Source organism: Oncorhynchus masou, chromosome 15 (assembly GCF_036934945.1).
Source record: "Oncorhynchus masou masou isolate Uvic2021 chromosome 15, UVic_Omas_1.1, whole genome shotgun sequence".
Taxonomy (NCBI): Eukaryota; Metazoa; Chordata; class Actinopteri; order Salmoniformes; family Salmonidae; genus Oncorhynchus; species Oncorhynchus masou.
Genome location: NC_088226.1, coordinates 9820381 through 9956607, shown reverse-complemented (window position 1 = coordinate 9956607; position 136227 = coordinate 9820381). Strand labels below are relative to the sequence as shown.

At 43.4% G+C, this 136227-nt stretch overlaps 5 protein-coding genes and 1 long non-coding RNA gene across 18 annotated transcripts; 2 read left to right on the top strand and 4 right to left on the bottom strand.

Moving 5' to 3' along the window:
- Positions 1–17155: 17155 nt before the first annotated feature.
- On the bottom strand, positions 17156–20032 carry LOC135554973 (uncharacterized). The gene is made up of 3 exons (XR_010457795.1): positions 19837–20032; positions 18671–18733; positions 17156–17642 (listed from the first exon to the last, which is right to left on the bottom strand). It is a non-coding gene; the product is annotated as an uncharacterized LOC135554973 (long non-coding RNA).
- Positions 20033–46346: 26314 nt separating this feature from the next.
- Positions 46347–49368, bottom strand: desi1a (desumoylating isopeptidase 1a). Its single transcript, XM_064988109.1, has 6 exons — positions 48989–49368; positions 48536–48557; positions 48313–48382; positions 47982–48091; positions 47707–47829; positions 46347–47611 (listed from the first exon to the last, which is right to left on the bottom strand). Exons 1-6 carry the CDS (start codon positions 49080–49082, stop codon positions 47524–47526), a joined length of 507 nt encoding a protein of 168 aa, XP_064844181.1. The 5' UTR covers positions 49083–49368; the 3' UTR covers positions 46347–47523.
- A 10640-nt stretch (positions 49369–60008) lies between these two features.
- LOC135555574 (uncharacterized) lies at positions 60009–78245 on the top strand. Of its 3 annotated transcripts, none has more exons than XM_064988127.1 (6): positions 60009–60357; positions 61444–61487; positions 64269–64334; positions 64425–64491; positions 75872–76184; positions 76309–78245. In XM_064988127.1, the coding sequence occupies exons 1-6, from the start codon at positions 60289–60291 to the stop codon at positions 76980–76982; spliced, it is 1233 nt and encodes a 410-aa protein (XP_064844199.1). In that variant the 5' UTR covers positions 60009–60288; the 3' UTR covers positions 76983–78245. The 3 variants fall into 3 exon arrangements, with proteins under 3 accessions (XP_064844199.1, XP_064844200.1, XP_064844198.1); XM_064988128.1 differs by having other exon boundaries at positions 75854–76166; XM_064988126.1 differs by having other exon boundaries at positions 75854–76184.
- A 1619-nt stretch (positions 78246–79864) lies between these two features.
- Positions 79865–111789, bottom strand: LOC135555566 (histone acetyltransferase p300-like). 10 transcript variants are annotated; one of them, XM_064988094.1, is made up of 29 exons: positions 108860–111789; positions 104902–105479; positions 103373–103549; positions 102538–102823; positions 102110–102223; positions 101720–101944; positions 101427–101529; positions 100819–100953; positions 100484–100601; positions 100147–100330; positions 97417–97494; positions 95598–95683; positions 95315–95455; positions 94730–95218; positions 94216–94446; positions 93861–94053; positions 93436–93587; positions 90873–91112; positions 90631–90719; positions 88985–89095; positions 88407–88463; positions 88058–88135; positions 87687–87763; positions 86039–86189; positions 85407–85667; positions 85015–85180; positions 84698–84871; positions 84312–84476; positions 79865–84216 (listed from the first exon to the last, which is right to left on the bottom strand). In XM_064988094.1, the coding sequence occupies exons 1-29, from the start codon at positions 108951–108953 to the stop codon at positions 81037–81039; spliced, it is 8133 nt and encodes a 2710-aa protein (XP_064844166.1). In that variant the 5' UTR covers positions 108954–111789; the 3' UTR covers positions 79865–81036. The 10 variants fall into 10 exon arrangements, with proteins under 10 accessions (XP_064844166.1, XP_064844167.1, XP_064844169.1 ...); XM_064988095.1 differs by having other exon boundaries at positions 84704–84871; XM_064988097.1 differs by having other exon boundaries at positions 87696–87763.
- Positions 111790–111911: 122 nt separating this feature from the next.
- LOC135555567 (xaa-Pro aminopeptidase 3-like) lies at positions 111912–120177 on the bottom strand. Of its 2 annotated transcripts, XM_064988105.1 has the most exons (10): positions 119774–120177; positions 119170–119292; positions 118556–118963; positions 118149–118333; positions 118012–118074; positions 117776–117889; positions 117510–117595; positions 117231–117414; positions 113657–113777; positions 111912–113259 (listed from the first exon to the last, which is right to left on the bottom strand). In XM_064988105.1, the coding sequence occupies exons 1-10, from the start codon at positions 119844–119846 to the stop codon at positions 113087–113089; spliced, it is 1530 nt and encodes a 509-aa protein (XP_064844177.1). In that variant the 5' UTR covers positions 119847–120177; the 3' UTR covers positions 111912–113086. The 2 variants fall into 2 exon arrangements, with proteins under 2 accessions (XP_064844177.1, XP_064844178.1); XM_064988106.1 differs by lacking the exon at positions 111912–113259 and having other exon boundaries at positions 113713–113799.
- Positions 120178–120260: 83 nt separating this feature from the next.
- On the top strand, positions 120261–126965 carry LOC135555568 (hsc70-interacting protein-like). The gene is made up of 13 exons (XM_064988108.1): positions 120261–120382; positions 120713–120847; positions 121280–121328; positions 121421–121505; positions 123495–123568; positions 123798–123864; positions 123982–124066; positions 124166–124276; positions 125090–125192; positions 125305–125421; positions 125504–125555; positions 125778–125959; positions 126064–126965. The coding sequence occupies exons 2-13, from the start codon at positions 120738–120740 to the stop codon at positions 126193–126195; spliced, it is 1167 nt and encodes a 388-aa protein (XP_064844180.1). The 5' UTR covers positions 120261–120382; positions 120713–120737; the 3' UTR covers positions 126196–126965.
- The last annotated feature ends 9262 nt before the right edge of the window (positions 126966–136227 follow it).

Sequence of the window (136227 nt, the reverse complement as noted above, 5' to 3'; positions counted from 1 at the left end):
TTTTCCTTACAGGTCAAACAGTGTCTCCAGCCTCCCCTCCTTGTCTGACTCTTACCTCTCTAAACTCTGTTACTAGTCAAACATACACCATCCATCAATGGAGAACTGTCGTCTTTTCACCACTACACCCTGATGAAGATGATGTCTGTGGAATTCATTTACGGCGCGATTAGAATGTATTAATATAATGAATACAGTATTATTTTTCATTATCATTCATACTAGTATTGTAATGGAAGCCCACTGGGCACACACTGGTTAAATCAATGTTGTTTCTACGTCATTTCAATGGAATTACGTTGAACCAACGTGGAACAGACTTTGAATTGACGTCTGTGTCAAGTGGGAGAAGTCATTATCGATATTGACGTAAGTGACTGGTGACTTAAAGCAAAAAACAAGTACTGATTTTCCAGACTATTTTCTCCAAGAGCCTCCACTTCCAAGAGTGTCCAATTATATGGATGAGCAAGCTGCTGGCATTTTACTCAGAGGATGAATGTGTGTCTCTTGGTAGAATGACCCCTCTGCCTATAAAATGTAGCTGCTATGTGTGTGCTATGTACTTAGCCCCAGCTTTGTATTGATGTAGACCGTGGCTAAATGTACATGTCATGTGTTTCTATGACAGACCTGTCAGATAGGATCAGCAGAGCAGTCTGTGCCTCGGCATCTATCCTACACTTGAATCAACTCTGGTTTTTTTGACGAATCGGTTTGTTGCATCAAATGAACTAGTAAACCATTCAACAGGCACAGTATAGTATTTTTTATAGTATTTGTTTATGCTACAGTAGATGCAAACATAATAACAGTGTCTCTCTTAGCCTCGGACACTCACAAATGCATAGCAGTGGGATTGAATGTGATTCTATTTGACATTTGTTTAAAAGCTCCTTGTAAGAAACCATTTAAGTGAACAAATACCAGGGTATTGTACTTGGGGAAAGCTAAACGATGAGATCAGTTGTCTGCTACACCAGCGCCTGGGAACAAGTTACTGAGTTTGTCATCTAAAGTGTTCAGGCGAGTGAGACAAAAACAAAGAAAGATAGAAAGAGAGGGGGCCCTGAATGGAAGGTGCCTCTGTTTAATTAGAGGTGGCAAATTCATTAGAGCCAGAATAGGAATTCATTAGCAGTGACTTGATTTACTCCAGTCAAAGTTGTGTGTGTATGTGGATCTAAAATGCTCCATAATTTTAGTGTTTTGTTGTTATGCTTTTGTTGTGTTTTTGCACTTGCAATAAAAAAGCTGATGTTTTGAATGCCTCAACTAAAGGTTGGGAAGAGGGTTACGGGGCGGGAAGTCATTTTCTAAGGTCTTACGGATTTCAATGGTCTGTTGAAGCTATTTAGTGCCCAATCCTGTCATCATTTCTGTATAGTTTTATACCCATTATATTCATCCAACAGGTTGTGAGTAATGAAGTGAATAAGCTTCAGTCACAGGTTCGCTGATCAGCTCTGTCACTGGGGATCTGGACCTGATGGTAACAAGTACAGTTCCTCAAGTACACCACATCATACCACTGACCATAACATCATAATGGGTCAATGACTTCGTTCATGTTATTTTGGCATTCATTATTGTTTGTTTAATTAGTGGTGGCAAATTAATTGGTGCCAGAATAGGAATGAATTAGCAGTAAAAAAGCGATATAAAGAAAGTGCCATAAGGAGAGACTGGAGGTCGGAACACACACTAGGGTTTTGTCACAGTCAGTGAACGTGATCCCATTATTTTTGCAATTAAATATATTTTCCATTTATGCAGAGCTCAACTTAGTGCAGTTAGTGTACACTCCACCACCTTCCTTCAAACAGCTGTGAAGTAGTGACTGTTGTTTTATGTACTCCTCAGCTTGATTTACTCCAGTCAAAGTTATGTGTGTGGCTCTAAATTATTCCAGAATTTTTGTTGGTCTGTTGTTTTAGTTTTATTTGTGCAGTCACCGTGCCCCTGAGGCGCACTTGCAATAAAAAGGCTACATTGGGAAATTCTGATGTTTTGAAAAGGGAAGGGGGACGGGTGGTCATTTTAAGGTCTCGCAGATTTTAATGGTTTTAAACACTATTTAGTGCCCAATCCTGTCATCATTTCTGGATAGTTTTATACCCATTATATTCGTCCAACAGGTCGTGAGTAATGAAGTGAATAAGCTTCAGTCACAGGTTCGCTGATCAGCTCTGTCACTGGGGATCTGGACCTGATGATAACAAGTACAGTTCCTCAAGTACACCACACCATACCACTGACCATAACATCATAATGGGTCAATGACTTGGGCCTACCCACACCTTTTTATTGGTGTTCTTGACAGAAGCAGTGGACGACTGTACCGTCTGCCCTTCACAGTGTCACGTGATTGGTAGTGGCCCTGGTAACCGTGTAGTTGTCACCATGGAGACCAGGAAGAGGTGGTAGGAACAGGGTTAAGCCCCAGAGTATTTACCCAGCCAGCGGGGGAAGAGGAGGAGAGGAGATGAGGAGAGAAGAGAGGTAAAATAAAGTGTGGAGGAAAGAGAACAGAGCTGATGAGAGTGGAAGCAAGATAAAGAGTAAAATAGGAGAAGAAGTAAGATTGTGGCACAGGGAGCCAAACCTGGGGTCAACACTGATTACATAACATGGTGGATAGGCATCGATTCTTCCAGCAGCCTGTGTGGAGTCATGCGCGCTTCTCATCCCATCCATCGACCGGACAGGCCCAATCAATGCTAATGACAGTGAACGTCCAACGCACAACTTATTTTGACACAAACTTCTGATCATAATCCCATACTGTGAGATGAAATGTGATGGGAGTTGGTTTGCAAAGGGTCTGTAACTTTCGGTAAATTTCCCAAAAATTTCCTCTGGAAATTTTTATGTTTTTTTTTATATTGGAAGGATTTAATCATTTGCAATTATGTCTACTTATGATAAGATCAAATGTTTATGTTTCTGTCTCCATATGATATGGCAAATATATCCAGTGCAAAAAACATCTACATTTAAATGGTATCACTGTAACAGTAATATATTTCCATTAATTCCCATGGAAGGTTTCCACCTCTGAATATTCCCCAAAATGTGCAACCCTAGATGGGAGGTTGTATTGTAAGCATCAACTAGCAAATAGGCCTCTGACTCAGTAACACAACGTTGCAGGTTGACTTCCCAATTTGGATTCCCAAGATTATCTGTGTAGATTATCTGTGTAAACTCCTGTGTGTGCTTGACCAAGGTACTTTTTGGGGATGGCCATGGTTAACATTCAACAGTAAACTGTCACAAACCACTTTGCCTAGGAGAAAGGTGCTGCCAGCCAAACAGCGGGTGGATAATAATAGAGTATATCATAGAGAATATATTTGCACCCATACATCACTTTGAGATAAGGTCGTCTGCTAAGCGTCTGAATAATGATCATAATAATGCGATGCGCTGCGGCTGTTTTTTGAAGCTTAAAAGCCAAGAGAGGAGCACAGTCTCATGGGGGATGGGGGGGGGGCGATATGATCCGTTGGATAGCTTTACTGTCTGCTCTGAGCTGCAAAATGCTGGTTCGCCAACATCCCCCCCCCCCCGCCTATCCCCTCCAACCTGAAAACAATAGCGCCGCTGCTAAATTTAGAGCCCCTGTGTTTTGTCTCCTCTCTTCTAAGACACATTTCAGTTGAATTCATTCAATTGTAGAATGGACTAGATATCCCCCTTTCCCATTCTCACATTCCCCCTTTCTTCTCATGCTCCCCTTTTTCTCTATACCTCCTTCTCTCTCACCTCAGATCACACTTGTTTCTCTCTTCCTACCTTCTCTGACTATCTGTTACGGAGCTCTTGTTATTGTTGTCTTCGTACTATTTACCGGCAGCAAGGCTGTTTTGGGGTCATGTGTGAATGCAAATTGTGTTGATTAGTGTTTTTGATCCCCCACTCATTCACTGTCCTGTTATTATGCTTCCCGTGTCTTTGTGTGCATCTGCATTTTCACTGTGTGTGCTGCTGTGATAGGATGTGAGAGGATGTGATAGGATGTGATAATCTGTGATAGGCTCTGTGTGTGTGTGTGTGTGTGTGTGTGTGTGTGTGTGTGTGTGTGTGTGTGTGTGTGTGTGTGTGTGTGTGTGTGTGTGTGTGTGTGTGTGTGTGTGTGTGTGTGTGTGTGTGTGTGCGTGCGTGTGTGTTTGTTGCTGGATAACTGTCGATGTACATTGATTTTTGGGCCATGTCATTAGCATTTTGTTTGTCTGCATGAGAGCAGGAGTCAAATAATTGTATGTTCTTAAATGCTGCAGCTTAATTATATATGGTTCTTGGCTATGTTGGTTCGCAACAACACCACAATCTCCTCCCCGTATATCTTCTTTTATGATCTTCAATTCCACAATACGAAGACACCCCACTCACCATCTCCTTCTCTTTACCTTCCCCACTAAACCATCCTTGCTCCTTCACGCACCAAACCACCCTTGCTCCTTCACGCACCAAACCACCCTTGCTCCTTCACGCACCAAACCCTCCTTGCTCCTTCACGCACCAAACCCCCCTTGCTCCTTCACGCACCAACCCACCCTTGCTCCTTCACGCACCAAACCACCCTTGCTCCTTCACGCACCAAACCACCCTTGCTCATTCACAAACCAAACCACCCTTGCTCCTTCACCCACCAAACCTTCCTGCTTAAAATACCAAAGCTGCAGTTTAGCGTGTGATGTTTTGATGCTATGGTAATAATCAGAATAACAAGCGTGGAGGTGATAGCTGAGTCTGAGCCGCCAGTGTTTGTGACTTCAAACGGCCTGCACCGTGGGAGAGACGCATGGAAAACGGGCGTCTTGTCGCCGCCAGGGGGCTGCTGGGAAGGGAACCCACTGCTCCACTCACACTAGGATCAGAGGACCGAGAGTCAGAATGTTGAACACTGTTCTATGTTCTGTTCTGTTCTCCACATAGCATGTACATGGGCTGGATTGTTGGTAGGCTGGGACTGGGGATGTGTTATTTCTGGTTTCCTGTGTGCTGTGTGGGGAACACTCATTAACTGATTATAAATGAGTTTGAAATCGTTTATTAACCATAACATAACTATTTACCATTAGTATCTACACTGAGTATACAAAACATTAGGAACACTTGCTCTTTCCATGACATAGACTGATCAGTTGAATTCAGGTGAAAGTTATGATCCCTTATTGATGTCACCTGTTAAATCCACTTCAATTAGTGTAAATGAAGGGGAAGAGACAGGTTAAAGAAGGATTTTTAAGCATTGAAACAATTGAGACATTTGCTTGTGTGTACCAATTAGAGGGTTAATGGGAAAGACAAAAGATTGAAGTGCCTTTGAACGGAGGATTGGTAGTAGGAAGAACTGCAACACTGCTGGGCTTTTCACACTCAACAGTTTCCCGTGTGTATCAAGAATGGTCCACCACACAAAGGACATCCAGCTAACTTGACACAACTGTGGTAAGCATTGGAGTCAACATGGGCCAGCATCCATGTCGAACGCTTTTGACACCTTCTGGTGTCCATGCCACTGCTGTTCTGAGGGCAAAGTCAATATTAAGAAGGTGTTTTTAATGTTTTGTACACTCTGTGTATGTCTCGTTTTGTTTACGTATCATGTTTGACTCACTAGTGCTTTAGTTCTCTAAATGTAATGGCTGTAGATTGCTGGTGTATATTGACTCAGTGTGCAGTAACCATGTATTTCTATCTTCTAAAGGCATGGTCAGTAGAACACCTGCACAACAGTATCCATGGCTGCATGTTTTGTGTACTGATTGGTTGGCATATGTGTTTACTTGTTGTGGACAGCAAGTACCAGTGAGTTGGCACAAAGAACCTGGTCTGCTGACGCATATATTGGAAATCAATTCTGTGCATGCAAGCCACCAACAGCCTCTGTAATATGTTACTGCAACTCCCTGGAAAGGAAAATGCATGATTAGCATGCAGATATTAGTCATTATCGTTTGACCTAAACATGTTTGACCAATGACCATACTTATCTTGTGACCTCTTGAGGGTTATTCAGGAAATTTGGCTGACATGAAATTGGCTCAAGTGTTTTTTCAATGTAAAGTAAATTGACATTGAATGAATGGATGCATATGCCCACGTTCAGGATGCTGACAATTTACAATGGGTTTAGTCAGGTAATTCACTTTTTCCATGGCTTGATCAAAACAATGAGTATGTTTCCTGTAATGTCAAGATGTAATGAAATACTCCCTGTGGTTTAGGTTCTTGTTTTAATAATGTCTTATTCAATCTGTTGATAAGCGATTCCACTGCCATGCTCCGTCTTAACATTAGCTATGGCGAAGACGTAACACTTCCCGTCCCGTTTGGATACTGAAAGACTAAGACTGCTGATACTCTTCCCGCTAAAATGAACTTCTCTCACAGAGCTTCCTTTCTTATCTCTATGCAAAGCGGAAGGATTTAAAGGGGCCTTTCGTCTTTTGTCTGTGACGACGGTCATATCTATGATGTCAGATGGGATTCAGTGCTATTGTTGAAGAGGGATTTGAAAATGCCAGTGTAACACATAAGAAATCATTCAAATGTAATTTCCACCTTAAAACAGTGTTAGCAGTCACACAATTGAAACAAGATCAACGCTTCCTGTGTCTAATTGAGATAATTTATCTTCAAGCAACGAGTTACTGCTTCTTAATGCAACCGCAACCACCTGTATCTTAAAAATGTATTATATCCAATAGGGCTGAGAAATGCCAGGGTCCTCACGAAAATATATTATCACGATACTTAGGTTCCAATTCTATACGTAATTGCGATTCGATGTTCCAAACAGATTGCTCACCATTTGTCTTCTGCAGAGGGACAAGAGAGCGCCATGAGAAGGCAAGTTTGATCAGTCATGGAAAAAAAAGTGCTGAAGGCGAATTTGCTCCATATTTAAAAAGAAGATGGAGAAAGCTACAGTATTAAGAAAACATACTGGAGTTTTTGTGCAGTTACAGCCAACTAGCCAAATATAATATTACGATACTGTCAAAACAATACGATATGAAATATCATCAACAATAATATTGTTAACTGTATTTATCCCCCCCCCCCATCACCAATATCCACAATTATTGATTTCAATTAGCTCATGCTAGTGCCCAGAGCTGCCGTAGTTAGATACAGTATCAAAACCCTGACAATGCTGCCACAGTTACAATCAAGCTTTGAATTCTAGTTGTGTTTTTCAGTTCCGTCATGCCACCTGTACCATGAAAGGATGAGCTCTTGGAGGCTCCAGGCACCCCGTCGGCCCTCCCGGTTGGGATGTCTCCCCAATTACTGTGGTGCTGGTGAGGACGGCCTACACCTGGCTGGTGTCTCAGCGAGTTTTCCCTAGTCTTCATCATCGGTACCCAGAGTACATTAGAGGTGGTGAGAGGCTAGCAGGGTGGAGGTGGAAGGTTGGAGAGAAGCGGTTTTAGAGCCACACTGCGCCACTCCACATGGGGCCTCTCTCACACAGGCTGGCAACAATAAAGGCCTGTGCCATGTTAGTCCTGAGAACACATGTCATGGCCTCCCCATGTAGACATAATAATAATAATAATAAAAGTAATAATAAATGTTAAGTGCTTTTCATGACACCCAAAGGTTCTGAGTTCCAGAGTTGGGGCGCTGTACTGCTAAAAGCCTGTATTCCCATTGAGCGGAGCCTGGTAGGAGAGATGGTGAGGAGGCCAGTGTCAGAGGAGCGAGGTGAACAGGTGGGCGTGTAGGGGTGCATGAGGTCAGTAAGGTATGTGGGCACCAGTCCATTGAGTGCTTTGTAGGTGAGCATGAGTAATTTGAAGATGATCCTGTATTGAACTGGGAGCCAGTGGAGTTTGACAAGAGTGGGGGTGATGTGATCCAAGGTCTGTTGTGTGTGAGTACTTGTGCAGTTGAATTTTGAGTATGTACCCAGTGTTTTGGCAGGGAGTCCGTAGAGAAAGACGTTGCAGTAGGCCAGGCATGATAAAACAAAGGCGTGAATGAGGGTTTCAGCTGTGGGGTCAGTGAGAGAGGGCCTGAGTTGTAAAATGTTTTTGAGGTAGAGAAACGCTGACTCTGGGATGTTCCGGATGTGGGGTTCAAATGAGAGTGGCTGTGTAGTCGGAGTGTGGATGCTGCAGCCATCGATTGTCATGTTGAGTTGACCCAGTTTTTGATGAGGGAGTTGGGGACCATGAGCATGATCTCTGTTTTTTCATCGTTTTGTTTTTAAAAGTTCTAAATAGCATGTCCTTTATCACTCTGTATCTCTCCCTCACTCCCTATACTATATGTCACTCACTTTCTCCAGGCTTCCTCAGACTGTCCCCTCTCCTTCCATCTTACTATTAATACTGCTCTCTTTACCCATTTCTATTTGTCTTCCTATAACTGTCTTTCCCTCCACTTTTGTTTGCTTTCTGGCAATAGATGTGCTGTGTGCTGTGTGCTGTGTGCTGTGTGCTGTGTGCTGTGTGCTGTGTGCTGTGCTGTGCCAGTCTCTAAGACTGAGGGATTTTGCTGTGTGTGTGAACCTGCCTCCAGTGCCTTGGAGCGAGTGCATCTGTTGTGCTCAGGAACTATAAAGAGAATAATGGATACATTAAGGGAGATGGAGAGAGAAAAAACAAGGGGGTGTTAATTGTGTTGGACGGGTTGGGGAGTGCTGTTAATGGAGGGGGTGTGGAGGGGGAGAAAATAGATGGAGAGGAAAATAAGGGCAGAAGAAGGTGGAGAGAGAAGAGGTGGAGAGAGAAGAGGTGGAGAGAGAAGGTGGAGAGAGAAGAGGTGGAGAGAGAAGGTGGAGAGAGAAGGTGGAGAGAGAAGAGGTGTGAGTCCAATCATGACAGAGGGAGAGGATAGTGAAATGGGTGAAGTGGAAAGGCTCATTGCCGTAGTGATTTCCTGTGCGTGTTCGGCAGCAGGCATCACTACTCAGTCACATTGTCTCTTATCTTTTGGCAACACTTGAGAGGCTCCTCCCAGGCCTGTGAAAAAATATTTGAATTTGAAATTGGGGTTCTGAGAGGAAAAGGGAGGAAAAGGGAGGAAATGAAGGAATGTGTAGAAGGAGTGAGAAGGACCTCCTATATATCCTCCCACCCCAACCCCCTCCCGCCCAACACACACACATAGTGAGATCCACACGTTTCCACATATAGCCAGACAGTACACACCATACCTTGTACATACACTGTATATGTTCCTGTTATTGTGTATCTAGACAGGCATACATGAACAATCATTTACTACTTCTGTCACTCTGAAAACTGTGTGCGGATCTTGAACTCCCGGCCCATAAAGTGTTTTAGAGGAGGGTCCAACATCTGATTGACAGTAATCTGCATTCTCTGTTCCACATTCAGCTTTAATAAGTCTCAACAAGAGCTTGTTGTTGCCCAGAGTGGAATATTTGCTTTAAGAAATTTGGACGGCATGCAAACAGGGAGCCATCTTAAAAGCATTTCTCTGTTGAACATCAGTGCTTCCACACTTGACAATGCTGTCATGTTGTAGGGTTTCGGTTAGCCGTGGTCTGAGTTCAGCTGAAGGAGCGCCCTACTAACGTAAAGAGCTGGAGGGAGCACAGCTTCTACACAGTACTTCACATGTCAAGTGGGACTACTGCTTCCCACGCCATCACTAATCACACAGCCCTCTGCCAGGATCCTGTGGGAGCCAGAATGGACATCAGTTATCTGGCTGAGTGGAGGTACACCTGGATTGTCTAACACGTCACATGACTTAATAGGGGTCTCTAGCATGATTCTCACTGGAAAGATTGATAAACTATGAGGTCAAGATATGTCATGGAATGAAAAGGATTGGCATTATTCCATTAGAGGAAATTATCTGTGTAGAGAAAGGTAGACTGAGAAGGGGGGGGGCTGTGTCTTTTTGCGGAGGTGAGGGAATTCAGGGAGACACCCAGAAACAAATGAGAGCTGTCACCCAGCATATGATGCTGCCTCTGCTGTTTACCAAGGATGGGGAAAGATTGATGGTGAGGACATTAAGGTTTTCTCTCTCTCTCTCTCTCTCTCTCTCTCTCTCTCTCTCTCTCTCTCTCTCTCTCTCTCTCTCTCTACTCTCTCTCTCTCTCTCTCTCTCTCTCTACCTCTCTCTCTCTCTCTCTCTCTACCTCTCTCTCTCTCTCTCTCTCTCTCTCTACCTCTCTCTCTCTCTCTCTCTCTCTACCTCTCTCTCTCTCTCTCTCTCTCTACCTCTCTCTCTCTCTCTACCTCTCTCTCTCTCTCTCTCTCTCTCTACCTCTCTCTCTCTCTCTACCTCTCTCTACCCTCTCTCTCTAAATCATTATATTTCTCTTCCTCCATCTCATTCCTTTATATCACTCTGTGTATTGTTAGAATAGGTAGGTTGAGGGTTTCAGGTCAAGTTGGTTATTTTCTGTGTCACACCCACTTGATAGCTAACAACTCTCTGTATCTTACTTGTGAGTGTATTTCCATGTACTGTACATTCACATTTTACATTTTAGTTATTTACTGCAGCAGGAACTCTTATCCAGAGCGACTTACAATAAGAGCATTCAACCAAGGGAGGTGAAACAGCCTCATAACACAAACATCGCAAGTAAGATTATAGTAACAAAGGCTAAAATAAGAAAGTGCAGTTAAAAAATTAAAAAGACACCAAGTTCAAAATGTCAAAGTATACAAAGAGCAACATTAAACTAAATATGTTAAATCCGATGTTTGAAAGGAAATGATGAAGATTAAGCAAAGTTGTAGGCATGTGATATGTGTTGTGGATCGTAGCACCCTGTTCGTTAGGGGTCATATACTGTCACATTAACTTAGCTTATAGGCTTAGCAGAACATAGTCATATTACAAAGCAATAGAGACAAAGCACTGAAAGAAAAACAAACTGTAAATATGCCCTTAAGTAAGCTCTCACACACAACTTCATCCTAGAGCATCACTCTAGTTTGTTACAGGGAATAACAAGATATATGTAATGTCATCAGAGATGATGAAAGTAATTTAGATGGTTGGGAAGTTGATGTGATTGATGATTTCGAGGATCTTTATAGGAAGGTATAAGACAGTAGTAAAGCAGTAGTTAATCATGAATAAGAGAGAAGTCAGACTCATCCTGGCAGAGAGTCACAGGTAGACAGAGACAGACCTGGGCATAGCTCCTGTTTGTCACACGCCCTGATAGCCACACGCCTCCAGACAGCACTCGGGCTGATCCTATTTGTGTGTCTAAAGGTCAGTGCTGTCTCCACCATAAGGCTGACCTAGATACGATTGGGCCTTACGTGTGTGAGCGTGCGCTTGTGTGTGCGCTTGTGTGTGTGTGTGTGTGTGTGTGTGTGTGTGTGTGTGTGTGTGTGTGTGTGTGTGTGTGTGTGTGTGTGTGTGTGTGTGTGTGTGTGTGTGTGTGTGTGTGTGTGTGTGTGTGTGTGTGTGTGTGTGTGCGCGCATGCCACTTGTGTGTCTGTATAATCTTGTTTAGTGTTTCAGGCAAAAGTAAGAGAACAGACTCACAAATTGCAGAGTGCCTGACCTACATTGCTCTCAGTAGCTGCTTAAGCAGACACACACACACATTCAAGTACACACTTGCAAATTTCAGACATGCTCAACAGTTTAATAATGATGCCAGTTTCAGAGAAATCCACCCGTCGTATTAAGACTGTGGATTAGATGCTCTGTAAGCCCTCTCACCAGGCTCCTGCTCTTTTGGGCGGTTTAATGTATGAGTTATAATCTCAGCACACATACACACATATACAGAGAGACACACACATACATACAAACACAGATGTAGGATCTTCATTTGATCACTCTGTTGCAAGAGAACATCCCTGCAATGCAGGAAATGTAAAACTTGTAGTGTATTTGAGGTTTAAAAAGTCTTCTGAAGTTTGTAATTTCCACTTTGAAATGTCAGACTTGATTTTCCCTTGTATCAACCTCTACAAAAATGCCCGTTAATTACAATCCACATAATAATTCACATTTCCTGTTGCTGCAGGATTATTTTCCTGCTGTAGCAAACTGACTCAATGTAAGATCCTACATCTGTAAAGACTTGCAGAAACATAAACACACAGCCCACCTCTGAATGTGTCATTCCTGCCGACTCTCAGCAGTAATTAGAAGCCAGGGAGACAGCCAGGTAGTGGAGGTTATAATGGGCCGGGGTTATTTTAGTTTCCTCTGTCTGTCACGTTAACAATGCCGTCAGCCCGTCAAGCACTGCAGTCAGGTCGAGGTGGAATTAAAATGTTCCTGCCCCCGTCTTCCCCATTACACCTTCCTCTCCCATCCCATCTACCCCCCCCCCCCACCCCCCACTCCACCTCACATGTTATCTCTCTTCCTTCTTTCTTTTTGTGGGAGTACATGGAAAATAATGATCTGATTACAGCCAATCAACATGCTTATCGCAAAACCCAGTCCACTACCACTGCATTGGTTGACATGACTAACTATTGGGAGTGCAGCTAGACAACTATATATTAAAACAGCATGCATAATCATAAGGACAGATAAATATTTACCAGGAAAAAATATTCAGCAAATAACACAAGCATTAATTGAGAGTCAGGTGTAATACTGTTCGGTGGTCTGGGGAAATGCATTGGTTGACATGACTAATCAGTGGCTCAATGCTATGGATAATTTGTAGGTTTACTATTTTTAGATTTCATTGCAGCATTTGATTTAGTGGATCATGAAATAATCTTGACAAAATTAATGCATTATGGTTTTAAGGAGGTAGCATTGAATTGGGTACAGTCATATCTAACTGACAGGAAACAGTCCACCTATATCAATGGTTCATTTTCTTCCCCTAATGTGTTAAACTGTGGAATACCGCAGGGCAGCTGCCTTGGGCCACTTCTTTATTTAATATATACCAACAACCTTCCCTATGCCTTGGTTGAAACTCAATCTACTATATTTGCAGATGATACTACAATTTATGCAGCAAGACAATCAGTTCAACAGGTACAGCAGGCTTTACAAGGAGATTTGGAGAATATCAGGAAGTGGGTTTGCCAAAACAAACTTGTTTTAAACACCAAGAAAACCAAAGTTATGTTGGTCTGTTCAACTAGGAAAAGGCCAAAACAGCATGGGATACAATTAAGTATGGGAGGAGTACAAATTGAAGAAGTGGCAGAAACCAAACTATTGGGAGTGCAGCTAGACAACTGCTTATCATGGTCGTCTCAAATAACTAATCTATGTAAAATATATATATATTAAAACAGCATGCATAATCAGAAGGATAGCTAAATATTTACCAGGAAAAATTATTCAGCAAATAACACAAGCATTGATTGAGAGTCAGGTGAACTATTGTTCGGTGGTCTGGGGAAATGCATCATCAAGTGAAATTAGGAGGCTGCAGAATGCACAGAATAAAGCAGCAAGGATTGTTTTAAAGTGGCGATATGGTTCTTCTGTTGCAGTCATGCGCAATGTTCTTGGTTGGTCATCAATCGACAAGGTAATTGAAAAAAAACATGCTTATTTTATTTTATAATATACATAATTTAAAATGGCCAAGTTCTATTCACAACGGTATTCAGTTGGTAAGAGACAGACATTCTGTAAATACTAGGAATAGATTGTCCACCATCTATGCGTTGTCCAGACAGAAAAGAGAAATAGGCAAAAGAACATTTAGATTTAGAGCAATACAGAAATGGAATAAATTAACTGAGCAAACTAGAAACCTTTCAATATAGAAATGTAAACATTATTTTAAAACCATTTAAATATAGTATATAGAAATGTTGTGGGATTATAGTAGATGAAGAATCAATATTTTTTTTTTTTTGATTGAGTATTTATTGGGTCATTATGCTAGTATTATGTATGTTTGTAATAGTGTGTTATATGTGAAAGTGTGTTTATATTATAAATTGTATTTTAATGTTTAAGGACTCTTGGAAGATTAGTCCAAATGGGGACTAAAAGAGATCAAAATCAAATCTAAATCAAATCAAATAAATCTTTCCCCTCGTTCTCGCTCTCTCTCTTTCTCTCTCTGCATGGAATTGAAGTGACATGGCATCAGCATTTACATTGCATGTACTGTCAGTATCTTTGAAGACAGTAACACGATGCACTCTAGTAGTTTAGAGGAGGCAAGATGATGGCAAATTTCTATCTGTGGTGGGGATAGTAGGGTTGTTCTCTCAATTGGTGTATGGGGAGACTTTAACCAGTCTGTAGCAGCACTTTTTAATCAGTTCATATCAATAAAAATAAAGTAGCACACTCTAAATATGCTCCCAACAATTCAATGGGTACACCTAACCAATGTTTAGACAATGCAGTTTCTTCTTCAGTTCCCATCAATCCATACATCTCAAGCTGGATATGAGAATTAGGTATAAGCTTTCGAACAGAGTAGGCCTCGCTCCGGCATTGCAGGGATATTTCAGCATGATATTTGCCACTTTAAACTGTTTCTGTCATTTTAAGCCAGATGATAGTGACCCTGAGGCTGTCTGCCTGTCATTCTCCCAAAAGGGACTTGAACAGATTCAGCACAACAAGAATAATCTTAAACCCCTTTCTCACCCAGATTACATTTCACACTCTCATCATCATCAGCGGAGGTGGCATATTTCTTGTCAGAAATAACGACAGTTTGCACACGCTACTACAAAGCAGAACATCAACGCTGTCAATGTCACCCCCATAAGGAACATGAAGGCCCACACGTCAACTCCAGCTGCAGCCTCCCAGCTCCTCCCTGTGTGTGCGTGTGCATATGTTGTAGACACACTGGCGTGCATTGACGTCACTCTCAGATGGGCTTTGAGGCCCCCCACTGATTCCACCCAATAGCATCAAAGCTCCTGGAGATTCACTTTTGGCTGCTTCACGGCGTGTTGTCTCGGGCCGGCCTCATGGTGCTGAGAAGCTCTGGGGCTGGATTTAGTAAGTGTGTGTATGCGAGTAGAATTTGCATACAGGGAGACACAGTTGTCGTGTAAGAACTTGTGCATGCAGTGTGTGTGAGCATGTCACCTGAAGGGGTACGGCGCTGTTAGAGAGAGAGTGAAAGATTGAAGGAGTTGTGAGAAAGGGAGGTGAGAGATGGAAAGTAGAGCATTGGAATGGGAGAGGGTAGCTGAGGAACTGAGAGGAAAGGGGAGGGAAGAGAGGAGAGTTAGCTATATAGTGTGATGAGAGAGAGAGAGAGAGAGAGAGGGAGGGATGGAGTGGGAGATACTGTGGAGACAGAGAGGGCGAAAAGAAGCTGACAGCTGTACCCTATTTTCCATGTTTCATGTCACTGAGTTAATCAGGTGTCTCCTCTAGCAGGTTAGTCCTCTGAGAGTTTTATTCACAGGGCTCAGGCAACACGGATTTCAAACCCAGCCAGACTACAGCCACACCTTCCACCCTACTGTATGTGTGTCTGTATGAATACACTTACACTAGTGAGCACTGGTATACTTTTAAAATAATGTAGTCGTACAGGACTCCGAGGTTCAGCGTGGGCTTCGATAGCTTTAGTCAATGGTGATTGTGTAATACTTGTGAGGGTGTCATCTCTCCATTGCTATAGCTGTGATATATATTCACAATGAATGAATATTGGCCTTAAATGCCTACACAGTATATATTTTTATCTTGATATCCATACACCCCCATGTGCCTGTCAGCTAGTCTTGAAGGCCCCTCTAATAGGCCCATACATACGTCTTTGTGTGTGTACACTGCCGCTGCTTGTGTATGCTCTGCTCTGCTTTGTGCTGTACCCCACAGTTGTCTCCCAAACATCGTCACCCTCCAGTGAGTCACTTTCAGAGCGCTACACATTAATCATCCATCATCTCACTGCGCCATTTGCTTCCCAATTGTGTGTATGTAGGTAGGTGAATTCTTGATTCAGATTTTTTCACATCAACCACTTGTTGCCAATGTTGTACCACATCCACAGTTGGGTGTCATAAGCGTTGCATAACCTTAATGTAACCTAGGAGCTGTACTATAAAAGGGTTTTCTTACATAACCAGTCAATGGCTGCCAAAGAGGGCAGAGCCCTCTAGATGGTGAGTTATCCTGCACTTTTTTAGGGTTTTAAGTCATTGACACTGGAGGGCAGTGTCTGTGACCAGTGAGTTATTTCATTCTGCATTGCAATGTCCATCATCTAGTAAAGGCTAATATATGTTATGATCGATGGGGGTGGATTGTCACGTTGGCATAAAGGGTCGGGAGACAGGCGCAGGAAGGCGTAATAGTTGTAAAAATTTTACCCAAATTACGGCGTGCCATGTAAAGGCACGGGGACGAAGACCATACAAACATGTATACAAAACGCAGGGTTGAGACCCACACAAAAGAGTGAGGAGAACCTAGAATAAATACACAAGCACACAATGATACCAAACGGGACGAGACCCGTAATCATCTGCTCAATACAAGCAGCACGAAATCCAAAACAACAAAGCATAGGTACTCTCAAGACCAACGGACATTGTAACAATAATCGACAAGACCATGGTGAACAAAGGGCACAATTATACGATACTAACCAAGGAAATGGGGACCAGGTGTGTGTAATGACACAGTTCCGGAAGGATCCGTGACATGGACTGGGCATTGACTCTCTTCAGTAAACAATACTTAAATAGATGCTTCAAGCAGGGATCCCATAGTGGAAATACATACTTTTTTTAAAGGTCAGCACTTTCTGGTGTTTCGTTGATTTCATTATTATTTTCATAAGAAATATCCAAACAATCTCACACAATGGACATGTTCAGATTGAAACACCCTCAGCACCTTTAAAATACAATTCAACATAACATGAATTTTAATGGATCAACATACCATGTCATGTCTTTATGTCATCCTGTACATCATATTCCATAGGCACATACTGGTAGAATCAGTGTTGTTTCAACGTAGTTTGTCAATTTATTGTGACATGGAATCAACGTGGAAAATACTTTGGATTTGAAAAAAGTAATCATCCTGTACTGTTTTCATCTACAGTGGGGCAAAAAAGTATTTAGTCAGCCACCAATTGTGCAAGTTCTCCCACTTAAAAAGACGAGAGAGACCTGTAATTTTCATCATAGGTACACTTCAACTATGACAGACAAAATGAGAAAAAAAAATTGAGAAAATCACACTGTAGGATTTTTTTATGAATTTATTTGCAAATTATAATGGAAAATAAGTATTTGGTCAATAACAAAAGTTTATCTCAATACTTTGTTATATACCCTTTATTGGCAATGACAGAGGTCAAACGTTTTCTGTAAGTCTTCACAAGGTTTTCACAAGGTTCACAAGGTTGCTGGTATTTTGGCCCATTCCTCCATGCAGATCTCCTCTAGAGCAGTGATGTTTTGGGGCTGTTGCTGGGCAACACAGACTTTCAACTCCCTCCAAAGATTTTCTATGGGGTTGAGATCTGGAGACTGGCTAGGCCACTCCAGGACCTTGAAATGCTTCTTACGAAGCCACTCCTTCATTGCCCGGGCGGTGTGTTTGGGATCATTGTCATGCTGAAAGACCCAGCCACGTTTCATCTTCAATGCCCTTGCTGATGGAAGGAGGTTTTCACTCAAAATCTCACGATACATGGCCCCATTCATTCTTTCCTTTACACGGATCAGTCGTCCTGGTCCCTTTGCAGAAAAACAACCCCAAAGCATGATGTTTCCACCCCCATGCTTCACAGAATGCTGGCGGTCATGACAGAAGTCAAACATGAGTTTCTTTCCACCACCAAGACACACCATCTGTCAGGACTTTGGTCGCAGCTGTTCCCCCCACTTAACCCCAACAAACAAAACATCCTGCAGGTTGAGTTCAATAACTACAAGCAGAAGTGTGGTGAGATGAAGGAAGCTTTGAATAGGTCAGTAGCCTACAGAGTAAGTGTTTTTCTAACCTTCATATTTAGTAACCGGTCCATGTAGAATAAACAACTTTTTTTTATTTATTTTTATTTACTTTTATTTAACTAGGCAAGTCAGTTAAGAACAAATTCTTATTTTCAATTACGGCCTAGGAACAGTGGGTTAACTGCCTGTTCAGGGGCAGAATGACAGATTTGTACCTTGTCAGCTCGGGGTTTTGAACTTGCCACCTTCTGATTACTAGTCCAACGCTCTAACCACTAGGCTACCGCCCGAAAACTCTTGATATAGTACCATTGAAGCAGTGTTCTGCTAATATAACAATATGCACATTTCATCATTCATTGTCATTCCCAGCCAACACAGATACCGTGCCTATCGGCATTTTGTCTGGTGGTAATGTGGCCACCTTGGCAAACATGTCAGTGTGGTCATACCTTCCTGTGTGGTGTCCCGTATACAACAGGAGTTCCTTGATACTGTTGCAGAATACACAGGGTGTCTCCCTCCCCATATTGACTGATACCATTACATTCAATCATTAAAAAAAGACTATACATGTAAAAGTTGTCTCTAGTAAAATGTTAATTCTGAGTGCCAGACATCAGCATCAAGCCTGTCTGTCAGTCTGGATTTCACAACATCATCTTGCAAGTCTCTATGTGCTTGCTCCATACATGTTTTTGTGAACACATACACGCATTGTCACTGTTCTATTACCAAAGTCAGGATAAGTTGATCTGACACACAAACAGGTACTATGTTGAAGTTTGAACAGGTCAGATAGAACCTACCCAGTTATGGTCTCCACATCAAATGAGTGAGGTTGCCATCTGGCAAAAGTATCTCCAGTCCATCTGTAGAAATAGGCAGAGTTGAAGCAGAGTTCATCAATGACACATGGAATGAAAAGGGGGTTATGACAAGCAGTTTTGTTATGACTTTAACTACGCTATTACTAATATAGAGATAAGACCTAGGTTCTATCAGGTTGGGCCTATATAGGTAAGTAGCAGTAATAGACTAGGTGGTGTTTACAGGTATCATGTAGACCTACAGGACACTATGTGTATTACCATGAGTCAGTATGCCCATGAACGATACAGAGGGAAGATATACCAGAACATATACCACAAGACTGTATATGTACCATGTATAGAATAATGTGGTGGATCCACCTAATAAGCATAGACACATTAAATGTTATAACTGGGTTATTGTGAAACTATATGATACACCCACACAATGGCAAACACAAGTACCCTTTTCCTCAATGTTAGTGGAATTTATTCAAACTGAAGATAACTGTCAAAAATAAATTAGAATGTAAAAGTAAAAAAGGTAAGGATATAGCAATTATCACAAAGGACACTGAACACGTCAAAAATATGGATGAAACTCTGTAAGCAGGTGAAACCGGGGGAACACGTTACTTTCCAGAACCCGAGAAAGTTGAAGCTAGTTTAAAACTGGTAGAAATATTCTTAAAAGATAGCGAACTTAAAAAACATTTTATAGCAGTATTTCTGATTGTATTCTCAACTCACCATCATATACGTTTAATGTGGGGCAATGACAGTCTGACATAATTTATCTTACAGTATCTCACCACCACTAATGAGATGAGCGTGCTTGATACATGTCACGTCGGAGCTCCTTAAAGTTAGGGGGTGTGGTCGACAGTGCACAGCTCTCCTCTCACATCCAACCTGGATCGATATTTGTTTATAATGCAGACGAGATCACTGAATCAGTGTACCATGAGTTTAAATGCTCGGCGGGAGACGGCACAGTATTCCCTTTGAGTCAGGAACCAGAACTCGTCCATAGTGACCTGTGTATGGGTGGTCTGCAGCATTCAGTCACATGACAGCTCGATCAGCTGTTCAATTTTACTTACCTGCATGTCAACTGAGGCAGGAACACAGTCAAACGGATTTTTGCTAATTCAGTCACTCACCTGTAGAATAGTTTTCTATTTCCCCCGCATGCTTGAATTCCGTTGAGCTTATGTCTGTTACATAGGCAAGAAGACACATTTTCTTTTAATTACACAGAAAGTCAACAGTCAGTTTTTTACATCCATAGCGAATGACAACAGTTCCTCTCTCGAAAACCACCAAGCCTCGGTGTGAAATAGAACATTGTCATGCTCTGATCCCATATTTCCACATAGTTTTGCGAACAGGAGTGCGCAATGTAGTTCACAATCGAAGTTCTGTGCTCAGCTGTTTTGCCATCAGTTGTTCCGGTGTACACATTATAGATCAGTGGGTGTGTCATACAATGTGTTCATATGGCAGAGGGAGACACATTCATAACTATAGTGCAGAGACCTGCCCGCTGTCCTGTGATAGACAGAGTCAAATCTGTGGATAAGTCCACCATTCGATCCCATGGAATCTGTATTTTCGTAAATATAACCATGCAACACACTGAACATCCCCTGTGCCGTTTCATGCTCGGGAATCGTGAGACAGAACAATAAGTCCTTGTGAATAGTATCACCCAACATGTAGCAAACAAAAGTCAATACATAGGCATCGCGGCCCTCACGTCTAACGTCCATTTGGAGAGCATAATCTGGGGGGTTTATGAGTTTTTCAGTCAATGTCCTCTTGATTATTAGCTATAGCATCAATTCTTAGTTTAACAGTGTTTCTAACAAAGGTATTGATGTGAGTTTCTGTGCCTCTGCCTCCCCTCACATTGTTTTTACCATATCAATTGCGGCCGGTAATATCTCTGTAATACTGTCTGGTTTCATAGCGTAGCGGGCCTTGCCATTCACCGTGGAAATGATTCAAGTGCAAAGGTCAAGTGCGGCCTTTTCCCACGTTCTAAGGGCGCTCTCTGGTTGAATTTTTACTTTCAGATTTGAATCATTTTAATTTTAATTTTTAAGGTTAACCACATTACAATGATTTTGAGAGACAAAGACATTATTATAATAGATTTAAAAACATTTGGGGGGGGGGTTGGGAAATTCTCCCGTGACCCCACTTTCATATCAGGGACCCCTAGTTTGGGAACTTCTGAATTAGACACCTACTATTAAAACCATGCAGTAAAGCACAGGCATATAAAAACACACCCTCAAACCAAACAACTTTCAGAAGTATGAGATGTGTGTGGTGCAAGAAAACACTCTGTAATGAGGGGAAATGTGTTGCAAAAGACTAAGTCTCCTCTGTGTCTGACTGACAGCTGAGTGTATTGAGACATTGCTAGCTGGTCATAAGTGAGTCTAACGACTGGCTTAGACTGTCTGTTCTCTGAGGGAGCAGGGACTAAAAACTCATCTGAACTAGGGCCAAAGGCTAGCTGAAGCAAGGGACGACTGACACTTCAGAGCTAGGGCCTGGGGCTAGTGACTCCTCTGAACTAGGGCTTGAACAAGGGCTTAATACAAGACACTATTGCACACTAGGGCCATTAAATTGTTCTTCAGAGGTCACTGGAGCTTCTGCTGCCAGTTCAGGAACTTATTCACTTTCCTCTTCAGAGGGGCAGTCTAGTTCAACTTGCTCCGAATGAGGGCTTTTGTACTAGCACTTGGTCCTGGGACAACTGTGTCCAAAAAATCCAACACTGGAGGTTCAGAGAATCCCATTTCCTCATTCGAGCTCCCTTAGCGAGTTCCAGAACTGTCTCCTTATCTTCGTCAGATGGTGGGGCAGAAACTGATGGACCATTGATGCTTTTGATTACGTGTCTCCATCCTATTTTTAGGTTCTATACTCTCCCAACTACTGACTCCATGTGGACTTTTATTTTGATACAAGAGTTGAATCTCTCCGGCTGTGGGTTCCCTTGAGGATAGTATGGCGATGTATGGGACTTCTTCACACCAGCCAGCTGAAGGACCTCCTGGATGAGTCTACTTTGAAAGTCTCTGCCCTGATCAGAGTTTATGCGAGAAGGCAGGCCATAATGGACAAAGAACTTCTCCCAAAGCACCCTGGCCACAGTGCTGGCTTTCTGGTCTTTAGTGGCAGAAACTGAAAAGGGCCGAAGATGCTTTTGATGACGTGTCTCAATCCTCTTTTTAGGTTGTATGGTCTCACTGTCATCTTCACCAGTCAACTGGCCAATGGGAAGCAGGTGATCTCGGTAGAGTGTCCTCATAGGTCCTTTTGGGCTGTACTTGATACGTGGACAGTCCAGATAGCCTCTGCACTGTCACATGGGATTCTGGTTTCCACCTGTTGGCAATTTTGTGCTTTTCTGGGACTCCCAAGGACATGATCGCCAGGCTTTTGCTCTTGATGTCTCACCCGTTTTGTCATATCTTGTTTTATTCGCCTTATTTCTGGCCGAAGCTGCTGTGGAGGCTAGTTGATAGGCTTCCTTTAGCTGTTCTGTTAATGTGGATGTGTAGTTCAGGTAGTCTTGGTTGGAGCTGCCATCATAGAAGCACAAATCAATGGGCAGTCTAACCTCCCTCCCAAACATCATGTAGAGGGGGAGAGTTGTTTCGGGTGCAGAAAGGCAGGCCATAATGGACAAAGAACTTCTCACAAAGCACCCTGGCCACTGTGCTGGCTTTCTAGTCTTTAGTGGTGTAAGCTTGGGCATAGCGAGTGAAGTGATCTGTCACTACGAGGATGTTAGTGATGTTCTTTGTGTCATTCTCCAGAGAGAGGAAGTCTATACACACCAACTCTAGTGGGACCATAGTGGTGATTTTCACTAAACCTGCTAATCTAGTGGGCAGTGTCTTCTGCTGCATACACCATACACATGACTTGCAGTGAAACTCAATGTCTCTGGACCTGAAGGGCCAGTAGAGCCAAGCACGGGCTAGATCAAGAGTCCTCTCAGCCTAAATGTCCCATATCATTGTGGACAGACTTCCTCACCGTGGCCCTGAATTATTTGGGGAGATCCAGCTGCTTTCTCTTGACCTGATTGAGGTCTCTAGGGCAGCGGTTCCTAAAATAGGGGTTGTGACCCCATGTGGAGTCACCTGATATGAATATTGGGTCGCGAAGAATTTCCAAAAATCATGAAAAATATATGCAGTGCATTCAGAAAGTATTCATATGCCCTGGACTTTTTCCACATTTTGTTGCGTCACAGCCTTATTCTAAAATTGAATAAATAAATGAAACATCCCATCAATCTACACACAAAACCCCATAATGAGAAAGTGAAAACAGTTTTTTGACACTTTTGCAAATGTATTAAAAACAAAAAACAAAAATACCATATTTACATAAGTATTCAGACCCTTTGCTATGAGACTCGAAATTGAGCTCAGGTGCATCCTGTTTCCATTGATCATCCTTGAGATGTTTCTACAACTTGATTGGAGTCCACCTGTGGTAAATTCAATTGATTGGACATGATTTGGAAAGGCACACACCTGTCTATATACGATCCTACAGTTGACAGTGCATGTCAGTGCAAAGATCAAGCCATGAGGCCGAATGAATTGTCCACAGAGCTCAGAGACAGAATTGTGTCTGGAGAAGGGTACCAAAAAATGTTTGCAGCATTGAAGGTCCCCCAAGAACACAGTGGCATCCATCATTCTTAAATGGATGAAGTTCAGAACCATCCAGAATCTTCCTAGAGCTGGCTCCCCGGCCAAACAGCAACCGGGGGAGAAGGGCCTCGGTCAGGGAGGTGACCAAGAACCCGATGGTCACTCTGACAGAGCTCTAGAGATCCTCTGTGGAGATGGGAGTACCTTCCAGAAGGACAACCATCTCTGCAGTACCAATCAGGCCTTTATGGTAGAGTGGCCAGACGGAAGCCACTCCTCAGTAAAAGGCACATGACAGCCTACTTGGAGTTTTCCAAAAGGCACCTAAAGACTCACAAACAAGATCTGGTCTGATGAAACCAAAATTTAACTCTTTGGCCTGAATGCCAAGTGTCATGTCTGGAGGAAACCTGGCACCATCCCTAAGGTGAAGCATGATGATTTTTCAGCGGCAGGGGCTGGGAAGAGATTAAGGGGGAAAAGATATACGGAGCAAAGTACAGAGATCCTTGATGAAAACCTGTTTCAGAGTGGTCAGGACCTCAGACTGGGGCGAAGGTTCACCTTCCAACAGGACAACGACCCTAAGCACACAGCCAAGACAATGCAGGAGTGCCTTCGGGACAAGTCTCTGAATGTCTTTGAGTGGCCCAGACAGAGCCTGGATTTGAACCCAATCGAACATCTCTGAAGAGACGTGAAAATATCTGTGCAGCAATGCTCCCCATCCAACCTGACAGAGCTTGAGTGGATCTGCAGTGAAGTGAAATACAGGTGTGCCAAGCTTGTAGCGTCATACCCAAAAAGACTTGAGGCTGTAATTGTAACGGCGTTCTTCGTTTGTTGAAAGAGAGTCGGACCGAAATGCAGCGTGGCGGTTACTCATGTCTTTAATGAAGAAGATAGCGATACATGAAATAACTTAAATAAATACAAAACAACAAACGGAACGTGAAAACTAATTACAGCCTATCTGGTGAACACTACACAGAGACAGGAACAATCACCCACGAAATACAAAGTGAAACCCAGGCTACCTAAATACGGTTCCCCATCAGAGACAACAAGAATCACCTGACTCTGATTGAGAACCGCCTCAGGCAGCCAAGCCTAAACTAGACACACCCCTAATCAACCACAATCCCAATGCCTACAAAAACCCCAATACGACAACACAATAAATCCATGTCACACCCTGGCCTGAACAAATATATAACGAAAACACAAAATACAATGACCAAGGCGTGACAGAACCCCCCCCCCCCCTAAGGTGCGGACTCCCGGACGCACCTCAAAACCATAGGGAGGGTCCGGGTGACTGGCAGATCTGGAAGAGTCTGGCTGACTGGCAGATCTGGAAGAGTCTGGCTGGCAGATCTGGAAGAGTCTGGCTGACTGGCAGATCTGGAAGAGTCTGGCTGACTGGCAGATCTGGAAGAGTCTGGCTGACTGGCAGATCTGGAAAAGTCTGGCTGACTGGCAGATCTGGAAGAGTCTGGTTGACTGGCAGATCTGGAAGAGTCTGGCAGACTGGCGGATCCTGGCAGACTGACGGCTCTGGCTGCTTCATGCTGACTGATGGCTCTGGCTGCTCCATGCTGACTGGCGGCTCTGGCTGCTCCATGCAGATTGACAGCTCTGGCGGCTTCTTGCAGACTGACAGCTCTGGCAGCTCCTTGCAGACTGGCAGCTCCTTGCAGACTGGCAGCTCCTTGCAGACTGGCAGCTCCATGCAGACTGGCAGTTCCATGCAGACTGGCAGCTTCTTGCAGACTGACAGCTCTGGCTGCTCCATGCAGACTAACAGCTCTGGCAGCTCCTTGCAGACTGGCAGCTCCTTGCAGACTGGCAGCTCCTTGCATACTGGCAGCTCCTTGCATACTGGCAGCTCCATGCAGACTGGCAGCTCCATGCAGACTGGCAGCTCCATGCAGACTGGCAGCTCTGGCTGCTCCATGCAGACTGGCAGCTCTGGCTGCTCCATGCAGACTGACAGCTCTGGCTGCTCCGAACAGGCAGGAGGCTCCGGCAGCGCTGTAGAGGAGGAAGGCTCTAGAAGCGCTGAACAGGCGGGAGACTCCGGTAGCGCAGGAGAGGAGAAAGGCTCTGATATTGCTGAACAGACAGGAGACTCCAGCAGCGCTGTAGAGGAGGAAGGCTCTAGAAGCACTGAACAGGCGTGAGACTCCGCCAGCGCAGGAGAGGAGAAAGGCTCTGATAGCGCTGAACAGACAGGAGACTCCAGCAGTGCTGTAGAGGAGGAAGGCTCTAGAAGCGCTGAACAGGCGGGAGACTCCGACAGCGCAGGAGAGGGGGAAAGCGCTGGCTGCGCTGAACAGGCGAGGCGCACTGAAGGCCTGGAGCATGGTACTGGAACTGGTGGTACTGGATCGAGGACACGCACAGGAAGCCTGGTGCGGGGAGCTGCTACCGGAGGACTGGTGTGTGGAGGTGGCTCTGGATAGACCGGACCGTGCAGGCGCACTGGAGCTCTTGAGCACCGAGCCTGCCCAACCTTACCTGGCTCGATGCCCACTCTAGCCCAGCCAATACGAAGGGCTGGTATGAACCGCACCGGGCTATGCACCCGCACTGGAAACACCGTGCGCTCCATAGCTTAACATGGTGCCTGCCCGGTCTCTCTAGCCCCCCGGTAAGCACAGGAGTTTGCGCAGGTCTCCTACCTGGCATAGCCATACTCCCTGTAAGCCCCCCCCCAATAAATTTTTGGGGCTGACTCTCAGGCTTCCATCCGCGTCGCCGTGCTGCATCCTCATACCAGCGCCTCTCCGCTTTTCCGCCTCCAGTTCTTCCTTGGGACGGCGATATTCTCCAGGCTGAGCCCAGGGTCCTTTGCCGTCTAATATCTCCTCCCAAGTCCAGAAGTCCTTTGATCGCTGCTCCTCACGATTAACAAGGAGAGTTGGCTCAGGTCTGTCTCCTGACTAAGCCACTCTCCCTCTGAGCCTCCCCCCAATACATTTTTGGGGCTGACTCACAGGCTTTCCTCTGCGCCGTCGTGATTGCCTCTCCAACTCCATTCTCCTATAGCCCTCTTCGCACTGCTCCAGCGAATCCCAGGCGGGCTCCGGCACTCTCTCTGGGTCGACCGCCCACCTGTCTATTTCCTCCCACGTCGTATACTCCATACTTCTGCTGTCCATAACGTCCTCCCTTCGCTGCTCCTGCTGTCGCTGCCTGTTACCACGCCGCTCGGTCCGTGTGTGGTGGGTGATTCTGTAACGGCGTTCTTCGTTTGTTGAAAGAGAGTCGGACCGAAATGCAGCGTGGTGGTTACTCATGTCTTTAATGAAGAAGATAGCGATACATGAAATAACTTAAATAAATACAAAACAACAAACGGAACGTGAAAACTAATTACAGCCTATCTGGTGAACACTACACAGAGACAGGAACAATCACCCACGAAATACAAAGTGAAACCCAGGCTACCTAAATACGGTTCCCCATCAGAGACAACAAGAATCACCTGACTCTGATTGAGAACCGCCTCAGGCAGCCAAGCCTAAACTAGACACACCCCTAATCAACCACAATCCCAATGCCTACAAAAAACCCAATACGACAACACAATAAACCCATGTCACACCCTGGCCTGAACAAATATATAACGAAAACACAAAATACAATGACCAAGGCGTGACAGTAATCACTGCCAAAGGTGCGTCAACAAAGTACTGAGTAAAGGGTCTAAATACTTATGTAAATGTGATATTTCATTTTCATTTGTAATAAATTAGCACAAAAAAAATGTTTTGCTTTGTCATTATGGGGTATTGTGTGTAGATTGATGAGGGGAGAAAACAATTTAATCAATTTTAGAATAAGCCTGTAAACTAACAAAATGTGGAAACAGTCAAGTGGTCTGAATACTTTCCAAAGACACTGTATATATACACTGAACAAAAATATAAACGCAACGTGCAACAGTTTTAAAGATTTTACGGAGTTAACAGTTCATACAAGGAAATCAGTCAACTGAAGTAGAGTAATTTAATTATGCTCTAATGGATTGCACATGACTGAAAATACAGATATGCATCTGTTGGTCACAAATACTGTACCTTAAAAAAAAGTAAGTGCTGGGGCTTAGATCAAATAAACTGTCAGTATCTGGTGTGAGGAAGCTGAGGAGTGGGACAACATTCCACTAGCCGGATGAACTCTATTCAATAAAGGAGATGTCATGCTGCATGAGCTTCTTCATGCTGTACAACATCTCATTTGAAATAGAGTTGATCTGGCTATTATTATATACATCTAATATGTAGAAAATAAGCTACAAATAATGTCAGTTTACATATTATGTTTTACAATTGGGCTCTCAAATGTATCAAAGTAATGAAATGGATTACCTTCTGTATTTGTACAAATGATTATCCTGTGAACGCTGTTGCCACTGAGAGGTGAAGGTTGCTGGCTGGATACTTGCCAACATGTGGCTGACCGTTACATTCATAGGAATGCTCACAGTGAGGGCATGTCTGCATGATGATGCTGATGAGTGCCCCATTTGCTGGTCTTCTCTATGCTGCATGTTCGGCTGCAAGCTGGACATCTCTTGAACAAGTGAAGCGGGCAATCGTATGAGGTGATGTTGACTGGGAGGGCCTGTGACAGGGTGATATGATAAAGCCTTCCTCAAACCATGGTCTGTGGACCGGTGCCGGTCTGTGGCGGTATGACTGCTGGTCTGCAGCATATTTGTCTTGAATATGATTGGAGAGTTTTTTGGTCCACGTCATAAATAAATACATGTATTTACATCAAATAAATACTTGCTGTAGGCCTACTTGCGCAATGCACTGAACTATGCATGCTGCAGTAAACAACTTGTGTTGCCATGACTAAGTATAGCTGCACCAAACACACACACAAGCTAGCCCTGCTGCGCAGGCTGCACGCTCTCAGTCTCCCTGGATTTGTTTCAAATGACAGCTGCCTGCCAAAACCGGTCTGTGTGATATGTCAGACTTGCCTCAGCAACGATGCTATGAAGCCATCGAAAATAAGCATTAATTTATAAACAGACCATCCAGGTCTCAAGGATAAACCAGACTTCTTCTTTTTTTACAAAAAAGAGATGACCATACCAAACAAAAATGCTGCACAATAATTTCACAAACTATGAGAATTTACTGAAGGGTTCATACTCTCTCATAGCATTTTCCAAGTGCCAGGCTCCTTTCACCATAGTTGAAAAGCTGTTCATAGCCTCAGTCGTGGATGCTTGCCGAGAGGTTTTAGGCCCAACTACAGCTACAAAGATCAGCATCATCACACTTTCTAATGACACGTAGGATCCAGGATATGGTAGACGATATTAAATCACAGGTTTTAAAAAGAACTTGCACATCAAATTGGTTTGCAATCCTATTAGATGAGACGACTAACATAAATGCCCGCTTTTGTATATATTCGATACATACACTATCTGAATATTTGTTGCAAAGTGTTGCCTCAGAATACAACCGCAGGTGAAATATTCTGTCTTCTGAACGAGTACGTAACGGGACATGGAATAAGGTGGGACTGTTGTGTCTGGATCTGTACGGATGAGACTGCTGCTCAACCTATCCATGCAGGGATGCGCATGTGTCATTTTCCAAACAAAACGACTAAACGATAAAATAGTAGATTTCATTGACAAAACAAAAACATTATTTAGTCATTATACACAATCACATTACCTGTGCTGTCAATAAAACAATGTAACAACTGAATCTTTATAATTATTTCTATATACGTTGTTAAAAACAAGATGTTGTACAAGATGTTTGACACACCCGAGTGGCGCAGCAGTCTAAGGCATTGCATCTCAGTGCTAGAGGTGTCACTACAGACCCTGGTTCAATCCCAGGCTGTATGATCAGGATTACCATAGGGCGGTGCACAATTGGCCCAGTGTCATCTGGGTTAGGGGAGGGTTTGGCCAGGTATTGTAAATAAGAATTTATTCTTAACTGGTGTGTCTGTCTCTTGGACACCAACATGTCAGAGGAATGGAGGAGAGGGACACTCAAAGTGTCTTCAACAGCCAGTCTCATAGCAAAGGGTCTGAATACTTGTAAATATGGTATTTCTGTTTTGTATTTTTTTTAAATAAATTTGCAACAAAAAAATACTTTGTCATAATGGGCTATAGATTGATCAGGGAAAACATATTAAGTAGTCAATTTTAGTATAAGGCTGTAACGTAACAATGAAAAAGGGAAGGAGTCTGAACACTTTCTGAATGCACTGTACAAAACCAGTAGTGTATGGTCTAGCTACCTGTATATTTACCACCGGGGACCATCCAACTCCAATCACCTCATTTGTATGACAGGATCCTTCGCCAGGGCATGAAAACCATAGCTGTTGGCTGTGCATTCTGCTGGAAGCATAAATTGCATGGTCGTATAGGGCTTTTCAGTCTCAAATGGTTTTGATCCTTTGAATGTGTTGGTTGGGCTCCTGAGTGGCGCAGCGGTCTAAGGCACTGCGTCTCAATGCAAGAGGTGTCACTATAGTACCTGCTTCAAATCCAGGCTTTATCCCATCCGGCTGTGATTGGGAGTCCCATTGGGCGGTGCATAATTGGCACAGCGTCGTCGGGGTTTGATTGGAGTAGGCCGTCATTGTAAATAAGAATTTGTTCTTAACTGACTTGCCTAGTTAAATACCCTTTTAAAAAAATGAAACAAAGGAGCCCCATTCAATGAAGGGAAGCAAAGTGGGCGGAATGGCGATTACCAGTAGGAGTCACTGTTCAGTCAGGAATCTTTGGACTGTGGCTTCACATTTTATTTAAATGTTGATCACCAGGTTGATCGCCAGGTTTTTACGTTGATTTAAACATACCATTTTATCAACCAGTTCAAATAAAGTACATCTAATCAAATATGAAATTCAACATAATTTCAACTACCCAATAAGATTTTTTAAGTTTCTAAATTGAATTTTCAACGTGTTTTTATACATAGCTATATAGATGATTATGTTGACATTAGACTGATGCAACAACAGGTTAGTCAGGTTAAGTCAACATATTTAAATTGAAGTTTTACCCTAATTTCAATGTTTACAATGCGGGTTGAAATTAGATGACAACAGTACTGGTTTATTTCTTTTTTCATATCCAATGTACATTTAGTGGCTAAAAGTATGTGGATAAATTGTTTACCCTCTATAAGTTTAAGGAGTATTTTTTTTCTTCTTCATTTAAAAAAAAAAATATATATATTTATTTTTTATTTTCAAGGGGTGGATCAGCTTAATACTGCGGAAAGATTGTTGCTTCCATCAATGTAATTGTCTGCATTTTTTCCAAATCCTCATATATTTTTGGGGTAAATATATATATCCATATGCATACACATATGTATACATATACACATATATACATACACATACCTATATAGACATACATACTTTTTTAAGAATATACCTTTATTATTCCCCCCAAACCCTACCACCCTTCCCCCAATTGGAGTAAACTAATAAACACTTAGGCGTCTACCTTCAGTTTATACACCTTATACACATTTTACAGACACAATCTATTTTACAATAGTTATATTATGTTTGTTTTTAGTCCTTCCTCTATTTCTGATGTCCATCCAGTTTGATTTCTATTTGTAACTGTGCTATTTCACAAAGTTTCTGAACCTACATACATTTTACAGACCCCGTATGTTTTACATTGGTTATCTTGTTATTAGTCCCACCCTTCAGCTCCATTCAACCCCTACCATCTATCTCTCAACATCATCCATTTTGGATTTCTATTTGCCATATATTTTTCAACTGTGCTGTGATGCCTCACAAAAGTACTGAGCCTTTCTATTCTCATAGCTTCTACAGATTGTAAATTAAAAATGAACATTTTTGCAAAAATAATAATTATATTATTTATTGACTGACTATGGTTTTTCAAATCACCCAGTATTGGTATCTGCAGTGTTAGTTCTAGGCAAATGTTGCAATTCTTCAGCCATTCCTGGACCTGTGACCAAAAACGAGCTACATATGGATAATACCAAAATAAATGATCTAATGACTCTGCCTCCTCACAGCAAAATCTGCAGAGCTGGGAAGATTGTATCCCCCATATATATAACATTCTATTGGTTGCAAGAATTTTGTATTGTAATTTAAATTGAAAAATTTGAAGTTTTGAATCTGGCGTTGTTTTGCGTGTCAATTCATAAACCATGTGCCATGGAATGGGTACATCGAAAATCTCTTACCAACTATTTTGTAATTTATGTGGCACAGCTGTCAGTTTTATGGTCCTTAAATGAAATTGGTATATGTTATTATTTATCACACTTTTCTTTAACTATAAATGGTCTTTAATACCCAGGTCGACATACAAGTTCCTTACCTTTGTCCCCTTCTACTTGCCTCTTCCATTTTTGTGGTAATGCTGCAATTAATTGGTTGTAATTTTGGGTAGAGCAGACATTTCCATATGTCTGTGTTAGCTGCATGTGTGACATAACTCCACCAGTCCTATTTACGATATCATTCACTAAAATTATACTTTTTTAAACATTTCTTCAAGAAATATGTTTTTTTTAATCAATTAGTTTATTTGAGTTTAACCACAATATCAAATCAAATCAAATTTTATTTGTCACATACACATGGTTAGCAGATGTTAATGCGAGTGTAGCGAAATGCTTGTGCTTCTAGTTCCGACAATGCAGTAATAACCAACAAGTAATCTAACTAACAATTCCTAAACTACTGTCTTATACACAGTGTAAGGGGATAAAGAATATGTACATAAGGATATATGAATGAGTGATGGTACAGAGCAGCATAGGCAAGATACAGTAGATGGTATCGAGTACAGTATATAAATATGAGATGAGTATGTAAACAAAGTGGCATAGTTAAAGTGGCTAGTGATACATGTATTACATAAGGATGCAGTCGATGATATAGAGTACAGTATATACGTATGCATATGAGATGAATAATGTAGGGTAAGTAACATTATATAAGGTAGCATTGTTTAAAGTGGTTAGTGATATATTTACATCATTTCCCATCAATTCCCATTATTAAAGTGGCTGGAGTTGAGTCAGTGTCAGTGTGTTGGCAGCAGCCACTCAATGTTAGTGGTGGCTGTTTAACAGTCTGATGGCCTTGAGATAGAAGCTGTTTTTCAGTCTCTCGGTCCCAGCTTTGATGCACCTGTACTGACCTCGCCTTCTGGATGATAGCGGGGTGAACAGGCAGTGGCTCGGGTGGTTGATGTCCTTGATGATCTTTATGGCCTTCCTGTAACATCGGGTGGTGTAGGTGTCCTGGAGGGCAGGTAGTTTGCCCCCGGTGATGCGTTGTGCAGACCTCACTACCCTCTGGAGAGCCTTACGGTTGAGGGCGGAGCAGTTGCCGTACCAGGCGGTGATACAGCCCGCCAGGATGCTCTCGATTGTGCATCTGTAGAAGTTTGTGAGTGCTTTTGGTGACAAGACGAATTTATTCAGCCTCCTGAGGTTGAAGAGGCGCTGCTGCGCCTTCTTCACGATGCTGTCTGTGTGAGTGGACCAATTCAGTTTGTCTGTGATGTGTATGCCGAGGAACTTAAAACTTGCTACTCTCTCCACTACTGTTCCATCGATGTGGATAGGGGGGTGTTCCCTCTGCTGTTTCCTGAAGTCCACAATCATCTCCTTAGTTTTGTTGACGTTGAGTGTGAGGTTATTTTCCTGACACCACACTCCGAGGGCCCTCACCTCCTCCCTGTAGGCCGTCTCGTCGTTGTTGGTAATCAAGCCTACCACTGTTGTGTCCACAATGTTGATGATTGAGTTGGAGGCGTGCGTGGCCATGCAGTCGTGGGTGAACAGGGAGTACAGGAGAGGGCTCAGAACGCACCCTTGTGGGGCCCCAGTGTTGAGGATCAGCGGGGAGGAGATGTTGTTACCTACCCTCACCACCTGGGGGCGGCCCGTCAGGAAGTCCAGTACCCAGTTGCACAGGGCGGGGTCGAGACCCAGGGTCTCGAGCTTGATATGACGAGCTTGGAGGGTACTATGGTGTTGAATGCTGAGCTGTAGTCGATGAACAGCATTCTCACATAGGTATTCCTCTTGTCCAGATGGGTTAGGGCAGTGTGCAGTGTGGTTGAGATTGCATCGTCTGTGGACCTATTTGGGCGGTAAGCAAATTGGAGTGGGTCTAGGGTGTCAGGTAGGGTGGAGGTGATATGGTCCTTGACTAGTCTCTCAAAGCACTTCATGATGACGGAAGTGAGTGCTACGGGGCGGTAGTCGTTTAGCTCAGTTACCTTAGCTTTCTTGGGAACAGGAACAATGGTGGCCCTCTTGAAGCATGTGGGAACAGCAGACTGGTATAGGGATTGATTGAATATTTGTTGTATTATTTGTTCTGTCTTTTCAGGTGGTTTAACTGAAATTGTAACCAACTTTCTAAGGCTTGTTTAAAAAATAATGATATTTTGGAGATTATTTCCTTTTCAAACAACCGAAAGTGAGCAGGTGTAATCTGAATGAGCGAGGTGAGGTAAGGGAGAAGGTCCCGGAAATGGTCTGGAAAGGGAATTAGGCCATTCTTGAACATAGGATGAGACATTCCTACCAATTTACTAAAGAACCAGTTTGGATTTAAGTTTAACTTTTGTATGACTGATGCCTTTAGTGAGAGGTCTAATGCTTTAATATTTAATCATTTCTCCCCTCCGAATTCATATTCGTTATATAAATAGGCCCTTTTAATTTTGTCTGGCTTGCCGTTCCAAATCAAATTTAATATTTTTTGTTCATATCATTTAAAAATCAAGCCACGAGGTGTAGGTAAAACCATAAGCAAATAGGTAAACTGTGATATGACAAAAGAGTTCATCAGGGTGATTTTTCCGCAAATAGACAGGTATTTTCCTTTCCTTGGTAGCAAGATCTTATCTATTTTTGCTAACTTTCTATAAAAATGTATTTGAGTGAGATCATTCTTTTCTTTTTGGATTTGTATACCGAGTATGTCCACACCTCTGTCAGACCATTTAATTGGTAAACTACACGGTTATGTAAAACTTTTTAGTGCTCCAATACGTAATATAGTACACTTATCATAATTAGGTTTTAATTCAGAGTGGATAGCAAAAATATCTTGATCCTCTATGATGCCGTGGAGAGATTCTAATTGTGGTTTTAGAAGAAAACGTGAATCATCAGGGTACAATGACACCTTAGTTTTTAAGCCACGGATTTCTAATCTCTTAATATTATTATTTGATCTAATTTTAACAGCTAACATTTCGATGGCAATAATAAATATATATGCCGATAGTGGACAACCTTGTTTTACTCCTCTAGATAGTTTGAAACTTTCTGAGATGTAGCCATTATTTACTATTTTACACCTAGGGTTACTATACATAACTTTAACCCATTTTATAAGAGATTCCCCAAAATTGAAATATTCTAGGCATTTATATGTAAACTCCAGTTCTACTTTATCAAAAGCCTTTTCAAAATCAGCTATGAAAACCAGGCCTGGTGTCCCCGATATTTCATAGTATTCTATTGTTTCCAGTACTTGTCTTATATTATCTACAATGTATCGTCCATGTAAAAGCCTGTTTGATTAGGATGAATAATATCTGACAATACTTTTTTAATTCTATGCGCCAAGCATTTTGCTAGGATTTTTGCATCACAACACTGAAGAGTAAGAGGTCTCCAATTTTTTAAATGGACTGGATCTTTATATATATATCACTTGAGTCCTGTTTCAGTAATAATGATATCAGACCTTCTTGTTGCATGTCTGATAATCTACCATTTATATAGGAGTGGTTAAAACATGCTAATAAAGGTCCTCTTATACAAAAAAAGTTTTGTATAAGTCCACTGGTATGCCATCCAGCCCTGGAGTTTTCCCAGCCTTAAAAGCCCCAATTGCATCAAGAGGTTTCTCCTCTGTAATTTCGCCTTCACATGAATCTTTATAATATATTACACTGGATCTTTCTTGAATAACTTCCTCCATTTCTTTTTGTTTATCCTCTGACTTATTCTGTGCCTCTATGGTACAGTTTTTATTGCTATCTAACTGTACTGTTAGTCCTTCAATTTCCTTTGTTAATATGGACTCTTTTGATCTAAATTGCTTTAGTTTTATAGATGAGTACTGAATTGCATGGCCTCTAAAGGCACATTGAATTTTTTTTTTTCACCTTTATTTAACCAGGCAAGTCAGTTAAGAACAAATTCTTATTTTCAATGACGGCCTGGGAACAGTGGGTTAACTGCCTGTTCAGGGGCAGAACGACAGATTTGTACCTTGTCAGCTCAGGGGTTTGAACTCACAATCTTCCATGTTACTAGTCCAACGCTCTATCCACTAGGCTAACCACTAAGTGTCCCATACAATAAGGGGATCTGCTGTACCTGTGTTAAGTCTGAAAAAGTCAGTTATAAATTATTCTCTCCTAGTTCTAAACTATTTTTCATCTAGTCGGGTTTGATTAAGTTTCCAATATCATCGCCCACGTGGAAATTATGTAAGAGTAATATATATGCCAATTATGTGATGATCAGACCACATTCTGTCCCCTATCAACACTTTTTAAACTGTTGGTGCCAGAGAGAATGGCATAAGAAAGTAGTCAAGACAACTAGCTCGATTAAGCCTCTGCCATGTATATCTCACTAGGTCAGGGTATTTAAGTCTCCATATATCCACTAATTCCAATATATCCATGACAGTCATAATTCCCGTAAGTGCCTGAGGGTGATAGTTTGTAGTGTGATTTCCTTTCCGGTCCATAGAGGTATTTAATTAAGACCGTATTAAAAACTCCCACCATAATAATAGAGTCTAGTGTTGCTTGTAGAGTTGATACATTCTTATATATATTTTCAAAGAAGCTTGGATCCTCATTATTTGGACCTTATAGGTTAATAAGCCATATCTGTTTATTGTCCAATAACATATTAAAAATAATCCATCTACCTTGATGATCTGTTTGGACAATTTGCACATTTGGATCAAAATTGCTGTTAATTAAAACTATCACCCCTTTTGAATTTCTTTCCCCATGGGAGAAATATATTTCGCCCCCAGTCCTTTTTCAACAAAACTTAATCTAAAGTTTTTGAATGAGTTTCCTGTAAACAATAAATATTATATTCCTTCTCTTTAGCCAAGTAAATACTGATGGTATGTTTATATATATATATTTTAAATCCTGTTTCTTATTTTCCATATTTAGCTATTAATATTTGTAGTTTACGGAGTATTGCCTTGTGCCTTGTAATTCTGTTACAAGAAATCCACATACATTACATGACAAAAAGTATGTGGACACCTGCTCCTTAAACATCTCATTCCAAAACCATAGAATTAATATGGAGTTGGTCTCCCTTTGCTACTATAACATCCTCACTCTTCTGGGAAGGCTTTCCACTAGAAGTTGGAACATTGCTGCTGGGACTTGCTTCCATTCAGCCATAAGAGCATTAGTGAGTTGGACAATTAGCCCTGGCTCGCAGTAGGCATTCCAATTCATCCAAAGGTGTTTGATGGGTTTGAGGTCAGGGCTCTGTGCAGGCCAGTCAAGTTCTTCCAAATTGGTCTCAGCAAACCATTTCCGTATGGACCTCGCTTTGTGCAAGGGGACATTGTCATGCTGAAACAGGAAAGGACCTTCCCAAAACTGTTTACACAAAGTTGGAAGCACAGAATTGTCTAGAATGTATGTATGCTGTAGCATTAAGATTTCCCTTCACTGGAACTAATGAACCATGAAAAACGGCCCCGGACCATTATTCAAACTTTACAGTTGGCACGATGCAGTCGGGGTGGCAGCATTCTCCTGGCATCTGCCAAACCCAGATTCATCCGTTGGACTGCCAGATGGTGAACTGTGATTCATCACTCCAGAGAACGCGTTTCCACTGGTCCAGAGTCCAATGGCGGTGCGCTTTACACCACTCCAGCCGACCCTTTGACATTGCACATGGTGATCTTAGGCTTAAAGCTCCCCACAAACAGTTATTGTGTTGACGTTGCTTCCAGAGGCAGTCTGGAACTAGGTAGTGAGTGTTGCAACCGAGGACAGTGCTTCAGCACTCGTCGGTCCTGTTCTGTGAGCTTGACAAGCTGACAAGGTACAAATCTGTCGTTCTGCCCCTGAACAGGACAGTTAATTGAAAATAAGAGTTTGTTCTTAACTGACTTCCCTAGATTAAAAAATAAAATGGATATGGGCTTTAAAAAAAGAAGACAACTATAATATGTCAGATATCCAGTTGAAGTGGGAAGTTTACATACACTTAGGTTGGAGTCAATAAAACATGTTTTTCAATCACTCCATAAATGTCTTGTTAATAAACTATAGTTTTGGCAAGTCGGTTAGGACATCTACTTTGTGTATGACACAAGTAATTTCCCATCTATTGTTAACAGACAGATTATTTCACTTACAATTCACTGCATCACAATTCCAGTGGGTCAGAAGTTTGTGCATTTAAACAACTTGGAAAATGATGTCATGGCTTTAGAAGCTTCTGATAGGCTAATTGACATAAGTTGAGTCAATTGGAGGTGTACTTGTGGATGTATTTCAATGCACTGGGAATGTGATGAAGGAAATAAAAGCTGAAATAAATCATTCGCTCTACTATTATTCTGACATTTCACATTCTTAAAATAAAGTGGTGATCCTAACTGACCTAAAACAGGGAATATTTACTAGGATTAAATGTCAGGAGTTATATATTTGGCTAAAGTGCATGTAAACTTCCGACTTCAACTGTAGAGTAAAATTTATTCAATTTTGAGTTTGCATCCCAACATATTACTTTACATACTTTTTATTTATTTTACCTTTATTTAAGTCAGTTAAGAACAAATTCATACATCACGGAAGATTGAAATAAACTCAGCAATAAAAGATAATTCATAAAAATCCAAATAACTTCACAGATCTTCATTGTAAAGGGTTTAAACACTGTTACCCATGCTTATTCGATGAACCCTAAACAATTAATGAACATGCACCTGTGGAACGGTCGTTAAGACAGCAACAGCTTACAGATGGGAGGCAGTTAAGGTCACAGTTTTGACTTGAAAAACACCAAAGGGAAGATGCCCGGGGTCTATGCTTTTCTGCGTGAACGTGCCTTAGGCATGCTGCAAGGAGGCATGAGTACTGCAGATGTGGCTAGGGCAATAAATTGAATGTCCGTACTGTGAGACGCGGGATCGATTTGGAGGTGGAGGGTCCGTCATGGTCTGGGGCGGTGTGTCACAGCATCATCGGACCGAGCTTGTTGTCATTGCAGGCAATCTCAACGCTGTGCATTACAGGTAAGACATCCTCCTCCCACATGTGGTACCCTTCCTGCAGGCTCATCCTGACTCATCCTGACACCAGCCATACTGCTCGTTCTGTGCGCGATTTCCTGCAAGACAGGAATGTCAGTGTTCTGCCATGGCCAGCGAAGAACCCGGATTCCAATCCCATTGAGCATATCTGGGACCTTGTGGATCGGAGGGTGAGGGCTAGGGCCAGGGCCACTCCCCCCAGAATGTCTGGGAACTTGCAGGTGCCTTGGTGGAAGAGTGGGGTCACATCTCACAGCAAGAACTGGCAAATCTGGTGCAGTCCATGAGGAGGAGATGCACTGCAGTACATATTGCAGCTGGTGGCCACACCAGATACTGACTGTTACTGTTAAGTTTGCTGAAAATAAACACAGTTGACAGTGAGAGAACGTTTGAGTTTATAACAAAACCTTTTGACATAGAAACACTGGATTTTTGTCATAAAAAAACGTATCTTAATGAATGAAGAAATTTAGAAAAAATATTAATAACAAATCCACCCATGAGGTCAAAGAGGGCGCTTTTGGTCTTTAAGTGTTGGAAAAGGCTACAGTACTAGAAGTGGCTTCAGTGTATATAAGAGTGTCTAATTAGTGAATATACTGAAGATCCAGTACAATGTGAATGTATGTCAGGGCTGAGATGTGAAATGGTATTTTAGTAGAGATGAGCTGAGATGTTTGGTGATTGGGAGTGGAGAATGAAGGGTTGATGTTGTGGTGAGGCTGATGAGTGCGAGGCCGTGCATTGCGATCTGTCTCTGGTACACTCTTCGCTCGGGGGCCCTCCCGTTCACTCAGAGCACCCACAGAGCTCTGGGCACAGAGCAACAAACAAGCCCATCGCCATCCATCCCTCCATATATCCATCCATTCCAGCACTGCTGCCGGGGCCCTGGAGAGCTAACGTGGGCCACACACAGCGGCTCATGGCTCCCATGAAAAGCGAAACAACTAACTCTGACTGACTGTCTCTTCTTTCTTCCTCACCCTCTCTCTCTTGCTCCTGGTTTCGAGTTCCCATTTATTTCTCTCTCTCTCTCTCTCTCTCTCTCTCTCTCTCTCTCTCTCTCTCTCTCACTTCCTGCCTCCCTCTCTGCCAGCTTGTTAGTGTTCTGGGGTCAGGTTTTCTTTTAATGGTTGGATCCAATTAAACAACAACATTTGACAACAGTAGTATCTTCAGTGGTAGTGACGTCCTGAAGTCAGAGGAGTAGGCCCATTAGTTAATCCTCATTTCCTCTCTATCTATCGCCCTCTCTCTCTCTCTCTCTCTTTCTATCTCCTCTCTCTCTCTCTCTCTCTCTCTCTCTCTCTCTCTCTCTCTCTCTCTCACTCTCTTTTGCTCTCTGTTGTCACGTTTTGGCTCAAGGCTACTCATTTGGAGTAATCAAAATAGTTAAACATGTTGTATCATGACAATACCCCTGCCTTGCTTTTCTAGTTCAGTTATTGACTGAACCAATATGTCATTCTCTCCCCCGGCCTTCTCATTTCTGTTTTGTTTCAGCACATACAAGCTATGATTATGAGCTAAATAGTGGTGGAGATTAAATATCTTGCTAATATCTTTTTTAAATTCACAGTCATTTAAAATCCTGGATTCCCTCAGATGTCCTCTGTCAAAAGCCTTTCATCGAGTATAGAGAAACTCAACACCAGTAAAGCATCTCCAGTGCCTCAGTAAAATTCTTAACAATGTTTGACTATGGACAGAATGCAGGTGTCCACTGACACACAGATAGTTAATACATGTTTTGGATGAGTTTTTGCGCAGAGACTATGGGATTGCTTCCCCTCAGTTTTAAGCTCCATGAAAATGCCCACTAAGCATTTCTTCCTCTCCTACTCACTCTGTGTTCTTCTCATCTAGTTCCTCTTCCTTACCCCCCATTCTCTCAGGTCACCCCAGTTAATGTCCTATTTACAGAGGGCATCTGTCAGCCTCCCTTTATGGGTCAAGCCCCTCTCTCAAACTGAGACGCACCGCGCTGCTCTGCTACTCATCAGCCCATACAAATGGTGACCCGACGACCCTGCTGAGGACACACTCTGACCCTGCCACAGCTGGATCCGCCAGAAGTTGCCTTCTTCATCAGAAAGAATTCCTCTGCAAGTAAGTCCTTCGGGTCATAGAGAACTGCAGTCAACGAGTTCATCAACAATTCTCACAGATTGTAGGCGTGGTTAAACCCTGTAGCTCTCCACAGAGAAAGCAGGAATGGTATTGGTACCACTACGGAGTGACTGTGTCGGATGCATATGTTTTTTAAAGTTGAGAGAGAGGGTGTTGAATTCAATAAATAATTTTCAGCTGTGGTATTTCTTGTGTCTGAAAGCACAATTTTGTTGATTCAGAGGTCAGCAGCTTCCCTTGGGTTCCCGTGTCGCCGTCATGCAGGGAGAGAAAGACATGTCAGGAATCAGTTCTGCAACACAGTGTTGTTACTCTTCACATTCAATGCAGGGTTAAACATTTAAGTGACATTGAGGGAACTCTCATCATAAATCTGCCCAAAAACAGAACAAAGGGAATATTATTACAGATGCTCCCATTCGCTAAGTTGAGAACATGAATTGATGTCGTATACACGATGTACTGTGTGCATCAATATATTCTGTAACCTGTGTGTCTCTCACAACCCATTAAACAAGGGTGAACGTAATCACTTCATAAAGTATGTCACTTCTCCCTCCATTCAAATTAAAGTAAGAGAGATGCAATGGAAAGCATGAACTTTAGTAACACTATAGCAACCATAAAGAGTGTTATGTCATTCTGGACTACTTGTATCAAACAGATCCAATAGTCTTGAGATCGCTCCATTAAAGAGCCTCATCAGTGGCTCCCCCATTACAACTGCTCTCAAGTAGCGCCACCCAGTGGCAGCCAAGCATACTCATTGTAATCTAAATGGGGTGTCATAGTGGAATTTTAAACAGACATATTTCAACTAGCTGAAATCATTGAAACCAGACCCAAGTCACTGTGTTGCCTAGTCACTGTGTTGCCTAGTCACTGTGTTGCCTAGTCACTGTGTTGCCTAGTCACTGTGTTGCCTAGTCACTGTGTTGCCTAGTCACTGTGTTGCCTAGTCACTGTGTTGCCTGGTCACTGTGTTGCCTGGTCACTGTGTTGCCTGGTCACTGTTGCCTGGTCACTGTGTTGCCTAGTCACTGTGTTGCCTAGTCACTGTGTTGCCTAGTCACTGTGTTGCCTAGTCACTGTTGCCTGGTCACTGTGTTGCCTAGGGTTGGGTTTTCAAGATTAGGGTTTAAGCCATGGCAACAAGGGGGAAATTCCACATACTAATTTGTTCACATACACAAACAAAGGCTGGTGTGTCAATCCCATCATCATTAAGCATATCAATGAATGTTACTTCTGCCAGAGACAGAGAGACAGAGAGAGAGAGAGAGAGAGAGAGAGAGAGAGAGAGAGAGAGAGAGAGAGAGAGAGAGAGGAGAGAGAGAGAGAGAGAGAGAGACAGAGAGAGAGAGAGAGAGAGAGAGAGAGAGAGAGAGAGAGAGAGAGAGAGAGGGTCTGTGTTAGTTTTGTAATGTGTCTTGTGCAGGGGTTCCCAAACATTTTCACCCAGGCCCCCTCCAGTGTTGGGGAACGTTACTACAAAATCTATGACCTAAAAAAACCTAGCTAAAACCTAGCTGACATGGGCTAGTTGATCTGGACATTTCTGACAAGTTATAAATACAGGGCCTTCGGAATATATTCAGACCCCTTGACTTTTTCCACATTTTGTTACGTTACAGTCTTATTCTAAAATGGATTACATACATTATTTTACCTCAGCAATCTACACACAATACCATATAATGACAAAGTGAAAACAGGTTCTAGCAAATTTTTGCAAATACCATATTTATATAAGTATTCAGACCGTTTGCTATGAGACTCGAAATCAAGCTTAGGTACATCCTAAGCAAGATGTTTCTACAACTTGATTGGAGTCCACCTGTGGTATATTAAATTGATTGGACATGATTTGGAAAGGCACACACCTGTCTATATAAGGTCCCACAGTTGACAGTGCATGTCAGAGCAAAAACCAAGGAATTCGAAGGAATTCTCCATAGAGCTCCGAGACAGGATTGTGCCGAGGCACAAATCTGGGGAAGGGTACCAAAACAAATCTGGGGAAGGGTGCCAAAACCAAATACTTATTTTCCACCATAATTTGCAAATATATTCGTAAAAAATCCTACAATGTGATTTTCTGATATTTGTTTTCTCATTTTGTCTGTCATAGGTGAAGTGTACCTATGTTGAAAATTACAGGCCTCTCTCATCTTTTTAAGTGGGAGAACTTGCACAATTGGTGGCTGACTAAATACTTTTTTGCCCCACTGTACACATTCTCCGGATGGGACAACCCAAGGGCATTTCAGGAAATGGCTCAATGATGGACCCACCAGACGGAGCCGAGGACAAAGATGCCTATATTTATGTATGTATGCAGGTGCATGGGAGTTTAGAGTATCTGCCTTGACTCAGACTCTGAGGTCAGGCAGGTCTGTTTCTCATGGGATCTCCCATATGGTGACCCTGACAACTGGGCGCTTCCTGAGGTGGAAAGTTAGAGAGAGAAAGTGGAGAGTCAAGGTTCTTCCTATTTAAACAATTAGCATTTGTTTTGTCATGATAAAAGCAACATTTCTTTGAGACTAAATTTAACTCTCACACATTGAGACAAAGCGTAAATTGAATGTTGGATTTGAGAGGACACAAGGGTAATAATAATAATACCGTATATGTATTTTATATAGTGCGTTTCATTACAAAATTGGCAGTCATGTAAACTGACACCTAAGATAGATGAAGAGATGTTTAAACAAGCTTGATTGGACAGTATAAACATTACATCAAACTAAATGTGATTGCTAAATGGTGGAGTACTTGCGTGATGGGGTGCTTGGACTTGGCCAATTAAAATGTGTATAAATTCAAATTATTACAGGAGAGAGTGCCATGTACTTGGGTTGTGCCGTGGAGGAGATCTTTGTGGGCTATACTCGACCTTGTCTCAGGATGGTAAGTTGGTGGTTGAAGATATCCCTCTAGTGGTGTGGAGGCTGTGCTTTGGCAAAGTAGGTGGGGTTATATCCTTCCTGTTTGGCCCTGTCCGGGGGTATCATCGGATGGGGCCACAGTGTCTCCTGACCCCTCCTGTCTCAGCCTCCAGTATTTATGCTGCAGTAGTTTATGCGTCGGGGGCTAGGGTCAGTTTGTTATATCTGGAGTACTTTTCCTGTCTTATTCAGTGTCTTGTGTGAATTAAGTATGCTCTCTCTAATTCTCTCTTTCTCTCTCTCAGAGGACCTGAGCCCTAGGACCATGCCTCAGGACTACCTGGCATGATGACTCCTTGCTGTCCCCAGTCCACCTGGCCGTGCTGCTGCTCCAATTTCAACTGCTCTGCCTGCGGCTATGGAACCCTGACGTGCTACAGACCTGCTGTTTTCAACTCTCTAGAGACAGCAGGAACAGTAGAGATACTCTTAATGATCAGCTATGAAAAGCCAACTGACTTTACTCCTGAGGTGCTGACCTGTTGCACCCTTGACAACTACTGTGATTATTATTATTTGACCATGCTGGTCATTTATGAACATTTGAACATCTTGGCCATGTTCTGTTATAATCTCCACCCCTCATAGCATGGTTCCTCTCTAGGTTTCTTCCTAGGTTTTGGCCTTTCTAGGGAGTTTTTCCTAGCCACCGTGCTTCTACACTTGCATTGCTGGCTGTTTGGGGTTTTAGGCTGGGTTTCTGTACAGCACTTTGAGATATCAGCTGATGTAAGAAGGGCTATATAAATACATTTTATTTGATGTACTCTGTACTATATTGTAGTATTGTGCAACAGTGTAATTTTATCCATTTTTTAATCCTTCAAATGTAAAATTTATAGCTGCAGGAACAAGCAGTAGGAATTGTGTGTGTGTGTGTTACTTTTAATTAAAATCCTAACCTTGGTTTTGAGTTAATTAATCCTAAATGTATTAGTGCAATCTGCAAACTCAAATTACTTGACCTGACGTTTTAATTATGAATCCATATTTTGTATTAACTATTACCACAGTGTCACACCTGCTCCCGCTCCCCCTCTCTGGCGTTCGAGTTGGTCAGTCTGCCCATCATTACGCACAGCTGTCACCATCGTTACGCGCATCAGCGCTTCATTGAACTCACCTGTACTCTAACACCTATTGCTTGCCTCCTCTATATCTGTCTATTCCTCAGTTTGATCCCCGTGTCAGCATTGTCGTTATGTTTCCCTTATCCAGATGCTGTCCGTGTTTTGTTTCATGTCTGTCATTTATTAAATATTCACTCCCTATACTTGCTTTTCGTCTCCCAGCGTCTGTCCTCACACAGAATATTAACTAGCAACACCTACATGTACTTATGCAAACATAGCAGTCCAAGTCAAGTTCCTAATACAGTGGCTCCTCCTAGGATTCATGACCAGAACTCCAACTCCAACCACTGTAGGTGGTGTTTACCTAGAGTTGTCTCTTCGTCACCACCTTCCCTCCCATTGGATACTCATCCAAGACCCCTTTGAGTCACATTAAAGGAAGAAAAAAAAAGGTCTGTCATATAACGGTTCGTCACTGGGGAGGGTGAGTGTGACTCAGAGTCTCCCTCACAGAGGTAGTGCCATGTTAACAACTTTACACCCCCCCCCCCAACATTTCCGACACCAGTCTAAGAAGTTGGTGTAGAGAGCAGAGATGGGGGGATTGAGGTGAAGATAAATAGCCATAGCACCTCAAGGTAGCCTTCCCCAGAACAGCACCAAGCCTCATACCTACTTTTGTGTTCCCAAAATGCAAACACGGTGTTATTTGTCTTGACAGGTCTGTCATCAAAGCACAGCCCAAGTGCTCTCTCTTCACATGCACTTGAATTATCCATGGGTGCTTTGTGTCTTCAGCTCTTACAAGGATGGAGCAATGAGGTAATAAAACAAGGACTATTAGATCATGACTTGTAGTTTCCCCAACAACATTTTCTACATAATATCATCCATATTCTGCATTAAAATAAAAACCATTAATGCTTTGTTATTCCACTGAACTGTTGATTTCTAGGTTCAGATAAGAAGCAGATATAAACGCAATCTTGTTGACAGCTGAACTTTCATATAAAGTTTAACTAACACTTAGAGACAGGGCCATGACAACAGAACAACTACTATGACACAAACATAACAAGCATGCAAAAAGTATGACTGAAGACTTTGTCCTCTAACACACTGTGACAGTAGCCTGAGCAAATGATGCTTCAGTCAAGGTCACTGCAAGTACACTGAAGTTCATTTGGACAATTTATCCTTCACATGATTACTAGTGATGGGGTTGGTCCTGCTGACAACAGCTGTGTGACCGTCAACATCTAATCAACATAAAAACAGGAAGAAGTCAGTCTAAAATTGCACTTTAGACCATGTATCTAATGAACTGTAGTTCCTTTAATGGATCAAAAACATGTTTCAAATCCAGCTTGAGGGACCAATACTTTGCATGCCTAACAGCCTAACACTGGGAGAGTAACACAGACACTCTCGCAGAACTGCGCACATAGTAAAATTTGGAGTGAATGGCTTTATTTAGATACAATTACAAAACAAGCAAACAATGTGCAAAAACAATATCATCCATACATAAATAACCATACATAACTAATATAGTATTCATAAATATCTACTGAAATCATTACATTTAGCAGCCAGCAACTGATCCTGAAATAAATAAAACAACAAAAAGGATGAGGTGTACAATACATTTAATTGGTCAGGTTGATTGTTGAAGGTGGTTACGTGAGCAACATACCAAGGTGAAGGGCCTTGTCTCCTTCAACATACAAGCACCTATTTGTGGTCATTCTTTTTATAAAACATGCTATGCTGTAATTACCTGTCTGATGCGATACCAGGGGTGCTGTCTTTTACAGAACATACAGTTTACTGTACTGTTCTACTGGATGATGCTATAGTAAACCAGTGCCAGGAGTTGCAGTGAATATGTGCATTTAATAAAAGGACTTTACACGTTTCATGCCTTGTCTAATAAGTTTAGATATGTGAAGAGTTATTGCTCCTACTGATGACCCAATGAAAATGCAAGAATATGTATGATTTGATCCCAAACTTGACCCCAAAATTGTACAAACCTTTCCATAATAAATTACATTTCTGAGATGGTTTCAAACACATACAAGATACGCATGGTCTGTTTCTTCATCCAGAGAACTAATGGCAGATTTTGTGCCCTTCAGCATTCATATCACACTATCAGCATCATTAACACTAAGGTGAGAGAGGTGAAGGCATAGAGGTGTATATAGCACACACCATCTGGTGGAAAGTGGAGTAGTTCATTGGAAGTCATGCTGAAACGCTGACTTGAGTTACATGCTAACCTTCTTATAAATCATTTTGATGATATTGGAAGATTTGTGAGAAAGTTCATGTTGTGCAACTTTCCCTCAGATCAGGATCATACCATTAGAGGCAATGAGCAAGGTCCGTAAACAAAAACTGGAAACTGAAGCAACATTTTTTTAAACATACAAAAGGCAAGAGCATTGCTGGTGGGGAGTTACAAAACAATCATACTAAAACCAAGCACACGCAGTACAAAAGCAGTGTGACTGACTAGACTCACTGAGATTCACCCTCCACGGTTTCGTCAATAACCCACCTCCATTTTGAAAATGTAAATTAAAACATGTCTAAATACTACTGTGTGGAGTTCAGGCAGTTTAGCTGTGGCGACCGTTGATGATGTTCCCTCCAGGAGGAGCGATGTGGATGGAGTCCAGTATAGGCCGGAGTATCTGACCAAAGGGTCTAAATGGTTAGACAGAGGAACAGGTCAGAGAGGTACACAAGTCAGTAATGCATTACTAGTATCTGTCTCTCAGCTACTAAGTATGTAGACTCACGTGGAGAGCACTTCGGAGGGCAGGTCTGTGATGTAAGAAGGGATCTTCCGGCCTGTTAAGAACTGGGCCACCTCATTAGTGAAGGTGTTACAGTTGTGCTCAAACAACCTATACTTGTCACCTCTATGGAAGAATAACAACAGAAAGCAATCTCAGATCTAAATCAGCTATCACTGCTATGTTGTGTTCATGACTGATGTGTCCACCAAAGTGGTGGTGTATGAGGTGAGTTACCCAAAAACAACACTTTTTTTGTGACAGATACACACACACACCTGTATGTGTTCTCTCCTAGCGAGGACAGGTAGTCCATGAAGATCTCCTCTGTCACCTCTGTGTTTCCCAATTCCACCACAGTGTCTGGGGAACCAAGCATTGTTCCCCCCTAAAACACATAAAGTCCATATTATCCTACAAAACACCAACCCCCAAAACTTCTCTGTATATCCGATGCGTTAAACTTCCCTCCTCTTTGAAGGTCATACCAATGTAGGCCTAGTCTTACTGTCAGCTAGTGCAAACCCATGCTAAAGAGTAGAGGGAACACTGAAGTAGGTCTTATCAAATATTAGAAGGATATTAGCCAATACATCATTTTAGGCTTACCGGTGAGCAGCTGGAAATACCCACTCCTCCAAAGTAGAACTCGTCTCCATAAACCACAATGGCTGAGTGCCTGTGAGAATTGAAACACACGACTGAGTGTACAGTAATGGATGGTTACAATATGGACATGAAAATAATCCTTCGAAAAATTGCAGTGACAGTAAAGTCAAAGTTGTGTGGATAAATTGTATTGTCACAAAATTATAGGTGGGAGATTTCTTACCAAATGCCATCAAGTTGTTTTCCTGTAACACATTAAAATATATATATGTGTGTGACCGAGGCTTGACGCTGCTGATGAGCATACATGTCAATCAAGCTCGCACAAACCTGTTTTACTCTTGTCTTGTGTGTAGCTAGCATTTTAGCTAACGTAAACGTTGCAATATTGTTGAGCTGAAATTCTGAAGAATACGCCTTTGAATAGCTAGGCTATACTGTATAAACCAAGCTCAAACGTACTTCTATTGGCAGGTTGTAACGAACTAGCTTGCAAGTTAATAACAAACAAAGAATGATGCATTGCAAGAGTAATGTTGGCCTACCCAGCGAGCTAGCTAGCTAGCCAGCCATCAAAGGCTTTCCGACGTGCTCAATCAATCTCAACCCGCAGCTAACTACTAAAGCTACACAGCTTCATTATCTGGAGAAGTTGTCGAGACTGAGCTTCACTTACCTAACATGATTGGGCTGAGATTGCGAGCCATTCCTCTTGACAGGTCGTATATATACAGTTGTACACTGTATGTTGTTGTGTAATTTTTATCCATTACGTTAAACCCCCAAATATGTGTTTATGTTAGCTAGCTAAGCTAACAGTAACGTTAGCTATTTTGCGGTTAGTTTGCCTTTCTACTGACTGCTGGTTTTGCAAGGTTGCTGTCTACTGAAAAACGAGATTATATTATCAGCTAAATTACCTAAATTACCTGAACGTTGTACCTATGACGTTAGATATTTAGATGTCTGATTACAATCTACAAGTACCCTGGCTGCCAGAGACAGTTGTCCCCCATAAAATTGCAGATTGGCATCTCATGAGCTTGGTAGTGCATCAGCGCCTCCATGCGTCCACATAGCACTGTAGAGGTTCTGTGGAAGAATGTCTCTGTTATATAAAAAAAGAAGCATTGCCATGATATTCTCTATCAAATCCCCAACTACAGCTCCTCGCATCAGAACATCATCAATAGTCTTTCTAGCCTATTAAATGGGATTCCCCCAGTGTGGATGGGGAGTGACCATTGCGCGAGACAGTCGCTCTCCACTGTTCAGGTGCTATATTTCGGATTTACTATTCCCGCCGCTGTCCATGGTGCTGAATCTAATTTTGCTGCTTTTAGCCTGTTTGTTTACTTGAACAACATCGTTTCTACACTCATGACAAAGTTCACGAAGACTTAGCCCTATCTTCAAACACTAATAACATGTAAGACTTATCCCAACCAAAATCCAGGCAGCCTTTAGTAATGGGCTAGCTAGTATGAGGTGAAAATGCATCAGCATCTTCATTCCTCCGCATAGTGCAAAGGTTTGTTAGGGGTGATGTGATTGTCCTCCACCAAGTCTAAAGCAAGTAAATACAATACACCCATATTTCTGTGCACTTGAGTCTTCAAGCTTCAGATCCAAGGGCATAGTGATTGTAGTTTTGTGGCCATCAATTATGGAATTGGACAGCAAAACCAACATTGATTGCATTTGGAGACTTCACAAGGTTTGACAGGTGAGTTTAGGGTTCTAACAAGCGTCTCATATAAAACTATTTTTTACTTTTGTATACTTTTGGTTGGCATAACAAAACCCTTTACATGTTCGGTTATGATCCATCAGGAGCTTGTAGTTCACTCCCACTTTGTTCACCTACAGGTTTACTCACTAACTAAGTGTCTGAAGGTTGTTGTCACATACAGTGCCTATCATAAGTATTCGTTCCCTTGGATTTCTTCACATTTTATTGGGTTACAAATTGGAATAAAAATGGATTTAATTGTAATTTGTTTGTCAACGATCTACACTAAATACTCTGTAATGTCAAAGTGGAAGAAAAATCCATTTAAATGTTTTATTTTTATTAATGAAAAATAAAACACTAATTTACTGTATCTCGCCCCCTGAGTCCATACATGATAGAAACACCTCTGACAGTGATCACAGCTATGAGCCTTTTTAGGTAAGTCTCTAAGAGCTTTGCACACCTGAATTGTTTGCCCATTTACCCATTATTTTCTCAATTGTTCAAGCTGTGCCATAGATTTTCAAGTGTTGCCGTAGATTTTCAAACAGATTTAAGTCAAAACTGTAACTTGGCCACTGACTTCTTGGTAAGCAACTCTAGTGTAGATTTGTCCTTGCGGTTTAGGATATTGTCTAGTGTCTGGTGTAAAGCAGACTGAAGCTACTCCCCAGTCTTTGCCGATGTCAAGCATACCCATACCATGATGCAGCCACCACCATGCTTGGAAGTAAGGAGGCAGTTACTCAGCGATATGTTGGATTTGCCACAAACATAAGACTTTGCATTTAGGCCAAAATTGTATTCCTTTGCCCTACTTTAGCAATGCTTACAGGATGGATGTTTTGGAATATTTGTATTCTGTATATTTGTATTTTTGTGGAGACACTACAATGTTGTTGATCCATCTTCAGTTTCTCCCATCACAGCCATTGAACTCTGTAGCTGTTTTAAAATTACCAATGGCCTAATGGTGACGTCCCTGATCAGTTTCCTTACTGTCCTGCAGCTCAGTTCAGAAGGATGACTGTATCTGGGTGGTTTAATATATAATCCACAGCATGCTTAAAGAGATATTCAATGTCTGATTTGTTGTTGTTACCCATCTACCAATCACTGCCCTTCTTTATGAGGCTTTCGAAAAGCTCCCTGATCTTTGTAGTTGAATCTGTGCTTGAAATTCAATACTTGACTGAGGGAACTTACAGATGTTGTATGTATAGTATGGGGGACAGAGAAAGAGTTAGTCATTAAAAAATCACGTCAACCCCTATTATTTCATGTACATTTTACTCCTGAACTAATTTATGCTTGCCTAAACAAAGGGGGGAATACTTATGCAACGACTATATTTTAGTTATTTAATTGTTGTACATTTTAATTTTCTTTTCACTTTGAAATGAACAAGTATTTTGTAGAGATCAATGACAAAAAAATATCACACAATGAAATATATTTCAATCAAAATGTGTAACGCAACATACTGAAAAAAACAAGGAGGTTGAATCAATCAATCAAATGTATTTATAAAGGCCTTTTTACATCAGCCGATTTTTTTTTTACCTTTATTTAACCAGGCAAGTCAGTTAAGAACAAATTCTTATTTTCAATGATGGCCTGGGAACAGTGGGTTAACTGCCTGTTCAGGGGCAGAACGAAAGATTTGTACCTTGTCAGCTTGGGGGTTTGAACTTGCAACCTTCCGATTACTAGTCCAACGCTCTAACCACTAGGCTACCCTGCCGCCCCATGTCACAAAGTGTTATACAGAAACCCAGCCTAAAACCCCAAACAGCAAGCAATGCAGATGTAGAAGCACGGCTAGGAAAAACTCCCTAGAAAGGCAGGAAACCAGGAAGAAATCTAGAGAGGAACCAGGCTATGAAGGGTGGCCAGTCCTCTTCTGGCTGTGCCGGGTAGAGATTATAACAGTACATGTCCAAGATGTTCAAATGTTCATAGATTACCAGCAGGGTCAAATAATAATAATCACAGTGGTTGTAGAGGGTGCAACAGGTCAGCACCTCTGGAGTAAATGTCAGTTGGCTTTTCATAGCCGATCATTCATAGTTCGAGACAGCAGGTGCGGTAGAGAGAGAGTCGAAAACAGCAGGTGCGGGACAAGGTAGCACATCCGGTGAACAGGTCAGGGTTCCATAGCCGCAGGCAGAGCAGTTGAAACTGGAGCAGCAGCAAGACCAGGTAGATTAGGGACAGTCTCTTAAGTGAATACTTATGATACCCACTGTAAAGGGCTCTACAAGTCTAAGCAAACGGATCCGACCAAGGTCCGTTTGCATCGCATTCCAAAAATGCAGACACATAAATGTACATAGACTACGTAGAGAGTGACACAAAAGGACTCCGTCAGCTCTGTTTGCGTGGACTGTTTAGACCACTTAAATATTTGCGATGTAAATTTACTCACTCTTGAAAAGCGACTGCCCACAGCCAGCCCATAAGTCATATTGGAACCTGTGATTGAAAAATGCTGTATATCAGCGTTATACTATATCACAAAATGAATATTTTGATTTACAAGATACATATAGATTTTAATAGGGGTGCCAATATAGCACTGTGTTTGTGTGTGTGCACATATTCGCTTTCGCTTGCATGAGTCATGCGTATGTGTGTCCTGCCTGTTTTCATTTACATGTTCAGTCCAGTAGAGCAATCAACGCAATTTTTTCAATTTTCAATTTTGGAACAATAAATACAGTCGTTTTTTTATGCTCTAGCAAAGGTCACAGGTTAAAGTAGAGAGGTTGATCTACCAACACCTCCTTTTGCCTTTTATTGGTCACCTTGGAAACAGTTACCATGACATCTGGAGATTGTCGATTATGCAAGAGACCCAGGTGCAGAGATGAGGCTGTGGAAGGGGTATGTAGGCGTTTCAACAATGGGGCAAATCCTGGGACAAAAGTGGAATACAGCTTGGGGCTTCCCCAATAGAGATGCATATCAAATCTAACATCTAATTGTATTTGTCGCATGCTTCATAAACAACAGGTTTAGACTAACAGTGAAATGCTTACTTACTGGTCCTTTTCCAACAATGCAGAGTTTAAAAAAATAAGTACCACAACCAAGTTGATGTGCAGGGGAACAAGGTAATTGAGGTAGCTATGTACTGTAGATATAGGTAGGGTTAAAGTGAAAAGGCAACAGGATAGATAAGACAGTAGTAGCTGTGTGTGTGTGTGTGTGTGTGTGTGTGTGTGTGTGTGTGTGTGTGTGTGTGTGTGTGTGTGTGTGTGTGTGTGTGTGTGTGTGTGTGTGTGTGTGTGTGTGCGTGTGTGTGTGTGGAGCATGTTTGGGCATATGTAGTGTGTGTTTGTTGGGGTGTCAGTGTAAGTATATGTGAATGTGTGGGTAGTCAGAGCAAGAGAGTTAGAGTAAAAAATGGTCAATGCAGTACTCTGGTTATCCATGTGATTAGCTATTTATCAGTCTTGTTTAGCATTCTTATGGCTTGGGGTAGAAGCTGTTTAGGACCCTGTTGGTTCCAGGCTTGGTGAACAGGTACCGCTTGCCATGTGGTAGCAGAGACAACAGTCTATTGCTTGGGAGTTATTTACAATTTTTTGGGCCTTCCTCTGACACCGCCTGGTATAGAGGTCCTAGATTGCAGGGAGCTTGGCCCCAGTGATGTACTGGGCCGTACTCATCACCTTCTGTAGCGCCTTGCGGTCGGCTGCCTTGCAGTTGTAGAGGTTGTTGTCCTGGCACCACACTGCCAGGTCTCTGACCTCCTCCCTATAGGCTGCCTCATCGTCATCTTCTATCAGTCCTACCACCGTCTTGTTGTCAGCAAACTTGATGAGGGTGTTGGAGTTGTGTGGGGCCTCACAGTCATGGGTGAACAGGGAGCACAGGAGGGGACTAGGTTCGCACCCCTGAGGGGCCCCCGTGTTGTAGGCTGAGTATCTTGCACTGACCCTACGCACATTCACTGGACTTTATATACACACCATATACACACTCACACACACTACACTGTTACTCCCACACAAATCTCCCATATGCATAGCCGCAGGAAGATGTTTGGTGGTGGAGGGTGCTGTGAATTGCCTGCGCTACAGATGGTCCGCTAATACAGGACTAGTAAAGGCCCAGTGCCCTACTTTTCTACAACAACAAAAAAGGGTGCAGGAAGACCCGGGTGCTGTAGCACCCTCAGCACCCCTACTTCCCGTGACTATGCTCACACATTCAAACCATACTTACGCACAAACTCAAACAGAAATAACACACACACACATGACGACACAACACAAACAAATATACATACGTACACACACTCACACACACTCACACACACTTGGAACTGGTACTCCTTGTATATAGCTCCATTCTTGTGTATTTCATTTTATTTGTATGGTGTTGGTTAATAGTATTTATTTAGTTTACTCTGCATCATTGGGAAATGTTTGTAAGCAAGCATTTCACTGTAAAGTCTATAACAGTTGTATTCGGTGCAAATGTGATTTGATGGTCAGCGTGGCGGATGTGTTGTTGCCTACCTTCACCGTCTGGGGCCGGCCCGTCAGGAAGTCCAGGATCCAGTTGCAGAGGAAGGTGTTCAATCCCAAGGTCCTGAGCTTGGTAATGAGCTTGGAGGGGACTATGGTGTTGAATGCTGAACTGTAGTCAATGAACAACATTCTTAGATAGGTATTCATTTTGTATAGGTGGGTGAGGGCAGTGTGGAGTGCAATAGAGATTGCATCATCTGTGGATCTGTTGAGGCGGAATGCGAATTGGAGTTGGTCCAGGGTGTCTGGGATGATGGTGTTGATGTGAGCCATGACCAGCCTTTCAAAGAATTTCATGGCTTTAGATGTGATTGCTATGGGGGCGATAGTCACTTAGGCCGGTTACATTAACATTCTTAGGCACATGAATATGATGGTCTGCTTGAAACAAGTTGGTATTACAGACCGGGTCAGGGATAGGTTGAAAATGTCAGTGAAAACACTTGCCAGCTGGTCAGCGCATGCTCTGAGTACGAGTCCTGGTATTTCGTCTGCCCCGCAGCCTTTCGAATGTTATCTGTTCATCTGTTCTTACTCACATTGGCTACGGAGAGCGAGATTACACCGTCGTTTGGAATAGCTGGTGCTCTCATGCATGGTTCAGGGTTGTTTGCCTCAATGTGAGCTTGTCTGGTAGGCTTGGGTCACTGGGCAGCGTCACTACTCCTTGTCATGTATTGTACTTGTATCAATGGGACCTATGCTTACAGAACTATAACTCTTTTCAGGACAGGGAGGGAGCTGTGAGGACATCTACTAGAGGTGAGTGATGTCTCCCAGAGGCCCACATACAAATTACAGACTTCACAGTCAATCAGCCAATCATCATAACTCTTGGATTTAAGCCATGTCAACCGAAGGTAAACACTGCATCCGTGCATGTGTGTATGCATTTGTTTACTGTTCATTGCATTTGCGTTGGTCTATTATAGCTGAACTGGGGCCTTGTGGTTTGGCAGCTTGTGGATATTGGCTTCTATACTCAATAGTGCTACTGTGTATGTTATCTTTGTTATCAGTGGAGATTTTAGAATATACATCTTGGTGGGGTAAACTAAAAAAAAATGTTTTAGATGCATGCCAGCAAGGCCACCACACAACACAACACTAAACAATACATTAATTGGTCTTTAACGGTGACAAACGGTGCCCACAAACTGTTAGGGCCTACATAAAGCTGTACCAACAGCAGTCCCAACACCTTAAAACTGCTTCACCTGGCTATCAGTGAAGCCTTGTCTGGCAGTGAAACAGTTCATTCAGACTCATTTACTGCCTTTAAAAAAAACACACTACCGTTCAAAAGTTTGGGGTCACTTAGCAATGTCCTTGTTTTTGAAAGAAAAGCAAATTTTTTGTCCATTAAAATAACATCAAATTGCTGATAATGGGCCTACAGTGTAGACATTGTTAGTGTTGTAAATGACTATTGTAGCTGGAAACGGCTGATTTTTAATGGAATATCTGCATAGGCATACAGAGGCCCATTATCAGCAACCATCACTCCTGTGTTCCAATGGCACGTTGTGTTAGTTAATCCAAGTTTATCATTTTAAAAACTGAAGCTTTCGTACAACGCTGTTAACTACTCTTTTCACAGAACAGTGCAAACTGGCTCTAACCAGAATAGAAAGAGGAGTGGGAGGCCCCGGTGCACAACTGAGCAAGAGGACAAGTACATTACATTGTCTAGTTTGAGAAACAGATGCTTCACAAGTCCTCAACTGGCAGCTTCATTAAATAGTACCCACAAAACACCCGTCTCAAAGTCAACAGTGAAGAGGCAACTCCAGGATGCTGGCCTTCTTGGCAGAGTTCCTCTGTCCAGTGTCTGTGTTCTTTTGCCCATCTTAATATTTTCTTTTTATTGGCCCGTCTGGCTTTTTCTTTCAAACTCTGCCTAGAAGGCCAGCATCCCGGAGTCGCCTCTTCACTGTTGACGTTGAGACTGGTGTTTTGTGGGTACTATTTAATGATTTATGTATTATTTATTTATTCAGCACTTTTGAAATGTACAGTAACAGAATTCAGAACATGGGCCGTTCTTACAGTATTCCAAGTCAGGGGGCATATAAGCAGACACATAGGCACATAGTCTAACAGCTTACTACACAACATACGCTTAGAATTTTTTCTTCGCTACAGTATACATATATCCCTGGCATATTACATCATTTATGCAGCAGCATACAATAAAAAAAATGTCTCACCTTGTTGTGCTGTGCTCACTTGAACAGGAAGGTGGCGCGGCAGTCCTTTGTGGGCAAATTTTATCATCAAAGTCTGGCATTCTCTGGATTTATGGTGCTTTCAAGACAACTGGGAACTCGGAAAAAAGGTCTAATCATGACGTAAGTGATCTTCAGGGCGGAGCTCTAGAAAGAGGCCTGAGTTCCCGACTTGGAATTCTGAGTTGGATGACCGTTCAAAATGTATTTTCCCAGTCAGAGACAGTTTTTTTAAGAGTTACCAGTTGTCTTAAACTCACTGAAGTCTGAGATTTCCCAGTTCCGAGTTTCCAGTTGTTTTGAAAGCGGCAGAAGTCATGCTGGATTTGACAGCATGGCCAATGTTGAATGTTTATCCTTTTGAGCTTGGAAAAGAGACCCTTAAACCTAGACTTGGATCACACATCCACTCCCCTGAATAGCATGCTAGTGATTGCTTTGCAATGCTTGCAGTTAGCCACCGATTCCTCCCAAACCACTCATTGTTGAATTTGCGATTTCCAACTTGTTGTGTATGGTTTATGTCCAATGGCCGATGAGCACCAATATGTATTATCTATCATTTCTCTTCATAATTTCTCTTCGTATGACAAGAATTGAAAAGGATTTGCCAGTAGATTGTCGACTTAATTCATGATGATGACTGCTGGCTTGCTAGCTAAGATTTTTTAAATATGCTGTAGACATTATCAGTCCAATCAAAGCTACTGTAGATATAACATGATTTGACGTAATTTTATCCGTGGCTAATAACCTTGAGACTTCTTGGAAGGGCACTTCTAATGTAACTCTATGGCAGCACCCAAGGGGCTTGAATTTTTGAGCTCTCCCCGTAGATTTTGCAATACAGGCACACAAAAAATAAATAGATGGCCTGTCGGGAAGAGCGGGTCACCACTGTGTGTTGTACAATGGCGAAATGAAATAAACATTCTATCAAATTACCCTACAATAAGAGTGTGGTTGGGGCAAGTCTGTGTATGCAAATGATTTGTGTTATCAATTAAATTATTATTTAATGAGGCTATACATATTTTGGTTGAAAAACATCATCCTATTTCCTTTAGAAACCATTGTCGTTTTTCCAATCTTGTACTTATCTTGTTTGTTTTTTGGTTACATGTACTGTAGAAGAAATATGTCTTCTTTTAGCTATTTTAGAAGCCCCTTGCTGTGTAATTAATGGCCGGAGTGCCATATTTGGAACCATTTTTGCATACAGCTGGAGGTGTAGACATTCCCCAGCCAAACTGCAGAAGGCTTTCATTTCCAATTCAGATCTTTCCTGTCCATTCAACTGTTACATAAAACTACACTGTCCCAGTCCCAGATTCTTGCAATATACTATATAATTCCCTAACCATCACACAAATAGGTGCACAGACACCTTCTGGATATTAGATCCCCAATTATTTTAAGAGATTTAAAGCATGTTCTCTGTTGGTTCAATGTTGAGATGAGCCTATGTTTCATGCCATCTGTTGTGTAGATCAAGTTACAGTTTATGCATCAACTTGAATATGTGGACACCTATAAGTACCTAGGTGTCTGGCTAGACTGTAAACTCTCCTTCCAGACTCATATCAAACATCTCCAATCGAAAATCTTTCTATTCCGCAACAAAGCCTCCTTCACTCACGCCGCCAAACTTACCCTAGTAAAACTGACTATCCTAACGATCCTCGACTTTGGCGATGTCATCTACAAAATTGCCTCCAACACTCTACTCAGCAAACTGGACGCAGTTTATCACAGTGCCATCCGTTTTGTCACTAAAGCACCTTATACCACCCACCACTGCGATTTGTATGCTCTAGTCGGCTGGCCCTCGCTACATATTCATCGCCAGACCCACTGGCTCCAGGTCATCTACAAGTCCATGCTAGGTAAAGCTCCGCCTTATCTCAGTTCACTGGTCATGATGGCAACACCCATCCGTAGCACGCGCTCCAGCAGGTGTATCTCACTGATCATCCCTAAAGCCAACACCTCATTTGGCCGCCTTTCGTTCCAGTACTCTGCTGCCTGTGACTGGAACGAATTGCAAAAATCCCTGAAGTTGGAGACTTTTATTTCCCTCACCAACTTCAAACATGTGCTATCTGAGCAGCTAACCGATCGCTGCAGCTGTACATAGTCTATTGGTAAATAACCCACCCATTTTCACCTACCTCATCCCCACACTGTTTTTATTTATTTACTTTTCTGCTCTTTTGCACACCAGTATCTCTACCTGTACATGACCATCTGATCATTTATCACTCCAGTGCTAATCTGCAAGGTTGTAATTATTCGCCTACCTCCTCATGCCTTTTGCACACAATGTATATAGACTCACCTTTTTTGTACTGTTTTATTGACTTGTTAATTGTTTACTCCATGTGTAACCCTGTGTTGTCTGCTCACACTGCTAAGCTTTATCTTGACCAGGTCGCAGTTGCAAATGAGAACTTGTTCTCAACTAGCCTACCTGGTTAAATAAAGGTGGAAAAAAAACTCCATATGAATAGGGAAACAAAATAGGTGCTAAAATTATTACATGAGATGGTGCCTATCTTTCCTATTAATTCGGGATAGAGGCATGTAGCTTGATAACAGATAGCCTAGCATCACATGGGACCTGGAACTATTTTGACATTAGATAATTCTCCTTGATATTTTAACAAGATGGAAAACAATCATGTGCCAAAAATTCGACAGATGTTCCTTAATGGTATTTAAAGAAAACAACCCATAAAACGCATTTAAGAGTTTATAGAATAATACTAATATTCTTGAAATACTGTGTTTTGCAATAGTGAAAGACCCAGGCGTGCTATTGACAAGATAGTCGAGTGACCACTCCAACAATGGAAATACATGTCCTCAAAAGATGGAAGGCAGCGGGAGGAGGCGCGATCAGGTGGGGCCATTCTAGCCAATGAGAGGGCAGATACGCGTGTGAACAAGAGGCACAACTCCAATATAAAGTCGTCTTTTAAAAGTTGACGGAATACCACGTGTGTCCACTTATATCAGTGCATTCGCAACAACCTAACCATTACGAAAGTTAAATTCTATCAAATAATCCTCACGTAGCAAATTAGCAAAAAATACTCGCTTCGTGGTCTGATTTTCGTGGGACAGATTTTGAGCGAAGTAAACCCTCTCGCTTAGCCTCTTCTTCTCTGTCCATTATTGGGGGCTCGGCGCATCGTACCAGAGTCAGAGGGAGCGCGCTTGACTGAAGCACGCGCCAGGCAGTGATGTGTCGCAGATTTTTAAAACTCAGAAAGAGATCCTAAAATACCGCTCAACTATATAATACTTGCATGTGAGTAAGTGATAAAGACTCCGAGAATAGAATATGGTTGTAGAGTAGGTAAAAAGCTTGTTTTAGCCGCTGCAGTGAGTTTGGGGGGATTTGTCTTGGAAAGAACGAGAAACATTCCGCGTTCCCTGTTTTGAGCGTGCGACTAGCAGCCTGGGAGCGATGGAACTGTCATCTCTAGGCGAACAAGTGTTTGCAGTTGAATCAATAACCAAGAAGAGAGTCAGAAAGGTAAGCAATGTAGCCGTGCTTCCGAATAGAAATGTAGTCTACCTATCATTGGTGTCTTATGTTCTACCTGTACTCTTACAGAGTCTATATCAGCCATTACACAAAAGTATTGCTACGCACTTTCCGTAGTTTACGCAATATATTAATATTGTCATTCTGCTGCGTGAAAGCTGCTAATTATAACACGCAAAAAGTTGATAATATATTCTGCACAGAATGTTGCCTGTTGGCTACATCATTTTGAATAAAGAGATTGTGGAATATTTTCGTTTTCCTTGGTTTGTGTATGTTGTATGTTCTGAATATACACTACTACCTCAAGTAGTAAAATGTAGAAGGGGTGTGTTTACCAAAATCGGGTCTCCATCGTGGGGTATCACTGGTGGGATTGTCCGCGCGTCCAATGTGTGTGAGCTACGCAGTTTTTTTGTACGTTACGCCAACAGGAGGAGAACAGAGGACGGGATGATGGATTGGGGTATCTGCGTGAGAACAAAAACTGCTGCGTAATGTTACACCTCGCATGATCCATTCAATATAGTCCTATTATGTTGTTGTAGTATTATCATCACAATGAGCCTATGTTTTTGTTTTTTTTATGGTATGAATCTTACTATGCATTTACTTATGCTTTAATGTGGTAAAGTTGGTTTGAAAATTGAAGATTATAATTCAGTAATGTTTCATTCTATGTATTGAGTATTCTATACACGCACGCCGTACAATTATATTTTGTCAATGGGTGGTCCAAAGCGGAGACCTTCGATGTGCAGCACGTTGCGCAAATACAAGTTGTTTACATGTAAAGTCCTCCCTATTTCCATCGCTTTTTGACGTTCAATAAAACTATTTTACATAAAACCCATCCATGTGCGATCACGTCATCACAATAGTAGAGTTCGAGGCCTTTACATTGACGTCATCTCGTACAATCTCCATTTGAAAATTAAAAATTACCCCAATGATCTCGACACCGACCCTTTAAAGCGACAGTCATCTTTTTATGCTCCATGAACTACCGTGCAAATAGTACTAATTGTGTTATTTGCTCTCTTGCTGAATGTGCCTTTCTCTTTTGCTTCTTAGGGTAATGTGGAATACTTATTGAAGTGGCAGGGATGGCCACCAAAGTAAGTATTCTTCTTATTAATTAGTGAATGCATTACAAATGTTTATGAGTCATGTATGTATGACTGATGTTTTATCCTCCCACTGACCTAGGTACATATAGTGCCATCAGAAATTATTTGCACCCATTGACCTTTTCCATATTTTGCTGTGTTACAGCTGAATTTACAATACCCCATAATATCAAAGTAGAGTTATATTTTTAGAAAAGTTTACAAATTAATAAAAAATTAAAAGCGCAAATGTATTGTGCCAATAAGTATTCAACCCATTTGTTATGGCAAGCCTGAGTTGCTTGGACTCACTCTGTGTGCAATAATAGTGTTGAACATTTATTTATTTATTACTACCTCATCTTTGTACTGTACACATACAATTATCTGTAAGGTCCTTCCGGTGAGCAGTGAATGTCAAACACAGATTAAACCACAACGACCAGGGAAGTTTTCCAATGTCTCGCCAAGAAGGGCCCCTATTGGTAGATGGGTAAAAAAAATGTAGGTGTCCTTCCTAACTTAGTTGTTGGAGAGGAAGGAAACCGCTCAGGGATTTCACCATGATGCCAATGGTGACTTTAAAACATTTTAATGGCTGTGATAGGAGAACACTAAGGATGGATCCACAACGTTGTAGTTACTCCACAATACTAACCTAATTGACAGAGTGAAAAGAAGGAAGCCTGTACATAATAGAAAAGATTCCAAAAACATGCATCCTGTTTGCAACAAGGCACTAAAGTAACACTGCAAAAAATTTTGCAAAGCAATTAACTTTTTGGCTGGAATATGAAGTGTTATGTTTGGGAAAAATCCAATACAACACATTAATGAGTAAAACTCTCCTAATTTCAAGCATAGTGGTGGCTGCATCATGTTATGTGTATGCTTGTAATCGTTAAGGACTGGGGAGTTTTTCAGGATTTAAAAAATGGAATGGAGCTAAGCACATGCAAAATCCTTGAGGAAAAGCTGGTTCAGTCTGCTTTCCACCAGACACTGGGAGATGAATTCACCTTTCAGCAAGACAATAACCTAAAACACAAGACCAGGGGCCGAGTTACAGTTTTGACTTAAATCTATAGCAAGATCTGAAAATGGTTGTCTAGCAATGATCAATAACCAATTTAAATAATTTTGAAAACAATAATGGGCAAATTTTGCATAATCTAGGTGTGGAAAGAGACTTACCCAGAAAGAATCACAGCTGAAATCGCTGCCAAAGGTGATTCTAACATGTATTGACTCAGGGGGTTGAATACCTATGTAAATTAAAATGTCTAAAAACATGTTTTGTGGGGTATTGTGTGTAGATGGGTGAGAAAATATATTTAATCCATTTTGAATTCAGGCTGTAACACAACAAAATGTGGAATAAGTCAACGGGTGTGAATACTTTCTGAAGGCACTGTAATGTTCCCTCTGCTTCTGATGTCTTAGTAAAAACCTCATATCATTGGTTAAAGTGCATCTTATATTTAACACCCCTAATTCCGATTTCCTTAATCAAGGAAGTACACTGACAGGAGAACTGGCAACCACCGTACGCCATTTGGTGCATTTTCGTAATGTGAAGAGTCCGTCCAGATCCAGCGTTAATCCGATTCCGCACGCATCTAAAACTGAAGGGTACCCTTGTTTACCAACACTTTCAATAGAAATAGAGGGGTATTCTACGACGCTAGCTAGGTCTACTCAGGATTTTCCAAAGCTAGCTAGCTTCACTAAGCTTCACTAAGCTTCACATTCCAGCTCAAGCTTCATCCATGTTACGACCATGCATTTAGATTCTTCAGCTGCTGCTAACTCCAGCCAGGTTTGTAACTGCGCTTGCAAGTCGCACGTGACTAGTCGAACGCCGAAATCTTCATTGATAAAATGCTGAAACAGGAATCCATCAGCAAGTCTGTGCCACATTTAACGTTTTTGCTGAAATTAAAGAACTTATCCTGCAAATTCAGAAGGCTATGGTGTGAAATAGGTTATTAGAAGTGGTGTCTTTTATTACACAATTGTTAATGCTGTCTTTGTGTGCACAAGCACCTTTTTTCCCCCCACACCTATCGATAAAATTATTGTATTAAGTCATATGAAAATTGTACTGTGTGACGTTTCAAATTCTCACTACACATTACTAAATGTGTAGTGAGATACTGTAGGGTATTTGAATATTATTAACACAATAAAAAATTTAAATCAGTCCTCTTAAATGGTTTCGGAGAATGAAGGGGATGATGACTCGCTCTTTGCAAGAGGGAGGGAATCTGATTTGTTTGGTCCTCAACTCTCAGCTCAAGCACTTCATTTCGGATAAAGTGAAGTTAGCCTGCCCCAGAGCAGGTTAGAGCTAAAGTATTCGTTGCCATATAAATTTACCTGGCTAAAAGGTGAGCCACCTTCGTGTCAACAGTTATCGAGAGTTGAACTGACCAAAGTTAGCTCGCTAACTCCTCTATCCCGCTTAGCAGTATACCCCTCAGGAGTCAAGACAAGTGGGGAAACCATAACAAATTCCAGAACGACTCACTTGCACAATAGAGGTTGACATTTAAATGTGTCTGGTGATTGATTTGGTGTATTTGTAATGATATCTATTGACAATTTACATTCTGCCAGGGTTTTAAAAGGTAAGGTATAACCGCTAGCAGTCTCTATACATAAATTCATTGAAAGTACACATATGATTCTATATCAACTCCTGTCATTGTACCTCCTTGCCTTATTCAAGGGTATCATGCCATGATGATCCTGCATAAACGGTGCTTATAGAGCGTGATTGTTTTACAGGTACAGCACCTGGGAACCAGAGGACCACATACTGGACCCACGCCTGGTGCTGGCTTATGAAGAGAAGTGAGTAGTGCTGAGAGTGCTGTTAGTATGAATACCGCATACTACTTTTGCTCCAGCCATTGCAATTTCATATTCTCTGTGTCTTATCAGGGAGGAGAAGGACCGAGCCCTGGCATACCGCAGGAAAGGACTCAGACCACGGAGACTCGTCTTGCGGGTACAGCGCTTACCTTTCTCCTTGTCCAGAACATCCACTTTTTTAATCCATTTTTATGTCCCTTACATTAACATAGCAATTACAAAAATGACTAAACTTAACTTAATATACTTTTATCTTAAGCCTGTGGCACACAAAGCAATTTATGTGTCATCTCAAGCAACTTTGCTGATACATGAAGCAGTTCAAACGCAATTGAAATTGCATGCATTGTCCAATCTTGTCATCATGGTTGCATAAATTATTTGATAATCCAAATGTTTACTAATTGTAACAACATCGATATACAGTGCATTCAGAAAGTATTCAGATCCCTTGACTTTTTCAACATTTTGTTACGTTACAGCCTTATTCTAAAATTGATTAAATAAAAACATTTCCTAATCAATCTACACACATACCCCATAATGACAAAGCGAAAACCGTTTTTTAGAAATGTTTGCAAATGTAATAAAAAACAGATACCTTATTTACGTAAGTATTCAGACCCTTTGCTATGAGACTAGACATGTTGCTCAGGTGCATCCTGTTTCCATTGATCATCCGTGAGAGGTTTCTACAACTTGATTGGAGTCCACCTGTGGTAAATTCAATTGATGGGATATGATTTGGAAAGGCACACCACTGTCTATATAAGGTCCCACAGTTGACAGTGCATGTCAGAGCAAAAACCAAGCCATGAGGTCAAAGGAATTGTCCGTAGAGCTCTGAGACAGGATTGTGTCGAGGCACAGTTCTGGAGAAGGGTACACAAAAAAATGTCTGCAGCATTGAAGGTCCCCAAGAACACAGTGGCTTCCATTATTCTTAAATGGAAGAAGTTTGTAACCACCAAGACTCTTCCTCGAGCTGGCCGCAAGGCCAAACTGAGCAATCGGGGGAGAAGGGCCTTGGACAGGGGGGTGACCAAGAAGCCGATGGTCACTCTGACAGAGCTCCAGAGTTCCTCTGTGGAGATGGGAGAACCTTACAGAAGGACAACCATCTCTGCAGCACAATCAGGCCTTTATGGTAGAGTGGCTAGATGAAAGCCACTCCTCAGTAAAAGGCACAACAGCCCACTTGGAGTTAGCCAAAAGACACCTAAAGTACTTTCAGACCATGAGAAGCAAGATTCTCTGGTCTGATGAAACCAAGATGGAACTCTTTGGGCTGAATGCCAAGCGTCACGTCTAGAGGAAACCTGGCACCATCCCTACGGTGAAGCATGGATGTGGCAGCATCATGCTGTGGGGATGTTTTTCAGTGGCTGTGGGGATGTTTTTCAGTGTAGCGACTCTTCCCATCCAACCTGACAGAGCTTGAGAGGATCTGCAGAGAAGACTGGGAGAAACTCCCTAAATACAGGTGTGCCAAGCTTGTAGTGTCATAACCAAGAAGACTCAAGGCTGTAATCGCTGCCAAAGCTGCTTCAACAAAGCACTGAGTAAAGGGTCTGAATACTTATGCAAATGTATTATTCCCAAAAACCTGTTTTTGCTTCCTCATTATGGTGTATTGTGTGTAGATTGATAAGGGGAAAAAACTATTTAATACATTTTAGAATAAGGCTGTAACATAACAAAATGTGGAAAATATCAAGAGGTCTGAATACTTTCTGAATGCACTGTATATTTACAGCCCTCTTTTCCCCAATAAAACGAAATGTGCAACGTTGATTCAAAGTCTCTGAGGTGACCAGGACATGGGTGTGTCCTAACAGGGTGAGGAGACAAAGTAGCCAGTGGTGGTTGTAGTTCTGGAGCCTGACCAGCTTGCACAATATCCTTCCTGTATGACTGGCGGGGTATTGGGGCTGTGGGGGGGATCAGTTTCCATTTCTATAGTTCAGTATAGGCAATCAGCAAATGCAGCTTGCATGCCAATGAGACCCATTGACTAACTGGATATAGCACAGCTCCAGACACATGTACATGGGCATTGATGGACAGTTGGTGGGTTGCAGAGGAAGTGGAGCTGATCAAGCATGGTGCACAAAGACCACTATCTCAGTCAATCCCCAGCCACCATAAACAATCACATACAGCAAGTTTTACCATCCTGATGTGCCTCTTGTTTGCCATAAATGGCATATTTTCTGTATAGGTATGTTGGAATTACTGCACAGTTTTCCAAACCAATACATATGTCACCCCAGCATAAGAGCTCATTCTTTACGATGCAGCCCATTTCAGGTGTCACATGGGCTGGCCAGCCATGGTTGGTAGCTAAATAGGTATGAGTACAATGCACGCCATCAATTTCCAGACAGCATGTTGGCTGTTGAATGGCCTCCTGACATGAGGCAGTCCAGTTCCATGGTGTCTCTGTCTCTAGTAACTGCCTGAGGAGAGGACTGATGGTGGAGTGGGCCTATCAGTGCAATTCCTATGACATGCCCACTAAGTTGATGGTATTTATTGTCAATGTCAGGTTGTGTTGGTTCATTGTAGTGAACCTTATGCGCTTGTGACGTGTGGTTGCATCCTCCCCATTCACCATAATGTCAAAAAGTCAACATATACGGCAACTCCAGGGCAGACAGCCAGGATGGTGGACATGATTGTCTGGAAGAAGCAGCTCAACCTGAACAGTATAAGAGTGCACTGGAACATCCCAATGTGCATCATTAATGCAGTGAGCCAGAGGAAGGTCATGTTCGATTCAGGCAACGTATTGTACTAGCAATGAATCAAAGCTCACTTCTAAATGATAAGGATGTGACTTAAGAGCCCAATCCTGGAGGTGCAAGTTATGAGGGCAAGTTGTAGAACTAGGGAGAGGGTGCTAGAGTCCAGGGTTGGATGATTCTCTTTCCTTTCATTGGAGCCTCCCAGTTGCCTCATTGACACTCATAGGCTTGTGGTGTTGCCATCCCAAGCAGTCTGCTGCCTTTTTATACAGTGCCTTCAGAAAGTATTCATACCCCTTGATTTATTCAACATTTTGTTACAAGCTGGATTCAAAATTGATTTTTTTTCTCTCACATATCTACACACTACCCCATAATGACGTGAAAACATGTTTTTAGAAATTGTTGCAAATATATTGAAAATAAAGTACAAAAATATCTAATTTACATAAGTATTGACAAGGTCAATACATGTTAGAATCTCTTTTGGCAGTGATTACAGCTGTGAGTCTTTAAGAGCTTTGCACACCTGGATTAGCACATTATTTATTTGTTTATTCTTCAAGCTTTGTCAAGTTGGTTGTTGAATTTTGCTAGACAGCCATTTTCAAGTCTTGCTATAGATTTTCAAGCTGTAACGGGTTTCTTGTGGTGAAGGAGAGCCGGACCAAAACGCAGCGTGGTGGTTATTCATGTTTAATTCAAAAAGACACTATACATGAATAAACTAACAAAACAAGAAACGTGAAAACTCAAAACAGCCCTATCTGGTGCAGAGACAGGGTCAATCACCCACAAACACACAGTGAAACCCAGGCTACCTAAGTATGATTCTCAATCAGAGACAACTAATGACACCTGCCTCTTATTGAGAACCATACTAGGCCAAAACATAGAAATACCCAAATCATAGAAAAGCAAACATAGACTGCCCACCCCAACTCACGCCCTGACCATACTAAATAATGACAAAACAAAGGAAATTAAGGTCAGAACGTGACACAAGCAGATTTAAGCAAAAACTGAAACTAGGCCAATGAGGAACATTCAGTGTTTTCTTGGTAATGCTCGTCCAAACTGACATCAAATCACCTCTATCACCTGTGGCTGGATACGCCACTCCGCAGACTGAGGCTATCCTCTCGACAATAGGTCTGCACCTAGATTCAACTGGCCTGGAATGTGCGCTGCTGACAGTGAGTGCAGGTGTGTGTGCCCACAGATGATCCGTAATGCCACTTGTGGCATGGCCAGTGAGCGGACTCCGCCCTGGTGATTGACGTACGCGATCGAGGTTGAGTTGTTGGAATGAATCAGAACGTGATTCATTCCGAAAACCTAATTTTGCCTCTCTCCTGGGGGCAAAGTGTAATAGAACCAGCCGAATCGCTTCCAGCTCAAAAACATTTTCATAAAGATTTGTGTTCTTCCCACTGACCGTTCGTTATGCGTCCATCGTAAACTGCCCCCCCCCCATCCCTTCAGGGAGGTGTCGGACAACCTGCAAGACTACTGGACCCAGCTGGACCCCAGCTGAGAGTATCCTTGGGATTTGCCAGAAGGATAGGCTGTGGTGACATTGCCACGTAATGGTTATCATTCGATAACGGTCTCTGTTCGGATGAATGCGTTGGCTTATAAACCATTGTTGGCTAGGTCTCATGCGTAATAGGCCAAGTGGTAAAACTGCTGATGCCACAACCATCAGTCCCTGTAAAACCATAACCCGGTGAGCCCTGAAAGTACGGCTCCAGTGGAGTGTGCATGCTGCAGTCAGAATGCACCTCTGGCTGGTGACTGTTAGACGTGAGTGCATAGAGTTCAGTTCCAAGCCTAAGAAGCTTGTCTGTTGGTGAAGAGTGAGAGAACTCTTTTCACAGTTTATCAGGAAAACCAGATTGTGGATATGATTTATCACTATCCTGGTGTGTGTCTCGACCAATTCTCTCGACTTCGCTATTATAAGACAGTCGTCTAGATAGCACAATATCCGTATCCTGTCTGTCTGACTACTTTGAATAGACGGCGGTGTGTTAACATGCGAAAAGCTTTTGTAATGATTTATTCAACACCCTCAAATCTAAGATCAGTCTCATGCCACTGTCTTTCTTGGCACATGAAAATATGGCTGATAATGATCCGTAATTTTGTCTGCTTCCATAACTGGGCGAATAGCTCCTTTTCCTACAAGGTTATTTCCTGTTCTAGAATAGGGGCCGCTTGAGCTGAAACTGTCGTGGGCGTGACACCAGCAAACTGCAACGTGTAACCCTTCCAAATTGTATTCATTACCCAAGGGGAAGCTGTGCATTCGTGTTTCCATACACTCAGTCTGCTGGACAGGTCTGCTCTTTCTATTAGAGAGGGCAGGGCTGTCATTTGATTTGGAATAGCTAACTGGGCTACAGGCAGAGGCTGCTGTGCAGTTTGACGATTTATATTTTTGACTGTTTAGCCAAGTCACATGCAGAAGCTGCTGTATGACTGGAATTAAACTGTGTGTCTCTGTGAAACCTAACTGTCCCAGCCCTATGTTTTGCCTTGTGCTCATGGAATCTTTGTCTAAGGCCATGGCGCTCATAAGAACGAGTGGTAAGGAGAATGGATGGGAGACACAGGAGTGTGTACACTTAGTGTGCGCTGGAGGGATATGTGGAAGTGTGTGTCTTGTGTGCACATATACCGGGCAGCTTTTGCTGGCAGTGGGCAATGTGTAGCTAGTCTTCTCTTTCATGTTGCTACCAGGCGTGGAGCAGGATTCTCTGACTGTAGGATACAACACAAAGTCCCTCACAGGAAGGCTCACAGGCCCTCAGTGGTTTATCCACTCTGTACACCTGGGCAACGTGCTGTTGCTGAGGGCGGAAAGGATTGCAGTTCTAGCCTCTCGCACCAGCGTGGGACACCTCAGGCGTCTGAGTGGGTCTTTCCTGGGCCTGGGAAGCACTCACAGAGCAATGGCGAGCCTCCCCTGTCTTGGTCGAGGCTGGTTGGGATGGGGCAGGCAAAGGAGCCGGGGCCTGAGTGGCATGATAGCCTTGAAGGCTGCAGAGCCCTTCTGTTGCTGCTCAAACTTGTGTGTGATGGTCTCCACGATAGGCCTGAATAGCCCAAATACTGTGACAGGAGCATTCAGCAGCACGTTCTTCTCCCTTTCTGACATTTGGGTGAGGTTGAGCCACAAGTGACGGTGTATCATGACCAAGAATCCTATGATTCTGCCCGTGTCCTGGGCAGCACACCTCGTCATGTGTAGAGTGAAGTCTGTCGCCTTCTTGAGCTCAACGTACATCTCTGGAGTAGCCTGCCGTTCCATGTCCCGGAGGAGCTGGGCCTGGTAGGCCTGGAGGATGGCCATGGTGTTCAACATGGCTGCTGACTTGACCGGCTGCCTTGTAAGACTTCTCCGCCAGGGAAGCGATAATACGTCATACTCTGGATGATAGCTGTGGCTTCACTTCCGCAGAGGCTACTGAGAGGTGTGAGGCTATGGTTTCTTTGAGCAGGGGCATGGACAGATACCCCAGCTTGGGCTCTGTCGATCCTGGACCATGAGTTGAAGCTCTGGATGGAAGAGCGTATCTGTTATGGCTTCTCCCAGGATCGCCTCACCTCATTCCTGACATCTGAGAACAGGGGAGGGTCTAGGGCGGGTCTGGGTATCTGGCCAGAGACTGGGTGACTGACTGTGGGAAGTAAGCCCCTGCCAACATGGTTTCAGGGGCTGGTTGTGGATAGGCCTAGCTTAGTCACAGCCCTGCCCAGGACCTCCATGAACTCCTTGTTGTAAGGGTCCTTGTCAGAGATCGGAGGGGCAGCCGGCGTCTCCTCATTGTCCTCTTCCTCTATGTCTCTTCCTCACTCTGAGCCCTTTCATCTGAGCCAGGATCTCCATAGGCGTCCCATTGGCTGGCATGGAAGTCTCTCAGCTCCACATCCTCGAAATAAGCAGCAGGTTAGGGAAGGGCAGATGTGTGGAGACTGTCGAGTTTTGGAGAGCTGCACCTCACCCCCTCGTCTGTAGGCTCCCGGGAGCTATACGGGACGAGCTGGGTGGTGGAGAGATAGAGACCAGCTGCACTTGATGATGGAGGCAGAGGAACCCCGGAGCAGTGGATACATAAGAAGGGGTCCGTAAGAGCCAGCTCCGTGCTCTGGTCCAAGCCATCGGGCGCTGTCTCTGTGACGTCCCTCCCCGACATGTGTGCCTTGCACTTGAAGTACTATTTTATCCAGGGAGGGAACAACATCTCTGCCTGAGGAGAAAAAAATATTGAAAAACCTGATGGAATCCCTCTGGTACCTTCACTCAAAGCTTACGAACACTCTTTGAGTGTGATTGGGAAGGCGATTATTTAATAATGACCTCAGAATCTTTGGTCTCCTGCAAGTGCGACGCATTAGCTAGCTAGCTAGAAGGACCACTAGCAAAGAGTGGCTAGCAAGCTAGCTGACTCAGGCTACTAAACGGACCGATGTTGAAGGAATCTAAAGAAAAATATATATATACAGTACCAGTCAAAAGTTTGTACATACCTACTCATTCAAGGGTTTTTCTTTATTTGGACTATTTTCTACATTGTAGAATAATAGTGAAGACATCAAAACTATGACATAACACATATGGAATCATGTAGCAACCAACAAAGTGTTAAACAAATTTTTTATTCTTTAAAGTAGCCACCCTTTGCCCTGATGACAGCTTTGCACACTCTTGTTATTCTCTCCACCAGCTTCACCTGGAATGCTTTTCCAACAGTCTTTAAGGATTTCCCACATATGCTGAGCACTTGTTGGCTGCTTTTCCATTACTCTGCAGTCCAACTCATCCCAAACCATCTCAATTGGGTTGATGTTGGTTGATTGTGGAGACCAGGTCATTTGATGCAGGCCTCTATCACTCTCCTTCTTGGTCAAATAGCCCTTACACAGCCTGGAGGTGTGTTGGGTCATTGTCCTGTTGAAAAACAAATCATAGTTCCACTAAGCGCAAACCAGATGGGATGGCGTATCGCTGCAAAATGCTGTGGTAGCCATGCTAGTTAGGTGTGCCTTGAATTCTAAATAAATCACAGACAGTGTCACCAGCAAAGCACCATCACACCACCACCTCCATGCTTCACGGTGGGCACCACACATGTGGAGATCATCCGTTCACCTACTCTGCGTCTCACAAAGACATGGCGGTTGGAACAAAAAATTTGTACTCATCAGGCCAAAGTACAGATTTCCACTTGTCTAATGTCCATTGCTCGTGTTTCTTTACCCAAGCAAATTTCTTCTTATTAGTGTCCTTTAGTAGTGGTTTCTTTGCAGCAATTCACCGATGAAGGCCTGATCCACGCAGTCTCTTCTGAACAGTTCATGTCGAGATGTGTCTGTTACTTGAAACATTTATTTGGGCTGCAATCTGAGGTGCAGTTAACTCTATTGATCTTATCCTCTGCAGCAGGGGTAACTCTGAGTCTTCCTTTCCTGTGACGGTCCTCATGAGAGCCAGTTTCATCATAGCGCTTGATGGTTTTTGCAATTGCACTTGAAGAAACTTTCAATGTTCTTGAAATGTTCCGCATTGACTGACCGTCATGTCTTAAAGTAATGATGGACTGTCATTTCTGCTTGCTTATTTGAGCTGTTCTTTACATAAAATGGACTTGGTCTTTTAGCAAATAGGGCTATCATATGTATACCACCCCTACCTTGTCACAACACAAATGATTGGAAAGAAATTCCATAAATTAACTTCTAACAAGGCACACCTGATAATTGAAATGCATCCCAGAGAATGCCAAGAGTGTGCAAAACTGTTATCAAGGCAAAGGGTGGATACTTTGAAGAATCTGAAATATAAAATATATTTTAATTTCTTTAACAAATTTTTGTTTACTAAATGATTCCATATGTGTTATTTCATAGTTTTGATGTCTTCACTATTATTCTACAATGTAGAAAATAGTAAAAATAAAGAAAAATCCTTGAATGAGTAGGTATGGCCAAACTTTTGACTGGTACTGTATGTTCTTCGCCATTTGGTCGAAGTTGTAGGCTGTCTGAAATTGCTCAGTTTAGACGAAAAATAAATGAATGTACAGATGACAAGAATGGTGGCTTTGATAAACAACAGTGGCTGAATAAAGCAAGAGTGACACTCTCCGTCCTGTCTTTGCCTGCCGTGGCAAAGACAGGACTTCGGTGGTTTCATAGTTGAATATGATTCAGTGGTGCTGTCTTAATACTTATAGCATAGTAAGAACTCGATTTCAAGATTAAGTAAAACTCAAACTGTTTTACATTCACCATTGGCCTCATGGTGAAAACCCTGAGCGGTTTCCTTCCTCTCCGGCAACTGAGTTAGGAAGGACTACTCTTCTCTTTGTAGTGACTGGGTGTGTTGATACACCAGCCACAATTTTTACCCATCTACCAATAGGTGCCCTTCTTTGCGAGGCATTGGAAAACATCATTGGTCTTTGTGGTTGAATCGTTGTTTTGAAATTGGATTTGGAGGCAAATCTAGGGGGGGCCCCTAACGTAATTGCAAGAGTAGGGTCTGCACATGACAGTTTTCTGTGTCTGAGCCCACTTGCCTTAGAGCCGATTTACAATAGACACAACATCAATTAAAGTGTAACTGTATGCCTTTGTGTCAGGCATAACCATACAGCACTGAATGAGAGAAAATTTGACTTGGAAAGTTGTGAGGTTTCATTCCTCATTCATAGTTGATATTTCCGCCTATTGTACCTGTGATATTTCCTAAATGCTTTACGATGTCCTAATGGATTTGTTTTTGTATTTAGGCCAGATAATTGACTGCTCATATTTCAAATGTTATCAATATCAGAGCTTGCAATATTAGATTAAACGAATTTATGTGGCCTACCACCCCTCCAGCCAGGCATTATTCTGTACTGTTTGAGTTTAGGGGTCCCAAATTATAAATTTAACTACTTTTGCAGTAAAATATTTTTACACAACCATCCATTTCATATACAGTGTCTTCAAAATGTATTCAGACCCCTTGACTTTTTCCACATTTTATTAGGTTACAGCCTTATTCTAAAATTGATTACATTGTTTTCCCCCCTCATCAATCTACATACATTACCCCATAATGACAAAGAATATTTAGATTTTTAGACATTTTTGCTAATACTCAAATAGTATTCAGACCCTTTACTCAGTACTTTGTTGAAGCACCTTTGGCAGAGATTACAGCCTCGATTCTTCTTGGTTATGACGCTACAAGCTTGGCACACCTATATTTCTAAGTCACCAACTACTTCTCAGACAGAGTTCAGTGTGTCAAATCGGAGGGTCTGTTGTCCGGACCTCTGGCAGTCTCTATGGGGGTGCCAAAGGATTCAATTCTCGAGCCGACTCTTTTCTCTGTATACATCAATAATGTCGCTCTTGCTGCTGGTGATTCTCTGATCCACCTCTACGCAGACGACACCATTCTGTATACTTCTGGTCCCTCCTTGGACACTGTGTTAACAAACCTCCAGACAAGCTTCAATGCCATACAACTCTCCTTCCGTGGCCTCCAACTGCTCTTAAATGCTAGTAAAACTAAATGCATGCTCTTCAACCGATCGCTGCCCGCACCTGCCCGCCCATCTAGCATCACCACTCTGGATGGTTCTGACTTAGAATATGTGGACAATTACAAATACCTAGGTGTCTGGTTAGACTGTAAACTCTCCTTCCAGACTCACATCAAGCATCTCCAATCCAAAATTAAATCTAGAATCGGCTTCCTATTTCGCAAACAAAGCATCCTTCATTCATGCTGCCAAACATACCCTTGTAAAACGGACTATCCTACCGATCCTTGACTTCGGCGATGTAATTTACAAAATATTTTCCAACACTCTACTCAGCAAATTGGATGCAGTCTATCACAGTGCCATCTGTTTTGTCACCACAGCCCTATATACTACCCACCTGTATGCTCTCGTTGACTGGCCCATATTCGTCGCCAAACCCATTGGCTCCAGGTCATCTATAAGTCTTTGCTAGGTAAAGCCCCACCTTATCTCAGCTCACTGGTCACCATAGCAGCACACACCCGTAGCACGCTCTCCAGCAGGTATATTTCACTGGTCACCCCCAAAGCAAACTCCCCCTTTGGCTGCTTTTCCTTACAGTTCTCTGCTGCCAACGACTGGAACGAATTGCAAAAATCACTGAAGCTGGAGACTCATATCCTCCTCACTAACTTTAAGCATCAGCAAAAGGTCTGAATACTTTTGTAAATATGGTATTTGCAAAAATTTGCTAACACCTGTCTTCGCTTTGTCATTATTGGGTATTGTGTGTAGTTTGCTGAGGATTTTTTTTTCTTTAATCCATTTTAGAATAAGGCTTTAACAAAATGTGGAAGAAGTCAAGGGGTCTAAATACTTATCGAAGGCACTTTATGGGAGACCTTAGAGACATGGAAAAACATGGTTGTGCTTTCTTATACCTCGGGTAGCGGTATCTCAAAGACTAAAGCCCTTTTTGAAGATTGGCCATTAACGTACTGGGTTGGAGTTCCGAACGGAACGATACCACTCATGTAAAACTTTTTTCTGCGCCCTGATCGGACATTGCATACAGTCAGTTGCGTGACAGAAATGAATCCTATCTCTTGTGTTGCAACTTAGTTGCTGGCAACTTTTGGGGTGACACACAGCATCATGAATGCTTCTTTGTTGCAATCAACAGAAATTGCGTCCAGATTGCTTCGTGTGACATCGGCTTTAGTCTTCTCTTCTCCTACAGAATATCTATGCCATGGACCTCCGTAGTGCACACAAAGTCCCAGATACCCCTCGTCTGCGCCTCTCCCTTACGCGCTCCATGGGCTCCGAGCTGGACCAGGGCAGTCTGCCATACAGGGCGGGGGAGGGAGGGAGCGTCTACCGCCGCCTGGCAAGACGCAAGAACAAGCAGAGGGTGTCCAAACCTGTGTCTGACAACAATTCCCTCCAACCACTGACCCGCATACAGGACCCCATGGAGCATGAATGGCAAGGCGCAGAGGAGAGACCGGAATCAGAGTTAACAACAGACACACGTGAAAACAGTCTATTCAGTTTGTTTTCTATCAAACATTTAATGAAATATTTGATCATCTATTTTTTTATCTCGGTTTGAAGGTCACGATTGGTCCTATTTGTGGTATATTGATCTCATTTCCTGTCTCTTTCTCTCTTAAGGGCATAGCCGGTCAGAGTGCAGCTCTCCCATGATGGAGCAGGAAGTGGAGGAGCCGACTGACAGAGTGGAGAGTTGTGGTTCCGCACTGGGCTCTGGAGATGAGACATTGGGGGGTGGGGCCTTGTTGAGGGTGACAGGGGCATGGTACAGGTCAGAGGGTAGGACCTCTGAAACTGGACAGGAACAAATAGATAGGACTGACCAATCAGAGAGCTGTGTTTCTGCAGAGGGACCAAAAGACAACATTAGCAATAGGTTGGTGGACAGTGCCACCGAAGTGGAATTGGGGACAGATACCTTGATTGACAAGGTAGAAAGGTTAGGCACAGCTAATGTTATTGAGAGGGTAGAGGGGTTGGGGACAGATTATTTTATTGACAGGGTAGAGGAGATGGGGGGACATATTCTGATTGACAGGGATAGCACTTCAGTGGTGGATGTTGGAGATGAAACCGTGGCTGATGGTTCTGTGGTCTGTACCGATGTTGAGGTTGCAGAGGAAGTGGTGGAGAATGACACAAAACAGCAAGGTGAAGAGGTTGTGACACAGTGTCCAGACAGTAGTGGCGCAGAAGTGAATCCTGGCAAAGTGATTGTGACCGATGTGACTATCAACTCTTTGACCGTAACTTTCAAAGAGGCCTTGGCAGCTGAAGGGTTTTTTAAGAGCTGAAGGACAGAGTTCTGAGAGAGGATTAGAGAACATGTGAGGTTATACATGAAATGCAGCCCATATGTTGAATTTACCACTTCGGAACATGTTTAGATAAACAACCACAATATAATTTGTCATTAAAGATGTTTACAAAGCCTATGAAAATAAATTGATACCAATTACTAGGGTTTTGGTGAGGTATTGTACCTTAGAGAATTGGGTGGTAATTTTCACATTGTGTTTGGTTCAGGAAAGAAGATTAGTAAGAGAGGATGAGGGAGAGAGCAGTTGACTCCTGAATGTCATATTTATAACATTACTACTTCTCCAACGTCTCTTATTCCAGGAGGCTCATTTCGGTTGCTCTTTTTTCTAACGCTTTTGTATTGTCGTCTGTCTTCCTCGGTATTAACAGTAAGTTCTGCATGTCCTGTATGTCATGCACACCCTTGTCCTCCATTCGATTTGTTAGTTTGATTTCTATAACAAAGAAATAGAAAGGAGAGAAGGAATGCCTGGAGGGATAGAAGTTTAGCGTTGAAGTATTGTTTTTCTTTATTTTACTTCTCAAATTTAAAGAGCCTACCTGAATCTATTTTTGTAATACCATTTGATAGTCCACCCCTCTTGCTAAGCCTTTGTGCATTTCTAAAGAGGGGATATCAGTTTACACCACTCATTCCCAAATGTGTTTTTTAGGTCTCATTTCATTTACTCCTTTTTCTAACGCTTTTGTATAAAGTCGACTGTCTTCCTCAGTATTTACAGTAAGTTCTGCATGTCTCCTGTCAATCACGCACAGCCTTGTCCTTCATTTCATTTAATATGTTTATTTCTATGACAAATAGAAAGGAAGGAAGGAATTCCTAAAAGGATAGAAGTTCAGCATTTCAAGATGAAGGCTGGCTACGTTGAAGTATTGTTTTTACTTCCAGGTAAAACAAAACGGCATATTCTTGTATTACCAAGAGATAGTCCACCCCTCTCACGAAGCCTTTGTGCATTTCTAAAGAGGAGATATCAGTTTACACCATTGTTGCAGTAGGAAATGTGCAAATTGAAGCAAATGTTCTCGGTTGTATTTATCGCATGTCACATGTAAAAGCTAAATTAAATGTCACGTGTTGAAAAATGTATCTTTGGTCACAATGACATGTCAAATGTCTTCTCTATACCATATGCCTAGAAATACAGTGTAAAATCTACTTGTGTTTGAGATTCATATAAACAGGATGGATATTACCTCAACATTTTAGCATGGAATAAAACATGTTAGAAGTAACAGAAGTGTCCTCACTGGTTCATTTCAGCAGCTGTTTTGGAAATGTATTTGCAACAACTTGTGCCTCTTATCACCACTAGGGGTCAGTCTCCTCAGGGAACCATGTACAGTGGGGAGAACAAGTATTTGATACACTGCTGATTTTGCAGGTTTTCCTACTTACAAAGCATGTAGAGGTTTGTAATTTTTATCATAGGTACACCTCAACTGTGAGACGAAATCTGAAACAAAAATCCAGAAAATCACATTGTATGATTTTTAAGTAATTAATTTGCATTTTATTGCATGACATAAGTATTTGATACTTCAGAAAAGCCAAACTTAATATTTGGTACAGAAACTTTGTTTGCAATTACAGAGATCATACGTTTCCTGTAGTTCTTGAGGTTTGCACACACTGCAGCAGGGATTTTGGCCCACTCCTCCATACAGACCTTCTCCAGTTCCTTCAGGTTTCGGGGCTGTCGCTGGGCAATATGGACTTTCAGCTCCCTCCAAAGATTTTCTATTGGGTTCAGGTCTGGAGACTGGCTATGCCACTCCAGGACCTTGAGATGCTTCTTACGGAGCCACTCCTTAGTTGCCCTGGATTGTTGTGTTTCGGATCGTTGTCATGCTGGAAGACCCAGCCACGACCCACCTTCAATGCTCTTACTGAGGGAAGGAGGTTGTTGGCCAAGATCTCGGAATACATGGCCCCATCCATCCTCCCCTCAATATGGTGTAGTCATCCTGTCCCCTTTGCAGAAAAGCATCCCCAAAGAATGATGTTTCCACCTCCATGCTTCACGGTTGGGATGGTGTTCTTGGGGTTGTACTCATCCATCTTCCTCCAAACACAGAGAGTGGAGTTTAGACCAAAAAGCTCAATTTTTGTCTCATCAGACCACATGACTTTCTCCCATTCCTCCTCTGGATCATCCAGATGGTCATTGGCAAACTTCAAATGGGCCTGGACATGCACTGGCTTGAGCAGGGGGACCTTGCGTGCGCTGCAGGATTTTAAATCGAGGACTGCGTAGTGTGTTACTAATGGTTTTCTTTGAGACTGTGGTCCCAGCTCTCTTCAGGTCATTGATTACTGCCGTTTAGTTCTGGCCTGATCCCTCACCTTCCTCATGATCATTGATGCCCCACGAGGTGAGATCTTGCATGGAGCCCCACAGCTCCCTAGTCTTGGCCATTGTGGAGAGGTTGGAGTCTGAGTGTGTGGACAGGTGTCTTTTATACAGGTAACGAGTTCAAACAGGTGCAGTTAATACAGGTAATGAGTGGAGAACAGGAGGGCTTCTTAAAGAAAAACTAACAGGTCTGTGAGAGCCGGAATTCTTACTGGTTGGTAGGTGATCAAATACTTAAGTCATGCAATAAAATGCAAATTAATTACTTAGGAATCATACGTGATTTTCTGGATTTTTGTTTTAGATTCAGTCTCTCACAGTTGAAGTGTACCTATTATAAATATTACAGACCTCTACATGCTTTGTTAGTAGGAAAACCTGCAAAATCGGCAGTGTATCAAATACTTGTTCTCCCCACTGTATTTAAGTCGATCCCCCCACCCCAAAATAACATGCACTCTTAATTTGACTAGCTACAAGAAAAAAAATATTCAGCACATCATTCATTTTCATTTTATTATAAAAAACGGTATTTGAGTCCACAGTTCTTTGTACAGTAAAAAATATTAAATTAAACTCTCAAAGTTCTGAGCAGAAAGATAAATTGGGGTTGGGAGGGACAGCAATTATTCTGGGGCAGGAGAAGGGGACCAGTGCATTGGGCTCTTGAGCTGCTGGGGTTAAGTCCAGAGGGAAACGTAAGGGTGAGGCAGTGTGACTGGTCACAACTCTCCCCTTCCTCAGTTCTATGCCACACAGTTCATTTGGATCCATTCCCTCTGTTTTACAAGCACCGTAATGTCCTATGCACTGGCGGACCCCCCCATACCTCATGTACTCTAAACTTTACAGGCATATAGGTATGTGCCACCACCTCCAATACTAAGTGTCTTACAGGAGTGCTCACACATGAGGGTGAGGGAGGGCATGTGTGGGGAGGGCATGTGTGGTCAGTGAGAGGGAAGTCCCTTCCAGTATTGATGTCCAATGGTTCGGCATTTCAAATGTAGTCTCCATTGGCCACTGAAACTTGCAGCAGGCCCTCAACCCCAAACACTCATTTTATTCCAGATTGAAAGCCCAACCCAGACATCAGTGAAATGAAATAACCCCACCCCCATTTCAATAACAAAAATATATTCTATGTGAATTGTAGCAGTCTTCGGGTATATGCCAACAAACCATCAAAAAACAAAAATAAATAAAGTAAACCCAAACTTAAAAGATATGCATGATGTTTGGATTTATAATAATATTAATCCAAATCACCTCTGCTAAACTGATTTATGGATAAATTACAATAAGTCCATTGCATTAAATCATTTGCTCTTACATTTTTATTTTTTAGATTTTTTTAATCTTAAACATTTCTTAAAAAGGCAAATACTCCCATAGTCCCAAACCCCAAAAATATTACCTGCGTCGTATTCTCTAAGGGAGATACCATTCCCCTATTTGTACACAATTGGCAAAAAATATATTAACAGCAATAACTTACCATTCATTTATTAATTAATCGACGTGTTGATTTATAGTTGCATCTCCCATAGGAAGTTCACTTCAATGTATTTTTTTTATTGAAAACATTAAATAATATTAATAGTAAAAAAGAAAAGAAAAAAAGAAAGGCTAACACTGTCCCAGGTGCAGTCCCGAAAGCACGGCGAGGCTACATGTCTAAAGTGTTATGATTAATGTTCTGCCCAAGGTCCTGGCTGTTCCCAGACAGCATGTCAGGTCCTCCAGGCCCATGGAGACCACCCATCCCACTGAGTTGAGACAGCATGGCATTCTGGTCTGACCCAAAGTGGTCCATTGAGTTCTGCTGCTGAGACGGCTGTTGAGAGGGGACCACCATACCAGGGTGGTGCTGGGGTAGCTGGCCCGGGTGCGGGGAGCCTGTCTGGGTCTGTGGGGAGATATGGTGAGGGGAAGGCTGGGGCTGCATGCGCGGGGAGGGGCTAGAGTGTGGTGGCTGGGACTGGGGTCGCGGGGAGGGCTGTGGCGAGCGCACTTGGTTGCTGAGGGATGTAGACAGCGTCTGGCCCTGCAGGTGAGGGGACTGGGCCATCTGCTGCTGGGGGCTCATGGGGCTGCTATGCTGGGCAGGAGAGCCCCCACCCAGGTGCTGCTGCTGTTGAAGCAGCCTCTGGTGCAGTGCCTGCTGGAGCAGAGCCTGGGAGGACTGCGGCTGGGGGGCGCCCTGCGGGGGCTGGGGCTGCTGAGGGGGGCCTCCTACTCCAATACCCGGACCCCCCTCAGCCCCCTGGTGACCCGACATGGCATTCTGGTGTTGTTGTTGCTGCTGCTGCATCTGAAGTTGGTGCTGATGCTGGAGCCTCTGCTGGAGCACTGCAGCAGCCTGCTGCTGGGCCACCGTGCTGGGGTAACCCTGCTGCTGCTGCCCTGGCTGGGCTCCAGGCTGCAGTCCAGACTGGCCCTGACCAGGCTGCTGGGGGGCCATGCCCGGCTGGCCCATGTAGCCCTGCTGCTGGAACTGGGCATGGTTCCCAAGCTGTTGCTGCTGCTGTTGCTGTTGTAGTTGGAGATGCCTCCTCATAAGGAGCTCTCTGAACTGGGGGTTTATGTTGGCCATGTTAGGTGCCTGCTGGCCTGGCATCCCTCCTTGCTGATGCTGTTGATGCTGCTGAAGTGCTGCCACCTGTTGCTGCTGCAAACTACTAAGCATAGGACGCTGCTGCTGCGGTTGTTGCTGTTGTTGTTGTTGCTGCTGCTGCTGCTGCTGTAGCTGGGTCATGGTGGGCATGTTGACTCCCTGACCCATGTGCATACCTGGCTGACCAGCCACAGCATTCACATTGACCTGTTGGCCACCCATACCTCCTGGAACTCTGCCTGGACTTGGCCCGCCAGAGGCTCCCGGGGGTCCTGGGCCCCCCTTATACTTGGAGGCTCTCTGCTTGATAAAGGCAGCCATTAGCTGAGGGTTTGAGCGGAGGATGTTGAGCACCTGCTGTTGCTGCTCGGGTGAGCTGGGGGAGCGAAGGGTACGCAGCAGTTCCTGAAGGGCAGCCTGCGGGAGGTTCCCACCCCCAGCAGCACCACCTTGCTGCACCATACCAATCAACCCACCAGGTCCCTGAGCCTGCTGCCGCTGTTGCATTTGCTGCGGTTGTTGCTGCTGAGGCGCCACCATGCCTGGATGTCCCATCATGGCTTGCCTCTGCTGGGGTGGCATTCCCTGGCCGGCCCACTGTTGCTGGGGGTTCTGAAGCGGGGGACCAACCCTCTGCTGCTGCACCTGTGGAGGCAGCTGGCCCTGGGGGTTAGGCTGCTGGGGCTGCTGCTGCATGGGGCCAGGGCCCACCATCATACCTGGAGGGCCCTGCTGCTGCTGCTGCTGTTGCTGTTGTTGCTGCTGCTGCTGCTCCATGTGAGCCCTGGCAGCAGCCTGAGCCTGGGAAGGCAGCCCTTGGGCCCCCACCATGCCCACCCCAGGGTGGGCCATGCCCATCTGGCCCTGGGGCTGTTGGTGGTGAGGCATCATGCCAGCTGCCTGCGCCGCCTGCCTCTGGAGGGACATCTTCCTTTGGGCGTCTGCCACTTGTTGAATCTTCATGGCGATCTCCACAGCCGCCGGAGGAGGCCCTGAAGGAGGCTGCTGCTGGGGCATAGAAGGCTGGCCAGGGTTGGGCTGCTGTTGTGGTGGTTGCTGCTGAGGTGGTGTGGCTGGTCCCAGGCCCGGTTTGCCTTGGGACTGAGGGTGCGGTGAGGAGCCTGGAGGCCTGTTGGTGTAAGGGGACAGGCTGTTGGGGTGTTGCTGGAGCTGTTGAGGGTTTGAGGCTTGGGACTGCTGCTGGACCTGAGGAACCATCTGCTGTTGCTGGGAGGAGTTCATCATCCCCCCTCCTCCAGGCATCTGCTGAAACTGGTGGTGAAGCTGGTGGTGCTGCTGAGGCATCCCACCTTGCTGCAAAGTTCCTCCACCACCCATCCCTGGCTGGGGCCCAGGAGTCATATTGGGCTGGGTGGGTGTCTGTGGTGTTGGGGGCTGGGTGCCTCCTGATGTGGGTGTACTGGGGGCTGTGGTGCCATTGTTACCTGGTGATGGCAGCCCCCCAGGAGGTCCTCCTCCACCGCAGGCAGGCTGGCCCACCCTCTGCATGCTGGCCATCCTTCTCCGAAGCATCTGAGCCTGCTGGAGACGGTGCTGGAGTTGCTGCTGGCGGAGCTTGTGCTTGATGTTGAGGCAGAAGGGTACGGGGCACTTGTTCTCCTGGCAGTGCTTGGCATGGTAGCAGCAAAGAGCAATGAGTTGCTTGCAGATGGGGCAGCCACCGTTGGTCTTGCGCTTGCATCCCTTGGTGTGCTGCACCACACGCTTCATCTTCTGGCAGGACGGCAGGGAGCAGTTGGCATTGCGGCATTGGCAGGCGTGGACCAGGGACTGGATGCAGCGCTGAATGCTGAGGCGGCGGGAGTCCCCGGGGCTCTGAGTGGCAGCGGCCGCTGCGCTGTTGTTCTCGTCGTCCAGGCCCAGGCCCAGCTTCTCCATCTTGTGTTCATGGCCCTTAGTGTTATAGCAGGTGATACACAGGTCGTAATCCTCGCAGACGGTGCAGTGGAAGCGTGTCTCCACGCTGGCCTTGCACTCGTTGCAGGTGTAGACGAAGCGGTCCTGGCTCTGATTGTGTAGCTCCACCAGCATGCACATGGAGCTCCACTTGGCTCTCCTCAGGGAGGAGAACTCCAGGTGCTTGTCCCGGGCCAGCGTCAGGAAGGCGTCACGCCCATCCATCAGGTCGCAGGCCATTAGGGGGTCCGGGTCCGTGATGGGGGGCAGGGAGTTGGCAGTGGGGCCGGCAATGAGACGGATCACAAAGAACACCTGTATGGGGCAGAGAAGAAAGGATGAGCACTGGGACTGAAAATGTGTGTTTCTGTATGTGGCTTTATTTAGAAGATGGCGACAGCATCAAATACCTCCTTGTGTTTCTCCATACAAGCGTAGAGCTTCTGGGAGAGGTCATTGGACACATTGGGCATCCCTGGTTTCTTCTTATTGGCTCGGATCAGGCTGCTGTTCTTGTTCTTGCTCGTCTTCTTACTGTTCTTCTTTTTGGCATTCTTGCTGTCACTTTTCGGGGCCTATGTGTGGAGAACACCAGATTAACGCCAATACATTCCATTAAAGCACTGAATCTGAAGCAGGCTCGAAATGGACCCAATTAGCAATCGTTCAATATCTATCCTCTAAGCAATACTTAACATCTACTCCTATCATGTTATTATTGAGGACAACCAATATCCCACACCCTGTACCATATTCACAAAAACACTCCTCTCTCCTGTTGTATTGAAGTCCTTACACTCACATCTACGCTCTCGCTGGAGGTGCTGTTCTCCTCCCTCTTCCTCTCCTCCTCCTCCTGCTCCAGCTCCTTGATGCTCTCCTCCAGCACGTTGGGCCAGAAGTCCCCCTCAAAGTATGGTAGTTCGTTGGCACTGGTGAGACGGTCCTCTGTGGCCTGCTTGAAGACATCCTGAAACAGAGCATGAATAAGATGTGTCAAGAGGGGGTGGGGGGGGAGACTCCATGCATACAATTACCTCAGAAGAAAGCAGTTGGATTTCTGCCTGGCACAGCCTGTGCTATGTCTGACAAAACAAAACTGATTGTAGTCACCTTGTAGTCATGCACAATGCGCTCAACTACGGCCTTGTCCAGCATCTTCTTGTACCACTCCTGTAGACGCTTAGGCTTGGGGATCTTCTGGTCCACAGGATGACAGTGGAAGATGTAGTCGTCCCCTTCACTTGGGGGACAAGCCCAGATGTGCCCCGTTGTAAACCTGCCATGGGAGAGGTAGGGTTGAAGAATCAGACCAGCAACTGGAAAGAGTGAATCTTATTAGAACAATAAAGTAGAATGAAATATGCAACCAACCCTTTAGAGATTTAGTACATATCATTACACTATAGTTTAGAGTGATGAGGTCAAGTCGTGTTCTCAGGAGTCTATACCCACTAATAGGTTGAGCTTAGTAAAAAAAAAAAAAAAAGGGCCTTGTCTCTTACCCCAACTTCTTGACGTACTCTAGGTACCCTATGAGTATCTCATGGTAGACGCCTGTGCGGAGGTGTCGAGGTTGGAAGAAGTGCACGCTGTCCAGGTAAGAGATATACACGCGTCTCTGGTTGGGCGGAGGGCTGTCTGAACCGTACTCCTGCACATGCATGCCGAAGAAGCAGACGTCAGCCCCGTCTATGTCCTCGAACGCAAACAGCGCCTTCGTCCTGTAGGGAAAGGACTCGGACATCTCCCCGGTGTCCACAAACCTGTATCAGTTAAAGGAGAGCGTAAGTAGACACACCCACACAAACCTGTATCAGTTAAAGGACAGCGTAAGTAGACACACCCACACAAACACTGTATCAGTTAAAGGACAGCATAAGTAGACACACCCACACAAACACTGTATCAGTTAAAGGACAGCATAAGTAGACACACCCACACAAACACTGTATAGGCGCTGTCCCACGAGAACAGATAACGTTTTAGGATAAGTCTAACTCTCCAGTCTACAATGGGACTAATTGAAATCCCACATGAACCGTGAGTCCATTTACGCTAGGATCAATTTGACATCTTCCTTGGTAGTCTATATTTGACTCCATATTAAAGAATCACTACCCCTCAAGACTCTCACCTGGACTTCATGCCTGGCTTGACCTCCACCACCTTGTCGGAGACATGGACCACACGGATAGTGACGTCACCGGACTCTGGATGGTTCTGCCGCCTGAGGTAGTCATTCACTCGCCCCTCTAGGAAGCTGCCCAACTTAGTTTGGGGGAGCCCTGTGAAAATTAAGTAGGGGAAGAATAGAATGGGAGAGGGAGGGAGGGAGGGAGAAAGAATAGGAATGATGGAGGACAGAAGAGAGGAAATGGGTGATAAGAGATTAGAGGAAAGGTCACATGGTTTCAGTAAAAGCCAACCCAGTCTGGGGTGGTAGGTTGGTGTATGGGGGTTATGTCTGTTAAGTAGCTCAGAGCAGAGAATTTCACTAGTTACATTAAAGATGGAAGAACCACTGGGCTCTAATCTGACAGTTAAAAAATGTTTTTATAAAAGGGCAAGTCAGAAGCATACAAACTCAACCACTGACTGCTTCTAGAGTGTTTCAGAGTACTCTGGAGTCAGTCTAAGGCACTTGGGTCAATTAATATCTAAAATGCCCTGATAGCGTTGTCAATTTGGCAACTAACAACATATCTGAGACTTGGACTAATCCTCTGCTCTGAACACTCAATAAATCAGAAGATATGACAAGGTGTAAACTAGATCTGACACCATATAAGGACATTTCCACCTCTTCCATTCAAGACATATTTCATTGAGATCCTTGTATGAGTCTAGGCCAGTTGGTCCTTTTAATTTGCACGCCCGCTCGCCTACCTGTGGCTCCCTAAAAACTTTGCCTTCATTGAGGGTGTGGAGAATGGGATGGGGGAGGTAAGATTTTCCACACGTGGAAGGATTTTAGGCTCTCAAAAACAGGACAACTGTCAAAAAGTTGGGGGGAAAAGCGTGAGTATCGATGCCATTGCAAACTGAAAATAATTCACCCAAAATATGATGATTTCTGGACAGTGGACACCCACTGAGGAAAAAAAGATGACATAAATAAGGCTCCAACAAGATAAAAAAAGACATTTAAAAAAGGAGGTCCATGACTGCCTCGGTGACATATAAACCTTAAAAACAGCAAACCGAGAAACCCTAAATGACAATGTTTTGCCATGGCCAGTGTGTACAGGCCTGGGATAAGAGTGAAATCGAACCAGAAAAAGCTGCAGCGGACTGGCAGCGGCAACTATTGTCTGAGGACTGGCTTCTGAAATACAAAAATAGGGTTGGTTACATATAACATTTTCATTGGGGAGGGAGGGGGAGATACGAAAGGGTTGGGTCATGGAAATGGAAAAGGGTAGAATGTGTGTTAACTGGAACACTCGTCCTCTCGAGTAGTGTATCAGGGCGTAGGGAATTAAACCAGACTGCCTCGGAGGAAATAAGAAAATTATTTGGAATACACAGTGCACCAAATCATAAATTTATACAAAGATTTGAAGGGGAGAAAAAGTCAATTGCGTCTTCACATGAAAGTATGGTGTTATACTTGTGGGATGTGTGTTTAGGAAATTAGCATGTGTCAGTAATAGCAACAAAGGAGAAGAGGGATAAAGAGAACACAGAAAAGAAACGGCTGAGTGACTGGAGAGGGGAGGGGAGACAGACTGACACCCCGATGAAGATGACGGTAGATGAGCGCCCCCCCGTTTGTCACTTACTCCACTTACTTCTGGCCGCGTATTTGTTCTCTTTCCGCGTCTTATTGGCCTTCTTAAGGCAGCTGTCACATACAAAGCTGTGGAGATGAGAGGAAAAGGAACACACTTTATTTCATTACTTCAAATACATCAAACATGCATTTGTTATTTACCATTTCTCAGTGGCCTTCAGCTTCACTTCTTTGCCCTACTGAATAAGTTGTCTGCAATGAATGTTGTAAGGTATTGCTGAGGGTCATGATGGCAAACGGGCAACACAACCACGGTAAGATTGAACCTGGAACTGCACCTTGGAATAAAGTGGGCAGTTTCACAGTTCTAACAGTCGCATTAACGTAATATGTACAGAATGTGTATGCAAGTTGGCTCACCCTGCCGGCCATATGGTGTCATTATGCAGGACACAGATTTGGTGCATTTTACGCCCGCAGTCGGTACATTCCACAAGCCTACAGAAAAGAGAGAGGTGGACAGAGAGAGTCACAGGTTATTGATACCATGTGTCACACACGGAAAAAGTCTTTATCTTCTCAACAGGAGGTTTAACTAGCAGAACAAAAGCCATGACGATAACCTAGAGTAACTGACCAAAGCACAGTAAAGATTAAATATTACAGTATCTAAAGTTTATGCAAATGTACCACATAGAAAACATATGGTTTGACACCAAGTACAGATCAAATGCAAAAGGAAAAAAATATAAAAAAAAATAGTAGGTACCATTCTGGGTCGAGCGTGTCATTCTTCTTCCTCTGAAACTGATCTTTGCTGATGGACCTGTGAAGAGGAAGGAGAGAGGCCCAGGAGTGTGGGAGGTAAGAACAGACTCAAGCCAATCACTGGGCCAGAAATGCAATGTACTATATTACAGTCACAAAGAAGTCACAAGCAATAAGATCAGGCTCTGGCTTTATACAGGCTAGGATTCAGCCATTTTGAAAACATCATCTAACACTTCTGGAACATTAGGAGCCCTCAGTATGTTGGGGTTTTAGCTGAAGAGAGAAGAGGCAGAAATCAAGTAAAAGGATGGAGACGGCAGTTGAGGTGAGCTGCTGCCTTAAGAGGTAGAGGAGAGAGAAATGCATTTGATTTTTATTTTAAGTTGACCATTTCACTAAGGGAGAGACTGAAACGGTATTCAGTGATGGGGGGAAAGAGAAATCCCATTGAAGAGCTTAAACATTTCTCAAACGCATTGATAAATCAAGGGAACCAAACAATATTTACATGTCATCAAAATGAGCAATAGAAGAACCATGCCAGTATTAACATGGTGGGGGGGGGCTGGTACTCACGTCTGAGGCTGAGAAGGATCATCCCCCAGGGACACGCACTCGCCCTGGATTTCGTTGAAACACTTCTCACAGAAGTGGTACCTGTCAGCAAGAAGCCCAAATTGTGGTGAACTAGACCATTCGCCAACCGCACAGCCAATCACAGAGAAGGCACGAGGAAGCAGTCACCAATCAGGCAGGGCAGGACAGGCCAGGAGAAGAGCAGAGGGCAAGGTCGTCGCCAGGTAGCAGCCAATCATGATGCAGGGTTTTTGTGTGGGCAGGTGTTTTGATTTTGCAGTTAAAATTTGGAGTGGATGATTGGTCACACCAAAGCAGGCCAATGCAGACATCACAAGCGTTAAAAAAGGAGGGAGAGAAGGGAAGAGATGGGGGAAGGGAGGGCAAAATGAATATTAAAAAAGCGTGAAATAAATCGTTACAGGTCAGACGAGGACGATGGAGGGATGAATAGGATGGGAAGAGTGAGGAACATGGAGAACATAACATCAACGAGGACAGAGATCCAATGCAAAGCACAGATTTGTGTCAGTCAGTGAGTGGACAAAAACATAATTAAAGGGATACTCCGAGATTTTGGGAGCGAGGCCCTTTATCTACTTCCCCAGAATCTGATGAACTCGTCGATAACATTTTTATGCCTCGGTGTGGTTAAGGAAGTTAACTAGCGCAAATGCTAACTAGCAATAGCACAATGACTGGAAGACTATGGGTAATTGTGCTACTGCTAGTTAGCATTGGCTCATGAAACTACCTCCATCTTCCTTCATACTCGACAGACATAAAAATTAATCCACAAATTAATCTGCCAAAATCCCAAAGTATCCCTTTAAGTTAACACAGTAACAAAGGGGGGGGCTCAAAAAACTGTGGATGAGGAAAAGCAAGTGGTAGTGCAACAGCGACCCATCATCCTTCTGCTCCATTTATAAAGAGGGTTCCTTTCTTGTGTTGGAGAGGAATTATCATACATGTAGTGAGGTTGTTAATACTATGTTGCCCTAACGTAACTACACTATAGTGATTCTGTCTTGACGGTGAAATTAATCAAGCCAATCAGCTCCACAGCTTTGTTCAATTAAATGTTCTGCAAATCAAAGTGTTCACTGCAGCTGTGCAGCAATATCGCCCTGAGTCTTATTTGAAGTATTGTGTCCAAAAGCAATTATCTATCCATTTGCCAAATATCAGTTTGATTCAATTCCTTACCTGTAATTGATCAATACATTTCTCTATGCATTCTAAGTAGACTAGTGAAAACATGTAGATTTCAAAATAATCTCAAGACAGGGAACCCACTTTGTAAATGTCAAAAGTGAAAATTAAATTGGTGAAGGATGAAGATGAAAACGGTGGCAGAGTGTAACCATTTAAAGCCATATTAAAACTTCTCATCTGTGATTGAACAATGCTATATTGCAGAGAATATCAGCATGCACAATAAGACAATCACTCAAGTAGATTTGTGAAATGTGGATTTATATAAAATATGCAGAAAACATGACTTGTGTATGTGGGTGGGTGTGTGTGTGTGTGTGTGTGTGTGTGTGTGTGTGTGTGAGCAAGAACCCTTGAGGATGTGAATGACCCTGCTCCTTTCAGTGTCTGGGTATGTGAGTTTGTTTGTGCTTCTGTACGCCCCTTACCTGTTCTGGTAGCTAAAATAAGCAGCGTCGCGCGGGATGGTGCATAACTGTTTCCCATAGCAGCATAGCGTTTGAGGGGAAAACTCAAGCTGCAAATATAAGAGGACATAGTCTATGTACTGAAAAAGACTTAACCAGGAAGCCAATTATTTTGTACATTAGTATGTTTAACACGCAGTGGTAAGGAGAGAAGGTAAAAGCTGTGCTGACTTCAATGACTGATGTTACACACATCCACTCACCTTCCTCCCGCAGCAGTAGCCCAGACCCTGCATGACAGGGTCGATTTCGGCTTCGAACACCTCGGCCAGCTTGGAGCAGTACTTATAGACGCGGGACGTCTTGCGGTTGTACAGCCAGGCGTTGTTAAACATGAGCCAGATGTCATCTACATATTGCCAGGGCTCCTGGTACTGTCCCGTGTCCAGCTTACGCTTTATCGTCGACAGGTCTATGGGGTTCTTTACAATGTCAAAGTAGTCCTGGAGAGGACCAAGTCCAGGTGTCAGCGAGAGTACGGTTCAGCCCGGAAAGGAAGGTGGGGAGAAAAGGGATGTGGTCATTGATGCAGGGGGAGGGGGGGTAGAGATGACCATGGTCGTCATCATCATCATCGTTGTTGGAGTAGCAGAAGTTGTGGTGGACATCCAGGTGGAACCAGAGCAGGGGAGAGAAGAGGGTGCAGGGGACAATGTTGACGGCTGCAGAGAGGTTCACATGCAGACATAGAGACATGACAGCTTCTCCCCTTCACCACTCAAACTTTGCACCATTTCTACATTAAATGGGGAACAGGCCAAGGAAGGACACTGGGGTGGCCAGGCTTGTCCCTTCCCATTCTGCCCAAATTCAAACTTCTCCTCAAATCAAGACTAGATTAGTACTCTAAAGGCAGACCAACTTTTACATCCAACAGTTATCAGAAACTACAGGAAAAGCACCTGTTGTGCACTGTAAATGTGTGTTCGTTTTTTAAGCAGTGAGACGGTTCCAGTGCAACCGCTTCCTCCTCTACAGACTCTCCCGAAGGAGAGCATCTTCAGGGCATGAGTCAGGGTGCAAAGCTGAGGTGAACAGAGCAGTAACATCAGTCAGTCAGGCAGTAACAACACACACACACTGGTAAACTGGCAGCGTGGAGGTTGGCAACACGGCAGTCAAAGCCAAGAGCACTGAGACAAAGGGGCAAAGCCAAGGATCTCTCTCCGTCTCAAGGGAAACACAAACAGGAAATGAGACCCTTCACTTTGACAAATAAAGGACACAGCAGCCTGTGATGCATGAACACATGGCACAAAGTATGCTGCATTCCATTAATCTGAGCTCAATTACAACAACTATGAGTGTTGTTTCTACAAGTGTATTGGAAATTGAGGTGTGTTAATCCCATTGTGGATGGATAAATCCCTGCACTTATAAAGGTGTGGTATTGCTAGTTATTTGAGCATGTTAAAAGTATTTGAGCAGTTTCTGAGCCTGGTTGTGTCCATGTTGAATACCCAGGTGGTGTTCTGGGGACAGGTGCATCACTGGGGCTATTGAGGGTTACTGAGGAGAAGTGTGCCAATGACCTCTGAGAATGGAGTAAGTGTGCTCTAGCACTACTTGAGGAGAATTAAAACTATGGTGAGGACCATACGATATTAAGTCCCCCTCTCAGGCTGCATTTACAGTCAGCCTATAGTGCTGATCTTTTTCTACTAATTGGTCTTTTGACCAATCAGATCAGCTCTTCTGCCAATAATTGGGGGAAAAAAATATCAGAATTGGGCTGCCTGTGTACATGCAGCCTCAATGGCGTACAAACAATTATTGTAATTAGTGCCAGACATTGCCTGGGTATCTCTTCACGTGTGTTCAATAGGAGGTCTGAGATATTTGATATGCTAGCTATTAGCATTATCTGAGACACACTACTGCTGCATACAGGCATTGGCACAACTCTTCACATAACTCACAATCAACTTCAACAATACTTATTACTGGCGAGGAACTGTCTAGAAAGCTTCTATGAATTAGGTTATGTGGGAGAAAAAAAATGCAATTGAAAGAAGGCAGTTGAAAGAATAAAAGAAAGTAATGGGCTATGAACATTTTTGGCTAGTAAATTTCCCTTTTAGGGCATGTTACTTTAAACGCAGAACAGTAATGTGCCACTGATAAAATGGCTGCTTATTTTAGGCCTTTTGAAGTCTGATGAAAGGCAAAAGCACAAGCCGCCATTAACAAGGCCCAGGGGTCTAACATTCATGGCCAGGGCCAAACCACCCCTCAAGTGTTGATTTTAATCAAAACTGACCGGTAGAAACCAATCCAAAAATATTTGGCAGAAAGGTTTAAATTTGCATCTCTTAAATGTTACTGACAGACTTATTGATTTCTGCTAACTTGGTTTACAAGCAAAACAAGTTTTTTTTAAATGTACATAGCATTGATGTGTTTTTTTTTGTGGTGGAAGAGAATTCGAGAGAAGCAAGCATGAGCTGACACACACACACCTACCCAAGAACCTACAGTAAAAACCAACTGACCTACGTTTGATGTATAGTATACTCTACCTGAGCAGAGACATAACACTCAAATTCAGGATTGAGACGGCTTTCTCTAACACACACACACAGTATCGCTACAACTCCCCTAGCCAACAGTCACTCCCTCAGCCCACTCTTGCACACATGTGGCAGTGGTAAGGATGAAGAGAGGGATGAAAGAAAAAGGAAAAGGGAATGAGAGAAAAATGAACTAAAAAGAACGGTAAGAACGTTTTTAGAGGGAAGCAAAATGGAAGCCAGCGCAGTCCCTTACCAGGTTAGTTTTGTTACTAGTTCGAATACGTACGGGTATTCCCAGTAACTGGGGGTCCACCGGTTGGCGGAAGGGCAAAGACTCAGGGTCTTGGCGGTACAAGGCCTCCAGGGTGGGCATCAGAGCCTGACGCAGCTCCTCAGGCTTAAAGACTGGGGTAATGGAAAGAGGAGGAGAGAGGGAGCGACAGAGGAGAGGAAGTGGGGATGTTGGCAGCGCAAGTAGTGGAAAAGGAGCAAGAAAGATGTGAAAAATTGTTTTTGATTAGGCTGTTTACCAGTGAATATACACGTCGCTTCAAAGATTCATAGCCTAGATCTATACACCATGTCTGACTTAGGTGAGAAACAAATGTTGAGGTACATTACTCCAGGTACATTACTCCTATGAAGAAGAGAGGAAAGAGTAAGGGGTGGGGGTCTTACTTTTCCTCTTGTTTTGAGCGCTGGCGGGGGAGCTGTGCGTGCCCGATGCCCCAGACCTCTCCTCTTCGTCCTTGGGCTCAGTCTTCACCTCTGGCTTCCTGTCTCTGTCCTCCATCTTTGGCGTTGCTACCGATGACGATGTGTCCATAGGCTCGCCCTTGCAGCCGTCGCCTGAAGGCTTCTCCTTCTTAATCTGAGAGGGGACATCATGTTCAATATCCTATACACATTTCCAGCCATCATCCTGAATGTAATAAAATCTGTTAGCTGTGTGTAAAATAATCTTCACCACGCCGGCTAGCTAGCACTGTCTTTTGCTTTTGGACCCCTGCCTTAGAAAAACTGGAAGCCTCACCTCAGGTTTCTCCTCTGACTTGATGTCTGCCTGTCCCTTGCCCATCTTCCCAGAGGCCTTTCCCTCTCCCTGGTCCTCGGCATCCTCATCGTCCTGCTGTTTCACCTCCATCTTGGGCTCAGCTGGGGCAGGGGCGTCAGAAGAGGTCATCTGGGAGCTAGGGTCCACGCTGCTCACCGAGGCCGGAGTGGAAGCCTGGCCGTCTGCCGTCAGTGAAGACTTCTGAGACAGCTGGGAGGACAGAGAGAGAAAAGTTAATGGAAAGGAAATGAATAACAGAACCAGCCAAAAAAAGATAGTGAAAAGAGTGAACAGGCAAAGACGTAGACCAATAAGGAACAGAGGGCAAGAGAATGGCTAAGGTGTCTGTCCAGGCAATGAGGGAAATCTCAGAGACGTGACGGTATATGGAGGAATAGCCAGAGATCAGGGATCAGCTTAGAAATCCAAAGAAAATAACTTCTGACAACCACAAGGAGTTGGGTTAGTGAGACTATGGGGGAAAACTACTCACTGGAGTTCGTGGAAGCTGGGTTGGCACATGGGCATTCTGGGTAGGCACAGACTGAGCCTGCCCCGTCTGGAGGACTCCAGAAGCTCCACCACAGTTTGTCTGCTGTTGGAGCTGACTGGGCTTCTCCGAGTTCATTCCTTGCCCCATTGGCTGTGACGACGCTAGCTGCTGCTGCGGGAGCGGAGCGGCAACCTGGGGCAGGTTGGGCGTGTGAGGCTGGGGGGTTTGTGAGCCTGGCAGACCAGGCGGCGTCTGATGAGGGGTTGGCGTGAGGCTGCGTGCCGGGGAGGGGGAGTTCTGTCGGATGGGGGGGCAGTGCGGGTGTGAGTTGAGCTGAGAGGAGCTGGGCAGTTGCAGGTTGGAAGGAGGGCCTCCACCTACACTGCCTGGCCCCATAGAGCCCTGGGAGGGCCCCGATCCTGCCACTGAGCCTGGCTGGGCTGCAGGGCTGCTGACCGGGAGCGAGGGCGGTGTGGGCATCTGGGCCTGCTGGAAAACACCATGGAGGAGACGGTTAGAGTCTATAGCCAACAACTACTTTACTGTCACCCTTTACTTATAGCATTGGTTCCAGTATCTATTTACCTGTGTCACGCCTCCTTGTGGCCCTGGATCGTTCATGCCGACTGTGCCAGCCCCGAGGCCAGGACTGGACCCAGGAAACTGACCAGGAGGGAGGTACTGGGGCACGTTGGGCTGCCCCATCCGCGTTGGCCCCATACCCATCTGAGTGAGACCGAACAAGATAAATTACTCAATTTTGTTCTAATGAGACCATGGTTAAAATGTTGAAATATAATACATTTCTATCAATATTGAATGCAGTTAAACTTAATTTGGATATTTGTAATGAGAGATGGCGACGAACCTGATTTAGAGGTCCACCAAGTGGGAGGGGAGGCGTTGACCTCTGACCTAATGACTGCATACCCATTTGTCCAAACTGATTCATCCCTGAGACAGACGAGAGAGAGCAAACCAGTAACACACATTAGCCACCATTATATGTCCACCCTTCAGACTGGTTTGGTTTGTGCCAAGCAGCAAACTAAGCTGAGCATATACAGTTGAAGTCGAAAGTTTACATACACTTTGGTTGGAGTCATTAAAACTTGTTTTTTTAACCACTCCACAAATTTCTTGTAAACCAACTAGTTTTGGCAAGTTGGTTAGGACATCTACTTAGTTCATGACATGTAATTTTTCCAACGATTGTTCACAAACAGATTATTTCACTGCATCACAATTCCGGTGGGTCAGAAGTTTACATACACTAAGTTGACTGTGCCTTGAAACAGCTTGGAAAATTCCAGAAAATTATGTCATGGCTTTTGAAGCTTCTGATAGGCTAATTGACATCATTTGAGTCAATTGGAGGTGTACCTGTGGATGCATTTCAAGGCCGACCTTCAAACTCAGTGCCTCTTTGCTTGACATCATGGGAAAATCAAAAAGAAGTCAGCCAAGACCTCAGAAAAAAAATGTAGAACGCCACAAGTCTGGTTCATCCTTGGGAGCAATTTCCAAATGCCTGAAGGTACCACGTTCATCTGTACAAATAATGTCACACAAGTATAAACACCATGGGACCACACAGCCGTCATACCGCTCAGGAAGGAGACGCGTTCTGTCTCCTAGAGATGAACGTACTTTAGTACGAAAAGTGCAAATCAATCCCAGAACTGCAAAGAACCTTGTGAAGATGCTGGAGGAAACCAGTACAAAAGTATCTATATCCACAGTAAAGCGAGTCCTATATCAACATAACCTGAAAGGCCACTCAGAAAGGAAGAAGCCACTGCTCCAAAACCGCCATAAAAAAAGCCAGACTACGGTTTGCAACTACACATGGGTACAATGATTGTACTTTTTGGAGAAATTTCCTCTGGTCTGATGAAACAAAAATGGAACTGTTTGGCCATAATGACCATCGTTATGTTTGGAGGAAAAAGGGGGATGCTTGCAAGCTGAAGAACACCATCCCAACCGTGAAGGACGGGGGTGGCAAAATGTTGTGGGGGTGCTTTGCTGCAGGAGGGACTGGTGCACTTCACAAAATAGATGGCATCATGAGGATGGAAAATTATGTGGAGATATTGAAGCAACATCTCAAGACATCAGTCAGGAAGTTAATTAAAGCTTGGTCGCAAAAGGGTCTTCCAAATGGATGACCCCAGGCAAACTTCCAAAGTTGTGGCAAAATGGCTTAAGGACAACAAAGTCAAGGTATTGGAGTGGCCATCACAAAGCCCTGACCTCAATCCTATAGAAAATGTATGGGCAGAACTGAAAAAGCGTGTGCGAGCAAGAATGCCTACAAACCTGACTCAGTGAAACCAGCTCTGTCAGGAGGGATGGGCCAAAATTCACCCAACTTATTGTGGGAAACTTGTGGAAGGCTACCCGAAACGTTAAACAATTTAAAAGGCAATGCTACAAAATACTAATTTGGTGTATGTAAACTTCTGACCCACTGTGAATGTGATGACAGAAATAAAAGCTGAAAGAAATCATTCTCTACTATTATTCTGACATTGCACATTCTTAAAATAAAGTGGTGATCGTAACTGACCTAAGACAGGGAAATTTTACTAGGATTAATTGCCAGGAATTGTGAAAAACTGAGTTTAAATGTACTTAGCTAAGGTGTATGTAAACTTCCGACTTCAACTGTAGGAACAACTTACCTGCAGGGTTCTGCATCCTGTTCACCATCAGATTGGGTCCGGTGGGTCGAACCATGGAGGGGTCAGCATGAGAACCATCTGAGAGTGAACAGAAACACATTCATTATCTTTGCAACCATGACTATAGTAACTAGGTTTCCATCCAACCATTGCATGCAGATTAATTTACTGACGGCCTGATGGAAATAGGAAATGTGTCGGTAAAATATCCTCATTTCCAAAAACAAAATACGCTAGACAAGGGTGGATAACTGATTAAGCGACAATTCCGGTAGAAATATTGATATAATAACCATCATATCGAAGTAAACTCAGAGTAACGCAATGATATGTTACATTGTAGGCCTACCACCACAACACGACGTGAAAAAGCATGAAGAGTTTATATGCAGATTAAACAAGCGCTGATCAACTTCACATGGTGGTTAAGTGCACAGTGATCTTGCAAGTTTCCCCAAAATATTGACGGTAGGCCATTATTTGAATGTTGGTGACAAGATGATTGGTGTTTGGCTGCCAATTAACAAATAAAAGGATCTTGTTCTTATTCATATCATATAACCCACCCTGTCCACTTTACCAGCATACTTGTGTAATTAACAGTTTGTGACAAACCCATCAGTAGAGTTGAAAATGTGATTGAAACACATTGAACTTCTGTTATTAGTTACCGTACCTGAGAATTAACCGCAAAAGTACATTTATATGCATTCTGTCATTACACATAGAATTTCATGCAGTTTAAAAGCTATTTGTCACATGTGCAGAATGCAACAGGTGTAGACTTTACAGTGAAATTATTGTTTTCAAACCCTTCCCAATGATGCAGAGTTTAAAAACAGAGAAATTAAATGTTTTTTTTAAACAAACACACAAGGAATAAAATAAGTTTGATGGACACAAACCTCTGCTGGGAGAATGCTAATTTAGTTTTTATGCTGATTTTTGAAGTCTTGAAAATCTGTTGCCCATTGGATGGAAATCTAGCTATTGAAGTAAATAGAGCCAGGCAATTGGGATCAAGCAGTGCAAATCACACCTATGTTGAAAGAGAGTAGCGACAGCTGTAGTCGGAAGTTGACATACACTTAGGTTGGAGTCATTAAAACTCGTTTTTCAACCACTCCACAAATTTCTTGTTAACAAACTATAGTTTTGGCAAGTAGGTTAGGACATCTACTTTGTGCATGACAAGCAATTTTTCCACCAATTGTTTACAGACAGATTATTTCACTGTATCACAATTCCAGTGGGTCAGAAGTTTACATACACTAAGTTGACTGTGCCTTTAAACAGCTTGTAAAATTCCAGAAAATGATGTCATGGCTTTAGAAGCTTCTGATATTCTAATTGACAACATTTGAGTCATTTGGAGGTGTACCTGTGGATGTATTTCAGGGCCTACCTTCAAACTCAGTGCCTCTTTGCTTGACATCATGGGAAAATCAAAAGAAATCAGCCAAAAGAATTGTAGACCTCCACAAATCTGGTTCATCCTTAGAGGCAATTTCCAAACGCCTGAAGGTACCACGCTCATCTGTACAAACAATAGTACCCAAGTATAAACACCATAGGACCATGCAGCCATCATACCGCTCAGGAAGGAGATGCATTCTGTTTCCTAGAGATGAACGTACTTTGGTGCGGAAAGTGCAAATCAATCCCAGACCAGCAGCAAAGGACTTTGTGAAGATGCTGGAGGAAACAGGTACAAAAGTATCTATATCCACTGTAAAACGAGTCCTATATTGACATAACCTGAAAGGCCACTCAGCAAGGAAGAAGCCACTGCTCTAAAACCACCATTAAGAAAAAGCCAGACGACAGTTTGCAACTGCACAAGGGGACAAAGATCGTACTTTTTGGAGAAATGTCCTCTGGTCTGATGAAACAAAAATAGAACTGTTTGGCCACAATGATCATCGTTATGTTTGGAGGAAAAAGGGGGAGGCTTGCAAGCCGAAGAACACCATCCCAACCGTGAAGGACGGGGTTGGCAGCATTGTGTTGTGGGGGTGCTTTGCCGCAGGGGGGACTGGTACACTTCACAAAATAGATGGCATCATGAGGATGGAAAATTATGTAGATATATTGAAGCAACATATCAAGACATCCGTCAGGAAGTTAAAGCTTGGTCGCAAATGGGTCTTCCAAATGGACAATGACCCCAAGCAAACTTCCAAAGTTGTGACAAAATGGCGTAAGGACAACAAAATCACGGTATTGGAGTGGCCATCACAAATCCCTGACCTCAATCTTATAGAACATTTGTGGGCAGAACTGAAAAAGCGTGTGTGAGCTCGGAGGCCTTACAAACCTGACTCAGTTACACCAGCTCTGTCAGGAGGAACGGGCCAAAATTCACCCAACTTATTGTGGGAAAGTTGTGGAAGGCTACCTGAAATGTTTGAACCAAGTTAAACAATTTAAAGGCAATGCTACCAAATACTAATTGAGTGTATGTAAACTTCTGACCCACTGGGAATGTGATGAAATAAAAAAAAACTGAAATAAATCACTCTACTATTATTCTGACATTTCACATTCTTAAAATAAAGTGGTGATCCGAACTGACCTAAGACACTGACTTTTTACTAGGATTATATGTCAGGAATTGTGAAACACTGAGTTTAAATGTATTTGGCTAAGGTGTATGTAAACTGCTGACTTCAACTGTATGTTGTCAAATGTATGTGTGTGTGTGTGTGTGTGTTTAAAGTGTCTACTCACTGGACGGCTGTCCGGGGGCCAGAGGTGACTGGCCCATGCCAAGGGGTCCCTGTGGCAGGCCTGAGGGGGGCATGCCGGGTTGCGTGGGCATCATGCCCTGCTTCTGTAACCGCGTTCGCCGCTTCTCCTCCAGTTCCTTCTGGATTTTATAGATCTTCTCAGCCAGGAGGTGGTAGTACTCCGCCTGGTAGCGATTTAGGAAATTCAGTAAATGTATATACACCCTCTAGTCCGCCATTACTTATTGTGGGCAGTTATTGAATACGGTGATTTAAACTTTCTGGTATACTACTGTAATACCAGTCTTCACCAACAACATTGAGGAGTCAGTTCTCACCCTGCTGTTGGCCGACTCGTACATGTCCCCCTCTACTTTACGAGCGTAAGCCACGAGGTTCTCCATCCGCCGGTCCTTCAGCGCAGCCGGGTCCGGGGTGGGGAAGATGGCCTGCACACTGCTCACCCAGCAGACGGATAAAGAGATACAGAGAGATAAGCCAAAAGACACTGACAGCCTGCAATGAACCATAATTGTGTGGTGTGGGTGCAGTCCAGAGTCACATATACAGAGTACCAGTCTAATAGCAACAGCAGATAAAACACTTTTTCGTTTAAACTGCAATGGCCTACGTGTCCCCCTCTGTGATTCTGGTGCAGTCAGGGAAGACTCACAGCTTGTGGACGAGGTGGTTGCGCAGGTCCTGAGTGATGTCCTCGTGCCAGTTCTTCCTCATGCCCGCGGCTGAGGGAGGGGTCGCCATGGGCATGGAGCCCAGGCTGCCCACTCCGCTGCCGTCGTTCAGCAAACTGAGAGACGACGAGAGAGGGAAAGAAACGACAAGCTGGAAGTCATAATTTTGCTCAAGGTAGTCAATGAAGTAACTTTGTGAACTTGTGAGTGTGTTGCTGTGTAAAATAATGTTTTAAGTCTTTAGAGCTGGCAGGACCATAAAAATCAGTATTGAATTCCAAGGATAGTGAGTTCTTACCTCGATTAACCTGTACCCCTGCACATTGACTCAGTACCGGTACCCCCTGTATACAGCCTCATTATTGTTATGTATAAGTCTTGTTACTTTTTGATTGATTCAATTATTATTCATTCTTTTACTTTAGTTTATTTAGTAAATATTTTCTTAACTCTATTTCTTGAACTGCATTATTGGTTAAGTGCTTGTTAGTAAGAATTTCATGTTAAGGTCTACCTACACCTGCTGTATTCGGCACATGTGACAAATAAAATGTGATTTCAGGGGGAGGGTATGAGTGTGTTGTTGTACCTTTGCACATTCATATTGTTGTGAAGCATGGCGTCTGGTAGCAGGTTGGACTGATTGGGGGGCTGCACCCCCACCCCTCCATTCATCCCCATGGGGTTCCCTCCTACAGGGGCAGATAAAGAGAGGACAGCTTCAAAGCAGTTCCTTTCCTCGGAATCACAACCATTCACTTTAAAAATGTTCTCCTGCTCAATCAATGACTAAACTAAGAAGTCTGCTACACTGCCCCTGGTCGTTGTTCATTTTTCCTCCTCTTCACCAACACTGTTGTTGACGAGCCAATGCCCACTCACCCATGGCGTTTAACGACCGCATGCCAGGCTGGTTGGGCAGGTTGGACTGTGGCGGCTGCTGAGGCATCTGGTTGCCCTGGTAGGTGAGGCCCAGGGCGGCGTAGGCCCTCTCAATGGAGCTGGGGTCGATCTGGCTGGGTGGGGTGAGGTTAGGGGTGCTGGGCTGACCCCCTGGCACTGCCCCTAATGAGTTGCCCAGGCCAACCCCAGCACTGCTTAGTAAAGCTGTGGAGATGGAGGGAGAGGGAAAAGAAGTGAGAATGAGAGATAATCAACTTGCCATGATCGATGACGGAACAGATGCTGAACAGGTAGCCATCTTGGTTCAAACAACCGTAGTACATCACAATGCAGAGGACGGACACATAGCTCAATACAAACCACACTCACACTGCTGGTTCCTTTTGTCTCCAGCGTTCTTTAGCGGCAGGCAGACAGGACAGTCGTGCCGAGTACAGTTCTTCCAGTGAGAGATGATCTGTCGTGACGAGGCACAGTGTGCCACTGAGGGGGAAGAGAGAGAAAGAAGGAGAGAAAGTGAGACAACTGACAGCGCAACACAATGACCGTGTCCCAGTAGAGACCTAATGTCAGCAATAAGGCGGGAAATCTAACTGTAAAAACAAAGGAACCCCCTGAGCATGATTGGCCTGATTGTTGAAAAGCAACCTACAGAAACATGAATGAAATGAAGCTCAAACCAAGATGGAGGATGCATCTCAATAGTCTAAAGTAGCTTCCTCTAAGGAGAGAGTGGAAGCCACTTCAGAATATTAACAGACCAAGAATAACAGTATTGAAAAGGACTACCAACTCACCCTGGCAGGACTTGCCGGCCTGGCAGTGGGTCATGTGGTTGAGGACATTCTTCATGGTGCGGCAGTGGGGCAGGCTGCACTGGCGCACCTCCCCGTTGGCCTGCTCCCGCCGCTGGCACTTGTGGGCATGGAGCAGAAGCACCAGCTGCTGCTGAATCAGCTTGCGCTTCTCCGGGTCTGCAGTGGGAGGCGCTGCCCCCGGACCTGTTGCCACAGTACCAAGGCCAGCCTGGGCCCCGGCTCCAACCACCGACACTGGCCCGACTGCCGAGGTCTGCTGTGAGGCCTGATGACACAGAGTGAAAAGAGAGTGCGTTAACCAGAGGGGATAGGGGGATGTAGAAGGAAGATGGCTGGGATAGAGGGGCTATATGGAGGATTAAAGACAAGGGAGGGGACTTTAAAAAGGGAGATCAAGTTGACAAGGAGGGATGGGCCGAACTAAGAGCAGTGGGTTGGGAGTTGATTACCACTTAAGTCCAGAGGGTCTTTAATCAAGTATTTTAGTAGGACTGACAATACCAGTATCGCAATGTTTTTTCCATGGCAAAAATGAAAACAGGAAGCAGACCAAACTCTTTAGTTCTTTAAAAACCTGCTGTTTGTAAAATAGTCTGTTATAGCTTGGGAAACAAATAAATGTGACTCTGGATGACAACATAATGACACTTGTTTCCAACACTAGGGCTGTTAGCCTAAAGAAGTTAGATCCACTTCATGTTTTGTTTCCTTGCCACAACACGTATTGCAATACTGGTATTGTCCCGGGCCCTATATTTTTCACAAAAATAAGAGGAACAGAAAAAGATAGAAGACTGAAGGAGCATGCCCTCACCATCCCAGCCAAGCCCTGTATAGGTGGTGTCTTCTTGTCCAGGTTGAACTGGGCCAGGCTGTTGGCCAGACCAGCCTTGTTCTGGTGCTGTGGGCCCAGCCCAGCACCACCCAGACCCTGGCCTGCTAACTGACCGTACGGACCACCATAGGGGCCCGCATTAGCCATCATATTCATCTGAGAGAGAGACGGGGGCAGAGGAAGAGATGGGGAGAAATTAAGGGAATGTTAGGTGAGTGAGATCTGGTTTACACTCAAGTTCCTGGTTTTCTTAATTGGACAAAAATAAATAATTGCCAGATTTTTTAGAGCAGATTAAACGACACTAATGAAGCTTCATTAACTCTAAAATCACTAGCAACCTGAGATAAGTTGTTGACAGATAAGAGTTCAATCTCTGGACCATTAGGCATTACACCGCTTTGAGCAGTAGTCAGTAGTCTTATTCACAGAGGTTGTTAAGAAAGCATTAACGCTGACATACTTGCAAACACATAATTCAACAAATAGCTTGAATTTTCCTAGCCTTTTCACACAAACACCAAGCTCTGTTGAAGACAATAGTGATCTAGGGGTGACAATGAGAGAACAGCTGCTTGCTAAGGGGGAGAAAGACCAAATCAGCTCTTGCTCCAGCAGCTTTCATCATCTGTTAACCCTTATCCTTACAAAATATCATTAGCCTAAAGGAATGTAATCAACTACTTCCAAGAAAAGACAGATACGGCCAACAGATAAATAAGCTGGTCACTGCTCAGCTGGGTCCCATCAGGATCGTTTTGGATGGAACTTTACGGCTGTAAGTCTGCACCCTTCTTACTCCCCACTGGTTTACACACCTTATGGAAACGCATGTAGACACTGCCCAACTGACAATGAACATCTATGCTCTTAGCTGCCCAAACACTAAAAGAGAACATGCACTGATGGTTTGTGCTTTTAGCCTGAGCCAGTCTACAGCTCTGGAGGTGTTAAGCAAGGCAACATCAGCCTGAACATGACAGCATCCACTGCACCCAACAATCCCCGGCCCTCGTGAAAACAGCTCTGACAACTGATTGGATTGTCATATTTACAGCACCAACAAACAAGCATTTAAACTGAAAAGCACCGACATACTGATCCAATTATTTTCATGGCAATGTGAAGTGCGTATTTAAAATTAGCCTATGGCAACATGATAGCTGGGATACACAATAACAGGGTAAAGGTTGATGAATCTGCTCTGCTGCCATCAGACATACTTTATCATTTCCTGAAAGAGGCACTTCACGGTTCACACACTAAATACTCTTCTCGATTCTGGTCAATTAATGTTCATTCAGAGCAATCTTGAAACCATTTAATGACATATTAAACATAGCATCTCACTGTTGTCTGGTGTCAAGACAGCTAGCATAGCCAGATGCACTGAACACCAAGACCAGCACAGAGCTAAAGTGCAGTAACGTCAATGTGTAAAAGAGGATCCTGCTCCTGTAGACATTTATGAACACAAGTCCATCTACAAAACAATTAGCAGGTCTTACCTTGTTCAGTGCTCCAGGTTGCTGTGGCCTCATCCCAGCCTGCCCCCCTGCCCCCATTTGCTGCCCCCCCTGCTGCTGCAGGGTTTCTGCCAGCAGGTTACTGTTACTTCCCATGCCCGGGTTGACCTGGTAACCCATTCTGGGCGAGCCATTCATCACCTGGCCTCCCATCATGCCCTGGGGCGTGGGCCCTTGCTGCTGTCCATTGCCCTTCTGGGCCCCCATCATGGCCCTGTTCAGTCCACCCACCATACCCGCCTGCTGCATCATGCCAGCCTGCTGGGGTGAGGGGTGCTGCCCCTGGGGACCCATACTCTGGGGCCCAGGGGAGGCATTCATGCTGCCCAGGAGTCCCATGGAGCCACCGGGGCTGTTGGTGGCTCCCTGTTGACCCAAGGTTGGCAGCGCTCCAGCCCGGAGAAGCTCCGAGAGCTGTTTGTGTTTGGCAGCAGCGTCCTGGCCTCCTCCCAGGCTGGTGTGCAGCTGGCTGAGGTCCCCTCCGTTGACCAGGCCCAGCTCCGAAGAGTTGATGAGCTCATCAGGTAGGTCGTGCTCCAGGTCAAAGAGTGAACCGAAATCTGGGAGGGTGTAAGAGGAGGAAAGAGAGGGCAGGGTAAGTGGGATATCCGGAGGTGTACATTGAGAGCAGTAGCAAAAAAATGCACTTGTGCCCCTTGACATTGCAAGCTCACTAACAAAGCTCTAACCTACTTCAAATGTAGGTGCAGCAATAATTCATTCTGGAAAGAGAAATAACTCCATCTAAAAAGAACCAACTAAATGAATCCCTTCTCTTTCTGGACCCCAACGGCGTCTGCATACTATGTTCCGTTTTCTCCTTGCAAAATTTGGTTCGGCGAGATGAACGTCTGTGCCTCGCATACTCCCTTAAAAGATATTTGCTTAAAAGACAATAGCCTGTATACACTTCCTCAAAATGGCCTGAATTAATTTAAGATATCGCAAGAAATCTGTAATTCACTTTGATGTTTTTGCTGAGGTGGTCTTAGATATGCAATTTTACATCTAACTAAGATGTTTGTTGCAGTATTTCGCAAGTGAAAAAAACATGCATGAAAACAATTAGTCTCTCGTTTAATGACAAACACTTTATTGAAGAATCCGTATGGTTGACCAATCAGCGACAAAGGGGCGTAGACTTCGGTTACGGGACTTCGGCTTGCCTAGTGAAAAACTGTGGTGTACACAAACAGCCGAACAAACCCTTGCCGAACACAAAATGTCATCATAATATATGCACAAACTGTTTCAGATGGGAAGCATGAGGACGCCTTAAGTCAGTGCAGCAGCTGGCTGCAACCAACTAAATGAATCCCTCCCCTTTCTGGACCCTTAAGTCAGTGCAGCGGCTGGCTGCAGCCTCCCACCAAAGAGTTTCCTTTCCTGAGCCAGTTTGTGGTTTGATGGGGTGCCAAACAGGGTGGACAGGGTAGGGTCAGAGTGCGAAGCCACAGAAGTAAACACTGACTGAACAGCAGGTGGATGTGTGTGTATAGAGGACATTTCTCTGCCTCTTCATATAGAAAGGGAAATAGCAAGAGCTAAGTTGCGAGATCTACTTGAATTGCCCCTGTCTGAGACACGTGCATTCACTTACAGTGCATGGTGGATACCAAACGAAGGCAAACCTTTGTGTCCTTTATGACTATCATATGGCAAACAAACACCTCTGGATATAGAACTTCGGAAACAGGGGGGCAAGTGGTCCATTTATGACACCAAGTTGAGGATGTACTTGGCAGAGAATTGAAACGCCTACGGCACCAGAAGCATCTCAGTCTCACCTCTTGCCATCTCTAGCTTAGAGCAGCAGCAGACTGCAGCCATCTTAGAGGGGGGAAAAAATCTAACATGAAACACACAAGAGCTGATCCGCTCAAATATGCAAACATGCATCCTCAGTCAAGCTCAAGTCTCTTTTAGAGAAACAGGTGGGTGTGTTGATATTTCTACACTATCCTCCAAGTTGCAGTGACTATAGCACAGGCAACACTCAAATTGTTCTTCTGCACGGCATGGATACAACATCCGTACGTGTAGTTTAAGACAAGAGGAGCTACATACAGACGAACCCCGTCAGTCTCATAAACAAGAGAGCCTTCTCAATTTACCTCATTTCTCCCGACTCTTACTAAAATGAAGATCTAGGCTAACCCCCCCCCACCATGACCAATGAGACACATGGTAAGTTGTGTACACTTGTGTCTGGGGGATGGTGAATGACAGAAACTACCTCTAAAGAAGTGACTTTGCAAATGATTAGTTGTGCAAATGCTACTGTGAGCTACACCTGGTCCACAAGATTCAGTCCAGCACCAACGCCTCAGACTCCCATCACAATGGGAGGCAACAGACAGCAGAGGTTTACTGGACTGACCACCATTTTCACAGCCCAACCGATTGATCCTTCACAGGGTGAAAAGTATTTTTTTTTAGAAAAGGAGGGGGGTTGCATGTTGCATTTGCTCTTCCCTTTCCAAACAGAATCAACTTTTCACCACAGAGTGGTTTGTTAGACCTGTGCAGAGCCTTTCTTAGAATTCCAGTAATGACTCAGTTGGTACAACAGAACTTGGATGACACTTAAATCAGAACTGTATATTGAGAGAACATGCTTGTACAAGGCATATGCTTCATGTGTAATGGCGACTTGGTTGAGCTATAGTACAGATTCTGATCTTTTGCCGAATAGTTCTCCAAAAAAGTTACATCTCGACTTCGTGTCATGTGAGAAATTGCATTGAAACGAAAGCTACAAATTATGGAGGGACCTATTTGGGCAATCCTGAATTGTTTAATTTATGAATAAAAGCATCCTGATGACAGACATAACATGGAGAAACAAATAAAATGGGGAATCATGGGTGCCAACTACCAGCTAATTTAGCATACCCATTGAATAAATATGAATTGCATGCGTCAGGGAGTGGGGTCTGCACAATTAGGAAATCTGATGTTTTTCAATCTGGCCTATAATAATTTAAGGTTGACATTTAACTTTTACCATGTTATCAAAGTATTCAAATGAGCTAAGATTGTAGCAGTCCTGCAAATTAGGGGCAAAAAACAACGACATGACTCAATGGTAGGAATAACGTCCAAACAATTCAGACTTTAAAACAACGGGTATGAAAAAGCAAGACATGCATACAAACGCATAAAATAACATTACGCTGCCACATATGTAGCGACAAAAGGCACTACAACTTTCGTCTGCTCACGAGCAACTTGACTCTCGCTATCAAGTGTAGCCACTAGACAACAATGCAGCAGTACACAACACACAGAAGTGGTGATGGCTCGGTAAGTATAACAACACTTCAGACACCATGTTACAACGAAGTTGTCTGAACAGGTTCAAATAAATGAACCCCTACACCAATCCTGAAAATGTACATGGTGTCACCTATCTGATAAGCTAGCTATGCCATCTTACCTAAGATTGATAAGAGCTAACGTTCAGCTAGTTAGCTACCCACACATCAAAAGCATACATCTTTATTGCTTGCAACGCTCAAGTTAAATATCTAACGTTAGCTAACTAGCTGGCTATCCATAAATGGTAGCAAGCTGCAGCTTGTTAAATAGGAGAAGTAACGTTAACTAGCTAAATTGGCTAACTAGCTACTGTAGCTACCTAATACATTCCAATACTGTGAGTTCACAACTTGCTATACGTGGACTATCCCATTGTTTCAAGCGGGCAGATAACTTTAAAAACTTTCACTTCAGACCATCACACTGGGAGGGCAATTAGCCAGTCAACTTTACTTTGACCAGTTGGGTAACAAGCAAACCTTTACTACTACCACCTAATTGGTAGCTAACGTTGGCATCACAACTTGGCCGATGATGGATGTGGCTCATTCTTGTGAACTTAGTAAAACAAGCAGGTTAACTTGCTCGGCAGGACTGTTATAGCATTTAAAATGTTTACCGTTTCCATCACTGGCGGAGACTGAGAGGGCAGGGGATGATAGTTTAGGCCTCTTGGCTGAAGGCGGGCCGGACTCCAGAACATTATCGGCCATATTTTTTTCAATAATTAAAAAATAGCTATATATCCACAAAGGATTGGCTTATTCCCTTGTTTGCGTCTGAGTTCTTTCAAACTTCCCTCCTGTAAATGTCTGTTATTCTTCCCCCACCGTTTAGGGACGGTAGGGGGAAAGGAGGCAATTGCGATACTCTTCCTTTCAGGGTTCCCACTCTCGATCTATGCTTAGCCGTCGCTATCAATCCCCCTCCCCTGTCGGAGATGTTGTTCCTTTATAGATTTCTCCGAGTTTAGAAGGAGGGAAGGTAGAGTCGATGAAAAAGACAAGCAAGTATGCCTTCGAAAATCTCATTTAGCCTCCTTGGCGTCGGAAAAATTGTCCCAAGACCTGTCCTCCATGGCAGCATCAGTCTTTTCCGCCATAGTCGCCGGCGAAATCGAGTGTTTAATTCTAGAGCACTCCACTGAGGGGTCGTGTCCAGGGAAGCAAAATGGGAAACGCGATAAAGACCGCAAGCAAACCGTACCCCAGTGGTACCTTTGGGGGCCTCGTCTCATGCAACAGTTATGAGGGACCCGAAAACGGATAAATCTTCCACTTTGTCTGAATTGCCATTGCAGTCAATGCAATTTGATCCCAACATTACCACAAAGTAATGAGTTGTCAAATAATACAATTATGGCGTTAGGTCCTTAGTCTAATAAAAAAAACACGGATGAATGTGTCCGACAGTGACAGAATATCAAAATCATCCCCATACGTAAATTGGGATCGTCAAGAAACAAGAACTGGATAGGCTTATCTATATTTGGGGCTATGAAACCGGGATACCCAGTCCCAATGAGTGATAGTGGTTTAAGATGCATTTAAAGCATGGGTTAAAAACCTCATTCAACATTGAAAACAATTCGCAGTCTTTTAGATAAATACCATCGTAAAGGGGTGCAATTCAGATCTGAAAAAAATAATACAGTGAAGCTGACTGATCAAGTTCTGCTCCCCAATAGACTGTACTACACCTATGGGCTCCTATTCGATAAATTAATTCCATGCATTTAATACATTTCCCTTACCATCTACTTCTAGTCTACATCGTGTCATTAGTTTGTTAGTTTGTCAATGCAAGGCACTGAATTGGAAAAAATAACGGACATGTGAATGCACATTTGGATGTTGCAACCTTTGCGCGATTATGCCAATTACATGCAATGAGGTTCAATTTAAGCAATACAATTTTGAGCAATTAGTTTGTGCTATGACAAATAATTTAGGCTAAATTCTGAGATTTGATGTTGCAAAAATCGTTTGAGTTATAGCCCAGTGTGCCAATTAATGTCCTATCAAATTGATTCAATTAGTCCTAGTTTTATTTTGCAGAGGACGTTTGGTTTACTTGCCCAAGTGTTGAGATTTAAAGCTTGCCCAAGAAAGCTCTTCAAAGGTAATCATATAACCTACTGCAATAAGATCACCATTGATTAGAAAGATGAAATTGGTTGATAAATATAAGAAATCATCGGTCACTGCGTATAATAATTTAGGTTGCAATGTATGTGAAGAAAAAAATCCCGACCAAGAACAAGAGAACACAGCGATGAGCGAAAATCTGATAAAGCGAGGGGGTCGCTACAACATTATGGCTATTTTAGAAAAGTGTCTAGCTTCGTCCATAAAATAATGATAGCAACACCCCCAAACATATGTGGTCCACAAAATCCTTTGAGTCTTTGTGGTGGTAAATGCCCCCCTTCACGATTATCCTAATTTATATTTTCCTTTAAACCTTCCTTTTTACTCCCCCCTCAAATACCCAATATACAATTATCGGTATATTTGTCTATGCGGGCATTTTTTCATCTGTGGCGATGGGTAAATTACGATTTTTTTTGATGTTGTATTTTTCTTTCGCTCGCAGGTTTTTTTCTTCGTTAAATATATTGCCTTCTTCCGCCTCTCCTCTCCACTCCGTAAAAACACCCCTTCCTTGGATTTTCAGAGAATTTCCCTTTTTCACTCCCTCATTCTTCTTCTGCCTTATCTTTTATTTTTACTTCCTTCCCTCTTTTCGCACCGACACGACATTGCCACTCTTTCACCGGCGGGTCTCGGAGTCGCTATTATCGGTGCTGAAGTCGCTTTCTTTCTCGGTATCTCCTGCCTCTCTCCGTCTGTCCGCACAAACAAAATGGCGGCTTGTTGTTTCTACTCCTCTGATACGGGGGAGGGTTGAGGTACAGCAACATTAGGCGTGAAGGGGGTTGGTACTCGGGTTTGCCCGGAAAATCCTTTCGTATTTTATCGGAGCGGCAATACTAGTGCTATCATCTGTAGAGGGCAGTCGTGTTCCACCAACATATCAGAATATATTTAAGAGGGCGCTTCGCTTCTATCGATACAAATAAGATTATCATTGCGGCAAACGATGCTCATATAGGCTATATCAGGTGTCTCATTTAGGTAGATTTAGGACCACCCGTTACAAATAATAGAACTGAATATTCTGTTATAACAGCATTTTCAATTAGACATGACTACGCATAAAAACTAACACACACAAAAATATACATTTTGTCTTCATCAATAAACTCATCTCAAATCCCAATATTCCTAATAAATGAGACAATTCTTGCACAATAGAGCCATTTAATCTAATGCTCTCCTATCCAGCAAGGAACCTGTGAATTGTATTAGTTTGTGAGAAGACATTTTCTATTTTTATAATAGAAAAGACAATGAAAACATTACCACATTCAGATCCATGAGGAATAATCAAGCAGTCCTCCAGAAACCCATATAAATAATTGGGAAAACAAGTGATGCTAGTGAATACATGGTAGTGGTGTACCACAGCCTGTAGTAAATGTTTGCTGCCAGTCAAAAGATACCCTGTGTTAAAAAGGTGGATTTTGTGGTGCTCATTGCCAGTTATAAACTGTGGCTCAACTCTCAATGAAGTCTAAGAAACTGGACATTATTGTGGCTTGCAGCAGAAACGTTTTTGGGACTTAAGGATTTTATACTGAACAAAAAAATATAAACGCAACAATTGCAAAGATTTCAGAGTTACAGTACATAGAAGGAAATCAGTCAATTGAAGTAAATTCATTGGGCCGTAATCTATGGATTTCACATGACCCGGCAGGGGCACAGCCAATTGGGAGCCAGGCCCACCCACTGGAGAGCCAGGCCCAGCCAATCAGAATGAGGTTTCCCCCACAAAAGCTTTATTACAGACAGAAATACAACCTCCCCCTTCTCAGACAATCTCCCGGCAAGAAGCCAGATGTGGAGGTCCTGGTCTGGCATTGTTAAACGTGGTCTGTGGTTGAGGCCGGTTGGATGTACTGACAAATTCTCTAAAACAACGTTGGAGGCGGCTTATGGTAGAGAAATTAACCGTAAATTCTCTGGCAACAGCTCTGTTTGGACATTCCTGCCGTGTCAGCATGCCAATTGCACACTCCCTCAAAACTTGAAACATCTGTGGCATTGTGGTGTGTGACAAAACTGCACATTTTAGAGTGGCCTTTTATTGTTCCCAGCACAAAGTGCACCAGTTTAATGATCATGCTGTTTAATCAGCTTCTTGATATGCCACACCTGTCAGGTGGATTGATTATCTTTGCAAAGGAGAAATGCTCACTAACAGAGACTTAAAACACATTTGCACACAAAATTTGAGAGCAATAAGCTTTTTGTGTCTATGGAACATTTCAGGAATCTTTTATTTCAGCTCATGAAACATGGAACCAACACTTTAGATGTTGCGTTTATATTTTTGTTTAGTATACATCTGAAGCACTTGGAAGGGGTATTGGCGCCGGAAGACAGCCCGCCCTCCCAGGCTCCCCCTGAGCCTGTGTAGGGATCAGATTATTTTATTTTTTTAACAGTGAAGTTGTTTGATATTTATTTTTGGTAGTTTGTTAGTTTTTGTTGGTAGTTCCATTTTTGGGGAAACCCAGTTTCCATCCCACACAGTAAGTGGCGGGATGCACATTAAATTGTGCAATCGCCAATATACTGAAGACGAACCCACTGAAATGTGACCAGTCACTCGAGAGGGATGAACACTCACTCTTGCTCACACTTAACATTTTGAGGAATGTATACAGTCACACTCCAGTTTGGAGCAAGGTATATACCCTCCCCATGTCTCGTCTCTCTCAGCCCCAACTCTGTGCACATGCTCTTTCAACATCAGCAATTGTTTTGGGTGTGTCAGAGGACAGGATCAAGGGGTTTATCTCGTCTTGAATCACAACGTCGTCCTCTATTCTCACCCCAAGTCCACGGAATCGATCTGGAACCTGGTCATCGCTCTCACATATGTACAGCCCTGAAAGAGAGAGATGGACTGGAGTGGTCACTTGATGTATTCATGCACACACATGCATTAAACACTGGAACAGTAGTGCTTCAGTGTTTGTATAGGAATCTCTGGCTGTTTCACTGGGAAGGCTGGGTTTACACTACACAAAACATTCTCCTTAGGAAACATAAATGATGCTTGTGTAAAGTTACAAATTCTACCATGCAAACTATGTGGAGCCTACCGTGCGTGCGGTTGAGTGGTACAGTAATAAAGTGTTGCCTCTAAGGCAGAATACCCCTAGTGGAGTGTTAATCCAGCCTAAAAAGTGCACAGTTTTTCAAAGTTTGTCAATCAGTTGAATATGACTAATATGAAGAACTGAGTGAGTGAGAGATTGTACCCTGGCTCATGGATACAGTACCTGGCTCTATTGTGATTGCCATTCCAGGCTGGAGGGGCTGAGAGCGGGAAAGCTCAGGGGTATCGTGTACATCCATGCCCAGGTAGTGACCAACATGGTGGGGGCAGTAGCGTCGTGCCGCCTGGAAGCAGCAATACAGGTCACTGAAGCAACAAAGTACACTGCATGCTCAAGTGCTGAACTGAATGTGACTGTTTGATAGGATCTCTTCTTTCAGTTCTGTGTCTGCCTTTTATTTTTACATATTTGGCACATACACCGGATAGGTGCAGTGAAATGTGTTGTTTTAAAGGGTCAGCCATAGTAGTACAGCACCCCAGGAGTAAATTAGGGTTAAGTGCTTTTACTCAAGGGCACAGTCAGATTGTCACCTTGTCGTCTCAGGTATTTGAACCAGCGACCTTTCAGTTCCTGGACTAATGCGCTGATCACTAGGCTACCTGCCATCATGGGTAGGCCTAACACTTTATAATAACGGTCAGTAATAAACCATTTACAGTTTGTTCAACATTTATTAATCATTACTCCAACATTAGTACATCACACTACTACAACAGTGTGATTGTTCTGGAATAAAATGTTCAATATATTTCCTTAAACATCCTGTGTTGTGTTCTTATTCCTTTAACATTGACATGTTCTAGGCCAGGTTTTCCCAAACTAGGGGTCACGACCATTTAGTTAATCGAAACGGGGTTACATCAGTAACCACCGGTATCCGCTAAATGCAGTTGTAATGAACAGAGCGGTTTCTGTTTTCTTCCTACAACCGAGTGGACAAGATTAGGCACCAAATCAGACTTGAGGTGGTGATGTTCTTTTCTACACAGAAGATCATACAACATTATTGCCTGATAATCTTCTGAATTTCCCAATACCTTTCTGATGCATTTCAGTCATTTCAAACCATACCGATTGAAATACTGTCAAAAAATACTGTTAGACTGATATGACTGACTGTCATAGCCCAATTTTAAAAAGTTTACATTGGCCGCTGATTACATTTTTTTTACATGGTCTGGTCACTATTTTTATGTTTTTTTTAATCAAAATGGGGTCGCAGGCCAAAAGTTTGAGAACCCCTATTCTAGGCCATTTTGAGACCATCTGGTACTGCTAGAATGCCTAACATGGCAATGGCATGTCCACCTTTTGCTGAGAAAAACGGTCACTCTAAACATTTATAAAGAACTATAAATCGAGAAAGAAAACAGATATCAATCACTTCGGTGCCATTGCTGAAAGCTCCTCCACCACGCACCAGTCTTTAAATTTTTTTATTTATTTCACCTTTATTTAACCAGGTAGGCTAGTTGAGAACAAGTTCTCATTTGCAACTGCGACCTGGCCAAGATAAAGCATAGCCGTGTGAACAGACAACACAGAGTTACACATGGAGTAAACAATTAACAAGTCAATAACACAGTAGAAAAAAAGGGGAGTCTATATACATTGTGTGCAAAAGGCATGAGGAGGTAGGCGAATAATTACAATTTTGCAGATTAACACTGGGGTGATAAATGATCAGATGGTCATGTACAGGTAGAGATATTGGTGTGCAAAAGAGCAGAAAAGTAAATAAATAAAAACAGTATGGGGATGAGGTAGGTGAAAATGGGTGGGCTATTTACCAATAGACTATGTACAGCTGCAGCGATCGGTTAGCTGCTCAGATAGCAGATGTTTGAAGTTGGTGAGGGAGATAAAAGTCTCCAACTTCAGGGATTTTTGCAATTCGTTCCAGTCACAGGCAGCAGAGTATTGGAACGAAAGGCGGCCAAATGAGGTGTTGGCTTTAGGGATGATCAGTGAGATACACCTGCTGGAGCGCGTGCTACGGATGGGTGTTGCCATCGTGACCAGTGAACTGAGATAAGGCGGAGCTTTACCTAGCATGGACTTGTAGATGACCTGGAGCCCGTGGGTCTGACGACGAATATGTAGCGAGGGCCAGCCGACTAGAGCATACAAGTCGCAGTGGTGGGTGGTATAAGGTGCTTTAGTGACAAAACGGATGGCACTGTGATAAACTGCATCCAGTTTGCTGAGTAGAGTGTTGGAAGCAATTTTGTAGATGACATCGCCGAAGTCGAGGATTGGTAGGATAGTCAGTTTTACTAGGGTAAGTTTGGCGTCTTGCTGAATGCCTTCTCTCCTACCCAGCCTCCCAACACAAGCGTCACCCAAGCAGGTGTGATACCTAGGCTACTCCTGTGGCGTGCTGCAATCCTTGTCCCCCACCTTTCGGTCTTCTCCCAACTACCAACCAGGCCTGATTATTTTGCAACCTCATAGGCCTAATATTTTAAATCGGAGTCTTAGAAAACGTATGGCTATTTCTCACGTTGATCTGTAGGCTACAAATTAACATGCTGCTATTGTCTACCCTAGACTTACACTGAGGATGATGAATTTAGGGCCCAATGCCTCAAACGCGGAGAGATTTGAGTGTTTTTATAATGTTGCATCCTGGGAGAAACGATACACTTGCCCAAGTATTGCACTAGAGAACTCTGCGTGTTTTTCACATTCGACACGGAAAAAACTGCACGTTTGCGTTTACATATCTAGATTGTTCTGTCGGTAATTAACCATGTCTCTGGAATGTTCGCACCTTTTGAAATCAGTGGTGTAAAAGACTGATTCTAGTACTGTCTGAATCAAAATGTAAAATCCGAACTAGACTTGCCATTATTTTTGTTGCTTTTAAAAATGTTTATTTAACCTTTATTTTATTGGGGCGGCAGATAGCCTTGTGGTTAGAGCGTTGGACTAGTAACCGGAAGGTTGTCAGCTCAGGGATTCGATCTTGTAAGGTCAAAATCTGTCGTTCTGCCCCTGAACAAGGCAGTTAACCCACTGTTCCTAGGCCGTCATTGAATATAAGAATTTGTTCTTAACTGACTTGCCTAGTTAAATAAAAGGTAAAAAAACAACAACATTTAACTAGGCAAGTCAGTTAAGAACAAATTCTTATTTAAAATGACAGCCTACCCTAACCCAGACGACGCTGGGAAAATTGCGCGCCACCCTATGGGACTCCCAATCACGGCCAGTCGTGATACAGCCGGAAATCAAACCAGTGTCACCTCTTGCACTGAGATGCAGTGCCTTAGACCGCTGCGCCACTCGGGAGACCATTTGCTGTCAGGAAATGTGCAATCAAACTCAGATCCTGACATTTCTTACCCATCTGAATTAAAAAGGTCAGCACATACATTTAAGGATTATAAAGAACCTAAATGGTTTATTACTGAACGTTATTAGTATTAAAGTGTTTGTTATACAATAGGGTTTTTGATAAACAGCATTAACCTCTAATACCCTTTCCTAGCCATTGAGTCTACGTGGTTAAGTCCCCTTAAGCCACAAAATATAACCTATTACTTTCAGTAAATATTACTATTAAAACATTTTGAGTTAATAAGTAATATTATAATTTACGTTGATGCAAAACACCCTTCAGTTATCTAGGCATGCATTTGATACCATTATCAGTTAACCTGGACATGTAGTTATTTTCTCCAACCATGGAACTACTTTGAGCAGAAGGACACAGAGACACTGAGTGTACCTTAAGTGTATCAGCATCACTGGTGGAGCCCTTCACGATACCCAGCTGTTTGAGTTGGCGTCCCAACAGAGCCAACATGGTGCTGTAGATGTGGTCCAGACTGGCTCCTGGGGAGCACAGAGACAGACAGGCCTTCTGCACCTCCAACACCCCCTCATACAACTCTGCCTGGGCAGGGCTGAACCTGGGCTCACCATGCAAGAGAGGGGTAGAAAAGGAGACTTAAAAGAATGGAGAGAAGGAGCGAATATCCAAAATGGTATCTCTGATGCAACTCACTTTCCGTTCACCGGCCAGGTGCGAGTAATATCACTGACATAACAGAAGTATTCACACCCTCCATCAAGTAGCACCATCTCCCCATTCTGAGAGAAAGAAAAGACAAGGAATTGGGCAAAGTCTTGTTTGTCTGGACACAGACAGAGAGTTACTGGTATAGATGTAGTATGTACCATCGTGGCAAAGCTGGGGTGTTAATAATTCTAAAACTTCTAACCTCAATTGTGGGCCCACATTCAGCAGCAACATTACATATGTCCCTTCACCTTGACAATCTGGTTGTTGTTTATGTAATGAAGTGTATTGGCTCGGTTTCCACCAGCAACCACAGGAGGATAGGCCAAGAAATTAGCTCCATGGGCACGGCACTCAAAATCAAACTAGGGTTGAGAAAGAGATTCACATTAACATTTCATCATTATCGTTGCTACCATAGGTGTTAAACCATATTTTCAATGACAACACACCATAATTATAAAGTGTCTAAAGACCTGTAACTCACCTTAGCATACAGTAGAGCTTCATCAATGTCCCCTTGAGACATACCCATAGTCTTCTTGAATGCCTGAAAGAGGGGATGCAAAGGGTTACGTGAACAGTTGAGAGTGCTTCACTCATGGCGTGTGTGAGGTGACTCACCTGTGCTGTGATGCGACCAGCCTCCTTCATGAGAGCCACCTCGGCTGGGCTCTTGAGGGCCCTGAGGGAGTGTGTAAGGGGTCTGAGAGAGCGCACCATGGGCCCCCCTTCCAACAGGGGCCGAACATGGGTCTGGTGGAGCCCAGGGTGGCAGGGCTTGGAGCCATCATACCACACAGTGCTACCTGAGAGGGAACAATCAAAGTAGAATTGTTAGTGATATAGTTTGTCTAATTTCTTTACATCACTTTAAAATGGTTCAAACAGTTGCATTTGTTCGGAATGAAAATTTGATCCACAATTTGGAGCTATGTTCCTCAGGCTTTTAATCCCTAATCTTTCATCCCAAGAGTAACATTTACTCTAAAATATGTATGTTCAAATTACTTTCTCCTAGTTACGCCTACCTTTAAGGCTTTTGAGTACAAGTCCCAACTCTTCTGTGCAGTGGACCCTCTCCACCCCCGTCAACGCTGCCGCCCCATCCTTCCCTGACCTGGGCCCGTCCCACAGCTCCCTGGCCGGGTCCCTGCGGGGTACAAAGAGGATGGCTTGGTCCGGGCGGCTGGTACCACACAGAACCAGGGCGCTGTCTGGCTCAAGGATGCCTGTGAGGTAGAGGAAGTCCTGGTTCTGGTGGAAGGGGTAGGGGATGTCATTGGTCATGTAGCGGATTGGGTGGGAGAGGACTATGACGAGGTGTTTGTTGGACGAAACAGTGGGTCCCAGCCGATCTGCCTGAACCTCAATGAGAGAGGCCAGTCTTTGCCGACGGAGTTCAAACTCTGTTTGGGTTAAGCCAGGGGTCACCTCACCTGTGACAGAGAGCAAGAAGGTGAAGAAGTTATAAACCCACCATTCAAAACTCCCTGAAGCGACTGCTCTGTACTACACAACAGTATTCATAGCCATAGTTTGTGGTTGTGAATAGGATAACAATGAGCTTTGATTTCGGGTAAATGCTGTAGAGTAACTGATTGGCAGAAATGGGAAATAGCTGTATGCCCATGAGTACATAAACCATTTTTCATGAGGTGTGGATGAGTGAAGGGGCTTAGCTGGCCGAGGTATCTTGGTGGAACCTTCTGCGGTTTCCACCCTTCTGGTTTAACGGAGACATTCCGGCATGGGCACCACAGATGACCTGCAGAGAGGTTACCAGTGAGGGAAATGTTTGCTCATAAATTCAGTTATTTTTCACCTAGGTCTTAAAGAATCTTCCACAATCAGCTGGCCATACAAGTCCACCTTATTTAAGACCTATAATAAAAGTATGACATTATTGGGGAATAACATGCATTATGCCTTCCATCATGCCAGGCAAGCATTTTTGTTATACAAACATAACATGTGAAATTAGCTTGCATAAATCATAGGGAAGATCTCAATTGCATACTCCATGCGTCCTCTCTAAAAACCCATTGGGTGAGAAAGCAAGAGGTCCCTCCCCTCAGACCTTATCCTCCAATAGGATTTGAGAAAAGGACGCCAGAAGTACACAATTGTGATCTTGACCCTGACTACAGTAGTTAGAGAATCTAATTTGTCTGTACAGTGGCAAGATATAAAAATGACCTACCATTGTAATAAATTAAATACAAATAACCAAATATTTCACCACTCACCTTGACTCCAAAACTTTGAGTATGACACCAATTGGGTTGCGGATCTGGTCAAAATGTTAGGTGAGGGCAACATTGTTGCAACTCGGTCAGACTATCAGCGACAGTTAACTCCCATCATCATGATGCCACAAGTGGTGTCGCTAAATTGTATTGAGGTATATACAATTACATCAAATATAAATATTTTAGCAGACTAAAAACCAAACATAAACTATATAACACAACTACCTCTTCATACCACAGCCAACATTTAGGAATATGTGACTATATCATGTCGCTAAATGCGCCTGTCCGTCTGCCGTGCTTGTGAGGTGACAAGTTTCAGCCTCCACTGTAAGACAGTCGTTACCATTGGTGGAAGTACAATTTTACGTTTTTTGATTGGATAGCAATTATATGACCTCTTTTGTTTGCGACTTGATCCATTCACGCAGGACCTCATCGCTTGTTTTGTTTGTCATATGTTTCTATCTAATAAATGCCTGCGTTAAAGAAATCTACGGAACAACACACACCATCGACTAGTATTTTAAAGCGATTGTTGTGGAGGCTTGATTGCACCCCTCTACTCGAAGCTACCCGTCGTTGAAGAGCTGTCTGGGCATACAGGTTGCTAATCTAACCCTCATATATGCTGTGTTTTATTGGAAATAATTAACATTTATGGTTTGTTTTCTCTGATTTTATCATGCATTCAAATAATCCCCACGGCATGACTAACTCGACAGAATTCCAGAATATTCTATCCTCACAATCCATGCTACATTTATGCACGTGCCCTGGGACAAACTATGTTTTCTGAGATAAAGGAGTTAGCTAGTTTACTAATAATATTAAATGAGGCTGTGCAGCACAAGTGTATGCTATCAATGCTCATATTTAACTAGTTACCTAGCTAGCAGTTTCATGTTTACTTCTTCGCACTTTCTTGTTGTGTAGCGTGTTCTGGACCTGTGAAGTGAGAATGGACCCGCGGAAAGTGCATGAGTTGAAGGCCTTCGTGAAGTTGTGCGACGAAAATCCCTCCATATTGCACCTTCCCGAGCTCGGCTTCCTCCGGGCCTGGTTGCAAGGGTCAGTTGATAATCCTTCTGTTTATCGCATAGCGTCAAGCGTGCACTTGCTCTTTATCGTTAAAATTAGCGGGCCACTATCTGTTAGGAGTCGGATCAACCCATGTTCAAAACCCGGTTTATTCCTCGGATATCAAGAGTATTAGAGTTAAATGAATGAATTCATTGTTAATGCATTTTCGTGTGATTTTTGTTGTTGCCAATTCTCCAACTACCCTGAACGAGAATGCCGCAGTCACACCCACTCGCTGCTGCTATGTATCAGGCATATTTCTCTGTCTGATAAGTCAGTACAACGTACTTTATTAATTGAATAAAAAAAATAGAAATTCCTACTGTACTAAGTAATACACCAACACGTACTGACAGCAGTTGGCAAAATTGAAATGCTTATATTGGAAAGAATGAAAATTGAAAGATCTTTTTTTTTCAGAATGGGAGCTACAATTCCACAAGCCCCCCAAAATGACTCCTCATGCAAGGTATAAGTATGACTTGTTTCATATATCCATCCAGTTGCTATATTTGACAGCCTACCAGTACAGTTCAGCCAATAAAACTTAATTAATTTCAGGGTGGGTGTCCATGTGCTGGCGCTCCTCCCCCTGCCTCTGCTCCTGAGCCCCATGTCCCCTCTGAGAGTGAGGAGAGTGAACTAGGTATGTCCATAGCAGCTGTCTCACACCTGGCCCACACATTTTCCCACAGTCACCCATCGAGTTCATAAAGAAAATGAGTACACAGGCCAAAGGGTTATTATCCTCTGAAAAGGAAACTATTTGTTTAGACTCGCACACCATACCAATAAATCATCACCCAGACATTTAGTTCCATTCCATCTAATACATTCAGTGATACAGTGAAGACCACAGATCAACAAACAATACGTTGCATGACCACACAATTTCTAACGCTGCCTTATAAACTGATTGCCAAGCTCTTGAGCAGTGCTTATACAACCAGTGGCGATTACAGCATGTAAATCTTGGTGGGGCTAAAAAAATAATGTTGCTCCACTAAACAATACATTAATTGCACTATAATGGTGACAAACGATGCCCACAAACTATTAGGGCCTACGTAAAGCTGTCCCTACAGCAGTTCCAACACCTTACCACTGCTACACCTGGCTATCAGCGGAGCCTTGTCTGGCAGCAAAACAGTTCATTCAGCCTCATTTACTGCCTTGTAAAAAAACAGCTGATATGACTGACTTGCTTAAGCAAATGTGGTTTCTACTGACAATTGAGAGGTACAAACTATGGCATACGGGGACAAGCGGATAAGAGGTAATCAGTCATTTCGATTAAGACAATGAGCGAACCAGGACGGATGTAGTCAATATAACTATTTGTTCTGCACTTTTGAAATGTACAGTGACAGATTTCAGAACATGGGCCATTCTTAGTGTTTTCCCTGTACACTAAATCAGAACCGTAGGATAAATAAAAGGGGCATATAAGCACACAATGAAAGCTCTTACAATATTCAATGATGACATTTATCAAAAACAGGTTTTAGTCTACATGTACACCACCGAGTCAGAACAGTAACTTCTGGTGAAATTAAGAGGTGAAAATAGACCAAATTATTAGGGTGAGGCACATGGGCTACTAACAGCTAAACTACACAACATATACTTAGTATTACTTTCTTAGCTGCAGTATACATATCTCCCTGGCATGTTACATCATTTATGCAGCAGCATATAAGACATTTTTGGACTCTCCTTATTGTGATTTGCTCACTTGAAAAGGAGGATGGTGTGGCGGTCCTTCACAGGCAAATTTTGTCATCAAAGAAAGACCTAGGCCGGATTTACAATTCCAATTTGGATGAACGTTCAAAACTCATTTTCCCAGTCTGAGCTCGTTTATCCCCAACTTCTCAGTTGCAATGCTTGTAGTTAGCCACTGTCACAAATTCCTTCCAAACAACTCATTGATGAATTTGCGATTTCCAACTTGTGTAATGTTTATGGCCGATGAGCACCGATACGTTTTATTTAAAAAAATACATTTAACTATAATTTCTCAATTTATTTTCATATGACAACAATTAGAAGTGATTTGCCAGTAGATTGTTGAATTGATGACTGCTAGCTAAGATTTTGAAAGCAAGATGTTGACATGATCAGTCCAATCAAAGCTGTCGACAAAGACCTTGAACCTTCTTGGAAGGGCACTACTAATGTAATTCTATGGCAGGAGCCAAAGGGCTTGAATTTTCTATGTCTACCCTTACTACTTGGTTGTGACGTAGTGTCCCTGTGAGTGACAGAACACTGAGCCAATCATGGCTCAACGCTCCTCTATTTTCTGCAGGCTTTCCCCACCTCCACAGAAAGCACTGAGCTAGGCTGAAAGACCATATTTGTATGTGGATTTATTAACTCAATGATATATATTTATTTTTACATTGTTTGCAAACTGATATGTGACTCGTATTCATGCTAAAATAAAATGTTAAAACAGGCAAGCCCACCAAAAAATGTGGGGCTCAAAACAGGTTGGGCTCTGTCCCACCTATCCTGAATGACGGGTTGCCACTGTATACAACATACATTAACGGAATTAGAGGCGCAAGCATTCAGTGTCTCATATCTGCTAAAATTCTGAAGTCCTTGATGGATCCCCTTGCTACTTCAGAGATCGACCAAGATGGGGTGATTGAGCCAGACACAGACGAACCTCAGGAGATGGGAGACTTTGAAAATCTGGAGGTAAGAATATTTACTCTACTGAAGACATCCATTATTAATATAACTTAAGGATGGGAGAGTGCATGAAGTGCTTTTCATTTGGGGAGTTTCTGCAGATGAGAACTATTGAGAAATGCATCTAGTGAGCATGCAAGCCCTGAAAAAGACTGCTTGAATTTTCCCAGCCAAAGCAGAAGACCACATGGCATCTCATGTCTTGCAGGTAAATAGTGTGTTCTTCTTCCTTTAGGTGACAGAGGAAATGATGGACCAGGCCAACGAGAAGAAGATGGAAGCTATCGAAGCATTAGGAGAAGGTGGGTTGGTTGTTCTAAGGTTCTTGCATTGACATTGCACTGACCTTGTAGTAAATCGGGAAGACATTTTAATGACCAGTGGTTATAATTATCACTTTTTGGTGCTGTCAAATACAGGTGACTTGCAGAAAGCCCTGGACCTCTTCACTGAAGCCATCAAACTCAATCCACGGGTAGCTATCATGTATGCCAAGAGGGCAAGGTGAGTCCCGCGGCTAGACTTAACAATGCCATACCACATGATGTGCTCAAGTACATGATCATGTAGTATTCATACAGAATGACGTATGTTCTTTGCCAGCGTCTACATCCGGATGCAGAAACCTAATGCAGCTAAGCGGGACTGCGACAGAGCCATTGACATCAACCCAGATTCTGCACAGCCCTACAAGTGGAGGGGGAAAGCTCACAAGTATGCTGCTAGATAGGCTACATATTCAATCTCATCAGACACAATGCAGTTGTATATGATTTATAAGTAATACAATATATGGGGGTGCCAAGTAGTCGGGCAAAATGAGTATCGTAAGAGATATTGGCAATTTTCTGGAAACGATTGTGATCACAGCATTTTTATTATTTGTGATTGGAAAAAATACATTTGAGTGTCAGCCACATGTTTCTCAAGTTAGTCAGTCATGTGCAAGGTTCTACACTAAATAACACAACTGGCTAGCTGTCTAAAGAAAAGGCCTGGCTGTACCTTGACCATGATGCTCTGATTGGATAGAGTGAAGCTGTATTTCTCTGTCCACTCAAGTCATAATTTCACCAGATCAGTTTTTCTTTAATATTTTTCAGGCTGATCATTTAGATTGCTGCTGCCTGCTACTATGATAAATCACATGGCGAGGACATTTGCTATGAAGATGTACATAATATCTAACATGCGAGGCATGGGTAGGGGGGGGGATATGAAACGCTGATGGGCATTCTGAATGAGTGTCAGCAAACTTGGCAGCCCACTACAAGTTGAGGACACAGACACACTGCCGCACACTGCTCCTATTCTGCAGCTTTATATTGCAGTGAATGTGCAGAGAGGTATTTTGCCAACATCTAATAAGTCCATAGTTAAATAAAATATTAAAACAGTTATTTTTTTCCGGTCACGAGTATCATCTGATCCGACGATCAACTGTCAATTTACAGATACGATTACGGCCATTTTGGCACACCCCTAATACAATACTTGGATTTAGTCTCTTTCCTCCCTGTGTGTCAGGTTGCTGGGGCACTGGGAGGAAGCAGCAAAGGACCTGGCCACTGCCTGCAAACTGGACTACGATGAGGACGCCAGCGCTATGCTGAAAGAGGTCCAGCCCAAGGTACCCAGCCCCAGCCACTAGCTGTCTTTTTGAAACCAGAGCAGTTTCAAGGATGTCTGGTCAATCAGTGTCTTCTGTTCTGACTTTCAACTCATGCTCTTTCTCTTCTCAGGCTAACAAAATCATTGAGCACCGGCGCAAGTATGAGCGCAAGAGGGAGGAGCGAGAGATCAAGGACAGGAAGGAGAGGGTAAAGAAAGCGAGGGAAGAGCATGAGAAAGCTCAGAGGGTGAGTGTTTGGTGCAAGAACAGAGGAGAATAAGAATTTCAAAATAGTGTCTCAATGTAAAAATGTTTTAAACTCTGCACAGGAGGAGGAGGCTAGACAAGCAGCAGGAGGAGGCGGCTTCCCAGGTTTCCCAGGTAAAAGGGGGAATATGGGTTCATGAAATGTCTTGACGATAAGTTGATTAGCTAAATCAGGTTTGTTAGTGCAGGGCTTGAACAAAGGCCTGTAATCCCTGGCCCTGTAATTCTCCAGTACCTGGGCTGGTGACCACTGCTCTACATTATCTGACCATCACCCAAGGGTCCATTGGAGCCCTGTATTCGCATTAATCCTGGGTTCCTTGTCTCATGCTGTAGGTGCTGGCGGTTTCCCAGGGGGTGCTGGCGGTTTCCCAGGGGGGGCTGGCGGATTCCCAGGGGGGGCTGGCGGATTCCCAGGGGGGGCTGGCGGATTCCCAGGGGGGGCTGGCGGCTCTCCTTTCGGCATGCCTGGTCTGGGAGAGCTCTTTAACGACCCAGAGGTGCTCAACGCCATGAAGGTACGATGCCCCTTAAATTGAAGTGTTTGCAGTCTTACAGTTAGCCCTTGGATTCCTTGTCAGTATCCATATCTAATCCCATCTCTCCTGTGTTTTTTCTCCAGGACCCTGAGGTGATGGCAGCTTTCCAGGATGTGGCTCAGAATCCAGCTAACATCGCCAAGTACCAGGGTAACCCCAAGGTCATGGCCCTCATCACCAAGCTGAGCGCCAAGTTCGGGAGCCCTTCGCCCTAGAGGAGAGGAGGTGAAGAAAAAAGAGGGGCGATTTAAAGAGGGGAGCGGGAAGAACGAGTGGCGGGAGAGTAGCAAATGGATGTCGTCAGGTGTTGGGAGAGCTAAAAAGATTATTTGAGATTATTCCACTGTGTATGGATCAAATGGGTAATGTTGATGGGCAGATGGGTAAAGAGGAGACTAAAGGCATGCAGCAAGTTTTACACTAGACAAGGGTTTGTGAGAGGGGGGGGTCAACAGCAACTCTTATACTGTATGTTCTTAAATGGAGCCCACCTATTTGGGGCTGTTAGCTCTTAGTGGTTACTCAAGCCAACTCATGGATACTGATGGGAACACTACTGGTTAATGATGGGGAATCAAAACAGCCTGTCAGAGCCTTCTCATTCAGAATTCCCATCGACTCCTCTTCCCACCCACCCCATCCCTTGTTGTTTTTTACCTGAATCTGGAATAGTCAAACAGGACTCACACATTAGATACCAGCTCAGAGGAACATTTTAGAGACATTATTATATGGAGTTGTCATCTTCTGTGTTTTCTACTGAGCCAACCAAATCAATGGCTATTTGTTTTCTATCAGGAGTGGATGTGGTAAAGCTATTTCCCTCAGGTTTTCTGTTTTACTCACTTTTACTGTAACGTACATTATTTTAATGTCTGACTCTCCTTCCAAATGCAAAAAAACAAGTAATATTACTATTTTGTTTGATTTTTGAAACCGTAATGGAAATATCAATTCGAATCAATAAATATTTGGTTGTTGCAAATTATTTTGTCATGGTTGTTTTAATCAGATGAGTTGGTCATTAAAATGTAAGTTCCGATGATGAACACAGATCATGGCATTAGGAAAACGTTGCTTTATTTCACCAGTTCTGAATGCCCTTGGTGCATTTGTCAATTAATTCCCATCAATTTATCATTCAACTACTTGTCAAGAGGCACAGGGAGTGTACATTTTTGGCTACAACCAGAATGCCTCATATCACATGTATTTGTATATATCCACCAGTGGAGGACGGCCAAATTAGTAGCTGGAATGGAGTAGATGACATGTAATGTGTGGATGGAGTGTTTCAGCCATTACTATGAACTGTCCTCCCTTCACCAGCCTCCACTGATATCCACTGTATGAATCGCGTTGGTTCCTATTTCAGTCATGCATTTGTTCACGTGGGTCAAACACCCTAATATATTGGTTGACAGTAGAGCCTTCCACAATGCAGGCGATGGTAGCAGAATGAAGTTGTTGAAGAGCAACTACAGAAACTTGCAGGGATACTGTATATAATGGTGAGATAGGTGGCTTGCCTCCGCCCTAACAAACATGTAGGCAGGCGCAAGTCAGACAATTATCTCCATAATGCTTCGAAAGGCAGTGGCCATCACTGGGCGCGTTTGTCATTGCAGACGATTTTAAAAGCAAGGCGTGACTAATTTACAAATCACCTTGCCTCATAAATAACTGATAACTAAGTCCGTCGGTCACAATTTACCCATGATAGCACAGTTTTGATGCTATAGAACACGTTTCCAACCACACTTATGTAATAAATAAATGAAGACCGCTCTGATGGAAACGAGGTTTCGGTATGATTGTAAAAATGCTACTTTGTTAGTATGACATGGTGGATCTTGTGAAAATGGTGATTGAAACGCCTTTGTGCGCAAATATTGATATAAAAACCATCAAAGTAAACTTGGAAACCCGATGATACGATGTGTGGTCCTCCCACTACGAACACAGAAACCATGCAGTTTATTAGGCTAAAATGAAATAATGTATGAACTACAAGAGGTGATGAAAGTGCACGGTGATCTTGATGCTCCTTTCCAATACATATTGAGGTTCTGGTGAGATGGTGATAAATGCTTGACTGCGGTTTAAAATAAAATAGTATCGCTCTTATCCAGAAACAGATCCCACCTTGTCTAGCGTATTTTTAGGTCGACATTTGGACAGTTTAACGTAACATTTTCAGTTTCCATCAGGCCTGTCATTACACTTTACTCACTTTAAGTTGTACGGAAACCTGGTTACTGGTGGGAAAATGCGCATATTTTCTTTTTGCGGATTTTAGAATGTAAACATTCAAATCTGTCGCCAATTTGATAGAATCCTAGCTACTGACTAATTGGGCCTTGTGGCCTCCAGCCTGTACCACAGGTGATCTCACTGCTGTGGCCGGGATTTTCCCTGGCTATTTGTCTTCCTGCTGGGGATTACCATCTGTTCGTAGTACTGTCGGCTGTTCGTGCACACACTTTTTTGTTTGTTGTTGAGGCAAATCGAAGTTCGGTAGCTGAAATCTATCTGCTTCCTCAGTTTGGTCAACAGTACTACTCCGAGTAGGACGCAATCACTTTTCACCCGGTTTAAACTACTCCTCCTTTCCCGGTTTAAACTACTCCGAGTAGGAGCCTGTTTGCCTCCTGAGTGTGAGCGAGGTGCCCGCTCTGGCTGACAGCAAAATCGTCTCAAAACAAGAGTGACATAATTAAGCACATGGAGTGATGAGTAGGATTCTGTGATTTTACTCTTTAAAAAAAACGCTTAATCTGCCATCAAAATGAAAAGTAGTTTGAACATTCAAAATGTATTTTATGTAAAGAGATGTTTCTGGAAGATGCACCATGCTGCCTTGTTGACAATATGACCGAGCGGGCGCAGATAACGGTTTGATTTAAAAAGTGCCTCCTCCCTCCCTGTTTCCGCTCCAATGACGTGTCAGGCCATTGCCCGGTTCAACCTGGGCCAGGGTAATATAACTCCCTCAGTGGGAAATATGTACAGGAATCTTTAATGAAGTGTTTGTTGTCATTAATTCAATGAGAATAGTTGTTTTCGTGCAAATGTTTCCATTTGAGAAATACTGCACCAAACATCTTAGTTAGATGTAAAATTTCGCGTCTAAGACCTCTTCGGCAAAAACATCTAAACGAATTACAGATTTCTTGATTTATTTTAGATTAACTAATTTGAGGAAGCTATGTTATTGCCACTTAAATAAAACTTTAAAAAGGACTGCCTTTTGAAAAGCAACGAATCCCTTTGAAAACGGCCTATGTTGCATCGAGTTGAGTCAAACAGTTATTTTAATGTCAAAATTGACTACAACGTGTAAATAAAAGTATTTTGGTAACAATAAGTAACATCTCTGCGTCACAACGGATAAATGAAGGTTGGGTTTTGATTTGGCCAAGATGGCCACTAACATGGCGTGAACAGCTGCAGTGATTGCTCTCTATCCAATAGTATAGAGCAGGGTTTCCCACTCTGTCCCCGAGACTCCAATGGGTGAACGTTTTGTTTTTTTGCCCTAGCACTACACAGCTGAAGGGAGTATACGAGGCACAGACGTTGTCTTCGCCCATCCGAGTTCTACTAAACTCAGCAAAAAAAGAAACTGTCAACTGCATATATTTTCAGCAAACTTAACATATGTAAATATTTGTATGAACATAACAAGATTCAACAACTGAGACATAAACTGAACAAGTTCCACAGACACGGAATAATCTGTGACAGAACAAAGGAGGGGGGAGGGGTCAAAATCAAAAGTAACAGATGTATCTGGTGTGGCCACCAGTAGCATTAAGTACTGCAGTGCATCTCCTCATGGACTGCACCATATTTGCCAGTTCTTGCTGTGAGATGTTACCCCACTCTTCCACCAAGGCACCTGCAAGTTCCCAGACATTTCTGGGGGGAATGGCCCTAGCCCTCACCCTCCGGTCCAACAGGTCCCAGATGTGCTCAATGGGATTGAGATCCGGGCTCTTTGCTGGTCATGGCAGAACACTGACATTCCTGTCTTGCAGGAAATCACGCACAGGACGAGCAGTATGACTGGTCAATCAATCAATCAAATGTATTTATAAAGCCCTTCTTACATCAGCTGATGTCACAAAGTGCTGTACAGAAACCCAGCCTAAAACCCCAAACAGCAAGCAATGCAGGTGTAGAAGCACGGTGGCTAGGAAAAACTCCCTAGAAAGGCCAGAACCTAGGAAGAAACCTAAAGAGGAACCAGGCTATGAGGGGTGGTCAGTCTTCTTCTGGCTGTGCCGGGTGGAGATTATAACAGAACATGGCCAAGATGTTCAAATGTTCATAGATTACCAGCAGGGTCAAATATTAATAATCACAGTGGTTGTAGAGGGTGCAGCAGGTCAGCACCTCATGAGTAAATGTCAGTTGGCTTTTCATAGCAGATAATTCAGAGTATTTCTACCACTCCTGCTGTCTCTAGAGATTTGAAAGTAGCACGTCCGGTGAACAGGTCAGGGTTCCATAGCCGCAGGCAAAACAGTTGAAACTGGAGCTGCAACACGACCAGGTGGACTGGGGCCAACAAGGAGTCATCAAGCCAGGTGAGTGCGAGTGAGTGAGTGAGTGAGAGAGAGAATACTTAAATTCACACAGGACACTGGATAAGACAGGAGAAATATTCCAGATATAACAGACTGACCCTAGCCCCCCGACACAAATTATTGCAGCATAAATACAGGAGGCTGAGACAGGAGGGATCATTGTCTGCTGGCATTGTCATGCTAGAAGGTTATGTCAGGATGAGCCTGCGGGAAGGGTACCAAATGAGGGAGGAGGATGTCTTCCCTGTAAACGCACAGCATTGAGTTTGCCTGCAATGACAAAAAGGTCAGTCCGACGATGCTGTAACATACCGCCCCAGACCATGACAGACCCTCCACCTCCAAATCGATCCCGCTTGGTATAACGCTCATTCCTTCGACAATAAATGCGAATCCGACCATCACCTCTGGTGAGACAAGACCGCAACTCGTCAGTGAAGAGCACTTTTTGCCAGTCCTGTCTGGTCCAGCGACGGTGGGTTTGTGCCCATGGGCGACGTTGTTGCCGGTGATGTCTAGTGAGGACCTGCCTCACAACAGGCCTACAAGCCCTCAGTCCAGCCTCTCTCAGCCTATTGCGGACAGTCTGAGCACTGATGGAGGGATTGTGCATTCCTGGTGTAACTCGGGCAGTTGTTGTTGCAATCCTATACCTGTCCTGCAGGTGTGATGTTTGGATGTACCGATCCTGTGCATGTGTTGTTACACGTGGTCTGCCACTGCGAGGACGATCAGCTGTCCGTCCTGTCTCCCTGTAGCATTGTCTTAGGCGTCTCACAGAACGGACATTGCAATATATTGCCCTGGCTACATCTGCAGTCCTCATGCCTAAGGCACTTTTATGCAGAAAAGCATGGGCATCTTTCTTTTGGTGTTTTTCAGAGTCAGTAGAAAGACTTCTTTAGTGTTCTAAGTTTACATAACTGTGACCTTAATTGCCTACCGTCTGTAAGCTGTTAGTGTCTTAATGACAGTTCCATGTTCATTAATTGTTTATGGAATATTGACCAAGCATGGGAAAGTGTTTAAACCCTTTACAATGAAGATCTGTGAAGTTATTTGGATATTTACGAATTATCTTTGAAAGACAGGGTCCTGAAAAGGGGACGTTTCTTTTTTTGCTGAGTTTAGGAGCAAACCAAACTTAGTATGCGGGGCAACTTTAGTATTCCCCACTGGTCTCACAAGACTGAGGTAAACTTGGTTTTATATTCACACATTCGGACATTCAACAGACATTCGCCAAAAGCCATTTAAAAATGTAAAAATCAATAACTAATTCACCATTTGTCACAAAATAATAAAACTATGTATCATTTATTCTATAATTGTTGAGCATGCTTTTACAACCTTTGTTTTGAGGAAAGATTCCTGTTTTAATTTTATAGAAATACATTCAGACATTCGCCAAAAGCTATTTAAAGTGTTAAAATCAATAACTAATTCACAGTTTGTCACAGAATCATCAAGCTAGATATGATTTATTCTATAAATGTCTAGCATAATTTTACAACCTTTGTTTTGAGTAAAAAAATCCAGGTTTGATTTGATAGAGGGCATGTAGTCCGTCTAGAGGGCGTGTGGTCAAAGTTCTAATGAGTCTGGTATACCATATACGAAGGGGTCTGGCATAAAATTCTGTATCTTCAGTCATATTATATTAGATTACAGGACAAAAGTACAGGATGAAGTGGTCAGGCCTGACTAACAAAGAAGACAGGTGGATGGATCAAGAGGACCAAGATAACCAAGAGGATCAACATGGACATTCCACAGTGGAAATAAGAAAAACTAAGAGTGATAAGATAACATACGTACAGTTGAAGTCGGAAGTTGACATACACTTAGGTTTGAGTCATTAAAACTCGTTTTTCAACCACTCCACAAATTTCTTGTTAACGAACTATAGTTTTGGCAAGTCGGTTAGGACATCTAGTTTGTGCATTACAAAAGTAATTTTTCCAATAATTGTTTACAGACAGATTATTTCACTTATAATTCACTGTATCACAATTCCAGTGGGTCAGAAGTTTACATACACTAAGTTGACTGTGCTTTTAAACAGCTTGGAAAATTCCAGAAAATGTCATGGATTTAGAAGCTTCTGATAGGCTAATTGACATAATTTCAGTCAATTGGAGGTGTACCTGTGGATGTATTTCAAGGTCTACCTTCAAACTCAGTGCCTCATTGCTTGACATCATGGAAAAATCAAAAGAAATCAGCCAAGACCTCAGAAAAAAAATTGAAGACCTCCACAAGTCTGGTTCATCCTTTGGAGAAATTTCCAAACGCCTGAAGGTACCACATTCATCTGTACAAACAATAGTATGCAAGTATAAATACCATGGGACCACGCAGCCATCATACTGCTCAGGAAGGAGACGCGTTCTATCTCCTAGAGATGAACGTACTTTGGTACGAAAAGTGCAAATCAATCTCAGAACAACAGCAAAGGACCTTGTGAAGATGCTGGAGGGAACAGATACAAAAGTATCTATGTTCACAGTAAAATGAGTCCTATAATCGACATAACATAACCTGAAAGGCCGATTAACAAGGAAGAAGCCACTGCTCCAAAACCTCCCCAAAAAGCCAGACTACGGTTTGCAAATGCACATGTGGACAAAGATTGTACTTTTTGGAGAAATTTCCTCTGGTCTGATGGCACAAAAATAGAACCGTTTGGCCATAATGACCATCGTTATGTTTGGAGGAAAAAGGGGGAGGCTTGCAAGCCGAAGAACACCATCCCAACCGTGAAGTATGGGGGTGGCAGCATCATGTTGTGGGGGTGCTTTCCTGCAGGAGGGACTGGTGCAGTTCACAAAATAGATGGCATCATGAGGACGGAAAATGATGTAGATATATTGAAGCAACATATCAAGACATCCGTCAGGAAGTTAAAGCTTGGTCGCAAATGGGTCTTCCAAATGGACCATGACCCCAAGCATACTTCCAAAGTTGTGGCAAATGGTTTAAGGACAACAAAGTCAAGGTATTGGAGTGGCCATTACAAAGCCCTGACCTCAATCCCATAGAACATTTGTGGGCAGAACTGAAAAAGCGTGTGCGAGCAAGAAGGCCTACAAACTTGACTCAGTTACACCAGCTCTGTCAGGGGGAATGGACCAAAATTCACCCAACTTATTGGGGGAAACTTGTGGAAGGTTCCCTGAAACGTTTGACCCAAGTTAAACAATTTAAAGGCAATGCTACCAAATACTAATTGAGTGTATGTAAACTTCTGACCCACTGGGAATGTGATGAAAGAAATAAAAGCTGAAATAAATCATTCTCTCTACTATTATTCTGACATTTCACATTAAAATAAAAAGTGGTGATCCTAACTGACCTAAAACACATAATTTTTACTAGGATTAAATGTCAGGAATTGTGAAAAACTGAGTTTAAATGTATTTGGCTAAGGTGTATCTAAACTTCCAATTTCAACTGCATATACAGTATATATATATTAGCGTGTGTATTGAAAAATACGAGAGGGTGGATAACAAAAAAAAGCACTAATATAAGAAGTAGAAGGTACATGTATGGTTTTTGGGCTGAATGTATACTTAATGATTTTCTTCTGAACTGTATGTGAACCCCTCTACAATCTACTGGCACTAACCATTAGAAACTAGGACTTCAACCAAGCTGTCCCTCTGCTATTTGCTCTCTTAAACTGCTAGCACAAAACCTGTGTGAAAGTGTTTCTTCACAGAAGTTCATGAAAAAAAATAAAAATAAACTGGCCCAAATCAGCTCTACATACAGAAGCATGGGAGTGGCAGCACGTATTTGATACACTGCAGATTTAGCAGATTTTGCTTTGTTTTCCAAAAAAACAAAGCTTGTAGAGGTCTGTAATTTTTATCATAGGTACACTTCAACTTTTGAGAGACAGAATTTAAAACAAAAACCCAGAAAATCACATTGTATGATTTTTATGATTTTTTAAATGTTACCCCTTTTTCTCCCCAATTTCGTGGTATCCAATTGTTTTAGTAGCTACTATCTTGTCTCATCGCTACAACTCCCGTACGGGCTCGGGAGAGACGAAGGTTGAAAGTCATGCGTCCTCCAATACACAACCCAACCAAGCCGCACTGCTTCTTAACACAGCGCGCATCCAACCCGGAAGCCAGCCGCACCAATGTGTCGGAGGAAACACTGTGCACCTGGCAACCTTGATTAGCGCGCACTGCGCCCGGTCCGCCACTAGAGTCGCGGGTGCGCGATGAGACAAGGGACATCACTACCGGCCAAGGTTTGCACACACTGCAGCAGGGATTTTGGCCCACTCCTCCATACAGACCTTCTCCAGTTCCTTCAGGTTTCGGGGCTGTCGCTGGGCTATACGGACTTTCAGCTCCCTCCAAAGATTTTCTATTGGGTTCAGGTCTGGAGATTGGCTAGGCCACTCCAGGACCTTGAGATGCTTCTTACGGAGCCACTCCTTAGTTGCCCTGGCTGTGTGTTTCGGGTTGTTGTCATGCTGGAAGACCCAGCCACGACCCATCTCCAATGCTCTTACTGAGGGAAGGAGGTTGTTGGCCAAGATCTCGCGATACATGGCCTCATCCATCCTCCCCTCAATACGGTGTAGTCGTCCTGTCCCCTTTGCAGGAAAGCATCCCCAAAGAATGATGTTTCCACCTCCATGCTTCACGGTTGGGATGGTGTTCTTGGGGTTGTACTCATCCTTCTTCATCCTCCAAACATGATGAGTGGAGTTTAGACCAAAAAGCTCTATTTTTGTCTCATCAGACCACATGACCTTCTCCCATTCCTCCTCTGGATCATCCAGATAGTCATTGGCAAACTTCAGACGGGCCTGGACATGCGCTGGCTTGAGCAGGGGGACCTTGCGTGCGCTGCAGGATTTTAATCCATGGCGGAGTAGTGTGTTACTAATGATTTTCTTTGAGACTGTGGTCCCAGCTCTCTTCAGTTCATTGACCAGGTCCTGCCGTGTAGTTCTGGGCTGATTCCTCACCTTCCTCATGATCATTGATGCCCCACAAGGTGAGATCTTGCATGGAGCCCCAGACTGAGGGTGATTGACCGGCATCTTTAACTTCTTCCATTTTCGAATAATTGCACCAACAGTTATTGCCTTCTCACCAAGCTGCTTGCCTATTGTCCTGTAGCCCATCCCAGCCTTGTGCAGGTCTACAATTTTATCCCCGATGTCCTTACACAGCTCCCTGGTCTTGGCCATTGTGGAGACGTTGGAGTCTGATTGATTGAGTGTGTGGACAGGTGTCTTTTATACAGGTAACGAGTTCAAACAGGTGCAGTTAATACAGGTAATGAGTGGAGAACCGGAGGGCTTCTTAAAGAAAATCTAACAGGTCTGTGAGAGCCGGAATTCTTACTGGTTGATAGGTGATCAAATACTTATGTCATGCAATAAAATGCTAATTAATTACTTAAAAATCATACATTGTGATTTTCTGGATTTTTGTTTTAGATTCCGTCTCTCACAGTTGAAGTGTACCTATGATTAAAAAAAATACAGACCTCTACCTGCTTTGTAAGTAGGAAAATCTGCAAAATCGGATGTGTATCAAATACTTGTTCTCCCCACTGTAATTCAGCAGGGAGGTGTGAAATTGCCACACATTTGACCCATTATACCAGTGTAGAAGC

Bases quoted from the DNA above. Each gene is read 5' to 3' on its own strand.
- LOC135555566 (XM_064988094.1), bottom strand. From the start codon at position 108,953: ATGGCCGATAATGTTCTGGAGTCCGGCCCGCCTTCAGCCAAGAGGCCT. The intron at 102,224-102,537 runs GTGAGTTGGTAG...CTTCCCCCTCAG, and splicing joins GGCCGGCAAGTCCTGCCAGG to TGGCACACTGTGCCTCGTCA. The intron at 85,668-86,038 runs GTGAGAGTCTTG...TAACTGATACAG, and splicing joins AAGCCAGGCATGAAGTCCAG to GTTTGTGGACACCGGGGAGA.
- desi1a (XM_064988109.1), bottom strand. From the start codon at position 49,082: ATGGATAAAAATTACACAACAACATACAGTGTACAACTGTATATATAC. The intron at 48,383-48,535 runs GTAAGAAATCTC...CAATTCTCACAG, and splicing joins AAACAACTTGATGGCATTTG to GCACTCAGCCATTGTGGTTT. The intron at 47,830-47,981 runs GTGTGTGTGTGT...ATTCTTCCATAG, and splicing joins CTAGGAGAGAACACATACAG to AGGTGACAAGTATAGGTTGT.
- LOC135555574 (XM_064988126.1), top strand. From the start codon at position 60,289: ATGGAACTGTCATCTCTAGGCGAACAAGTGTTTGCAGTTGAATCAATA. The intron at 60,358-61,443 runs GTAAGCAATGTA...TTTGCTTCTTAG, and splicing joins CCAAGAAGAGAGTCAGAAAG to GGTAATGTGGAATACTTATT. The intron at 64,492-75,853 runs GTACAGCGCTTA...CATCGGCTTTAG, and splicing joins CACGGAGACTCGTCTTGCGG to TCTTCTCTTCTCCTACAGAA.
- LOC135555568 (XM_064988108.1), top strand. From the start codon at position 120,738: ATGGACCCGCGGAAAGTGCATGAGTTGAAGGCCTTCGTGAAGTTGTGC. The intron at 121,329-121,420 runs GTATAAGTATGA...AATTAATTTCAG, and splicing joins AAAATGACTCCTCATGCAAG to GGTGGGTGTCCATGTGCTGG. The intron at 125,556-125,777 runs GTAAAAGGGGGA...CTCATGCTGTAG, and splicing joins CGGCTTCCCAGGTTTCCCAG to GTGCTGGCGGTTTCCCAGGG.
- LOC135555567 (XM_064988105.1), bottom strand. From the start codon at position 119,846: ATGTTGCCCTCACCTAACATTTTGACCAGATCCGCAACCCAATTGGTG. The intron at 117,890-118,011 runs GTGAGTTACAGG...TCTCAACCCTAG, and splicing joins AAGCTCTACTGTATGCTAAG to TTTGATTTTGAGTGCCGTGC. The intron at 113,778-117,230 runs GTACACTCAGTG...TGCTGCTTCCAG, and splicing joins GTGATGCTGATACACTTAAG to GCGGCACGACGCTACTGCCC.